This window comes from Daucus carota, chromosome 9, assembly GCF_001625215.2.
Source record: "Daucus carota subsp. sativus chromosome 9, DH1 v3.0, whole genome shotgun sequence".
NCBI classification, from domain to species: domain Eukaryota; kingdom Viridiplantae; phylum Streptophyta; class Magnoliopsida; order Apiales; family Apiaceae; genus Daucus; species Daucus carota.
The window spans coordinates 4,810,154-4,928,559 of NC_030389.2; the positions used below are offsets into that span (position 1 = coordinate 4,810,154).

General features: G+C 33.7%; 6 protein-coding genes, 1 long non-coding RNA gene and 1 pseudogene across 11 annotated transcripts; 2 read left to right on the plus strand and 6 right to left on the minus strand.

The window, feature by feature from the left end:
- Window positions 1-20,022: 20,022 nt before the first annotated feature.
- On the plus strand, window positions 20,023-20,607 carry LOC108201113 (uncharacterized). Its single transcript, XM_017369417.1, has 2 exons — window positions 20,023-20,232; window positions 20,422-20,607. Exons 1-2 carry the CDS (start codon window positions 20,023-20,025, stop codon window positions 20,605-20,607), a joined length of 396 nt encoding a protein of 131 aa, XP_017224906.1.
- A 7,537-nt stretch (window positions 20,608-28,144) lies between these two features.
- Window positions 28,145-29,952, plus strand: LOC108200761 (transcription factor MYB61). The gene is made up of 3 exons (XM_017369009.2): window positions 28,145-28,434; window positions 28,521-28,650; window positions 28,736-29,952. Exons 1-3 carry the CDS (start codon window positions 28,302-28,304, stop codon window positions 29,703-29,705), a joined length of 1,233 nt encoding a protein of 410 aa, XP_017224498.1. The 5' UTR covers window positions 28,145-28,301; the 3' UTR covers window positions 29,706-29,952.
- A 3,138-nt stretch (window positions 29,953-33,090) lies between these two features.
- LOC108200658 (pectin acetylesterase 10) lies at window positions 33,091-38,093 on the minus strand. Its single transcript, XM_017368885.2, has 12 exons — window positions 37,733-38,093; window positions 36,987-37,069; window positions 36,142-36,271; window positions 35,955-36,028; window positions 35,595-35,681; window positions 35,374-35,498; window positions 35,241-35,301; window positions 34,923-34,976; window positions 34,753-34,830; window positions 34,513-34,618; window positions 33,512-33,657; window positions 33,091-33,394 (listed from the first exon to the last, which is right to left on the minus strand). The coding sequence occupies exons 1-12, from the start codon at window positions 37,926-37,928 to the stop codon at window positions 33,287-33,289; spliced, it is 1,248 nt and encodes a 415-aa protein (XP_017224374.1). The 5' UTR covers window positions 37,929-38,093; the 3' UTR covers window positions 33,091-33,286.
- Window positions 38,094-59,814: 21,721 nt separating this feature from the next.
- LOC108200549 (flap endonuclease 1) lies at window positions 59,815-67,746 on the minus strand. Of its 2 annotated transcripts, XM_017368746.2 has the most exons (18): window positions 67,592-67,746; window positions 67,390-67,506; window positions 67,212-67,270; window positions 66,821-66,880; window positions 66,686-66,739; window positions 66,546-66,594; window positions 66,138-66,185; window positions 65,153-65,218; window positions 64,891-64,941; window positions 64,356-64,475; window positions 64,195-64,279; window positions 63,316-63,397; window positions 62,823-62,937; window positions 62,669-62,725; window positions 62,510-62,556; window positions 62,364-62,418; window positions 60,924-61,037; window positions 59,815-60,118 (listed from the first exon to the last, which is right to left on the minus strand). In XM_017368746.2, the coding sequence occupies exons 1-17, from the start codon at window positions 67,601-67,603 to the stop codon at window positions 60,963-60,965; spliced, it is 1,152 nt and encodes a 383-aa protein (XP_017224235.1). In that variant the 5' UTR covers window positions 67,604-67,746; the 3' UTR covers window positions 59,815-60,118; window positions 60,924-60,962. The 2 variants fall into 2 exon arrangements, with proteins under 2 accessions (XP_017224235.1, XP_017224234.1); XM_017368745.2 differs by lacking the exons at window positions 59,815-60,118; window positions 60,924-61,037 and adding an exon at window positions 61,478-61,941 and having other exon boundaries at window positions 67,592-67,735.
- A 6,827-nt stretch (window positions 67,747-74,573) lies between these two features.
- On the minus strand, window positions 74,574-76,779 carry LOC108200613 (germin-like protein 5-1). The gene is made up of 2 exons (XM_017368830.2): window positions 76,486-76,779; window positions 74,574-75,239 (listed from the first exon to the last, which is right to left on the minus strand). Exons 1-2 carry the CDS (start codon window positions 76,601-76,603, stop codon window positions 74,698-74,700), a joined length of 660 nt encoding a protein of 219 aa, XP_017224319.1. The 5' UTR covers window positions 76,604-76,779; the 3' UTR covers window positions 74,574-74,697.
- A 6,994-nt stretch (window positions 76,780-83,773) lies between these two features.
- LOC108202762 (phytochrome A-like) lies at window positions 83,774-91,516 on the minus strand (annotated as a pseudogene).
- A 4,099-nt stretch (window positions 91,517-95,615) lies between these two features.
- On the minus strand, window positions 95,616-100,323 carry LOC108200756 (uncharacterized). Its single transcript, XR_010287967.1, has 3 exons — window positions 100,016-100,323; window positions 99,107-99,307; window positions 95,616-97,265 (listed from the first exon to the last, which is right to left on the minus strand). It is a non-coding gene; the product is annotated as an uncharacterized LOC108200756 (long non-coding RNA).
- A 7,355-nt stretch (window positions 100,324-107,678) lies between these two features.
- Window positions 107,679-114,606, minus strand: LOC108203070 (uncharacterized). 4 transcript variants are annotated; one of them, XM_017371783.2, is made up of 8 exons: window positions 114,357-114,606; window positions 114,112-114,197; window positions 113,872-114,031; window positions 112,140-112,216; window positions 110,748-110,897; window positions 109,107-109,392; window positions 108,472-108,705; window positions 107,679-108,347 (listed from the first exon to the last, which is right to left on the minus strand). In XM_017371783.2, exons 3-8 carry the CDS (start codon window positions 114,016-114,018, stop codon window positions 107,985-107,987), a joined length of 1,257 nt encoding a protein of 418 aa, XP_017227272.1. In that variant the 5' UTR covers window positions 114,019-114,031; window positions 114,112-114,197; window positions 114,357-114,606; the 3' UTR covers window positions 107,679-107,984. The 4 variants fall into 4 exon arrangements, with proteins under 4 accessions (XP_017227272.1, XP_017227273.1, XP_063940600.1 ...); XM_017371784.2 differs by having other exon boundaries at window positions 114,131-114,197; window positions 114,357-114,546; XM_064084530.1 differs by having other exon boundaries at window positions 114,149-114,197; window positions 114,357-114,498.
- Window positions 114,607-118,406: the final 3,800 nt, after the last annotated feature.

A 118,406-nucleotide genomic window follows, 5' to 3' on the forward strand; every position in this document is an offset into this window, starting at 1 on the left:
CCCTGGTTTCTTAACTGTCTCTCCCTTAGACTGCTGACAAACTGCACATTCCCTCACCCATTGCCCCACTGATTGACTGATGTTAGGCCAGAAAAAATACTCCTTAATTCTCCTTAAGGTAGCCTTTCTGCCAGAGTGACCACCCACACCTTTACAATGTAGTTCCTCAAATACTTGCCTCCTGAGATTACCATGGCTGCCTATCACCCATTTTCCCCTATAAAGGAGTAACCCTTGCCTCAAGTAGTACTCTTGTGGCCCTTCCTTAGTGATGACAGCTTCTGCAATGATTTGTTGAACCACAGCATCTCCCTCATAGCTGTCTTCAATCTGTTCCATCCACACTGGGGTAACTGTAGTCAACTGATTGCAGGAGTCCACATCTGTGATTTTGGATTCAGTGCAAAGTCTAATTGCATTTCCCTGCCAAAAAAACTTTAAAGTTTTTTTCTGGTAGTTGCAACTAAAACTTCCAATCTGTGACAGCCATTCTACTCCCAAAATAATTGGCCACTCCAAGCTATCCACTACATGCATATCAGCAGTGAATTCTACCTCATTCCAGGTCCATTGAATGCCAGGACACATAAGCTTACAAGTGAGAGCTGCTCCATTAGGTAGTCTGATGGCTAAAGGCTCCTGGGAAACCATGGTCAGGTTCAGTTGCTGACAAAGGTCAGAGTGAATCAGATTTAAAGAACTTCCTCCATCAATTAATATCAAGACCTCTTTTCCCTGAACCTTTCCTGTAAACTGCAAAGGCTTAAATTTTGCTGCCTCATTGTTCATGGCTGCTAATATGATTTCTTCCTCTCCTAATTCATCATTAATTCCACTATTAATATCTTCACCCCCAGAATCTTCCTCAAGATTATCTTCTGCCACCATAAGAAACACTTGAGGCTTTTTACATTCATGTCCCTTGACAAATTTGTCATCACAGTAAAAACAGAGTCCTTTCTTCCTTCTTTCCTCCCTCTGAGAATAAGTCAGCTGTCTAGGTTTGGAGGTTAAGGACTCATTGGACTTCTGTGAAGTCAATAGTGAAGCATCAGCTGATAATGCTACTGTACCTCCCACTGATTTCTGGTTAGTACTAACATTGCCTGTGTTCTTATGAAAGTTTCCAGAATATTCTTTCTTCCTTGGCTGATTGCCCAAGGTCTGTTCATAGTACCTTGCCAGTTTCAAGGCCTGTTCCAGAGTAGCTGGCTCCAACAACCTTAACATTCCCCTGATATCATTCTGCAAACCTCCAATGAAATTTTCTAGGAAGTATTCATTGGTAAGACCAGGAATCTTCATAAGGAGTTGACCTCTGCACTTCTCAAAGTCATCAAAATAAGCCTCCACTGTAGAAGTCTGCTGTAACTTCTTAAATTTGTCAAAAACTAGTTCAGTATCAGCCTCTCCAAACCTGGCCAGAAAAGCCTGAGTAAATTGCCTCCAAGTGGCATTATTCCTCCCAATCATAAAGGACTTGTACCAAGATCTTGGCACTCCACTGAGGTGCATTGCAGCAATAGCTGCTCTTTTCCTGTCAACCACCTCATAAATTGAAAAATACTCCTCACAATCCCTTAGCCATTCCAGAGCCTCACTACCTTCTTTGAACACTGGAAAACTTAATTTGAGATGCCTGAGGCTGTGAATATCTATCCTTCCTTCAGGAATCTCCAACAATTCTTCCTCATCTTCAGCTTCCCCTCTCTGCAGTCTGTTTTGCCCTCCTCTTTGTCTCAGGAGAGCAGCATGGGAAGGATTCCTGAATACACCTCTCATGCCAGTAATCTCTGGAACTTCCTCTTCTTCATTCAAAGTTTCTTCTGCTATAGGTGTTTCTCCCTTCATAACACTCTGCATTCCTGCAATTAACTTCTCAATTGAGGATTGTAGCTTATCAATTTTCTCATTAGCTCCAGATCTGTTTTGTTGAATATCTTCCTGGAGTGTTCTCAGTGTACCTTGCTGTGAAGTTTCAGCAGTGGTCGACCTAGTCTTTCTGGAGGTCATGCTTTCTCAATTACTTGTTTTACTCACAGATTAACACTTCCTTCTCTTACTGAGTTAACTCAGTACTTCTCCAGTCAACAATTCAACCTCTAAACACACAGATCTTTAACAACAAGAACACTAATAGTATATACTAACAGAAACGACTGTAATCTATAAAATCTCAACAGCAAACTCCAAATCAATCAACAGAAATCTCAGATCTTAGAGAAAAATCACAGAACAGAGTACCTGGACTGTTCTGATCAAGACTACAGATTTGCTTCTGCGATTACAATGATACTACAACCGCTCCAGTCGTTTTGAGTAGCACAGTGAGATAGAAGCAGTAGCTGGATCTAATTTGAGTGCTCTGATACCAATTTGTCATGCCTTCAATGTATGACAAAGCTGTTTTTGTATATTTTTGGTGTTTTCTGAGTTTATGAACTGAAATAGCAGCAAAGCAAGTAACAGAACAGTAGATTATAGCTAGATAGAGATGAATTAGGGCAGAGAGATGTAGAAATGAGAGAGAGAGAGATCAGATCAGGAGAGAGAGACAGAGTTTAGAGAGAGAAAGAGAGGGAAAATCAGTTAGAGAAGAGAGAGAGAAACTTGGAAGAGAAGTTTTGTATTTCATAATATGCATATTCACAGCACACAAGTCTATTTATAGGTAGAACATAATAGAGTACTAAAGACACTATTGCCCTCCAGTTGTACTTATACTAATACTACTACTTCATATAGGCTATGCCTGACAATGCAGCAACGCTGATAATCTTGGCTGCAGTTGCTGGTTTTTTATAGTGCTGATCTTAGATTTGATTAATATGACTTGTGTTGAAATATAGCATCAGATCCATTTGGGGTCTTTCTCTGACACCTTAAGGTTTTAGATGAACTAGTTTTAAATAGTAGTGAATACTAAAATAAACACATCATACTGTGCATCTTTGACATTACAATCTCTTAAATCTTGATGCAATACTAAGATGACATCCTGACCTACAAAACCAGAAGAAAAGACTTCGCAAGTTGAGACTAATCACTCAATGCAGAGTGTCAATCTGCATAATCTCTTTGTTATCTTGCTTTACACCAAGCCAATGCTGAAAACCAACAAGGAACATGAAAACAAAGGCTGCTTTTGATCCACACCAGTGGATAAAAACTCAATAAACACTTGGCCTAATAAAATTGGTATTGTCCAACTAGTGTCGGTACTATGGTTTTTTCCCCATCTCCAAACAAATTAGTACCGAACGGGTTTCAAAAAGAAGGTCGTGTTTAGCATGATGGCAAAGACATGTTTATATCAAAAACTGTCAATACGAAACCGAGTCTTGTGCACAGTATACAACGACTATACGGCGGATCCATCTTTTCAGGAGAGTACATGCATCAAATTCCAGTAAATTAAACCACTCCTAGCGGGAGCTTGACGCATAACGAAATGTCTTTGTCAATGACAAGACTCAACTTATAATTTAAGAGCTAAGCCTATAACCATTAACCTCCCATTATAATCTAAAACAGTAGTGCATGAAAGGCAATAAGCTTTCTCTCTCGAGAGCATATTATTTATAATGAAATCTAGATGAAATTTTCCACTTTCACCCTACAGTAAAAAAAATGATTGTAATTATACTATATATTGGAGGGACAAACACAAGCAGCTGAATAATGTCAAAACTTTTTTTGATTTGAGTTGAGAGGATTGAAGCGATATTAGTTTTACTTTATTATTATATATAAGTTGCACACCCGCGCCTTGGCTAAAATGTCAATAGTGGGTCACATGACCGGCCATAGCTAGCTTAGAGGCGGATCTAAAAAGAGGCCGGGAGCACATGTGCTCTTTAAAAAAAAGAGGCAGGGGGCACACGTGCTCCTTTAAAAAAAGAAATTATATTTTTTTATCATTCTGAATTTTACAAAATTATAGAAGTAGCCTCTAAAATTTAAAAATATATAAGTTTTTTTCGAAAATTTACTTGGCGTCCTCTGAAGATTTTGGATCTAGATCCGCTCCTGGCTAGCTACAAGGTTAATTAGCACTAATGAGCGGGGTTAGTCCCAACCTGCAACTATACAATGTTTTAAATATCTTCACTAATTTTATAAAATATTTTATCGATTTATGAATTACACTATGATTTGACAAAGAATCTTTGAGTCATCATAAAAAATTTCTATAGGATAATCCATTGATTTCGATTCCTGATTTTTACAATTATGACTATGTATACTAAATCTTAATCTAATTTATCTTTACAACAGTTATTTTTCAATATTTGATAAGTAAGTGGTTTTATTTTGTTTATTAATATGTTGAGAGCTATTAACCAAAAAACCCAATCAACTTTTTATATTTTTGCCAAAAAACCTTTAAACTTTTCTTTTCACTAACAACCCCAATAAACTTTACTAAATTCATGAAAAAATTTAATCGGAGTTACTTATCTTTTACATAGACTAATCATGATTAACACATCTTATGTGGCAACATGACTAAAATTAATCAAAAAACTAAAAAAAATTATTTTTGTGAAGATTTAACTACAAGATCTAAAATAAATATAGCTTATGATTTTGATACAAACTTTCGTGTCCGTGAATTTTAACAAATAATCATGATGATTAAGCATCTGTTTGGGAGTGCTGTTAAAAATTGATGTGCTGTCAGAAAAAGTGCGGGTAAAAAAGTGCTGTTATATAAATCTGATAATTATTTGCTAATTTTTTTGATATTTGCTTATTTTGAGTTCTAATATAAAAAAAGAATTTTTTTTTGGTGAATTTTGATAGTGAAATTTATAACAGCTTCCTGCAAAAGCTGAAAACAGCTTTTTTCAAAAGCATGTGAGGATTTGTTTTTTCTAAAAGCAATTTTTCAGCTAAAAGCTGCTTTTAGATTTAACAAACAGTTTTACACCTGTTTTTTAGCAAAAAACTGTTGTTGTTGTCTGCAACAGCAACCCCAAACAGTACCTAAATAGCTTACTTGACAAAATATAACAATTCAAATAATAGAAGAAAAAACAAAGGGGTGAAAAATCTGATATGTGACAAGTACATCTTCACTTATTTTCATATTATTTTTAAATCAAAATTATAAAAATATCATACTATAAAATCATAATCCACCAATTATCCTTAAGTAGAATATATATACATATGACTCGTAGAAGTTAGACACTTAAGTAGAATAATTAATATAAATTAAGTTTAAATAAATTATAAAACGGTCAAAATAATATATTATTTGGTACAAACGATGAAAACACTTAGATCTTCCTTGTAGCGTGGGTTTATAAAATTATAATATTATAAAATATTAAAGAAAAAAATTATATTTATTAATGAATAGATAACATGTGGCACATACATGTATAAAGAAATGCAAATAAGGGAAAGGTACTTAAATTTAACCATGGTTTATATTTTTATATAATTTAATAAAGTTTATTGGGGTTGTTAGTGAAAATAAAAGTTCAAAGATTTTTTGGCAAAAAAATGATAAGTTGATTGGGTTTTTTGGTTAATAGCTCATATGTCGAAGGTGACCAACACTAGCTTTTCCTTTGAACTTTTTCACTGTCTTAAAGTTGGGAAATGCACAAAATGAGGATAATAACTAAGAATATAAAAAGGAGGAAGCTTTATTATTGACCACTAATATAAAAACAACCAAGTTTTAGGAGATTTTGCTTTAAGCTCCAAAAATCTTGTTAACATGGGTCTTGTTTTGGGTCATCATCACTTAGTTCTTGACACGACTAAAGTTAAACAAGTTTAGTTATGATTAAACTATCACTTATGATATTTGCATGTGATTATGCTTCCTAGTTGTAGTGTAGTTAATGGTCCATGCTTAATAAGATGAGTTAAGGTCATCTCATATGGACCCTAGCTAGTGAACTCTTATCTTCATCTGTCCCATGAGCAATGTGGGATGTTTCTAAACAAATAAAATCTTTTTTATTTTATTAAAATTATTGTTTGATTAAGCCACTCCTAATCATAATCTTTACTCATATGGACCGATTTGTTTTGAATTATTGATGTCTCTGCTTTGACAAAAGTGATTAGTAGAATTGTGTACATGTTTAGACACTTGATTACCATTTTTCACTATTTACCAAAAAGGGTTAAAAGGAGATGGGTCATTTTTCACTTACAATCTATATTAAAGTTTCTTGTTTCTTGAAAAGCAATGATAATTAATTATCACCATTAAGGACTAAACAAAAGTAATTTTAAAACATAAACTACAGTTGCTCTTTCATGTCAATTAGTTGTCTATCTTTACACTAAATAAAGCTTTGATAGGAAGAAGCAGGCTTTTCCAAGGGCAAAGAGATTATGTCCCCTTGAAAATTCAAATAAGCAATGAACCATTTGATAATTATGATCTTTGTAATCTTCTTAATCAATTCACTACAAGTCCAAGGTTTATGTAAAGCATTCATTTTTTATATACTTGTCATATGTCAGACCATATGGTTTACTCATTATATTATGGTTAACTTCTGTGTGTGATGATTGAATCATGCTAATATGTACTCCCTCCGTCCTCCTAGTAGTATACATTAGGAACGGGGACGCGTCACGGACTTTAATGCTTCTGGAAAATGTAGTTGTGTAATTTATTTTTAAAATTTTCTTTTTCTGAATTAAAGTTTGGATGTTATATTTTTATTCAGAAAAAAAAATTCTCAAAAATAAGTTACGGAACTATGTTTTATAAGATCATTGAAATGCATGTCGAGCAGCTGAAAAGAAACGTATACAATTAAATGGGACAAAGGGAGTAATCGTCAATTATCCCCCTTTTGTTTCACCTTTCTAGAATGTTAAAGCAGAACATCAAAGTTTGTTATCAATATGTCTTTTCCCCATTCTATAGTGTTGTTTGATATAAATATGTATTTTAAACGGCTAACTAAGAATAGCTAGGCTATTTTTCTCGTAGAGTCGTTTTACGAAAGGGAGTAATCATTTTGGGATGAGTTTCGCAAATAATTTAATCGTTCATGTCAAAATACGAGAATCTTGAAATATCAGAAAATCAAACCAATGTGCACTGTCCATCTGAACTCTGATTTTATGTCCAAGTGAATGATTATCTTAAAATCTCACAGAAAGAGTTTTACTTATTATTATTCTAACCATTCTGATAATTTATAAAAGTTGAGGGGTCTTCTACGAGCAGATTTTATTCGCTCTAAAAAATATAAGTTGCTCTCTTGACAGCTTCACACAGATCATGCTGCTGGATGTGCTTAGTACACCAGGATCTTACCTAGGGGAGAGCATGGCCCGGTTCGGCTCGGTTTCGAGATAAAACCGGAACCGGAACCATATATCCTCGATTTTTAAAATCGAAAACCGCAACCGCCGGTTCGGATTCGGTTTCAATTTCGGGTTTAAAATACTCCGGTTCGGTTTCCGGTAATTTGTCTTTCTACTCTATTCCCGGTAGAATCTGTGTCTGCAGTAGTTTCGGTCTGTTTCGTTCACCAGATATTATAATAGAAACTAATTGTCAAAGCCGCACTTAGCTGCGATGGCGTATAACTGTTGGGTTCCGTCCCGAATTCCTAAATAAGTCAAGAATCCTAATTGGAGAAGGTATCTTATTTATGATAATTGAGTTAATCCGATTCTTGGTAGAATATTAATTGTGGAAGGATTTCTATCCAACATAGGAAAAGATGGTAATTATCATAAATAGGAATTTGAAGTAAATTAGGATTAGAATATTTGTGGTGCCTATAAATATAGTTATTTGTAGGAGTTTTATTGTATTGCAAAAGTTAGAGAGTTGTGTGAGAGATACACAAGAGAGAACTTTTGTGATCAAGTTGAGGGGTTTGTATACAAGAGTGTTGAGTGAGGGAGCGACTCCAATCTTGTAATACATTCATATTTAGTGGATTGGTGGTTTTACCCTCCCTTGAGGGGTTTCCACGATAATTGTTTGTGTTCTTTACTTTCGTGCTTGTTATTGTGTTTGATTAACGTCAATCTATAGTGGATCCGATCCTAACAAACTGGTATCAAGAGCTCAGGTTCGAGAAGTAGATTCGACGTTAAAGAGGAGGCAATCACGAAGTAGGCTATTTGTGCGGAGTTGGTCTTGATTTGATTTTTTGGCTTGATGGAGGATCTGAAATCGTTGAGGATTGATGCACCCAAGTATGATGGGAAGACGGATTTCACGATGTGGCAATTAACCGTCAAGAATGTGTTAATTCAACAAGGACTTGATGATGCCTTGGAGAAGACGAAGCCAAAAGAGATGAGTGATACTGATTGGGCGAAAATCCAGAAGAGAGCGGCGAGTACAATCAGGATGGCACTTGCACCCGAAGTGAGATATAACGTGTTGAAGGAGTCGACACCAAAGGAGATATGGGACAAGTTAGCAAACATATACGCTTCAAAGTCGTTGACCAACCGACTTAATTTGAAGATGGAGTTGTACTCATTAAAACTGGATGAAGAAGGTAATCTCCATGATCACATTAGTTGTTTTAATCAGCTGGTATGTCATCTGGCTAATGTTGATGAGTCGATGAAAGACGAGGAACAAGCTCTGTTGCTGTTGTCATCATTACCGAAGTCCTTCAAATATTTTAAGCAGACGTTGTTAGTGGGGAGGACGTCTCTTACGCTTGATGATGTGTTAAAAGCGCTAAGAGATAATGAGAGGATGACAAAGGATGCTGTTTCTCAAAGTGGTGAGACGGTTTTAGCTGTCCAAAATGCTGAAAGAGGGAGGAGTCGCGCGCGCAATGACCCGCAAGGAAGAAGTAAATCTCGGCCGAGTAAGAAGGATATGAGTACTGTTGAGTGCTATTATTGTGGTGAAACGGGTCATATGCAGATGTTCTGTCCGAACTTTAAAAAAGACATGAGATCTTGTAAATGGATGATGGAAAAGAACAAAGTTGAAGATGCGCACTCTACACATGTGATCGAGGATGGAGAGTTTTTGATGGCGAGTGATGATATCGTTTCTGATTCGGTGATGAATAAATCAGAATGGGTGATGGATTCTGCTGCTTCCATGCACATATGTAAGGATCGAGCGATGTTTGAGACTTTATGCACGGATGAAGATCTTGGTAATATCATTGTGGGGAATGATGAGAAGATGAAGGTTCACGGCGTTGGAACTGTTTGTCTTAAACTCCATGATGGTACAATCAAGAAGGCTCTCAATGTCAGGTTTGTACCAGATGCATCAAAGAACGTGTTATCTTTGAGCGTGTTGGCATCACGGAGGTACAGATTCGTTGGACGAGGGCGAAGTTGCAAGGTGTATAAAGGAAAGAGCTTGATTCTACAAGGGGTGATGAACAAGAAGAACATCTATTGTTTAGATGGTGGAGAAACGAAGACGAAGACCGAGAAAAAAGTGAGATTCTCGGATTCAGTTGAAGTTTTAGGGAATTCGAGCCGAGGGAGGATTTGTTGGGTTCCGTCCCGAATTCCTAAATAAGTCAAGAATCCTAATTGGAGAAGGTATCTTATTTATGATAATTGAGGTAATCCGATTCTTGGTAGAATATTAATTGTGGAAGGATTTCTATCCAACATAGGAAAAGATGGTAATTATCATAAATAGGAATTTGAAGTAAATTAGGATTAGAATATTTGTGGTGCCTATAAATATAGTTATTTGTAGGAGTTTTATTGTATTGCAAAAGTTAGAGAGTTGTGTGAGAGATACACAAGAGAGAACTTTTGTGATCAAGTTGAGGGGTTTGTATACAAGAGTGTTGAGTGAGGGAGCGACTCCAATCTTGTAATACATTCATATTTAGTGGATTGGTGGTTTTACCCTCCCTTGAGGGGTTTCCACGTTAATTGTTTGTGTTCTTTACTTTCGTGCTTGTTATTGTGTTTGATTAACGTCAATCTATAGTGGATCCGATCCTAACAATAACAACTGCTCATGAAGTTTCAAATACAATATAATATAAAATTTGTAATATTTGCAAAGCATATTTTGAATCTAGTTCAAAGATCGTAAAGATAATACAATTCTTTTCTTATTGAATTCTAAAGATAATACAAATCTTTTCTTATTTAGGAATCCTCAAGGGAATATGATGATATGTGATGTGAAATGTCTCTAGAATTGTTCAATTCAGTCTTATAATTTTCTTAAATTTCGAATTAGAATATAAAATTATAATTAAAAAAAATCAGGTAATTCTCCTTTATATTGATATAATTAAAATTAAACGGAGTGTTTCTAGAGACGCCAAATAATCTCCCGCGTATGCTCCATTATATTGATATATTGATGATTGGATTGTAGAATTAAATAAAATATAATATAGTCATGTAAATTCTAAATTTTTTTATTTCACAATAGTCATAAACATCCGAAAACCTGCAAATTATGTTGTACTTGTAATGAAAATGTTAAACAGTGCCTTTATAAATTATAAGATACTATACTCTATAATATAACGCAGAACAATAATCTTAATACTTGTTAAAATTGAAAAATATCAATAATTATTTGATTGTTATGTTTAAGACTATTTATAAATGATAAATTGAATGTAAATTTGCATAATAAAATATATTATTTATGATAAAAACTAAAAAAATTATAATTGGTACTTCAACAACCCATTCTTTTTGTGTATTACATAAACTTGACCCTATAATACAAAATTCATTATATTCATTATCATTATTTTTATCACCAAGATAATGACTTTAACTAGAGGTGGAAAAGAAGTATAATTATGCCATTTTTAAGATGCAAGAGAATATACCTCAGAAGGATCTCCAGGGCTCCAACTATAACCTTTTGATAAAGGTAGAATTTAAAATAACAATAATAATAAGAGTTAATTGCACTTTGTAACCCCTAGGTTTGCTCCAAACGCAGTTTAGTGCCTGAATTTTAAAACGTGGCAATATGCACCCTAAATTTAACATTCATGTGCAAGTTGTAACCCCTAGTCACTATTCCGTCCAAATCTACCGTTAACTTTAACTGTTTGAGCGGTAAATGTGTGTATATCAGTTTCTAACAGCTAACTTACCCACTGTGACCCCTAAAAAATTATGTATTATATTTTGAAATTATTTCTGAACACACACAACGATGTAAGAAAATTTAAAATAATTTTAAAAATATGTATCTAGATTTAGAATCTGAAAATTTATTTATTTTTAAATAAACGATGTAACATATTTTAAAATTTTAAAATAAGTACATATTTTAAAAATTATTTTAAATATTGTCTTATCTCCCCTAATGCAAGAAAAACTACCTCATCAAATTGACAATCGGCAAATCTTGCCATGAATAAATCACCAGTCTTGGGCTCCAAATATTTAATAATCGAGGGAGAATCAAATCCAATATATACCCGTAATCTTGTTTAGGGTCCCATTTCTATGCGTTGGGGAGGGGATTGTAACATAAACTGCACACCCAAAAATTTTCAAGTGAGAGATATTTGGTTTATGACCATTTACCAGTTGCACTGGGGAATATTTATGATAAGAAGTCGGTAACCGAACTAAAGAAGTCGCATGTAATATTGCATGACCCTAGGCAGTAGTTGGTAAATTTTTTTTTTATAAGTAATGGTTTCGCAATTAGTTGTAGCCTTTTAATGAAAAATTCAGGAACACCATTTTGAGTGTGTGTGGGCAACAGAATACTCCACTTCAATGTCAATCGACATACAATAATCTTTGAAAGATTGGGAAGCAAATTCTCCTGCATTAATGTCCAATCTTATTTCCTTTATACTGTGATCATAAAAATGTTCTCGTAATTGAATTATTTTAGCAAGGAGTCATGCAAAAGCAACATTATGAGTTGACAATAAACTAACATGTGACCATCATGTTGATGCATCAATGAGTACCATAAAGTATTGAAATGGCCCACTAGATGGGGTAATTGGTCCACATATATCTCTTTGAATTCGCTCCAAAAATTTTGGGCATTCGATGGCAACTTTCATGGGAGATGGTTTTGTTATCAATTTTCCTTGAAAACAAGCAACACGTGAAAATTTTTTGGACAAAATGGAACAATTTTGTCTTTGAATGAATGTCCATCTGAATTTTCAATAATTTCTTCGCATCATTGTTGAACCCAGATGGATTAAACGATCATGACATATAATAAAATTGCTCGGGTCAACAGACTTTTTATAAAAAGTTATATGTGACTCAACTGGATTTATGAAAGTATAATATAATCCAGAATTATATGATGGGAGTTTTTCTATCACATGCTTCCTCCCTGAGACTATAGTCGTGATACATAAATATTCATTATCACGATCATTTGTCGTCTCAATATGATAGCCATTATGGCGTATATCTTTAAAACCGAAAAGATTCCTTTTTGATCGGGTGGAAAATATTGCATTTTCAATCAATAAAAATGCACCATTAGGCAGCATTATACTTTCTCTTCCGGAGCCTTCAATTATATATGATGCACCCGATATTGTATTGACATTAGCTTTGGCTAACGTTAGATGCGAAAAATAAGCTTTATTTTTCAAAATTGTATGTGTTGTTGCACTATCTGCCAAACAAAATGATTATTCATCTTTTATGTCACATAATGAGAGGCTACTGGCCATATTTCTTCAAAAGAAAAATATATAAATATTTTAGATAATATAATATTTTAAATTATTTAAACAAAAAGAGATTTCATAATATATACTCAAGCAATCATTTTAGAATTCGAACATAAATATTTTTATATTCAATACGCAAAGCAAGGCTTTTAAATATATGACTTAATTATCGTCACCACCAAATTTGGTCACCAAGATGTGGCTCAAGATGGGTTACAAGTACTTTCAACCCTTTGAGACATCGTATTTTTCTTTGGTTTCTCCTCATTTCACCTCCACTTCTGGTGGTGAGCATTTCTTTTAAAATTAGAGAAACTGTGGTGATCATGATCTCAACCATGCCCAAAACCACGTCCATATCCACGTCCAAAAGTCTTATTTTTTTCATAATCATGAGCATGCACAACATTCACTTCAAGGAATGGTGTTGAACTACTCGGACGTGCTTGATGATTTTTCCTCAAAAGTTCATTGTTTTGTTCAGCAAGGAGCAACACTGAAATAAGCTCAGAATATTTTGTGAATCTATGTTCACGATATTATTGTTGCAAGAGCATATTATTTGGTGGGGAATGTGGAGTATGTTTTCTCCAACATATCTTTATCAGTGATATTCTCGCCACATAACCTCAGTTGAGATGTAATTTTAAACATTGAAAAGTTATACTCGCTCACACTTTTATAGTCTTGCAAGCGTAAGTGAAGCCATTCATAGCGAGCCTCGGGAAGTATCACTTCCTCTTTTTTTTTTTTATGATCATATTTTTCTTTTAGATTCTTCCAAAGAGTTTGTGGATCTTATATAGTCAATTTTTTTTTTCAAGCCTTTATCAAGATGATGGCGGAGAAAAATCAAAATCTTTTCCTTATCTTGCTCAGAGGCCTTATTTCCCTCTTTTATTGTGTCACCAAGGCTCATAGCACTTAAATGAATTTCAGTGAATGTAGTGAATTGTGCTCTATTAGGTATATAATAGATGATGAAATAAGAGGCTCGCAATCAATGTCTTCTTTGACATAAATCACTACACATAAAAACCACCAACTTTTACTCTCCATTTTGTAAAAATCACTATATAAAATTTTGGTTAATGTTTATGGCATAATAATAAAAATAAGCATATGATTTCAGGAAGAATATGTTACACACCAAGATTAACAAAGAATTGTTCATAATAAACGATATCGTGAATAATACAACAATGATGCTAAACAAAAACATGGACAAAAGTCAAAAATAAGGGGTGATCGAAATACGAGACACGAATTTAGTATTGCACAACTAATTTTGATTTAAAAATATATATAATTATATATTTGTTTAATTAGAAATTATGGTTTATTATTGATAAAGTATTTTTCTTATCATTTTAAATTTATTAAAAATAATATTTTTAATATAATTATATGACCCCATGTATTGCACGTACTATAAACTAAGTATCTCTTTGAATATCAATAATGCAAGTACGTTTTTATTATAAAAAAAAAAACGGACGGGCCTTTTCTATCGATATCTCCTAATGTGTTTCTGAGTGACTAATCAGAAATTAATTAGTTATGATTACTTTATCGCATTCATAAACCTGGGACCACTGTCTTCTCTGGCAATAAGAGTTGAGAAATTAAGTTCATCCTCCCTTAATAAACTCCAACTCCACAACTTGCTGAACATGCATCATTCATGTACTTATTTTTAATTAAACCTAATCATGGTTTAATGTAATTTGATTCTTTCTGGTCAGATTTAATTGTTTGGTTGAAATTATATTATATATAACTTTGTTTGAAGTTTACACTTGTAATGTCAAATAAGTGACTTTAGAGCATCTCCAACGGCGTTGGTTATAATTGTTGGCTAAATTGGACCTGTAAGACATTATGTAATATTTGCCGAACCTGTAAGACATTTTGCTTCAATGGTACTGGCTATATTGGTTGACTATAATTTAAAAATAGTATGTTATTAATATTTTAAATTGTTAAAATAGAATATATTAGTTCAATATGGTAATAAATGATGTACAATCTTCCTACAGATTTTCCTACAGACCTGTAGAGGTTCGACAAATTTAGTCATCCATAGGAGGTTGGCTAAATTTATAGACAACAGGTGCGCATGGTTGGAGTTGAGTTTTTGGAGCTGTTGGCTAAATTTTTTTATTTTAAGTATGTCAACTCACCTTTTAGTCAAGGGTTTTAGATGGTTGGGGATGCTCTTAAACTGATTAGTCACACTTCGAATGAAATTATGTAATTTAACAATAGACCCATCAAAGAAATTAAGCCGTTTGGGTAAAACATAGTTTGAGAGCGTATTATTCAAATGTGGATGTTGATTTTTCATATGGTAGATATAAATTTGAGTAGGGTTTGATCAAAAAGATGAAATGAAAAAGGCTGCAACTTTCATGTCGCCATCTTCGTTTAGTCATGCATGTACTACAAAATCTAGTCTACTCAGATTTGCGCAATTGATCAACTGTGACAAACTGACAATCACCTAATAATACTTTTGAGGTTCCATGAGTACAAAATTAAGCGTCCTTCATAACCCGACTCGGCATGTCCGGCACGATTTTTTTTTATTTATAAAAATAAGAATTTATATTGATTAAAAGAACTTTTATTTAAAATATATTTTGATTTTATGTCTATAATTAATAAGTGTAGTTTGAGATAAAAGTAATACTCCCTATGTCGCCCTAGGTAGTTTACCTTGGGGGACAAGAGTTTGTCACGCATTTTATGCTCTCAGAAAACGTAGTTATGTAACATATTTTTTTATCTTTTTTTTTCTAAATAAAAATTTGTTGTTTGAATATTTATACACAAGAAGAAAATATCAAAATTAAGAACAAAACTATATTTTATAAAAATATTAAAATACGTGTCGAGCAGTGAAAAAAACTGTAAAGAAATGATAAAGACGGAAGGAGTATATTAATATTTTTCACAGCTGACTCCCCTTCATTCCTTATCCCTTTGTTAAGTCAAAAAATTAATTTTATATTCAATATTTACTTCGACTCAAAATGATCAGATTTAATATACTTATATTTGTCAGTACCGATTATGACTCAAACATAATTAGACTTAATACATTTATATTCCCTCCCTCTCAAAATAACGGGGGTGTATTCGATTGGGATTTTAATGCATTGTTTTAGTCTATGGATTTTAATGGATTGTATGGGATTTTGACTTTTTGCGGATTCTTGATGAAATGTCGCAGAGTTGATAGGATTTAGGTACAATGCTTCGAAATCCCATTGAATTTGGTGGGATTTCAAAAAACTTAAAATACACTGAAGAGTGCCACAAAATCCATCATTTTATGAAATGAAAAAAAATCCATCAGCATTTGAATACCATCAGATTTTAATGGATTTTAAACAATCCCAATTGAATACCATCGGATTTTAAAGCATAATTTAAAATCCCAATTGAATACCACTAGATTTTGTAGCATAGTTTAAAATCCCAATTGAATACCTCAAGATTTTAATGGATTTCAAACAATCCCAATCGAATACCCTCGGATTTCATGAATGCAAAAAAATGCTTTAAAATCCCAATCCAATACACCTCTCTAAGTGTCGTTTTGACTTTTTCCACGTAATTTGAGATGAAAGAAAAACATATTTTTACATATTATTTTTCATAATTTTTTTTACTGGATAAAAGTTTAGCATCTATATTTTATTCAAAAAAAAAATTAAAAAATAATGAGTGGAAGTATGTTTTTTTACACCTTAGATTATGTGCAAAAAATCAAAGTAACACTTGCTTTAGAACAGAAGGAGTATATTTTTGTATTAATTTCAACCAACAATTATGACGGTCAAACGATATATTTCTCGGAAGATATGTGTGTCGATTCTCTTTTCCATATAAATACATATGCACCGAGTATTATAAATGTGTAATTTGACATAACTTATTCTCAGTGGTATATTCACAAGTACTGACCACAACTACACAAGCTTATTGAATTTTGATTGGGCTTTTTGACCTTACGAAGTGATTTTATTCAGAAACCAGACATAAGTATCGTGTCGGTCTGAGCCCCTGAGTAGAATAACTGTCTCAACACTCCAAGTAAATATAACTGTGCTTGCACGGATTAAGCTATGGAAATCACATATGATTAGGCATGCAATTATATGCGGACTGATGATGGCAAACCCATCCAAAGATCCAAATTTGAGGCAGATTACCCCAAAATCTCCTCATGATCCAAAAAGTGATCCAAATTTGGATCAGTGAATAGTACTGATCCAAATTTGGATCACCACTATTCACTGATCCAAATTTGGATCACCTACTTTATTATAAAATAATGATTTTGTTATTTCTATATCTTTCTTTTATCGGACTTAAAATTAATTTGTGATTATTAATATTTAATTAATAATAGTTTATAATTAATCATTAATAAAATTAATGTTTTAGTAAAAACTTAAAAAAATAGAAAAGCAAATTTCATTGAAATTGTAAAAAAAGTACATTAAATGCATAAAATATAACTACAATACCAGGAAATGACTAGAAAACAGTACGATAAATACAAATTTTGATTTAGTCGAACAGATTATTTATGTTTCACCGAGATAATCAAAATATTATTCGTAGCTATTCATATCATTTGAGATCCTTGAGTTTCATCTTCATTTCCTTCATATTGAGATACTTTGATCAATGTTAAAATAATAATTAAATTAATTAATTAATTATTATATAAGCAGTTAATAATGATTAAAAATTAAATTTAAGATTATATAGTTTAATATAAAATTTATGTAATATAATATACAAAAAGTAATTTGGATCAGAATTTGGATCACGCTGCTGGAGTTGGTCAGAAATTTGGATCAGAATTTGGATCAAATGGTGATCTAAATTTGGATTTTTGGATCACAACTGCTGGAGATGGCCTGAGTGTTTGTGGTCATGTAAATTGAAAACGGCTTACTCACATTATTTGTATAAAAAAGTTATAAATTAATTTTCGGTTTATAAGTCCAAATTTTAAAAGTTAAAAATACTAATATTTTTTTAAAAATTTGATTTTCCTGAGAAAATATATATTAAAAATTACTTTTCATTCATAAATAAGTTCTCAATACTAAATGATATGTATTTATTTTAAATTAAATCAAACATCTCTATTGTCCGGCGGAAGAAAACGCTGGGATAAAAAATTACTAAATTATATTATACGGTCGTGGCCGTTTGGTTGAGTTTATAATAAGTACGGTTTAAAGTAAAGAAATGAAATAAAACTTGGAAGCAAGTAAGACTATAAGTGAATAAAGTATTTGAGAAAGAAATAGAAGCCATCAAATAAAAATTATTGGGGCCGTTAGGGTTAAATTAAAAAAAGTGACATTTTGCTTAAATTAAAGAAGTGGAATATACGTGAGAAGTAAATAAGTTGATAAAGTGTTTGGAAAAAAAGTAGAAGCGGTATGAGAGAAACTATTATATTTAACTTCTTAAAAATGCTTCTACTTATCGACACAAACGGGTAAAAAAACGGAAACAAGAAGCAGGTTCTGCTTCTTCTTCCCAAAAAGGCCCATTATTGTCAACTTCTTGCAGGTTTTTTTGATTTTTACGCAAACGATACTGATAAGCGAAACTAACTTTTAAATGCAGAAGCGAGCTTTTAACCTAGCCCAACATCGCGGATATTACACGATTAACAAAAATGGATAACAATAAGGAACCTCATCAGGTGTGATAATCCTTGCATCGTAACTATCTCTCGTCGGAGACTGAACTTTATAAAAATTATTGTCAGAGTTGTTCTGTAATCGTAGAGCAGAAATTTGGGTCGACGGTTGACTTGAGATGAACAGCTCATTCTCACCTCAAAAAGATAAGCTCACGAGTGCATGATGAGGTATGGAGATTATATGTATCTCCATATGGGTCCTATAAACATTAATTAATCTTCATTATCTGATGGGATGTTTGGGTATGTATATTATATAATATGGATATTATTCAGGTCAAGGAATCTTCATAATGTCACAAGAATGAGACAAGTAATTACAGATGGGGTATTAGTATTATTATATAAACAACACCATAAAAATAATAAATCAAAATGGTTAATAGTTTATTACTTGGACTATTGTGGTATAATATTCAAAGTTGAGAACGTGTTTAAGGTGATAATTGTATATTTAAGACGAAACACTTGTGCTTTGCCTAGATGTTTTTCTACCAAGAAGTGTAATTTTCATGACTTGTTATTGTCGTCTAGATCAGGGTCAATTCTGTTTCTCATCATTTCTTACGCATCTAACTATTTACTTTCGTTTGTCTTGCATGCTTTCGCTTTTTGTTAGTTACACATGATCATGTTTGAGGATTTTGTTTCTGTTTTTTAACCATTTCCTTTTGCTGTGATAAAATTCTTTTTATTACTCCCTCAGTCCCCATAAATAGTTTATCTTATGGGACTAGAGTTTGGCACGCATTCTAATGTCATCTGCCACCTCAGTAGTGGGGACTCCATGTGCTTCCGTGGCAGATGACATGGCAGTGCCACGTCAACAGGTGCTGACGTGGTAGTGTGACGTGGCAGCAGACCTGCCACGTCAGTAATAGGCTTGCTGCCACGTCAGCGTGGGCCCCTAGAAAATTAAAAAAATAAAAATAAATAAATTGGAGTGCTCATAGCAAAAATGGGAGTGGAAATAGTGGTTTTTAGGTTTGTATGGTAGTGTGGTTTTTAGGTTTTTTTGAGTTATTTAATGCAGCCCGAGGAAGGGAGATTGTATTTAACCAAGAGATTATTCATGTTCCTAACAATGATGCTGGTGCGAGGCAAGATATTACCTCGGCAGAGGTACGCGTAGCTTTAGGCATGATGGGTAAAGGTAAGACAGTTGGGTCAGATGAGATTCCGATTGAGGTGTGGCAGTGTTTGTCGGAACAAGGTGTACGCTGGTTAACGACTCTTTTTAATGTTATCTTTCGGACATCCAGTATGCCGAGTGAGTGGCGGTTGAGTGTTGTTGTTCCCATCTATAAAAATAAAGGTGATGCTTAAAGTTGTAGTAATCATCGTGGTATTAAGTTGCTTAGTCATACACTGAAACTATGGGAACGAGTTATTGAGTGCAGGATTAGAAAAATTGTTACCATTTCGGAGAATCAATATAGTTTTATGCCAGGGAGTTCAACCATTGAAGCGATTTATCTCATTCGTTGTCTTATGGAGAAATATCGAGAGCGTCGTAAGGATCTTCATATGGTGTTTATAGATCTTGAAAAGGATTATGATAGTGTACCACGAGCTGTTCTTTGAAGATGTTTAGCAGCGCGAGGGGTTCCAGCAGTGTATATTCAAACCATACGGGATATGTATTCAGCGGTGGGAACATGTGTTCGGACACCTGTTGGCGATACTCAGTATTTTCCAGTTGAGGTCGGGCTTCATCAAGGGTTAGTATTAAGTCCTTTGCTTTTTATAATGGTTTTGGATGTGATTACTCATGACATTCAGGCTCTTGTACCTTGGTGTATGCTTTTTGCCGATGATATTGTATTAATCGCTGAGTCTCGGAACGAGGTTAATGTAAACCTTGAACGGTGGCGTACATCCCTGGAGAGTTATGGATTGAGTCTGAGCTGTTCTAAAATTGAGTAACTATGTGCCAATTTAAGTGAGGAGATTCATGAGGAGGATGTAGTTGTATGTATCGCGGAGGCCCGTGTACCACAAACTAATACCTTTAAATACTTGGGTTCTATCATTCAGAGTAATAGTGATATTTCAGCGGATGTGACTCATCGTATTTTGACAGGATGGCTTTGTTGGAGGGCTGCTACTGGTGTGTTGTGTGATAAAAGTGTACCTTTGAAGTTCAAGGGTAAATCTTATCGTGTGGCAATCAGACCGTCATTACTATATGGTTCTGAGTATTGGCCATTGAGAAAGGCTTAAGAGCGTCGACTGGAGACAGTAGAATTGCGTATGTTGCGTTGGATTTGTGGTAACACTATGACAGATCATATACCGAATGTTACTTTTCGACGCCTTTTAGGGGTTGAGTCTATCTCTAACAAAATAAGGCGTTTACGTTGGTATGGACATGTTCGGCATAAATGTAACTCAGTCCCAGTTCGAAGGGTTGAACGCTTATCGGTTCGGGGCAAGAGAAAGAGAGGCCAACCCCGTCGGACGTGGTCTGATCAATTGAGTTTGGACTTGGGAGCCCTAAATCTCACGGGAGATATGACATTAGATAAGAATGATTAACGACGGCGTATTAGAGTTTTTGAGACTCCGTTTAGTGGCTTACAGGGGTTTTGAGTGTTCTGGTGTTATGCTTTTAGGATAAAGCTCAGATCATTTATTGATAGATGAATTAGCAGCGAAGAGGTTTTGGGTATATTGGCGTTATGCTTTGGCGCAACGGCTCAGATCATTCATGTACAGATGCATTGCCGATAGAGGTGAGTCCCATGTGTTAGAAAACATGGGCCAAGGTACAATCTACTTATATTTCACACAAAACTTTGCCTTGCACTAAGCCGGGGGTCTCACAGAAACAGCCTCCTTACTCTAAATGAGTAGGGGCATGGTCTGCGTACATTTTACCCAAAACCTGCTCTAAGCGGGATATACTGGGTTTGTTTGGTCTGGTTTTGTTTGGTTTCAGAACACTACCCACACCCAGTGTTCTAAAAGTCGGCGATTAATCGGGATTAATCGGGATTAATCGATGTTCAATCGGCCAACGTTTCGATTAAGCGTTAATCGGTAAAAAAATCTTTTTTTCTGAAAATCGGCCAAACTTGGGATTAATCAATCAAAAGTCGGGATTAATCGGAAAAAATCGGTGAATTTAAAAAATTTAAAATACAAAATATTTTTTTTTAAAATTTAAATATAATTTTAAATGAAACAAAAGGCACGAAAATGACAAAACACAGAAATTAAAGTTGTTTTTATTACATTTCACTCTTTCAATATTAGCTTCTAAACTCTAATTACATAAATTTACAATATTTTCCTTCGCAGATTCGATCAAATTCAAGTTTATATATGAGATGATTGAACTTGTATATGTATATAAAGGTGTGTTTTGTGTTATAAAAAATCATTGATCTTTTGATTTTATATGACTATAAATTTATAATATATAATTATATTAATATATATATATAATTTAAAAAATAATATAAATTGATTACGATTAATGATCCGATTAATCACTCCAATTAATCTCCGATTATCTGATTAATCACTGAACGGTACATTCACTGACTAAGTTCAATTCTCGTTATTTACAACACTGCTCACACCTAAAGAATACATAGAACCGAAGAACCAGGAATTTTACGTATTTTCTGTAATTTCATGTAATTTCATGTACGCTGCCATACATCACATACCTTTAGCCGAGAATTTTTGTCATTGAAGATACTCTGTGGTTTTGCCGGTCACAGTGTCACATTACACTACAAAATTCGACGCGTAATGAAACATTAACTAATTAACATTAACTAATTAACATAGACGTTGTGTACTCCCTCTGTCCCGATTAGTTGTATACGCTATTTTCTGACACGTATTTTAAGACTATTTTAAAATATAGTTCTATATTTTTTTTTAATTTTTTTTTCTAAATAAAAATTTGATGTCTAAACTTTTATTCAAAAAAAGAAAATTTTCAAAAAATATTATACAATTATATTTTCTTGAAGCCTCGAAATGCGTGCAAACAGTGAACGTATACACCCCACTGGAACGGAGGGAGTATATAATAACGATTCCCCAAAAATTGCCTGATAAATTAGTTTTCAATTGATGAGGATCACAACTACAAAATGCGCATATAAAAAATTTCGAAAAATCTTTTAATAATTAATTAGGTTTTATTGAGCACAATTAGTAGATAAGTGTAGCCGTCGGGAACAGGTTAATTGATGAGAAAACTTGTCCGTATTCCAGTTCTAGAAATGATAGAAGACCACCCTATTATTGTGACTTTGTGGGTGTAGGCTATATCGTATACATGCATGTAAATATATTAATCCCTCCCGTATATAATATTGATTTGTTATATTGCAGGATTTATTTTTTAATTAATAAATAAATTATTATAATTATTCGGGGTTGGTAGAGCTAAGGTCTTGTGTTCAAAAGTAAAGATGCTCTGGATAATTAACTAATACTAGCCTTGAACCCGTGCAAAGCACGGGAGGCTATATTATTTTGAATTTATTATATATAATTTTAATTTTAATATCATTTTATTAGTGATTAGTATTAACTAATTATAAATTATATTTAAAAGAATAAAATTGGAGTTTTTATCTTGTAGTATATCAAACTGTTTAGAGATGTAAGACTATGAGAACTCTACGTGCAACAGACTTTTAGTTAGAAAGTGAATCACCAAATCAATGTGACCAAACCAAAAATTTGTACGACTACAAATTATACCCATGTTGGCTTATTATAGTATAGTATAGATTTATAGTTATTTAATTTAATATATATATTGCAATATGGCTATGGCTCTAAGCTGGCAATCAAAGAGTTAATTACCAAAAGAAATCGGAGGAAAAGACAAAGTAACGTCGAACTGTTTATTTTATGTAAATACGGTTCACCATAATTGCAAGTCGTAGCTAATCATAGGCATTTCTTATCTGCAAGAACATTTTACTTTTTTCTAATCATTTTGCTGATTTTGTGTTTGGAATCTCAACAACGACTTTTGTTCAAGTTTGATTAGTTTTGTAAGAGCTTCACATGCATTTCTCAAGCCAAATGTCCTCTTCTCCTTCCCAGTTCCCACTGTGTTAATTGGGTGTCAAGACCGGGTTAAATTAATGTGTTACAGAATTTTAAAGATTAGTATTAATATTATTAAAAATACATTAATATTATTTTTAAATATTCATAAACTGATAAACCTTAAAAAAGCAGTTCTCTCTCAAAATTAGGGTTTGCCGTTTTGAGAGTCGACTCCAAGTTCTAACCTCCACTTCTCCGCTCTTCATCTTTCACCCCCTACTGATTAATCATCTTCATTCTTCCATCTTATCTCATATTTATTAGTTTTATAAATAAAACCAAGATCTAATTTTTTTGGGTGAGTTCTTGTTGAGTACCTTGTCATCAAGGTTATGCCCATCTTTTTGGGATGTTTGTGTCTGTTTTGATGTTTCTTTGTGTTTTGTTATGGGTCTCGGTAATGTTTCTAAGGAGTTACATGATATTTTGGGTAATCTATGAGGCTTGTATCAGATATGGTACGATGGTGAATATCCTTTCACGACATAAAATTGTTCATCTTTTGGGGTCATTTGTTGATCCAATATCGGTTGATGTAACTGATAATTTTGAACATTGGGCTACAAATGCTGCTTATGTGAAGGTCAATTTCGATGCTATTATGTTCACAACTGATGTAGATTGGATTGTTCGAGATTTGATTGTAATACTTTTTAATTTAAAGAATTTAAATATTCTATTTGTTAAGCGATCTGAAAACAAAACGGCTATATGTTTAACTCGTTTTTTGTTTCTTAATCAGGTTGTAATTGACAGTTCGAGGGTTTGTCCCGACTGAGTTTCAGTTATTTATTAAATTCTTCGCTTTTCGTAAAAAAAAATTAATATTAATGTTCATTGATTCTTGTATATATAGATTTATAATTATAAATAAATTAATATTGATGATAAAAAATTTGAAGGTTGTTGGGTTGACTAAACTATGAAAAATAAGGAGTTTTGGGATTTTAGTTGTTTTGAATTGGACGACTTGTCATGTTTCGATATTTTAATTGTATATCCTATTGAATCATGATAAAGTAGTTCACGATATTTATTCCATTATTTTTTTGGGATACTTTAGAATTAATCTTTTAATTTTACTAACTTGTAGCTCTTGTGATAAAATGTAATTCATAATATATATATTAGAATAATATATTTTTTAAATAATGAATAAATATTTATAGTTTAATATTTATTAGACACATTAAATATATTTCTAATAATTTAAACTGTCAAATAACTTATTAATAAATAATTATGAGAAATGTATTTTATGTTGATGTTTAAAGGAGTGTCGGTTATAGTTAAATATATATATTAAAATTATACCCTTATATATAATAAATTTAATGAGGCTAATTTGGTTATTCCATACAGTACCCATGAATATATATGAACTATTAGATCTTATTTTTTAATAAATAGTTAAGATTATATAATAATTAAAATATTTTATATAGTATTTACATAAAAATAAAACTTAAGCTTTCGATTGTACTAAATTAAATAGAAGCAGGCTTTTTAAGTAGTGTTTCTTTTATGCCTCTAAATAAAATAAATAGAGGTTTTGTAAATATAAAATTGAAGCATATTTTGTAATTAATATATGAGTTTTATTTTTTATATTTCTAAATGCCGCAGAATAAATTTGAAACATTATATCTTGCTATTTGATAAACGTTTAAGCTTAAATAATAATAGAAGATATTCATGTACAATATTTAAATATATATAAGTCATATTTTTGATGTTATAAATCATTTAGAAGTTGGTTTTTGTATTTAAATATAATATGCTTTCTTTTTTTATGTTTGAATAATAAAAAATGTTTTGTCAAAATGATTCTCATTATAAAATTCATAACTACTTTTTCTATATTCCTATTTTTTGTTCTCATTCAAATATAATTGTTAAATTATCTTTAAATCTTTTTATTTTTGACAAAATGAAAAGTTTGATTTCAGACATTTATAATCAACGTATAAAATATGAGTAAGATAAATTTATAAATTAAATCATAATTATAAAATACCAAAGATTAGCCAGCATCGGTACACATCCTAGAGGTTAAAAGTACGTTAAGTTTATTATAAAATACCAAAAATTATTGAGTCCGACAAAAATAAGTGGTTATAATATTTATTATGATATAAAAGATTACAATATACAATTTTATTTTTATCATATCTTAAAAATTTTAAAGTGTAGAAAAAATAAGATTTATTTGCTAATGTAACTAAAAATGGTAGAAACAATAAATTAGGGTTTCCAGTTTTGAGAGTCGACTCTAAGGTTCTAGCCGCTACTTCATCGTTTTTCATTCTTCGTCCTTTCTACTTGTTCATCATCTTCGCTCTTCCATCTCATCTCATCTCGTATCGTATTTATCAGTTTTATCAATAAAATCAAGATCTAAGAGTATCTTGTCATCAAGGTCGTGCCCATCTTTTTAGGAAGTTTGTGTTTGTTTTGATATTTCTGTGTGTTTTGTTATGGGTGTCGGTAACGTTTCTAACCAGGCTTGTATCAAATATGACACGGTGGTGAATATTGCAAAATATCGCAAGAGCTTACCTTTCAAGACATAAAATTGTTCATGTTTTGGGGTCATTTGTTGATTCAATATTAGTTGATATAACTCATAATTCCGAATATTGGGTTATAGATGTTGTTGCTTATGTGTAGGTCGATTGCATTACTACTATGTTCACAATTGATGTAGCTTGGAGTGTTCGAGATTTCATTGTAATACTTTTAGTTTAAAAAAATTTAAATATTCTATTTGTTAAGCGATCAGAAAAACAAGTGGCTATATGTTTAGCTCGTTTTTTTGTTTATTAATCAGGTTGTAATTGATATTTCGAGGGTTTGTCGGCTGTGTTTCAGTTATTTGTTTTATTATCCACTTTTTGTCAAAAAAAATGATAAAATATATTATACATAAATATGTTAAAAATCATACATAAAAGTTATATATATTACTCCCTCAGTCCCTCTCAATTCTTAACCTGGGGGACGGGAATGTGAAACGCACTTTAATGCTCCTATCAAGTACATTTCTATATCTTTTTAAGATTTTATTTTTTCGAATAAAAATTTAATGTTTAAAATTTTATTCAGAAAAAGAAAATTTTTAAAAAAGTTATGGAACTATGTTTAATGCACATTAAAATACGTGTCGAGCAGTGGAAAAAAATGTTAAGAAATAAGGGTGACACATGGAGTATTAAAATTTAGGTGAAATCATATTTAATATTAATATTAATATTGTTAAAAAAAGTTTTCTATATCCCTGAAGAGTATAGACGGTGGCGGAACCGAGGGGGATACGGGATATTAGAGCCCCCCTGAACTCGAAAAAACAGTGTAGATTTTTTTTCCCAGCCCCCGTTGAATTATTGATGTCAATATAACTTTTTAGCCCCCGCTGAATTATAAACATCATATAGAGGATATTGCTTTTCAAATTTCAAGATATGATATTTTCATTGATTCTGAGATAAACTGCTATTCCATAATCTTTTTGTATCTGTTGTGATTTTGTATAAAGATATTGTTTAGAATTAGAAAAAAAAAAAAAAGGAAGATCCACCTTTAACTTAAGTGATATAGGAACGGAAGATAATTTAACACTATTTTGATTGAAATAGTTTTTTTTTTTTTTTTGAATAAAATTGAAATAGTTTTTAAAAACGCACTTTAGTATATGAAATAAGAAAAGAAAAGAGTTCAGAAGATGATATAGATGAAAGAAAAGACACGAGATATGTCTTTTTACAAAATAGATTTAGATCCCCTTATAAATACGTATTGAAGGTCCTTACCATTTATTAAATAACCTTAAAATTCATTTTCTTATTAACTTACTTTTCTATTTTCAGGTAAAATAAATATTTTAATCATGAAAATCATAAGTGGATTATATATTGTTCAATGAAAAATCATTAAAAGGAATCAAGATATCGAACCGCGAACCGGATTCGCGGGTCATCATACCCGATTCATAAGAACTAGCGTTTTATGTACCCGATCATGTACCTCATACTCGAACGACCCGTAAACAATATTGTTTAAGGCCCAAAACTTAAGTCCTGGTTCCGCCGGTGAGTATAGACTGTGGGTATTATCTAATCATCTACTGTACTAGCTTATATACTGTCGAATTCCTAAAAAAGAAAAAACTTGGCTTAATAAATATAATTGCGTGCATGTTTAATTCTTATTTAAAAAAACTTCTTCTAGGAATAAAAATCATACAGAAAAGTTGGACTTAAAAATTTTGCAAATATTAAGTGTACAGAAATCTGAAGTAAAATCTAATGCTGAACCGGTGCGATAATTCCATGGTAAATCTTTTTGGGAAAAATGCTGCAGGTTACAGCGTTTACTCGAATATTGTTTCTTGTAGCAAACTAGAAAATTGCAGGAGGGGAGGGATACAAGTTGTAAATTCACAAAATTATATACTCCCCTACATACCATATAATATATCTGTCAATAAACCCCACCAGTGCTGTCAAACTCATTAATTCTAAAACTATAAGATGAGACATATGCAAGCAAGTCTGATGAGCATTATTATTGGAGCTAACACACACACACTGCATTTTTAAATAAAATTTGGAAAATGCAAAACAACAAAATGATGATATTAAATTCAGAACCACAAAAGTGGCCTTACTTTTCTCTCTTTCATAAGCTAGCCAGCTGCCCCTCCTTGCTATTAATTTGATTCACTTACCTATCACCTCTCCATTTCATTTTCTAAACTCTCTCAATCTTCACTAACCAACTGTTTATAAACACAGACTGCTTAAAGCTTTTTATTGCAGCTAGCCTTCCACATGGGAAGGCACTCTTCTTGTTACAAGCAGAAGCTGAGGAAAGGGCTTTGGTCTCCTGAGGAAGATGATAAACTTATCAAACATATCACAAAACATGGTCATGGCTGTTGGAGTTCTGTCCCTAAGTTAGCAGGTAATTTTGTTTTCAATTTCGATATCGAATTTCAGCATGTATGTTTTTGTTGTGATCAGCTGCATTTTTGTGGTATGGGTGAGCAGGACTTCAGAGGTGTGGGAAAAGCTGTAGGTTAAGGTGGATTAATTATCTGAGACCTGATCTTAAGAGAGGAACATTCTCAGCTCAAGAGGAGAATATGATTATTGAGCTACATGCAGTTCTTGGAAACAAGTATGTAGATTATGAGATTATTGCATGATACTTTCTCACATGACAAGACTACTTAATATGATTAGTGTTTTGTGTTTTTTCTCAGATGGTCTCAGATTGCAGCTCAGTTACCTGGGAGAACCGACAACGAAATCAAGAATCTATGGAACTCATCCATCAAGAAGAAGCTAAGGCAAAAGGGCATTGACCCCAACACACACAAACTCCTCTCTGAGGTTGAAAATGATAAGGATCAGAAGGCGTCCGCGAGCAATAACAAGGCATCTGAACAAGACTCGTATGAGCTGAATTATGAAACCTCGAATCAAGAATTGGTAGAGGAGAAGCCTAACCATCCATACACACTAATTGATAATTTGACAGCACCTACTCATGAATTCTTCCTCAACAGGTTTGTGAGTTCACATGATCAAGCCTCGACCTCTAAGCCTCAAGATTTAGGGAATTATCTGTCTTTTGATTATGGTCGTTCGGATATAGGCCTTACTGTGAACCAAAATACTAGCAATCTCTTCTACAATCCAGTGCCCAAGTCATCAGAGATGATGTCTGAATTGATAGCTTCTTCACCCGCGATCATCCCATCAATATCAAACACATTTCTCTCCAGTCCATCAAGTATGAAGCCTTCCATCAGTCTCCCAGACTCTGATCCTCAAATGGGATCTTTTCATCTTCTCAACAGGCTTCAGAATTGGGACACCAATACACTCACCAATAGTAACACTAGTGATGATTCTTTTCGATGGGGAGCTCAAGATGTTGGGAAACTAGAGAAAGATCAAGGCCATGACATTCATTCAGTCCAAGGACAACACGACAACATCAAATGGAACGAATACCTTCAAACTCCATTTTTACATTCTGCACTACAAAATCAAAATTCTCAAGAGCTGTACAATGGTCAAGACACTAAACCAGAAACGCAATTCATGGCGAATTTGCCATGGCATCAAAGCCAGCAACCGCAACCACAGCCTATGCAAGCTGCAGCCACAGATGTATATGGTAAGCATTTTCACAGACTGCCAGCCACCTTTGGACAATTTTCTTGATTATTAGCCTAAATGGAAAGCCTTCAATTTCAAAGGGTGTGTGCTATAGATGTTTTTGGTGTTGTCCTTTTCTTTTCGAAACTATATTTAAATTGTGTAAATAGGCCTGATACAAGAATATCTCAGCATTGCTATACCTGAATACTATAGAAAATATTCTTATGACTGCTAGTCCTATTTGGTATGTACCGGTATAGAATTACATAATAAGTATCAGCTGCTATAAATTTATGTTTTGGATTTTAAATCTCTATATCAGATGACCATGTTTGCTAAACAGAATTCTGTTTACAGTAATGTGATTCTTTGCAGAAACTGCAAGTTTTTCTCCAGAGATGGTCACTATCTGCATATGAAAATATTTTTTATTTGGCTCATTATAAATTTAAATTTGTAAACCTTAGCCTGACCTATCTCTTTCAGGAACAGACCCTTGAGAAATTTTAAAGGAGATAAAACTCACAAAAATTCAAAAACAACATTGAAGAAGCAATTTCTTTTTCTTAAATGGGGGTCTATCATTGTCTGCCAAAGATGTTGATAGTTTTCACTTTTTTACAGCCCATGGTTAATTAGGTAGTTACATTTTTTAGAAGAAACAGCATCAACATGTTTAAGAGTCCCTGTATGCATGTTAATTAGACTTTGGGTATGCTGCAATTAAAAGATGCTGCATGTTCACTGTGCAATGCACCCCACAGGAAACAAGAAAATATTGGCATGGTCTACAGAAATGAGAGCCACAAATTCTTTTTCCATCGAATAAACCAAACTAAACATATCCTATATATATATGATCCGAGTACAAAGCCTCTAGTTCCGTGATACCTCAAGTTCGGGAAAAAAAAGAGTAAAATGTAGGCGGAACTTTATCCATTTTTGCATTTTAGTAGCCGAAATTTCAAATTTACAAATAAGTGGCCAGATTTTGTTTTTTTGTTTCAAAGAAATGGCTAACAGCCACTTTTCTGAGAAAAATAATAACCTTTTTTTCTCAAAAAGTGGCTCTAAGCCACCTGTTTGATGAATTAAGACAATGTATGGAAACCGTTTTGCAGATTTGAATTTCCGACCACCAAAATGAAAAAATGGATGAAGTCCGGCCACTAGCATATATTTTACTAGAAAAAAATATATATAACTCTTCTGAAAACAATCTCCGAAAAAATGGAAAGGAATAAAAAAATTATTTAAAGTGAATAGAGTGGAATTTCTTTGCAGTTTATGATGTGTGTGCACAGCATGAATCTGTCCTTGATGGGCCTCAAACTTCTACTAATCGTGGGAAGAACAAAGTACAAGGGTCCCCTTTTGTGGAAATGTATTAATTGAGACGTTACATGATAATGGAAATAATATTATTTTTGATGTTTCCTTGAAACGTAAGAGAATTACATGATTGGAAATGAGGTAGAAATATTCTTTGTTAATGACCTTAGGGAAGTATTTTATCACAAATAAGCAACTTCCTGCCTATTTCACTCGGGCTTTTAATTTCTTTGAAATTTGGAAGTAGGATCAAAATTTCGAGACAAACTTTGGATACTACATGAATTTGATATCATATTAAATAATCAGATATCCGAGAAATCATAATATAGATCATATTAAATAGGATCATCTTATGTCGTTGAACAACTTAAAATTGAAAATAAATTAGAAACTGATGATCAGAAATCAGTTTGAGATATTTTTACCGTTACTTAATTTTTTAAACTTTTTCTTGATAAAAGTTAACCATAAATCAGTTCTATTTTTATTATTATATTTTTAATAATATATAAATTAATAATAAATCAAAAACTATCAAACACGTATTTTAAATTATCAACCTATCATATTAAGTCATATTAAATTATAAATCATGATTTTAATTTTCCCCCAGCCCACCTCTTCAAAAGAAACAACTCAAATTTACAACATGAAAAGTAAGGATGTGTAGTAAAGAGATTTTACTGTTTAGCTACAGAGAACATTATATGGTAGGCCACAAAAATGCAGGCACGTACGTGGGTACTCCCACGTGCGTCTCTGTGTTCATGGGAGTATATGATTATTACTTTCTAAAAAATCTCATTTTCATTTTAAAATTGTGAATTTATGTTATAGAGCCAGTTCCAAAGTTAGATGAGAACTTTGTTTCATCGATTCATCTCGCACCACCGATAATATAATCAACTCATCTGGCACCAGCTCATCTTGCACCGTTGTTTAGATAAACGGTTAAGATTAAATTATGAAAATTTTGGGCATCTTTTGAGGAATTTGGGTTCACATGTGACTAAAATTGTGATTTTTTAGCATTTGTGAGTATATTCTGGGCTCTTCTTCTTTAAAAAACATAGGTTCATATGCATATTTGCCGGGGCGGATCTAGTAAGGAGAATGGAACACACGTGCCTCCTAAAATTTTTTTTAAAAATTTTCTTTATCATTTTAAATTTTGCATATTACAGAAGTGGCCCTTAAAATTTAAAAAAATATAGACGTTTTCCGAAAATTTGCTTGGTGCCCCCAAGATTTTGTTTCTAGATCCGCCCCGCATAATTGTATATATTACTCCCTCCGTCCCAATTTATGTGTCTTATTTGACTTTTTATGATCAAATTGACCAAATTTTGACCAGTAATTAGTAATTATTCTTACATGATCTTGAAGATCTAAAAATACATTTTAAAGTAGAATAGATGTAGATTCTTGTAATATATTTTTCATAATTTTTTCTAATTATTTTATATGCGTAAATTACAGTCAAAGTTTGATTAATTTGACCATAAAAAATCAAACAAGACAAATAAATTTGGACGGAGGGAGTAATATTTGTATGTTACTGAGGATGCATGTGAAGTGAATAATTGGGTCTTTAAATTTGAGTGAGGCCCTACAATCTTACATGCAGAAGAGTAGAAAGAAAATGAGATGGAAAAGAAGGGTAAATGATTAGATGCAATTTTCAGATTTACTGCATCTTCATGCACTTTCGAATCAGATTATTTTATTTTATGCTTCTCTGCAGAAAATGTCGAAATGAAGGCAGTCATGTATAAGAATAAAGCCGGTGGCTAAGACATGAAGGATATTAAACATTTAGATTTTCTAATGGTGTGACAGCTTCTTCAGAATCCTCATGACAGTACGTGGATTTTTCGCGGAAACAACTTCTCTACTCCGGAGATATTTTGGAATCTTGTTCTGTTCTATTAGAATAACAACAGAAGCTCTCTCTCTCTCTCTCTCTCTCTCACCTGATCAAAATTTGTATCACATTTCTCATTCTGTTCCAAACAAAGACAAACACTCTGGAAATTGAATTTTAAGCCTCAGTAAATCAAAGCAGAGAATTATAGTTCATTTAAGTAACTAATGCTAAGGTTTCCCTGTAACATGAATCAAAAGTCACTCAAGTAACATCTCTTCGTGTAGAAGCGGATAACTTACATTTCTATACAACAAATTATGTTTTGTTGTCACTGTTAATAATAGTATTGCTAGAGAAGAACATATCAAGAAAACTCAATGCATTGAGGTTACTAATGTAGAACTAGTCGATTAGCAGAAAAATTAAAATATATGTCACCAGCTCATCTAAATACCAGGTTGTGGCAAGTTTTGTCGCAGGGGTAAGCACAGTCAATCGCCTTGCATCCAGCTCGATCAAAATACCAATCTCCAACAGCGAGTGCAATGCCCTGCACACACAGGTGTTATACGCAAAGTTAGATGTATGTCTGCTTGCAAACATGCAGGCTTTCTTAGTCTTTTGAATGTGCGGATACAATAGGATTAAATGCATGATTAAGGTGTACCTTGTTGCCAATAAGGGGCGAATTATCTGAAAACCATGTATCCTGCCTCTCAGATTGGCAATGAGCAAAACATGAATTCAAAAATACACCATTCTTTGGGGAATTTGCGAAACCTTTTACCACATGCACCATATAATCTCTGAACCCTGTTCAAATATCAAGCAGAATAAGTTAAATAAATGATACTATCTTCTAGGGGTGAGCAAAAAACCGAATTGAAACCGAAACCGTAACCGAAACCGGTGAAAACCGATAAAAACCGAACCGCCTAAAACCGAACCGATCCGAAACCGAAAATTTAAAAACCGAACCGATTATAACGGTTGCGGTTCCGGTTTTAGGCCAAAACCGAACCGCAAAAACCCGAACCGAACCGATTATTAAAATAAATATTATTTATATTTATATATATGTATATTACACATAATTTATATAAATATTTATATATAACATATAAATGTGATGAACAAAGTAAAATGAGACGGGGGAGGTTACTAGGAAGTGGGGTTGAAATGTGCTGAGGTTGTTTCGTTAAAATTGTTTTATCCGAACTAGTTCTTCCACCGAGCACTTTCTTTTAGTATCACTACAATTGAGTCGCTAATCTACTTCCATCATGATCCCCACATAATATATAAGTTTCATTTGTAATATGATCTTGTTTAAATCCGATAATATAATAATGTGGTTCGTTATTAAATTTGAAGTATATATCGAACCAACATAAGTTATCTACTAATTTAATTTGAAAGTATGTTTCTTATTTTTATTTATTGCGGTTCTAAAACCGAAACCGAACCGTTTGAAACCGAACCGAGGTTTTTTGAAACCGAAACCGATCCGACGGTTCGGTTGCGGTTACGGTTTTCAATTTTAAAAACCGAACACTTGCGGTTCCGGTTGCGGTTTTACCCTAAAATCGCACCGATCCGCACCGTGCTCTCCGTATCTTCTTACATATTGAACCAAGAAAACACAAATTTCCAAATTATTTAGCTCACTCTGTAGAAATTGGATTTGCGATGTTGAACAATGGGCATGATTCATTTTGCATGCACCCCAATAGTGATGAGGATCAGCCGCAGGAGGAGCTAAGCTGGCTGTAACCTGAATAATTAAAGTGAGGATAAATGAAGCTTGATATCAGATTTGTGCGAGTTCAGTAGCTTTTCAATCACACTATATTCAGCTAAAAATATATGTATGGTATTCAGCATGTGGTAACAGAAATGAGATAATACCTGCCATGAATCATAAGCTGCATTGAGAAGAAAAAGTGGAGTTTTTATGCTGGAAATCAAGTTTTGAGGGAAGAAGCACTGAAATGATGAAGGTAGACAAACTAAGAATTAATTCACTTATGAAACCAGGTCATAATCTATTGTCCTAAATAATGAAAACAAGATCTCACTGAAGTTGGATCAAGGTGGTTAGTGCAAGTACGAGGCAAGTTCCTGTGCACTCCCTGTAAAATTAATGCCAAAACTCATTTGTTAATCATCATCCAGTCTTGAAGCTATTCAAGTATAGATCATTAAAGTTGCTTTTAAGAATATGCAGTCATCGAAATGTAGTTTACTGCTGTTATAGCTACAGATGTGGCAAGTAACTTTGAAGATGGCTTCAAATTGATAATAGCGTACAGAAACCAACAAGCAAGCAAGTGCATAGGAGATATATAAGTCCGTAGGACTTTTCATCCAAAAATGAGAAGGCTCCATACAAGTACCTGTAACTTAACTACACCATGAAAAAGATTTCTAAGAGTGTGGCCGCCAGCAACATCAACCCTACATGAGGTGAAAAGTACTTCAAGTACTGTACTCAGAAAATATCAAAGCTACGAGGGTTAAGGTACTTACGCATCCAAGAATAATCCACCATCACTTAGGCATTTTACTTTGGTACTGCTCGGGAACAACTCGCGGAATTCATCACACTTCAGAATAGAAGCTAGACCTCCAGCAGAGCATCCAGAAAGAAGTGCCTAGAAAATGGTATGACCACCAAGATTTAATGAGAAAAATTGAGAAAAGAAAGAAATGAACTGAAAGAAATAAACAACTTGGAATAAAGAGAAAACCTGCTTTGCGTGACCCATCCCCTTTGCTTTTAAATCTCGCATAGCAGCCCACCATATTCGTTGACCTCTGAAATGCAGTCCAGCAGCCTAAACACGATATCAGTTTATTTTGTTCAGCACAAACGAGGTAGGTAAACATTTATAAGGTTCATGAAGAAAGTTATTATTCAACTATTGTATTCATATATACTGAGAGGACATTGAAACATCTTTTCACTCAGCCAATGCTGAAAACCATTATGAGTTTTTTTGGGATCACTCTTCTTAACTGCTGGCATTTCGTGTTGGCCAAGAAGCACAATGAATTCAAATCAAACATTTGCATATACATAAATTGATCAGCCACCTACTAACACAAACCTTATTTTCACCATCTCCAGCAAAAGAGGCACCATCACAATAACGTAGCTTTACTCTATTCCAATTGAAAAAATCTGCACGAGTAAACAAGAGCATTTCGGTAACATTAATGAGTATAAAGAATAATACTTGTAACGGACAACTGATAAATGTACTGGTTCAAACCTCTCAGATATGGTGCCCTTACCTGGATTTAGTTCCACCTTATTGCTAAGGATACCTGCAAATACCACTTCTTTTTCCATATGATTTAATGATCCACGCCTTGTCTTCTTACGGTAAACACAAGATCTAACAGTGTCACACCAACCCCCTCCCTGTCATAGAGTATTGTGCAAAGTCAGGTTCTTGCTTAACATTAAAGGTAATACAATTGAACAATTGGACAAATTAAGTTGGTATACACTTATTGCAGTATTACGAGAATGCGGTGAACATGCCTCAAAGAATATTTGAGAGAAAAACTGGCATTTGAATAAGGTATGTGTATACTCCTTATGTCTCAGCATTGCGCCTTATGAAAATAATCAAACAACTCCAGACTAGGCTTTTGGCATATACTCCTTACGTCGCAATAATATGTGTACGAAGTCAAAATGGTAGTGAAAGGCAGCTTATGGAAATGTTAGTAATCAGATGATACTATCTATACTTCCTTTTATGTGTGATATCTGATAAGAGATTCAGAAGTTTTGCTCTTTAGTATATGTAAGAGTATATTGTACCTTTAGTTATTTAAAATAAGAACATTTTAAAAAACAGAAACAGATATTACTAATTTAAGTTTTAAGCTACCTTCATCAAAGAATATTATACTGCAATTCTGAGTTCAGAATACTTAAAGTAGCAAGGGCGGAAGGGGGTGGAAGAAGCTGGCTAAATATTTGGTAAATTTGGGGAATTGAGAAAGGCGATTGCATCCGATGATGGAGGTCTATTATAGCATAGAGATACAAACCAAATGTTGAGCAATTACATTATATATGCATCCCAGAGCAAGTATTAGATGTCATCTGTAAAGAGAAGCCGCACCTCTAGTTGAATGAGCCAACTGTTTGCTCCTGAACCATACCCACGATGCAAATGATAACCAGGTAAAGTTCCATCTAAACATACTTTAAAAAGAAGCAAAAAAATCATTAGGATATATACCAAATTTCATAACAGGATAGAGGACATCAAATTTGAGCATAAAGAAAGTCTCTTAAGAACTGAAAATCTGATATCAAATAGCATGTTTCAAAAGTGAGATCTGCATATGTTAATGCCTTATTTTGGGTCTAAACTGATCACAAACAGCCTAATTACAGCAAACTTAACAATTCAGATAAATATAAAGCATAAAAATACAAGAATACATCAATTCAACACAATTTTGTAAATGCAGACATCAAAGCAAACAATGAACATTAAGGAGAAAACCTATAAGCATCGGTAACTTCTGAAATCGCAGAAACTTACTAATGGGCATCACATTAACACTAGTACATCCATGCCAACAAAAACATGTCAAAGACATACTATAATGCATCTAAGAAATAAACTAAAAAATTATACTTGTAACTGACAACATTTTTTTTATTTTTTTTCGACAAATATGGTTTATAGCCTTACAAGTGAATATCTGTTCTAATAAATTCTCGAGGTGAGCCAGGAGTCAAATCTAGGACCTGGGACGACAGAGGATAAGCTCTTAAGTACTTGAGCTATCCAACCGTGCTCACTAATAACATTTTAGGAGCAAAAAAAAGCATCACACACACTAGAAGAGAGAGTACCAGCCCGTTGAGCAGCAGCTCCATGAATGACAGTGAGTCCAACAGTAAGAGGATTATTCTTAGCAGACACTCCAAACCCAGAATCCTGAGCAAAAACCTCCTCAGTTCCATTCAAATACTCATCATACTCATACCCTTTGCTCACTCCAAGAACCCCAACAAAAACTAATCCCCACAAAACCAAAATCTTCCCCATTTCACCTCAAAAAAGAGACAATCTTTATGTGGAAGTTCTAAATTCTTGTTATAAAAGATAATGACATGTATGAAGATGGGACAAGATGGAGATACCTTTCCTCAAGCGAGAGGCTTGGAGTTGAAAGGTTGGTTTGTATTTATATGTTACAGCATTGTGTGAAATGTGAATCTGGGTTGCAGTTAAAGTGGAGTAAAAGACATTCCTACACAGAGTGAGTGGTAATGAAATGAGTGAAGATGGCTCCTTCAAATTTATAACCACCCGGAACACAATCTTTACAAAACTAACCACCCAAATTTTCAATTTACAAAACTAACCACCCTAAATATTGGAGACCTCGGGCGAACACAGAAAGAAGTGATAAACTTCTTAAAGCCCCAACAAAAGGCGGACACAATTGGTGTCTTTACTGTGAACGCCCCATGTAGGGGCGAACACAGTTGAGTTTAAAAACTCCCAGTCTGTTACATTAACACAGCTTCTATCTTGCACAACTACAATCGAACATGTGTACGTGTTTTTCGTTTTTTATTTTTTCCTGATTCGTTAAATATAGTTAAGTTGCATTTATATGATACAATTTTTTTATATTTCTTTGAATATTTTTATATTCCTAATTTTTATTTATTTTTATTTTTAATATTTCGTAATGCTTAGGTACCATTAATATTTCTATTTCATTTATAAAAAATTCAAAAAAACTAAAAATTATGATTATTTTATTTATAAAAAATAAAAAACACTATAAATTAAATGTGTTGTTTCGTAAATATTGAATTGATATTATTTTATTGATTAAAAATGTCATGATTTGAATATTGAATAATTATTTTACTAAATTATCACTTCAAATCATGACATTTTTAATATTATGTTACGAAACTAACCACCCTAAATAATTTTTAATAAAATAATTTAGTTCAATAATCACAAAATATTTAATTATTTTTAAACTATTGTTTCGTAAATATTTAGGGTGGTTATAAGATATTTTTAAACTATTGATTAAAAATATTTTTTAAAATTATTTTTAAACTATTTTAATAAAAATAGTTTAAAATAATCAATAGTTTAATAAAATATTGTTTCATAAATTTTTAATATTTAATTATTTTATTTAAATTTTTTTTTATTAAATATGTTTAAACTAACCACACTAAATGTCATTTTTAATAAATAATCAATTAAATAAACGGGATAAATAAACGGAATAAAAACTTCTCCTATTTATTTTTATTTAAATCAAATAAAACAATCAAAAAATTAAAAATAAATAGTTGATAAAATTTTAAAAATCTAAAAATATTAGCAAAAATAGTAGGACTCGGAATCTTTCATTTGGATGTAATACCATTCATAAAAAATGTGTGAAACTCAATATATAATATTTTCAAAATTTCCACTAACGATAGAGTAATATTTTTGATACAAATTTTTCTAATGAGTGTCTAATTTGAGTCAATTTGGAAATGAGTCACTCAATTGATACATTTGGACGAAACGAGTCACCAACGTGATATTTATCCCATAAATAAACTTAAAGGAAACAGAAGCATTACATAAACTTAAACGAAACAGAAGCATTACATAAACTGAATTTACATAAACTTAAAGAAAATTACATATTGTTTTCAAATGAGAACATGACATAAGTTCTCAATCCTTGGTGATGTCCACAATATAGTCGGAACCATATTCTTCGGTTTCATCTTCATCGTCCTCAGCGTCAACATCTCCCCAAATTGCCCAATAATCAGCTTCATCACGTGCATCAAGTTTAGCCGGCAATGCATCGCATTCTTGCTCAATTCCAGCCATGCAGCAGAGACTTGTCATTTCGAAATTTTAAACATGCAAGAAGAGCAGTGCAGGGAGTTGCCATAATACAAATTTTGAATTATGTCATAACTGCAACTACTTTTGAATATACATAATATTACAACAATAATTCAATGTGGAGCTGTCCTATAAATATGTTCTCCCCCATACATTCAACACATACACTTCACTCATTTTATTGTTTGTCATTGCAACACTTCTTCTTTTAATCACTTCAATCACCCCAGAATGGATAAGGGCAAGGCACCAATGACCCCCGGCTATGAAAAACGCCTAAAAAAACAAGAGAGAAGACAACCGGAGCTATTGTTGGGAGGAATGCGCAGCAACCAAAACAACCAACAACCGGTCGTGCAACAAAAGCGTCGCCCACCGATGGGACGGATGGCGACGAATCAGCATCCAGGGGGGGCTCCAATGAGCCTTAAAGAGGAGATCTTACAGGAGAAACGTCGCCAGGCCGAAGAGCACGCTCGAGAGCTGGCCCAGATGAAATTCAACAAGTCTTTCCGCAAGTTTACTACTAGGAGAATCAGAAAGGGCAAAGATTGGGTGCCGACATATCAGGAGGTATTAGACGAGTCGGAACGTTATCCTGAAGTTCAACAACTTTATTTTGACAAACTTCGTCGGTTGGGTATCCCATTTTCTGATGCTCGCTACAATCGATACATGGCTGGAATTATGAAAGAATGTGATGCACTGCAGAAGAAACTTGATGCACGTGAAGAAGCTGAATTTTGGGAAGTATGGGGAGATGTGCCAAATTTTCTTTATGATTGCAATGAAAAGCATACCTCGGTGGCCGCTGATGCTGAAGATGATGATGAAGATTATGATTCCGACTATTATGTCGACATAACTCAGGATTGAGAATATTAAAGACTTCGAACTTATCAAATGTACTTTTATTTGCAGTTTTTATTTTTGCAAATCAGAATGATATGAGCAATATCTATTTATATTAACCTAAACAAAATTATTCATATTACCGAAAAAACCACATATTTTAGTGCTTATTTTTTATTATTGTTAATCCAAACATTACATAAACTGAGGGATGTGTAATTTAAAGGAAACACAAGCATTACATAAAATTAAAAGAACACAAGCATTACATAAAATTAAAGGAAACACAAGCATTACATAAAGTGAAAATAAAATTACATTTGATTAAAATAATTAAAATATTTGAAATGACAAGTCTCTGCACTTCTTGTATCTTTTTGAGTCAAACTTGTAATGCAGTAGAACAGTAGCTGCAATTTAAAGGGGTCAGTAGACAACTCATAATTAAAGTTTGATATGACAAGTCCTTGCAGTTTGATATGTTATTGAAGGATGCAGTTATTCCCCTTCAAAATAATGCATTACAAGTGGCTAAATATATTTCCGGATCTGATAATAATTTTGGAATTTACAAGTCCTTTGGCTTTAATTCTAATGCAGCCTTACTTTCTGCAGAACCTTTACTTTATGACATACTGTTCATCATGTGAACCTCTGCATTATGAGATACTACTGTTGATCATGTGAATATCAGCATTATGGGATACAACTGTTGATCATGTGAATATCAGCATTATTTCGTTGCAATGTTATGCTATGCCTATAAATAGGTTCACATACAATATGCACAATGCACACACAACCATAGACCTCACACAACATATAGTTCATCATAAATCATGAGTTACACACCAGGTGATCTGTTTGTTGCCATGGGTAGAAAATGGTGGTGTGATGATGACTTTACGTACTCTTTAAACCCTAATTTACGATACTCCCCTCAGTCGATTACCACCATGTTGAATGAGTGGGAGTGGCGTGTGCGTAGGCATGAAGTGTGCATGGAACGTTGTGCACTAGCTGGGATTCCAATTCCTAAACAAAGGGCTCGTACTATGCCTCGAGAAACGCCGCAGCAGATGGAGGCCGCCCTCTTCAGAGCGAGAGAAGAGGAGAATCGCATGAATCTGCGACTGCATCGTCAGAGTCTATACGATGATGCTAGGATGTTTCGGGAAGAAGGGGACCGGTTTAAGGAACAACAATACCTTGCATTGGTCACCACTCCGGATTATTATTCTGATAGTGTAATGTCGTCCGAGGACGATTAAGTGGTCTGTAGTTTCGTCGTGATTGTTTTCTGCTTTTCAATTTAAGTCGTGTTATCGTTGTTTTAATATCTTCTATGAATAAAATTGCTGTGTTTGATCAGATGCATTCGGGACAAGATATTACATGACGTTTTCGGATTAACAAAAATAAAACAATAATAATATTATTTATCTTTTATGAGCTTAAATATGACCTTAAATATTAAAATATTATATTTTAATATAAAATAATTTTGTAATATTATATCATTATATAATATAATATTATAAAATATAATAATATAAATAATATATCACAATTTCCCCTTTTTTTGAATTTTTTATAAATTAAATAAACGAACTGAAGTAAAGAATTTTTGAGCAAACCCACAAAGTTTTCCCTTTTATGTTCGCCCGTGGGGGGGGCGAACATATAAGGTAAAATCTTTGTTGTTCGCCCCTGGGAGGGGCCTGCTGCAAAAATGACATTTAGTGTGGTTAGTTTAAACATATTTAATAAAAAAAATTTAAATAAAATAATTAAATATTAAAAATTTATGAAACAATATTTTATTAAACTATTGATTATTTTAAACTATTTTTATTAAAATAGTTTAAAAATAATTTTAAAAAATATTTTTAATCAATAGTTTAAAAATATCTTATAACCACCCTAAATATTTACGAAACAATAGTTTAAAAATAATTAAATGTTTTGTGATTATTGAACTAAATTATTTTATTAAAAATTATTTAGGGTGGTTAGTTTCGTAACATAATATTAAAAATGTCATGATTTGAAGTGATAATTTAGTAAAATAATTATTCAATATTCAAATCATGACATTTTTAATCAATAAAATAATATCAATTCAATATTTACGAAACAACACATTTAATTTATAGTGTTTTTTATTTTTTATAAATAAAATAATCATAATTTTTAGTTTTTTTGAATTTTTATAAATGAAATAGAAATATTAATGGTACCTAAGCATTACGAAATATTAAAAATAAAAATAAATAAAAATTAGGAATATAAAAATATTCAAAGAAATATAAAAAAATTGTATCATATAAATGCAACTTAACTATATTTAACGAATCAGGAAAAAATAAAAAACGAAAAACACGTACACATGTTCGATTGTAGTTGTGCAAGATAGAAGCTGTGTTAATGTAACAGACTGGGAGTTTTTAAACTCAACTGTGTTCGCCCCTACATGGGGCGTTCACAGTAAAGACACCAATTGTGTCCGCCTTTTGTTGGGGCTTTAAGAAGTTTATCACTTCTTTCTGTGTTCGCCCGAGGTCTCCAATATTTAGGGTGGTTAGTTTTGTGAATTGAAAATTTGGGTGGTTAGTTTTGTAAAGATTGTGTTCCGGGTGGTTATAAATTTGAAGGAGCCGAGTGAAGATCACACTGTCTCGCTGCTCACAGCTTCTGAATATTGCCGGACACTTTTTTAGATTTTTATATGACATTTATGTTGAAAACCTCTAATATAAAAGTCGACAATTAATCACCAATTAATCTTTGTTCCGTAATTCGCCGAACTGATTAAATAGCTGATTAATCTCCGATCAATCCGATTAATCCCCGAACAATTCAGTTAATCACCGATTAATCCTTGTTCTGTGACTTCACCGATTAAGTCTGGTTCCCGCTTTTTACAACACTGTTGAAAACATATTAGTCCTTCTTTTGTCACGCACTTCTAGGACTCTTTGACCGGATGCTTAAAATTATTATTTTTTAAAAATTTTTAAATAAAAATATATAATTAATTTTATAATTCAGAAAAAATAAAAATAATGATTATAACTATACAGTCAAATGATTCAGAAATGTGTTCAAAAAATCAAACGATTGATAGTATTAATTTATTTAATCAAACATAATGCAACTGTTTCTCATTAATTTATCTGTTATTTTTTTTTACAGATGAAAGAGTTCATTTCTTTGTATGCTAGTTAGATGCCCATTTTAGGATTAATTTTTTAACCACGGGTATAGTTTTGCATTATTGGCTGCACTTTTGGAACCTCGTAAAGAACTTGCAGATCTACAAAATAATGGAATGAAGTTACCAAGAGACGGTAAATTCAGGGATGAATATTTTGTGGTGGCCAAGTTGAAATTCCCGAAATATACGATAAACAATTCAATTTTAGAAAAAAATGAATTTTATATTAAATAACAATTCCAATAATAATTTTTATTCGTGCTCTTTATTATTGTTATAATATTAAAATTAAAATTTACAAACAAAACAACAATGAAAAAATATCTGAAATAGATTGCAAAAGGTAGAACGATTTTTTTACGACGTGCTTATAAACACATGGTAAGCACTAAATTCTAAACGAGAAATGAGTTATCATTACCTATTTATACGGAATGAGAAGTAAATTCTTATTATCAAAAGTAATATAATAGATGAGTTAGTTATTATTTATTTATAGAACGAAAAATGAATCTTTAGAATACATGAAATAATCGAAACTGTGTTAGAATGAATTTTTGTCACATATTACTCAAAAATTATAATTTAGATCATCTTACAACTAACTTTTGACATATCTAGGAGCCTCGCCTCGATTACCTATATGGTGTCCTAACTATTATAACGAAAAATATGACACAAAACACAACTCTACAATTCTAGTAAAGTCCTAACAATTTCTTAAAAAATTATTATACCAATTTCATTCCTCATTTTTAAGGATCGTGGAACCATTTTTCATACTATTTTAAAGAATAAAATATTCATTTCTTTCCCTTTTCTCACTTTTTCTCTCTCCTTATTACAAGTTGAATATAATATTATAATAGTAATAAGAAATATAAATAGGGAATGTTGTTGGAGTTTCTATTCAATAAAATATCATAATTTTTTAAAAATATTCCCTCCGTCTCTTAATACTTTTCCTATTTGTCTTCGACACGTTTGCCAACACACATTTTTGATTGTTAATATCTTTAATTTCGTATTAGTATTACATATAAAAACTTCATTGTATTAAAATACTCGTAAATACGAATCTAACAAGATCACCCATAACTATATTTTATTTTATAATTTTAACATAAATTAATAATTTGTCTCACTTTATGAACATTATCAACATCACAAACAGGGAGTATATATTTAAAAAACTTGTTACTCCCTCCGTCCCAGTCATTTGTATACAAATGGTTGGGACACGGAGACCAAGAAATTGTGTAAAAAATGAGTAAAGTTAGATGAAAAGTGGGTATAGTGGTGGGACCCATTTATATTTAATACTCCCTCCGTCCCATTTTAACTGCTTTTTTAGAATTTGATTGTTGTCCCAAAATATGGGACTTTCTCTTGTTTTCATACACTATTTGGTAGGTGAATTTCAATTTTGCCCCTCATTAAATGGAGCTTATATTTTCAATGCAATACAAATGGTATTTTAGTTTGACTTTTATTAGGGGTAGCTAGGTAAAAGTATTCAAATAAACATCACAATAAATGTAAAAATTGGTTTGTGTGCATCTCTCTAAAAAAGCAGTTAAAATGGGACAGAGGGAGTAATAGATTTGAGATAGTGGAGGAAAGTAGTGGGTGTAATAGTGTTTATATTATTATAGAATGAAGATAGTGGAGGAAAGTAGTTGGTGTAATGATATTTTATATTATAAAAGTTTACTACTTTTGGAATGTATACAATTGATGGGACGTCCCAAAAAGGAAACTGTATACAATTCACTGGGACGGAGGGAGTAGAATTATGCGGAAGATGCCATGATCTCTCTCAGTATATTTGACTAACGAGGTGGTGGGGTTTTGACTTATGTGGGTAACAGCTAGCTGTGTTTGTTTGTTAGCTACACATTGCGGCGGCAACTTTAATGTCATTTACAGCACTCGTACCAATTAGATGCCTATTTAATTGTGGGCAAATTAATTTATAGGTTCTTCAACAAATTTAGGGTTCTTTATCGAATTTAGTGACACTCATATGACAACAATTTTCACAAATTAGATTTAATTTTAAAAAACCCCAAATTTGACAATAAATTTAGGGTTCTTTATCGAATTTAGTGACCTAAATTTATAAAATTTTAAATTGAACATAATTTTTGAAAATTGGTGTCATATGAGTGTCGCCAGCGACTCAAGCTTCAATTTGACTATTTGAACTTTGAATTTGGATATCACTAACACCTTCAAAATTGCTTTGATCTGTATGAAACTCAAGAACCCTAGTTAACACTGTTAGAATCTTTTTGACGGAAGGACTTAGATCAGAAAACAAAAAAGTTAAGTGACCTGAAATACGGAATCTTTAGTTCAGGGACCTGGATAATAAAACGTCAATAGTTCAGGGACCTGCAATTTAATTTTCCCATTTAATTGTGTCATGTACCTTGTACTCTAAGGGGTCGTTTGGTTCAGCGTTTTCAGGTATCAGGTATGGGTTTGGTTCATTCCAAACCCATACCTGATGTTTGGTTGGAAAATTTATTCGTCCAAACCCATACCTCAAACCCCCAAGATATGAGTTTTTGATACCTTAGGGGAGAGGTGGGTATGGAACATGGGTACGAGGAATCAAAATTATTTTTATTTTATATACAATTACATCAAATGCTTGACACAAAATTAAATCAACAACTCAAAATTGGATAAAATAAAATTATAAAATTATTTTTCATCAATAAAAAATAATAATTTAAAAATATTTAAATTCAATATATTATTCATTCCATCACTCAACCAAACACATGATATCAAGAATGATACCTCATTCCCATACCACCTTAACCCGATTCCTCATTCCAACCCCATACCACTCCATGAACCAAACGACCCCTAAGTTGTCTACTCCCTTTAATTATGCGTATTTTATAATGTTGTTGGTATTAAAAATAAAATATATTTAAAATTGATGAATTTGACATTTTTATTGTGCAGAGACCTGTATTTAGTGACTTACCCATAATTATAAAAAATTTATAAAGTTAATTTTGATAGTTGAAGTACTAAGAGATTATTGCACTTTGTATCCCTCGACGTTGGATCATTAGCAAATGAGTACCCACACTTTGAAACGTGGTAGTTCGTATCCCAAAATTTATAGCTTTTAGTTTGTAACCCTGACCCACCATTTCGTTACAAAACCAACGTGAACGTTAAGTAATTGAGGGGTAATAGTGTGTATATTAGTTACTAAAAGCTAGATTACCTCCTGCAACTCCTCAAAGTTTATGTATTATATTTTGAAATTATTTTTGAACACATAGAACGATGTAAATAAATATGTATTTAGATTTAGAACTGAAAATTTATTTTAAAATTTGGTACTACTGTAAAAAAAATATGTATTATTTATTTAAAAAATGTATTTTTCTTTTATAAATGAGTTAATTCAATAATAAAAAACCATACGGCATCTGCATAAACAGTCGCGTCGAACAAACAAAATACAGAAACAATCACCGATTAATCCATTGTTTTTGGAGATAAAATCACGTGATTTGTTGAAGATGATATATACATATATTTCGCCACTTATGCTTTCACCACAAACAGTTTGAGCTATCGATTGAGAATGCAATCCTTTTTTAATTTCTATTACTAAATCAAGCACCATACTCACACAAACGGTGAGAAAAATAACAAAACTCACACAAAACGGAGAGACAACAAAAAAACCAAAACCAAACGTGACAGCTTAACAACCAAATGCGTAAATGATATATTAGTTAAACCAAGGCAATTCTTAGATCTGGGGAATAAACCCACAAAAACAAGATATCTCGGACCTCTTTTGAGGATAAAAGCACTTGGAAGAATGAGAAATCCGTAGCTCTGTGAAATTGAGATCTAAGAAAAAGAAGGCCAAATCGAAAAATGCTTTGAATTCTTAGATCCAAGAAAACAAACAAATAACAAAAAAAATTTATTGAAAGAGGGAAGAAAACACAAAAGAAAGGAAATAGAAGGTTTTGGGGCTTTCCACCGGTAGAGATCCAGTGGAAGCCCCTGCCGCTGCTAAGAAAATAAGACGGGAGGAGAGAATACTGGGGTTTGCGGAGGATGCTATCTGCTAGCTTTAAAACAATCCCACTTATATGATGTTATTACATTTAAAAAATGTATTTAGATTTAGAATCTGGAAATTCATTTTAAAATTTATTTAAATCTTTTTTACTTATTGTGTGTGTTCAGAAATAATTTCAAAACATAATACATAAACTTTGAGAGGTCATAGGGAGTAAAACGGCTGTTAGAAACTAATATACACACTGTTACCCTAAAATACTTAACGTTAACGTTGGTTTTTAACGGAATGATGAGTCAGGATTACAAACCGAAAATTATTACAAATTTTGGTGTACGAACTATCACGTTTCAAAGTATGGGTACTCATTTGCTAAGATCCAAAGTTAGGGGTACAAATGCAATAATCTCTAAAAGTAATTGTTGAAAACCAAGATTTCATGCAATAAAATTATATAAAAAAACATTACAAATTATTTTCTATGTTCGAGTAGTTTCTTTATACTTTATTTTTTGTGATATTTCACCAAATTTTTACATTACAAATACTATATTTAATAGTAAATTTTATAATATAAAACATCAACTAACCCTAGTGCTTTTCCGTACTACACTTATTTTATATATTAAATATCAATTGTTTTGTACAATACTTATTTTATACATAAAATATCAATTAGTCCCATCGCTATGTATACTTTTCTTATTATTTCACCTTTATTTTACAAATTTTCCTAACCTCTGTATCCAACACAAATATGAACATTTGGATATATCCATCCGTCCCAAAGACTTTTGAAGATCAAATTGACAAAATTTTGAATATTACACATAAAATATAAATATAAATGTAATAAAAATGTACTACTAGAAGTATATTTCACCTACTTTAATATGTATTTTTCAAATCTTATAAATTATAAAAGTCTAAAAAATAAAGGATAATCAAAATCTGTCATTTCACCACAAAAGGTAAAATAAAACTAAAAATTTGGGACACCCTGAGATGATACAAAGTAAAAGTAACTCTGGTGCGTACCAACTTTGACATACATGCACATCTAGGGGTGAGCAAAAATTCTTCAAACCGACCGAAACCGGCCGATCCAATCCATCCAAACCGAATTTAACGATTTAATAACGGTTTGGTTTGGTTATGGTTTCAAATTATAAAAACCGAATTATTTCGGTTTGGTTTCGGTTTTTACCTCCAAACCAACCGATAAATCCGAACCGAACCGAACCGAATGTGTAGATTTAAACATTAGTATACATGCATGTACTAATAATGTATTATTAAAAATAAAATTATAATCTACAGAAAAATGTAAAATCTTAAACATATAAAAGGTATCCTAATAAAGATTTTCTTTAAAAATATTATTTATTCTATTTTATGATATTAATTTTGATGTATGTATTATGTTTCCATTATTATTATTTATATTTTATATAAAAGTATACGAATCACATTTTTTTTATTTTCTTCCGTCTCTTTTTATTTGTCAAGCTAATATATTCTTGTATCCTCTTTAAATATGATTAAATAGAAAATAGAATTGAATTTTTCATTTCTTATTTTTCATGTTAAAATTTAATTTTGTTGCTAACTTTGTTTTACATATAAAAAACGGTTTAAACCGAAACCAAACCGAACCGAACTGTTTTAAACGGATTGGTTTGGTTTGGATTTTAAACATAATGGCTTAATTTTGGATTGAGATTTTGAAAAACCGATTATTTCGGTTTGGTTTGGTTTAGACCCTCCAAACCGAAACCGCCCGATGCTCACCCCTATGCACATCCTATATGGGTCTCTAAATGACAAAGACTGTGCGGAAAACATTGAAAGAGCGTGACACGAGAAAATGAAATTCCGAATTGAATAAGAGGGAATTCACGTGAGGAGAATAGATGGCGTTTAACACAGAGACGCGATTCATGCTTAATAAATTCCACAAATTCATGCTGCTACTACGAGCTTTGATTGGATGCAGTGCATGTGAGCGTTACATCCTATGATTATCTATTTTTTTATCGGTTTTTCTGGTTTGTGTCTATGGGCACACAATAAACACAAATTTTGATAGTTTTTTTATGTTTTGATTGGCTTACATTCTTTTAATAATGATGGCCTCCTGCATTCACCCCAACCACACCAATAAAAATAGGATTTTTAGAGTGTGTGCCCATGGGCACACAATAACAACTACTCCCCCTGTTTCATATTACATGTCCACTTTTGATAACTAAAAATTGTTTTAAATTAGTGTTGATAGAGGAATTTGGTAATCAACAAAGATGAGGTTCACGGCCGGAATCAAGATCCGTGACGGTGGTTTTGGTCGCCGGAGAGTGGTGGTTGTTTGTTTTAGGGGGTGGCTGAGATTAGGGTTTTGAGTTGGTCTCACGTGCTCTCAACTCATGATCCCCTAATGTGCCTACGTACCCCTATATTTATAGGGGATCAAGCCATACGTAGTTCTATTGAACCAGGAGTCCTAGTTTGATCAGGACTAGGCCTCTTGGCAATAAGGTCGGAGATAGGCCGAAGGCCCATCTTGAAGAATCCTACTCCTGTTAGAATTAGTCTTGAGTATGACTATCTCAGACTCCTAATCCAAATAGATCACGGATTCAACGATATCTCCACTACGAGAGATAGCATCTACCACGACTCTTATGGAGAATTTATCTGGGGGAGCCATGACTAACCCCTCGAGGTGCAGGGACACGTCCTCACCTCTCGGTGAGGTCTTCATCTTCAAACAAGGTAGACAAGGAGCCAAATTACACGATCGTCTCAATCCCCCGATGAGGGCTAACTCACCAGAATACAGGATCCAGACATATGATCGGCCTTCGTGTTACCCCGGAGGGCCTTCAAGAGCCATGATCACCTCAAGCCCCCACACGAGGGTTAACTCGGCAGATAGCAGGATTGAGGATTGTAGATCATGCCCGGATGAGCCCGGGAACTATCAGATGAGCCTGATAACTACCAAATGAGCTTGGTAACTAGTCTTCATATCCCTCGGAAGGGTCGTCACGGAGACTCACTCATCGTCTTTCTTTCATCATGTATTTCATAACTATGCCTCTTCTGAGTCAAAGGACGCGCCCTGATAGGGAGGACGTGTCCTTCCCAATTCCCGTCTTCATCCCTGTTTACTGGACAAGAGACCGCACCTCCCGGGCCATGTCTGGGGAGGGCGCGTCCTTCCCTTATCTTGTCTTCAATCCTCCTTACTGGACAAGAGACCGCACCTCCCGGGCCATGTCTGGGGAGGGCGCGTCCTCCCCTCCACATGATATACAAAAATGGCTACAACACCTCGGAAGAGTCGTCGTATCCCCCGGAGGGGTCGTCATATCCCCCGGAGGGGTAGGTCTTCCTATCCCCGGAGGGACGGTCTTCGTCTCCCTCGGAAAGGTTGTCTCAGCGAATGTACACTCTCCCATAAGAAGAGCCTTCTTACAACACATCAGACAGGTCCTTCTTTAACATGAGGTCGCGCCCCCGGGGAGGCGAGGACACCCCGTTAAAGGCACGCCCTTGGTCTTCATCTCATTGTCAACTTCTTACAAGGGACGCGCCCCTCGGTCACCTCCGAAGAGGGCATGCCCTCCTCCACATATTACAGGACGTGGGTGGACGGAGGTCGGTCGCGTCTCTCCATCAACACTCTCAAGAAAGGCGTCCCTCCTTGTGACTCGGAGGACGTGTCCTTTTCAAGCAACACCAAGGGTCGGTCGCGTCCTCCCTTTATAAGCAGGAGGACGCCTCCTCTTCACGCAACACCAAGGGTCGATCGCATCCTCCCCTTATAAGCAGGAGGACGCGTCCTCTTCATGGGACACGTGTGACCTGGAGGACACATCCCTCCTTCCGACGCGGAGGACGCGTCCTCTTCATTAAGATACGCAACATCGGCAGATCAGTCGCGTCACGGAGGGCTGCGCCCTTCCGTTCAGACTAGTCTCTTCAAGGGTCGGTCGCGTCCTCACTTTATAAGCAGGAGGACGCATCCTTCCTTTATATAGGACTCTTAGCCCAATTCATGTCTTACTTAGTTAAACTAAGTACATACTTGGCCAACAAGGACCTAGCCAAATTTGGCTATAACAAGTACTCCCCAAATTTTCTTGATATTGGAGATATCAGGGAAATTTTTACTCCATACCACACATCCTCTTCCGAGAGCGCGTCCGCGCATAGAGGCGTGACGTAAGCCACTTCTATTCCTCGACATTCCAAGATGCAGGCTGTGCACAAGCCTTGCATGTATATAATGTCGGTGTCTTTGATCATTTAGCAAAGTTGCTAAGCATGAGGCTGTCGCGTCTTCTTGATGTGTTCATAAATAATAAGCAATCTTTATGTAGACAAAAGAAAACAGGGGGCGCGGCCTATCTGTCGTTGACAGTGGCGCAGCTTCGCTTATTCCTTCCAAAGGACACATTCAACCATAACATTCGCGCCAATGAACTTCAACAAAAGAAGGGCGCGCCTTCGCTGTGCGAAGGTTTGTGGCTTTTTTTTTTTTAGCCTTAGTGTGTCCATGGTACCTGGGAATAATAAATATAAGGCGCGACTTACAGAGTGGCGCTGCCTTGTTATAACATGACCCCTTTTAATTCTTTTTGTTAAAGAATTGCCTAAGCAGAGGGCGCGGCTGATGGCGCTGCCTTGCAATATTTCTTTTCTTTCAAGGACTGTATAAGCAGAGGGCGCAGCCTTACTTGTAATGTGGGCTCTTTTGATCTTTTCCAAGGATTAAGTAGAGGGCGCGGCTTTTGGCGCAGCTTTACTTTTTCACGCGTGAATCACTTGCTTAAGAAAATCAAGAGGACCACTCCCCAGTCCATACATCTTCCCATATGGGGCATCACGAATCTTATCGTGGTTTACATAATTCCGGTGCATCGCACAGGTCCCAGAGCTCATAGCTCAATGGGGAATGAATAGTATAAAATGTTATCCAGAGCATATCATGGATATGTAAGATCCAGAGCGTATCATGGATGCGCAAGTATAATGTCCAGAGCGTATCATGGATGCGCAAATATAGTATCCGGAGCGTATCATGGATATGTAAATAATCATAGCATCCAGAATAGATCGTGGATGACATCCAGAGCGTATCATGGATGGTTAAAATTCATAGTACCCAGAGCTGATCATGGATAATTTGGTAACCTTTGAAAGGCCTTAAGCGTACCTTGATCAAAGACCTTGCAGGTATCATGCTACGTTCCCGTCGAACGGAGGGCGCGCCCTCATCAAGATGGACAACTCCTTTAGCATGTTAGACTTGACCTGCACTTTATCATGTATACGACTTAATACTGATGGTCAGTGTTACCTCACGACGCGCCCTGTTAGGGGAAGACGCGTCCTCCCAAATTATCAACCCTGGAAACATGACTTTGGAACTCGGGGTGCGTCCAACTAGGAGGAGGCGCGTCTTTGAAGCATCTCCCTTCTCAACCTTATTATCCTGGGGGCGCGCCCTCATGCGCTTCCTGAAGTGATGAGTACTTCCGAGAGGGCGCGCCCCAGGGAGGGACGTGACCTCTTCAAGACTAGTGAGCTCCTTCCTGAGTATGTTTGTCTTCACAAAATATCATATGAAGCAATTAATGCATCAGACATACCAGAGGGCGCGCCCTGTCAGAGGGAGGCGCGCAATTCGTTCTCTGATAGAATACTGGTTGGATATGGCGTACCCCTTTAGGAGGGCGCGCCTTGTTGGAGGAAAGTGCGACTACTCCTCACGGAGAAGAGGTGTACTCCTCTTAAAGGTAACACCATATTACCTGTGAATTTACACATGTAGTAGTCTTAGGGAACCAAATACTGGGGGAGTTTAGTATTTACCTGAGGGCGCGCCCGGTCAGGGGAAGGCGCGCATCCTTACGACTTTTCGAGCTAGGTTCCATCTCAATAGCTCGCCCTTCGTAACTTTCCCGTTCATATCATCACATGTGGTCAGGCCTTCAACATGCGCCTCTCGCGAACCTCAAATTACTTGCTCTGGGGAGGGCGCGCCCCTTCAGAAAACCGTTGAGGCTTCCAGGGAGGCGATCTCCTTCTCGTAAAGACTCAAACCACAACAGACTTGTTAGCAATAACATGCGAAAGCATTGTGAGAATCTTACCCGGAGGTGCGCCTTCTTCGGAGGTGTTAGGGAATTCGTTCCTCACGGTGGTAGTCGAGCACCACATCACTTGGAGGCGTACCCTGTCAGGGGGAGGTGTACCCTGTCCAGGGGAGGTGTACTCTATCCGGGGGAGGTGTACCCTGTCCAGGGGAGGCGTACCCTCTTCGTAGGTGTCAGGGGATGCATTCCTCACGGTGGTCGTCGGACACCACATCACCTGGAGGCGTACCCTGTCTGGGGGAGGTGTACTCTCTCCGGGGGAGGCGTACCCTCTTCGTAGGTGTCAGGTCTCCGAAAATCACATCCTTCGCTGACTCCCCGGTCCAGAAAACCCTGATCGCAAATTAGGTTACCTCCTAGAATTTCGTTGATGATCGTCCTCCTTCAAACTCCCGATGGAGATATCGTCCTTTTTCTGAAAAAGTAGATGAAGGTCTCCTCCTCTTTTGTGCTCTAGCCATCGCCCTGCCGGAAAACGCTCCTCCTCTACGTGCGAATCTCCGTCGTGTGACATCTCTTCCTCCTAAGATGAAGATCTTGAATAGCCCCTCCTTCTAGCGCCAATTTGTTGATAGAGGAATTTGGTAATCAACAAAGATGAGGTTCACGGCCGGAATCAAGATCCGTGACGGTGGTTTTGGTCGCCGGAGAGTGGTGGTTGTTTGTTTTAGGGGGTGGCTGAGATTAGGGTTTTGAGTTGGTCTCACGTGCTCTCAACTCATGATCCCCTAATGTGCCTACGTACCCCTATATTTATAGGGGATCAAGCCATACGTAGTTCTATTGAACCAGGAGTCCTAGTTTGATCAGGACTAGGCCTCTTGGCAATAAGGTCGGAGATAGGCCGAAGGCCCATCTTGAAGAATCCTACTCCTGTTAGAATTAGTCTTGAGTATGACTATCTCAGACTCCTAATCCAAATAGATCACGGATTCAACGATATCTCCACTACGAGAGATAGCATCTACCACGACTCTTATGGAGAATTTATCTGGGGGAGCCATGACTAACCCCTCGAGGTGCAGGGACACGTCCTCACCTCTCGGTGAGGTCTTCATCTTCAAACAAGGTAGACAAGGAGCCAAATTACACGATCGTCTCAATCCCCCGATGAGGGCTAACTCACCAGAATACAGGATCCAGACATATGATCGGCCTTCGTGTTACCCCGGAGGGCCTTCAAGAGCCATGATCACCTCAAGCCCCCACACGAGGGTTAACTCGGCAGATAGCAGGATTGAGGATTGTAGATCATGCCCGGATGAGCCCGGGAACTATCAGATGAGCCTGATAACTACCAAATGAGCTTGGTAACTAGTCTTCATATCCCTCGGAAGGGTCGTCACGGAGACTCACTCATCGTCTTTCTTTCATCATGTATTTCATAACTATGCCTCTTCTGAGTCAAAGGACGCGCCCTGATAGGGAGGACGTGTCCTTCCCAATTCCCGTCTTCATCCCTGTTTACTGGACAAGAGACCGCACCTCCCGGGCCATGTCTGGGGAGGGCGCGTCCTTCCCTTATCTTGTCTTCAATCCTCCTTACTGGACAAGAGACCGCACCTCCCGGGCCATGTCTGGGGAGGGCGCGTCCTCCCCTCCACATGATATACAAAAATGGCTACAACACCTCGGAAGAGTCGTCGTATCCCCCGGAGGGGTCGTCATATCCCCCGGAGGGGTAGGTCTTCCTATCCCCGGAGGGACGGTCTTCGTCTCCCTCGGAAAGGTTGTCTCAGCGAATGTACACTCTCCCATAAGAAGAGCCTTCTTACAACACATCAGACAGGTCCTTCTTTAACATGAGGTCGCGCCCCCGGGGAGGCGAGGACACCCCGTTAAAGGCACGCCCTTGGTCTTCATCTCATTGTCAACTTCTTACAAGGGACGCGCCCCTCGGTCACCTCCGAAGAGGGCATGCCCTCCTCCACATATTACAGGACGTGGGTGGACGGAGGTCGGTCGCGTCTCTCCATCAACACTCTCAAGAAAGGCGTCCCTCCTTGTGACTCGGAGGACGTGTCCTTTTCAAGCAACACCAAGGGTCGGTCGCGTCCTCCCTTTATAAGCAGGAGGACGCCTCCTCTTCACGCAACACCAAGGGTCGATCGCATCCTCCCCTTATAAGCAGGAGGACGCGTCCTCTTCATGGGACACGTGTGACCTGGAGGACACATCCCTCCTTCCGACGCGGAGGACGCGTCCTCTTCATTAAGATACGCAACATCGGCAGATCAGTCGCGTCACGGAGGGCTGCGCCCTTCCGTTCAGACTAGTCTCTTCAAGGGTCGGTCGCGTCCTCACTTTATAAGCAGGAGGACGCATCCTTCCTTTATATAGGACTCTTAGCCCAATTCATGTCTTACTTAGTTAAACTAAGTACATACTTGGCCAACAAGGACCTAGCCAAATTTGGCTATAACAATTAGTTGTCCCATTTCAAGTTTCAATGCAATATAGTCCTAGATGAAGTTTATACCACATCCTACTAAATTATATTTCCTAGATCAAATATATCCCACATATTATACTTAGTCAATGCAATAAATATAATAATAAATGAAGGTTTTTTACAAAAGTTAATTTTTCTTAATATGTGTGATTTGTTCAAAACTGGAAATGTATTATGAAATGGAGGGAGTACTTTTTGTTGAGGTGGAGGATTTTTACTGGTCATGATTTTTGTGCATATGCATGAGCATGATTATTAATGAGTTTTAACCAATAAAAGTCCTCCACCTACTTAAAAAGTGGTTGTTAGTGTGTGTCTATGAGCACAAACTAGAAAATCCGATAAAAATATACCAAATTTATGAGTTTCCGTGCTTAGCATATGCGCATGGACACACCAGACAAACCCTTTCTTTATTATTACTATCTCTTCTTCTAACACTGGTCTCCGTCTTTGACCCTCGTCCTTCTCCCTTCTTGATTATGCTCATTTTTATATTTCTTTATTATTATTACTAGCACCTATCCATAGGTTCGAGAGAGTCATATGGACCGATATTCAGATTAAATATTAAAAAATATCTCATTTATTATTTCGAAAACTAAAGCGCTATATTTTTTAAAAAAATTGGATGCACTTTTCAATGACATGTATATATATTTTTATTTCTTTCAATATTAATATAATCAATGTGACCGTCCGAAATCAATGGATAATCCTATGCTCCCTCCCTCCTAAAATAGTTGTCACATTTCTATTTTTGTTGGTCAAATTGATTAAATTTTGATCAAAGATTATAAGTCAATCACTCATTATTTTAAAAAATTGAAAATTACATCTTAAAGTAGATTAAAAGTTATTTCTGATGATATATTTTTTCTATTTTATCAATTTATAAAATATTAATAAATTTCAGTCAAACTTTAGTCAATTTTACTGGCACAAAACCAAATGTGACAACTATTTTGAGACGGAGGGAGTATGTGGTAAGGGAAGAAGTATCCAAATCAGAGTAGTAGTATTGATTAATTGAATATGTTTGAACCATCATGTCGCATTGTTTTTACAAACTCCAACGTTTGGATGGTAAAAGAGAGGTGTATCTATCTGCACTGAAAACAAGAGATAATTTCCAGTATTGAACCGGTACTCATCTCCAAATAAGAACTCCAATCATCAACAGATAGGTTTTGGACTTAAACCTGGAGATGTTTGTGCATATGAAAAAGTATGGGTTTTTGTAACGTGTGTAGAACACAATAAATATTAAATTTGATGAGCTTGGTGAATTTTAATAGTAGAATTGATATAAGAGCAAGTCCAATAAGTTACCTAAATGAGCTCCTAAACTCATATTTATGTAACACGTCAAAAAAGAAGTACTCCAACACTATTTTAGTGATTACCTGAATCGCTAGCACATCCTCAAATGTTTCTGGTCAACCTATTCAATATTTATGAATAAAAAATTCATTTCCACCTTTCTTTATCTTTTCCCTCTTTTTCCCCTCTCTCTCTCAAACTTATTATTAAAATAATAATAATAATATGGGAACAAATATATGGATAGTTATTGGAGTTAGACACTCAAAGTAGATTATCTAAATCAAAAACTCATCAGAATTCATTATATTAATTATCATAAGATAATGAGACTGAGATACGTAACTTAGGTAACTTATTGAAATTGCTCTAAATGAGAAGCATCCATCTATATTTCTAATCAGATGACCAATAAAAATGCAGCATCAGATGATCAATAAAAATGCAGAAAACTCATTGGAATTAACGCTTAATGTTCATGAACGTACCACACAGAACTATCACAGAAAAACTGGAAAAACATTACTGTTAATAAGATCCGGCTAATAAAAAACTGGTCGATCTAATTAAAAAATATTTGTCAGTATATTAGAAATAGTATACGCATGTTATCACGCAGTAGAAAAATCATAAGCTCGTCCAAAATAATACTTGTTTAAGTTTTTTTCACATAATTGAAGATGAGAAAAACATCTCTACATAATATTTTTCAAAATTTCTTTTCTGAATAAATATTTAATATCCATATTTTCATTAAAAAAAAAGAATTTGAAATATAACATATAAAAATATTATTATTTGCAAACTCAAAACAACTATTATTTTATTACTTTTTCTGGTAGAGGAAGCAACTAAACATGTTGGGCAAATTATCTAAAGGGACAGCCCTGTATTTAGAAATCCAATGTATACTGGCCATACATTTCTAGAGCCTCAGACCTCATATTTTCTATAGAGAAAATAAATTTTCTTGTCACCGAATTTATTATGTTTTTAGAAACTTGTCACTCAATTAAATTTTTTTTCCTTTTAGTCGCTGATGTTAGGTTTGGATTTGTTTTTAGTCAATAACTTAGGTTCGGATATGATTATTAGCATTGTGATAATTTTTTGTAGCATTATTAATACATAGTGATAGTATATAATTCTTTTGATAATATGATGTATGTTTATATCTTTGTATATAGCAATAATAACATAAAATGAGGTGATATAATATTAAAATCAGGACAAATCGTAATTAGAATTCTAAAAATTCATTAAATCATCAGTATAGAATCAATGACTTCAAATAATTTATGCTCTCCATAATAAAATAAAGTCTAATTAAGTGATACGATGCGATCATCTTTCACTATTAAAGTTTCAATCACCTAGTTCAGCCTAAGACCTCTCTTAAATTTATCCTCATAATTTTTAATAACTTTATCTTATTATAATTTTCAAGATGAAGATAAATAAATAGAGAGAAAAACTTAATCTTCGATGATTTATGAGATTTTCTTTTTGCGTATAAAAATTCAAACACTAAATTTTTATTCAGAAGAAAAAATAAAATAATTTATTAGAGTACACTTTTAGAAACCGTAAAATACGTGTTTAACTCTTATCACCGAAGATAAACGATCTTGGGTACATAAAAGTACTATATACAAAGATAGACATATATCAAATCATCAAAATATTACATGTTATCACTATATTTTAATAATACTACAAAAAATTAATATAATGGTAATAATCAAATCCGAACCTAACTTTAGTGGCAAAAAAATTTCCGAAACTAACATCAGTGACTAAAAGAAAAAAAAATTAGTTGAGTGACAAGTTTTTAAAAACATAATAAGTTCGGTGATAAAAAAATCTATTTTCCCTTTTCTATACGAGCAAGCGTTACTTAGTCAAGTTCAAAGTTTTGTCCATCACTTCAGATTTTGATTTTTTTTTTTAGTTACATAGCTCACAGGTGGTATAATATGGATTGCTAAAACAGTTGTGAACAACCCACATATAGAGTCACGGTTATTACAAAAACTAAACATCAGGTCATCCAGGAAAATGCATTAGTAATCCATACACTTACTAATTATATACTTCACATGGATTAAGAATTTAGGATCAATAGTTAACCATCACCATGACAGCATGAGGAAAATGGTTGCGGTTTCTATCTCAAATTCATAAAACAGGAACCGCACCGCCTAAAACAGCATCCTACCACACAACAGCTACCGCGAGAATATTAGTGTCATGTAAACTCAACCAACTGATCTGCAACCAACCAATATCTCCAGAGATTAAATTTAAGGTTATTTGAAACTTTATTATTATATACAACATACATCTAGAAGCAAAAATAATAACAAAACTTGTAAAGTCAAATTAAGATACATGCTCCAGTCTACAAATAGGGACATGAATCTATAAAGTATGTGATCTCAGAAAAGTACTTCTCATGAAGTAAATATCATCTACGAATACTCTCAGCAGTATCAGTGAAAAGTTAGTGAACGCGCTAAAATATGTATAATTGTATTTGGTTCAAAAAAATTTACTTCATAATTCTATGCAATCCACAAATAATACACCTTCTCCGCTTTATTATGCCAGGAAATTATACTCTTAATATAGTTTGACTTGAACAATTTTTATATAGTACCCATTACTCGGGCCTAATGAGAAGCTAAAAGCTTGAAATAGAGTTTAGCAAAAGGAGTCTGGTCTCAAGCTTAGTTTTCTCTAGAGAGCCAACTTTAGTAAAGTGAGTGGTTACAATCCACCACACTAGTCCACACACAAAGCTGGTAGACCGTACACCTATCGTCTCATTTAAACTCTATACAACTAAGTTGCTATTTGTACTAAAAATGTTGATACATTAATTACGTCTAGGTTTTGAGTTGATTTAGACAAAAAAAATAGCTAAAATTGCCAAATACGTAAAAACTATATCCAGATATAAATATATATATTGACACTTCATTATACGTAATATATACTTAAAGTTAAAGACATCGAAACAACAGTAGTTAGAACATATACAATTGCAACCTGTATAAGATTAAGATAATGTTACCTGACATAAGTACGCCCGACATCGAAATGTTAGAATCAACTATTTCTTTTTCTTACTGCTGCCAGGCTTTGACTTCTTATTACTAGTTTCCTTTGCAGCCTTTTCAGTTGTCTCCTGTCACAGGGCACAGTGATGGATGAGAGCTATTGTTCGTTGGCCAAATTACAAAAGCACCAAACCAAAAGCATAAAAGAAGAGATAGTATCAAGGCGTGTATGACACACTAAGAGCATTCATTGAAAGTAATAGCAAAGCATAAATCAAACAAAACTCTGTATGCTACACTGCATCTATCTAATCATATAATAGATAGAAGCAAAAGCCTATGAATGTTCATACCAGCTCTTTCAAGGAAAAAAAAAGGTATGTACAGATTTTATGTCTAAACATGTCTATATCTACGACTTATGCACAAGATAATGTGCATCTCTTGGCCCTCAAAGTCATGGTGTGTACAACATACAGATTATATTCATTATTATTTTATCCGCACGAATATACCAGGCACAGCCCGTCACTATTGTCCAGTAAACTTTAAGGTAGATATAAGGATATACATGATAATAGAGATTTTCTGGATATAACAAATTCGATAGATGTTCGCTCCGCAGAATGGTATTCTTAAATGACAGGATACATAATTATACAAAACGAGCACTTTTTCTCATGGGTATTATACCATAGTGCTCATATTACTGACACATAAAATATAAGGCATAAGCCGTATACACTGTTGGTTCAGAAGGCAAAAAACAGGATTACACAACTGTTGATCATTGGATTCAATAATTTATGAAAAACTGCTAGTACAACGCTCAGCTGAAGGTTCACCAGGTTTTCAGCTTAACACGCTGAAGCAGAGACCACGGGAAAACATCATAGGTTTCTTGAAACTCATAGATGGATTTGGCAGGCTTAAGCAACCCAAGACAGTGGGTGTGCCCTTCATAGATGTTTGCAAAGATAAAAGCTTAAGCTCATTTGAGAACTTTGGAGATCCAAGAATGCATTTTGTTCCCTGACAGAAAAAAATATGATGGTAGCCTAGAAAGATTTAGTTTCCAGTGATCTTTTCAAGTTTCAATTAATGGTTACATTTTTTTACTGCCGTTTTCTTTATTTACCATCAAGCTTAAAACGCAAGATCATCTAATGTATAACTTACAAGGGAAGGGGGAAAACTCAAAACCTCATATTTCCATAGATTTTCACAAAAAAAATAAAAATACATGGAGCAAATCTGATTTAGAAAGTATGGTAATTATAAAACCTTAAGTAGATCTAACCACGATACAGAGACTTTATATTCAGAGTAGGACTGAAATGCAGTAATTTATTGATTATTACTATCAAGCTACTAAAAGTACTACATTGATAAGTTTTTCACTGATATATTCAGTAATAAATGAAATTTCTAAAACTGCAGATGAAAATGCATACCTTTCTTTTAATAGGAACAGAGGGTTTACTCATCGGTTTAAAAAAAGATTCTAGCCTGTTCAAGAAAATAGAACATAATTAGAGATTATTAGTACAAGACAAAAAACTTTTAACAATTTCCATTATTTTTTTTAACAGCTTCATACCGGCCTTGTGCAGACTTGTTCTTAGCTGCTTTGATTTTTTCTACTGCCTGATATAATTCAGAATCCATAGTATTAAACATAATAATAAACCAATTTGCTTACGAACAATATGGCAGAAATATGGCAGAAGAACTTAATAAATAATACTCGAAGGCGTACTTTCGTTACTCTGTCACTGTTGAACCCATTTTCATTCACGAGGAAGTTAATCAACCCCTAGAAGACAACAAACAAGAAATCATTGAAAACTTATACCAAAATGCAAAAGAAATATTCATAAATAGTCTAAGATTTTGAACTAAAAGCATCTAACATCTTCATCTGGAGCACTCCATTTAAGATCAAGTTGCTCTTCATCAGAAAGAACCGATGGTTCTTTGAAAAGACGCCGGGCCTCTTGATAAGGCCAATCATCAGGTACTTGGTACCTTCACATAGGGAGACATATGTTAGGCTTCAATAGATGTGCAGCACAAAATCGGAAATTATGCAAAGTTCGCAGAAGAGAACAGGGGATGATGCAAACACTCAGCTTTATGTATGTGCATTCAACCGTGCCCATTATTAAATAGATTATGTACTATAAATGACAATAAATTTTCTTTTCTATCTATAATGATGTGGATATTATACAGAAGAGCTATATGCCTGGAAATGCAGCTTCAGATAACACTGTTCAAGATAATTTTTGTAAGAATGCTACAATGCAAAAAGTTTTAAGAAAAAAACTAATGAACAAAACTGAACATGAGCCTTCTTCATAATTGCAAACCAATTTAAAGATGGAGGACTGATAAAAGTAGAACCTTTCTTTGTTTAAATTCTCCAATATACTCTCTATTGAACCATGTTGTCGGATGAGCTTCAGAGCAGTCAGACCACCAATACCTGATTAAAAGGTGCATAAATTTTAGGACAAGCAATACATTGGTAGGGTGGGGTTCGACATATAGAACGATGGTAATACATAATCCTCTATTCTGTGCGTAAAAGTAGAACTTTAGAATATGTAGCCCCGGTACATATAAATGTCTTGATTGAACAATGACAAGAATCTAAGGCAATATGACCAAGTCCAGATAAACAATCTAAAGAGAAGCATTTAAAGCAAACTAAGCATTCTCCATCAGAAAAAGGTAGCCAGAGGGAAAGGCTCCCGCATCACATAATCTGGGAAAGATCCAAAGCACACAGCCTTGCCTTGTTTTCATAGAGAGGTTTTAAAGGTTCGAACCCCTTAGCAGATAGCAAGTGGATGCTCGGCCATAGTGGCAAGCATGACAGCATAATTAAATTATTGAGTATGGCAGTTTAAAAATGGATTTACCACCCAGATTGTTGTTGAGCTGCACTCTGACCATTTGTCACATATAATTTGCAACTCAATATTCAATTCTTATATTTTACACACATGAGTTTAAATTGTCTGATAAAGGGATTTTAATTAATACGCAATACTGACAAGGCAATAAGGTAATCGAACCTTGAGTATCTAAATAATTTACTTATAAAGGTAGAACTTAAGCACTTGACCCTCCTGGATACTTCATGCACTGTAGAAGCATAAACGACCCTTGATTTCTACTGAAATCGATTCAATCACGACTAACCAGAGGGTCAAATTCAAACCAAACTGAAGATTAAAAATGAGCTAATGTGGGAGAAAATTTATAACATATCATTACCTCGAATACTGTCACAATAGTCACAGCCAGAGAGGATGCACAAATCGATAAACTGGTCCATGGTAAGATTCAACTCTTCCAAAACCTGGTAATGATCAGGAAGAGACTTTGTTGATCTGCTAAGCAATTAAAATTTACCTATAAAACTGGTCAAAAGGTACCTTTGAAACATCAAACTCCATTACTGGGATTTTCCTTGAGCTAGGATCCATCAAATGGCGAAGAAACTTAGGAGCTCCAAATGTCAGTGAATCCATATCTTCGGAGGCCACAGCATAAACCTGAATGACAAAATTTCAGCTAACCAGTTCCTGTAATTCCAAATTTTACAGGATATTTTTTACGGATAAATTGATAGCAGTCTTGGTGTAAATTATGCAAACATGATTGGTTTTATATCTATCATCTATGTTTCATGAACATACATATGTTCAAGTACAAAATTGAACACATGCAGAAAAACAATCGTGCTCAGTCAAGATGTCCTGCAGTTTCTTTCTTCACTAATACGCTAACTCGCAAAGGTATGGCAAAATGCAGAAATAAGATAAGAACCCTGAGTAGCGGGGATAGAACTGAAGTTTTACTTTCCTAAAAGAATCAAAACTATAATCATATCATTTAACTTTACCCATTCATCGAATCAGCAAAAAGTCTACATACAGTAGTTGCAACATTTAACAGTGAGATACGTACCTTGTCTGATTTGCAAAGTGCAGCGCACTGTGCCTCAGCTTCGGAAGGAGCCTGGCAGTTACAAATGAGCAAAACATAAGAAACAATTATATTAGATTTTCAATCTTAAAATAAGATTTTAATACTTCATAATGTTCCTTCTGTTATGGGTGTCACGTTGACTGCCAAGGGTGATAAGAGGTGCTACTAATGCAAGTTTAAGAAGTTTTTGTATGTATATATGCACCATGCTAGAGCACTTGTAATAAAGTTCTAGCGTCACCTCAATCACTGGAACTCCCATAAGTCTAAGAAGCTTTTTGCAGTCATCATTGTGTTGCTTTGTCACCTGAAACCCCAGAATCATTAGTCATATAACAAAGGATGGTACAATTTCTTTCGATAAAGTAGTAACCAAAAACAAGAAGGATCTCCATAGACAAAGGAGCACCTCCATACTGAACAAATGAATGTCTCAATAAAGAATTTTTAGGTCCCATTTAGCATTACTAAGGTCATGGAGTTATAAGCTTGCTTAAATATTTACTTGAGTTACAATATTAACCTAAAAGTTCGATTCATTTCATCAAAATTTTAGGTTCCATTTTCTGAAGTAGAAAACTCCTTTACCTGGAACAAAAGAGTTATTAGGCTCATACATATGGGTCAAGCATCTTCAATATGACTTTGGACCTACATTCCCATACTTCTTTAACAGAAGTTGAAAAATTGAAGTAGGCTAGATAATATTAAAAGTTCTAACATCTGCAGATATTCATAAATGTAAGTATCAGTGTGTGTGTGTGTGTGTGTTGTGTGTTTTCACTATATATGAACCCTCCGGTTCTTGCTTGCAAATTAAAGATACTTTTTTCTACTCATACCCAGTCTACTTTATTGAAATAAGGGTTGATCAATGTACTTTAATACTATCTTATTTATTAGTAATATCTGGTTATCCGCTTCTAAATGTATTGAGCTGCAAAAGAGGCCCTACAACACGTGTTTAAGCACGCTTTAAGCTTCAGATAAAGACCAGTGTAAGAAGCTAAAATAGATGGATAACATGTAAGGCCATATCTGGAGAAAACTAGAAGAAGCCTTATCCTACATTAAAATTTCGAAGGAACGGAAGAAAATGATATTCTTGAACTCCCTTTTAAGGCTCAATTATTAGCCAGATTAATCTCCATGAAAATCTGCTTCACACTTTAGTCTGTATCAACTAGTCAATAGAACTGGAGAGCGAAAAACTATGAGCAGTGTACCTTCACAGTTCTTTTACTGAACTTCTCTATTTCCTCCTGATTTCCAGACTGCAGTATAACAGACAATTTGATTAGGATGTATTGTTGATGAAGACTACAATAAGTGTGGCTGAACCAGATTTCAAAAAGTTCTGAGGGATTCTATATACTAAAATTTTCATTTATTTTTCAAGATCAGCCTGGACTCAAAGTAGGATTTCTACTAATTTTACAAGGAAGAATTGTGAATCAAAATCATGACTTTCACATTCACTCTTCTTTTTTTGTATTCATCCAGGGCTGCAGGCTGGGTTAAACACTCCCTGGTTCCGCCACCGACATAAAATTATACGAAAAGAAATATAAAATGAAACCATAAGGAATGCAAACATGGAAATATTTATATATAAAGTTCCATAAAATAAGCACCTCTATGGCCTTGTTCAAATCCTCAGTTGCATCCGCCCTCCTTGAATAACTGAATATAGGAGTTCAAAAAAATACTTAATTAGAATCTAACCCACTAGAAAACATCAAATTATTTAAAGAATAGAGTAAGGCAGACATACCGTTTTGCAAGCTCTTGGCTTTTTAGCAGCGGAGGCTTTCCGTCAAACACATAACTAAAAAAATATATAATACATTTATTGTTAAAATGTTAAAACATAAACAAACTAGCAGCAAGGGTTTACTAAATGACTTACACTGGCTTTAATCCAGCTTCCAAAAGTCTAATAGTGCGACTAAACATTCCCTGCAAATGACTACAAAACAAAAACCAACATATATGCTATACATTAGTTGAACCCTCAAACAAATAAACACCAAAAGAAGTAATTTTCAAAACAAATCTGGGTAACAGTTCATGAGTCAAGGCTCTATACAACCATCACCAATGGAAACACATATTTCACAACTTTCCAGTGCAGCGGTCTTTATTATTATACTCTCTCTACTTTCAAACGTAGGGTGTAACGTCTATGTGGGTATGTTATCCTAAGGCTCCTAAACAGAACATCTTTACGAGCTACGAGTGGGATACACTAGTCATTTTTTAAACATGAATAACACAGTGTAAACATATACAAGCAGTACCTAGTAACTTCACCAGCCTCATTTGTAAGCATCTCGGTCCCGGTTCGTCCGACAACAATCTACATTGTTTAACACCACGAAATCATATACACACATATATAAATCACACACCACAGTACTCAAAGCATTCCAGTATGAAAGGCATAATATTTACACACATTAAATTATAAATACATACAAGAAACTGGTAAATGCTCATGCTAGCATCAATAGCAATTTTACGGCCAAAATAGCTCTCAAATTTCTGTTCTTTCATGGCATTTGGAGCATTATCAGCAAGAAGCTTTGTTAAACCCTATAAAACCAAGAATCAAAATTACTGTGCACCCACAAAATTAAAAGAGCTAAAACATAAATTCTTGGATTCAATTGTAAAATACCTTGATACCCATTTGATATTCGAGTGAAATTCAGATGAATTCAAGAGAAGATGGGATGTTAAGGTCTAGGGTTTTGTCTATTTCCCGCCTCTTCGCTCGGACAGCAATCAGGTCAGTTCTTTTTTATCCCCGGTTCGAACAGAGTTTCGGTTTATATTTTTAAGCTTTTCGCAAATCTGAGAACTTGATTAAAGATTAATAAAAATGAACAAAGTTCCATGTTGTTCACATATTTACTGTAGTACCGTAGACCACATATCTTCTGCAACTATCCAACTATCGAATGACATAAAAACATTGCAAAATGTGTTATTTTGCAAATCATGTTCTATAAACATCATTATTTTATTAAAAATTTTGACAATCCTATAAACATTCTACAAGTTAAATAGTGAAAAACACATTATTCTGCAAAATATGTTAAGTTTGCAGAACATATTTACATATTATAGAACATATGTGTTCTACTTGTCGAACATAAATGATTTTCAATATTTTTCATGAAATAGTGATATTTATAGAATGTATTTCACAAAATAACAAGTTTCATACATTTTGCAATGTTTTTATGTCATTTTGTAGTTGCAGAACATACGTGGTCTACGGTAGTACAGTAAATATGTGGACTACATGGAACTTAACTCAAAATGAAAATTATTAATTATATAGAAAAATTAACTTCAACAAGAAATTATTTTTCCATTATGATTTTAGTGAATATCAGCACCTACGAGAAATTATTTCTTAATCATAACAAGTTATATTAACAATTCAAAATTAGTATTTGTAAGATAAAATAAATTTGTGGCAGTTTATAAAAAAATATATTAATCATTCAAAATTAATATTTATAGAATAAAATAAATTTTATATTACAAACATCTCGATGCAATACCAATATTAATATATAAAATTAAAAATTGGACTATAATTCATGAGCGGAAAAAAATGAAAATAAATTTATAAATATAATTAACGATTTAAAGTATGACGAATCTTAATTTTAATTGTGTTTTTTTAAAGTAATCATGTTTTTCACTAACATTGTCATTAATTTCCAAACACTACTTCTTAGACATATACATCATGCCCTACATTTTAAAAGTACGGCTCTTTAACAGGACTAATTGAAGACATCTAGTCATATACATTGATTGACCAATAAAACAGACAGTAAATCTGCAAGAACATAAGTGCGTAAAAATAAAAAAGATATTGAGATACACTCTGAAACCATCCCCAGTTTTAATAGAGACAAATATTATGTTTTAGTTATACGAACATTAATCATGTCGGGACGTAATGAATTCCAATCAATGTAGGTGTGTATTAATGATTCCTTCCTCCAATTTCTTTGGATTGGTTGTCCGCAAAAATATTAGTTTAAATTCATGAGATAGCAATCTACTCCCACATCCGACAAACTCTTACTCTTGTCAATCAATCATCTCTATCGCCATTCAAAACATTTATCATAGTGTAACTCATTATTGTATTAGATGGAGAAGATAAATAGGCAAAGAAAAATTGTTTGGTAAACGTATTCGCCCCCTCACCTTATGTATAGAACGATAGCTTCTCATGATAAAACGGGTTACGATGTCGTTACAACCTATAAGGGTATTTATAGATGCAAAAAGACTTGTGTGCTATTCCTCCATAATTAAATAATTTGGAAATAGAATCAGATTAAAAAACTTGCAGACAATTATATTCCATAAATAACCTGAAACAGAATCAAATTAATTTATGTCAAGATATATACCATATTAATTAATCTGAAACAGAATCAGATTAAAAAACTTGCAAGCTGTTAGGTCCAAAGTATCGTAGAAGGGGGGTTGAATACAATACTCACTACAATTTAAGATTCTTTCGAATCTTGCGGATAAATAAATTGCAGTCCTGTAATGGGTTTCGTGTTCTGGATATTTATAGGGTCGATTTCTGAGGATATGAAAATATTAAACCAACACACAATATTTTCCAAGGTATATCTGTATATTGATAAATACCTCGAAGACTGCTATAAGTCCAAACCCGAAGGTTCAGTTACAATGGCTACTACTACGTACACTCACAAACCCTAGCTTCTAAATATATATATATATATATATATATATATATATATTACAAAACTAAGCTATGATTTATTTGTGTGTAGTAGTGTGCAAAGCACAAAGTCATTCCACCATAAAGGTGGTGAAGAGTGTGTGTAAATTATGAACCCACATCTCAAGTATTTATAGACTTTTCATTAACTAACCCTAGTTAACTTCATGAAGTCAAACTTGCGCCGGGACAAATCAATTCATCAAAGTTGCGCCAGTATATATATAGGGTTGAGTTTCAGGGAGACAGGTTCTATCAAGAGACACAAGAGACTAAATATCAGCTGTTGGTTCCACCAGATTTGTATTAACCAGCACGGGGGCATTCTAGTCAATCACAAATTGAATTATACGGGGAGAAAAAATACAGATACGCATAGTATACGAGATTATAAGGAAAGAGATTTTTTATTCTGATCTCATGCGTCAATCATGCGATTCACTATTTTAGGAATCTCTTCAGCACTGCATATCTATGATATATAACTCAAAACCAGTATGTCAACTGAAGAAGAAATTTGCAGAGGCTTCAATATCAACGTCGATCGATGCTAGTATAGATGATGGAAGGTATGTTCTTTAGTTTTGATATTTTTGTGAATCCTATTTTGTATACTTTTTTGTATCAAAACACTTTAAAGAACATACCAATGTTAACGTCGATTGATGCTAACATGGTTGGCTCAAGGTTTGTTCTTACTCTTGATCTCTCTCAATCACAGTTTATACATGATTCGCTTACTGAACACTATAAAGAACAATGATTCTTCTTTGTTTTTGATGTTTTTGTTCAGGCATGAGAAGGCGATTGTTAGGGTTAAACCTTGTATGCTTGTGATGTTTTGTCCTCACTGTCTGCTGATAAAAAATCATGGATTTCTTTAACCGGGTTTGATTCATGGATTTGTGGCTACCCAGTGCATGTTTTCAATGATATTAGAATTGGTCAGTTCGGCATTAGAACTCATGTACAGGATTAGAAAAAGGAGCAATGCTCATACCCTACGACCTCTTAGTTCTTTTTCTATTTTTAGTGTTCTAAATGTTCTTAAGATATACAAATATTGTTGTCCACTGTTCTTGAAATTCATACGTGCTTGCAATTTTGTTTTGGATTCTTCATTGTGTTCTAAAAAGGCTATCTTAAAGTTTATACGTGCAGTTCTGTTTTTCGATGTGCAAAGATATTAAGATCAATATTATTTATGAGTCATAATTAATTAACAATTAATGCAGATGTTATTATATATATAGTACTGAAATTGTAACGTATCTATCCATATTTAACAAAATCTTTATGTTTTTGGCAATACATGTTGATTTAAAGATCTCTCCTGACAAAAAAAAAAAAAAAGATCTCTAATTACAAAAGAATCTTTATATTTTTGCTAATAAATTTATTGCAATATTTATATTTTTGGTGATGTGTTCATGCCCGTGTAAATCACGTTTCAAATCTTTAAATATTTTATGAGTTTGTCTAGTGTGTGCCCATGAGCACATGGTAAGCACCAAATTCTATAATTTTGGTGGATTTTGATTGGTGTGGTTGGTGAATTTGCAGGGGGATCCACCATTATAAAGAAGTATGAGCCAATCAAAAACCACCAAACTTATAAAATTTGGTGCTTAGTGTGTGTCTATGGGCACACACTAGAAAAACCGATATTTTATAACTCTTATACTTAGTTGTATTTAACGAGCTAAAACTAAAATTCATGGGAGAAAAAACTAAAAAACAAGATTCATAAGTTCCATTCTACTAAAATATATAATGTATGTATATTACTTAAATAACTCAAGATAATTATAATAAATTTTGCAAGAATATGATACAAAAGTTATATTAAAATTTTTAGAACACTTATTCGATTAAAAAATTTATACTAAAATTTAGTTGTCACTTTGTAGAAATAAAAAAACATAAAAAATTTATAGATAGATAATAAATTATAAAAGCTAATTTTTTTTAGAAAATATAATCAGTTGGTTAAAATAATTTAATTAAAATCCAATATATTACTACTAAAATACTTATAAGATAATGTTAAATTTAAATTATAATTAATAAATTATGAATTATATTCCGCCCGTACTTTGCACCGGTTAAATGCTAGTATATATAATATGATTTTTTGTGCTGCCTAACTAAAATATATTGAAATATTATACAAAATCGTACATAAAAGAAAAGAATTAGTAAAATATAATTATTGTTTGTAATGATAGAGGGAGTCGTGACATACTTTTCTATGTGACAATTGTTTGGACCAAGTGTGTGTTTCTGAAACACAAGTAAAGGAAAAAAGATAAAACTAGAGTTATAAGGAGAAGCCGTACTCTAACTAATGTATACCAAATTGCTAGCACTTTTGGGTCGATCTGTGGTGGGTTGTTGGGTCCGGTATGCATCCAGTTATGGGCTTGAGATGTTATAAATGGTATCAGAGCCATATGTGACAACCCGGGTCAAATCCCGAGTCTTTTTCGAAAATCGGGTTAAGTCCCGAACTCCGAATCCGAAAATAAGCCCAAATAAACTGGCTCAACTGCAACAACTTGGGTAATCCACAAGCCCACTACAGGCCCCCAAAAGATCATGATTTGTTGTGCAATTAGTAGTAGTACTTATGCTTATAAACTGAACAAATATCCCCACTCTTCTCGATGTGGGACTGAGGTGTTACAAACTCCCCCACTTAAATTCCTGACGTCCTCGTCAGGCCGAAACGGATAGTCCATAGGTACAGATCGAACCTCTCTAGTAGTAGTACTTATGCTTATAAACTGAACAAATATCCCCACTCTTCTCGAAGTGAAACTGGGGTGTTACAAACTCCCCCACTTAAATTCCTGACGTCCTCGTCAGGCCGAAACGGATAGCCCATAGGTCTAGATCGAACCTCTCTAGCCATTGTGGGATAATACCGGCTGGCTTCGTGTCCTCGCCTCCGGATCTCTGTCCAGTGCGGGATAATACAACCAGCCTTCGTGTCCCCACCTCCGGCAACTTAACGAATCAAGCTTTCGAGAGCAGGACGTCAGGCCGAAACAGATAGCCCATAGGTCCAGATCGAACCTCTCTAGCCATTGTGGGATAATACCGGCTGGCTTCGTGTCCCCGCCTCCGGATCACCGCCAGCCTTCGTGTCCCCACCTCCGGCAACTTGACGAATCAAGCTTTCGAGAGCAGGACGTCAGGCCGAAACGGATAGCCCATAGGCCAGATCGAACCTCTCTAGCCATTGTGGGATAATACCGCCAGCCTTCGTGTCCCCACCTCCGGCAACTTGACGAATCAAGCTTTCGAGAGCCTGCTCTGAATACCATATGTGACAACCCGGGTCAAATCCCCAGTCTTTTTCGAAAATCAGGTCAAGTCCCGAACTCCGAATCCGAAAATAAGCTCAAATAAACTGGCCCAACTGCAACAACTTGGGTAATCCAGAAGCCCACTACAGGCCCCCAAAAGATTATGATTTGTTGGTGCAATTAGTAGTAGTACTTATGCTTATAAACTGAACAAATATCCCCACTCTTCTCGATATGGGACTGGAGTGTTACACGTATCTTCTGCAACCTTTCTTATATTTGGTTGGGGTTAAATCCAGTTCTTATATTTGGTTGGGGTTAAATCCAGTTCTTATATATTTTATTAATCTAACGTCGCCCATGGCTGGGGCGTCCTGTGTTGGTTGTTGGGGTCGCCACTCGCCCGTAGAAGGGGTGGCCTCCCCTCTTGTCCACACTCCAGTAAGAGTCGCCCGAGTTCCATATAATTAGTCTGGTTAGTTTTGAAAAATCCAAAAAAAACTGATTGTTTTTTAAAAGAACGAGTTCAAAACGGTTAGAAATGATAGAGAGCCACCCCACTCCTGATGGTTTGTCACCTTTTCCCATCTCAGCAAATGTAGTTTGCTAAACTCTTAAAACATGTATGCTTGAAATCACTTTTCTTAACTATAGGATCCTGGTGCGTGCTGAGGATGAATCAAGAACAAAAAGTTTTACCCTGTTTAATAAGGAGGCTGAACATATTATAGGCGTACCACTGCAAAATCTAACTTATACAAAGTCTGTCGAGCTAAAAAAAATATCACCATCTAAATAGCGAGATTATTAGGATTTTTCCCAGACTAAACGCACAATAATAGGGGCCGTTTGGGTGAGTTTAAAATAAGTGCTTATTGCTTAAAGTAAAAAAATGAAGTAGAAGTTAGAAGCAAGTTAAGACTTATAAGTGATAAAAGTGTTTGGGAAATAAGTAGAAGTCGTGAGACAAAAGCTAGTAATCGTAGCTTTTTTAAAATACTTCTTGACTTCTTACACAAACGGTACAATAAGTGCTTCTAACTTATAATTCAGAAGCCGGGTTTATAAGCCCGTGCCAAACACCCACATAAAGTAGCCTCTTTTAGCCAAATATCAATACACAAAAATGAACATCCATAAATATGTTATGATGCTCATGGCTTACGATTTGGAAGAGGTGCTGGTAATCTGTTTAACAATTAACAAGCATGTCCATTGGTAACTGAGTGTGAAATGTTGGCATGTAGAGCCATAAAATTAGCTCATAGCATTTCAGTAAAGCTCTCTGAAAATTTTCATCATGAAATTCAAAGTTAGGCCAGAAATTGGAGTTTTTTCTGAGCGATGAAGAAACAAATAATATGGTGCAGCAGATGGTTTGTTATCAAGACCAGTTCTTGTTTCTAGTGCTTTGCTTTTTCCTTCTGCAATTCTTTTCCCATACCAACAGACGATCCCTGATTATTGTCCGGAAATTATACTCCATTTTATTTTGTCAGCTAAAAGTGTTAGGGGCAAGGAGCACAAGTTATTTAGACATCGATACATGTACAACAATGTGAACAAATTTTGGAATCTTAAAGACAAGAAATTCGAGTAATCCTCGACCCAAACATATCAAATCACTTCAGAAATCAGTATTAATGAAAATCAACCCTGGTTTGTATATGCAATGTTACCAAACTACTTCTTGGGGGCAAATCTTGACTTAATTTTCTCAACCTGTTTGGTGCTGCCGATATGGAAGGCTTGTGACAACACATAATCGGGTACTTCTGGGGATGCCGCGAACAATGTGGCACCAAGGGACTGCGTACCTGGCAACTGACTGTTGAATGCAACAATGACTGCAGCAGGAACCTTGCCGTTGTTCTTTTGAAAGTGGACAAGTGCTTTAGGAAACACGAATATTTCACCCTTTTTGATGGTTTTGGTGAAGAGGGTATTTGTTGTGGTAATGAATCCAACCTCCAGTTCTCCTTCGAGCACGAAAGCAATTTCAGTGGCACGAGGGTGGGTGTGAGGGGGGTTTAGGCCACCCGGGGCGTAGTCAATACGCGAGAATGAGACACCAAGTGTGTTTAGGCCGGGGATCTTTTGCACATTAGCTCCGGTCACCACTGAGCCGAATGTGTTGTTGGTGAGTCCTGGCTTAGACAAACCCGCGAAGAAGAAATCATCAGCTGTGAAATTCTCTTTGCAGGCATATCCATTCATTTTCACACCTGTTTCGACACGAGAAAGTATAGCATGATCATAACCACATTTCCACATTTTTTTTGACTACCTTAATCATATCAATTTACAAGTTAAAACAGCATGATACTACTAATCCAATAGTCTATTGCAGAACATAATGCTACAAAGTTCCAACTTCATATAATACTATCAAGACAACCATATGGCCCATAACTTAAGACAAACATGGACCTACGACTTGATTATAATTTTAGGTAAGGGTCACCCTACATACACTAACTTATGGCTCACAGAAACTCGAACCACTGAAGAATGAAGGGTATCACCGGACAATTAGCCTATCATAGCTTCTGAGTTATGACTTAAGTTTCTGTTGAACATATTCCTGTTTTAAAGATTAATTTTGAAGAGTCTATGTCTAGCACTCTAGCCATTGTGCAAACAAATATCTCAAGTGGTCAATGCTTTAATGGAATGAAGTTTAATGCATAAACCCATGAAGAACAAACAAGAAAACTTATTACTCTAACATCCCAACTGCCAATAATGAGTTTTGTTGACTCACAATTAAAGGATTCAAAGCTTAAGAAACAGAAAAATGACCAAAATCATATGTAATCAAAAGAGTGGACATTGTTAGGAGAGGTAGATGGAGCTAACACCAGGAACCGACTACTTATAAAGGGTAAAAAGAAATAAGTACAATATGGTAAGAAAGGGGAGTAAAGCTAATTAAACCCATTACTCAAAAATCAAATACATAAATTGACAGATTCTTCACTTCTATTAGTAATCGGACGTCGATGGTTCGAAGCAGAGACATGAGTGCGTGAGTATTTAAATTTACGGGAATGATTAATACAAGAATTTGACATGACTAAACCCAAAACTCAGAAAAGAATGGAATGAAGAAACTGCAAGAATTAGTCAAAAAAAAAGAAACTGCAAGAATCTGCCAAGAAAGGAAACAGAGTAAAAACCCATTACTCATATTACCAAATAGGCCATAATTTTTGTTAAAAACCTCATCTTTCTAAAAGTAAACAAACCAACTTGGGAAGTTAAATAAAGCTTAAACTCAATCTTCAAAATATTCCAATTGGCTAATGTTGACTTGTAAAGTCTTTGACATAAGCCTTCAATCATCTAACAATGATCATTTACAATACAAGTAAATATATAATCATATTCTAGATGACCACCATTAAAGCTTTTCAAGAATCAATGTTAAGAATCAAGAAACACACACACACACACACATTAAAGCCATACCTGAGCTAAGATCAGCTACACAAACATCTTGAAGCAAGTCAGGATCTGCAGAAACAGAGATGAAACCAGCAGCAGCTGCAACCAACATGACCACCATGAATTTTTCAAAGGACCCCATGATTTTTTTTGATGATATTAAATATAAATAAATATTTGTGCCAAAGAGATGAAACGACTCGATGAGAAGGATTGAAGTGAAGAGATGTTTATTACTGAAAGGTGGTGGGTGAGTTATTTATAAGGGAAGATTGAACAGTTTGGTTAGCAGAATATTGGTGTTATTAATATGGAGATAATAATAATTAAGAGTTAATTAATGTTAAATATGTTTATGGTATGGTAATGCATGAAACATGACAGCCTCACTAGCTGTCTTCTTTAGCTTAAAGTAAAGTTGCTCCAAGTTTTTGGATAGTTGACCAAACTTCCTTCCTCATTTGCCCATGCCTCTCTTTCAAAATAATATAATTTCATAAATTCAAATATAATTCTTATCGATGGATATTTCTTTAAAACCAAATATTAATAAGGTAGTAAAAGCTCCTATATATTAAAATAAGGGGTAAAATATGAGGTAGGTAAGTATTGTGTTCAAAAATTTTTAAAGTAAGCCTAAATTTAACTTAAACTGATCATCAATTAGCTTAATTTGATTATTTCGTTAAAGTCAAAAGTAATAAAAGAAGACATATTTTATTATTTATTATAAAAATATTATATAAACACAAATATGTACATGTATTTTTATTTTAAGATATAATTTATATTTTTAGTTTTAAAAATCTACATCTTTTTGATCTATATATATATATAGTATTTTTTGAAATAAAATATTAATAGAAACTTTTTATTTTAAAAATAAAATAAAAGGTTATAAAAAACCATGATCATTTTGAATTTAAAAATATTACTAAAATACGGTTTTTGAAATATAGCTAATCATTATAGCTAACACTATAACACCTTGGAGCAACTCTAATGATGTTACCTATTTTGAACCCCTAAAATATAATAAATTAATGGTTACCTAAAATATAGGTAACCAAAATGTTGTTTTACTCCAATAGTATTCCCTATAATCATCCCTACATTTTAAAAAAATAATATTTTATTATTACTTCTTCCATGATGGTGGATATACAAAAAGGAGGGAAAATGAGAGAGGAAGACGAGGTGGAAGAAATAGAAGCTTCCTTTTCTCTCCCCTAAAGAAGGGGTTTTGTTTTCTCTCACCTAAAAGTTTTAGGTAAGGACTAAGGAGAGGAGGGTTGGAGTGGGCAATTTTTACTTAAACCCCTATTTTTGTCTCATTATAGGTAAGGGAGATGTTGCCTTGGAGTTGCTCTGAGAGCAAGTCTTATGGGTTACTGTACTCCTAAACTCACATTTAAGTAATGTATCAAATATATGTCACTCCAATACTATTCTAGTGATTACCTAAATCACTAGCACATCGTCAAATTTATTAAGCCATTACCTATTTTTAGGTAATCTCTGGTCATTACCTGTTCAATTTTTTTTATAAAAAAAAAGAAAAAAAAAGAGAGAAGTGGATATTTTATTTATAAATATTTAATAGGTAATGAATACATGTTACTAAAAATTGATAATGGTTAGGAAATTTTAAGCATATGATTTAGATAATCACTACGACGGGTCGTTTGGTTCGTGGAACGGTATTGGGTTGAAATCAAGAATCAGCTTGAGGTGGTATGGTGTTAAGGTATGATTTTTGATATCATATGTTTGGTTGAGTGTTGGAATGAATCTATTTTATTTAAAATATTATCATGTTATTGATTAAATTAAATTATTTTATTAAATAAAAAATATAATATTTTTATTATTATTAATAACATATATATGTATGTATAAATATTTTTTGGGATAAATATCAAGTAAGTCACTTGTTTCATCCAAATGTATCAATTAAGTCACTGATTTTCAAATTGACTCAAATGAGATACTTATTAGAAAAATTTGTATCAAAAAAATCATTCTATCGTTAGTCGAAATTTTGAAAGTATTATATATTGAGTTTCGCACATTTTTTATGAATGGTATTACATCCAAATAAAAGATTCCGAGTTCTACTATTTTCGCTAATATTTTTAGATTTTTAAAATTTTATCAACTATTTATTTTTAGATTTATTTTTAAAATTTCATATTTTTTTGTTATTATTAGTATTTTTTCGAGAAATAATAAAGAACATTAATAATGATACCCATACCAATATCTCATACCCACCTCTTCATTTGAGTTTCAAAAAATCATAATACAGAGGTTTCGAGTATGAATATGAAAGTAAAAAAAACCCAACCAAACGTTAGGTATGGGTTTGGTTGATTTCACCGAAACCTGATTTCCATACCACCCAACGAAACCATCCTCATGATGTTGGAGTACCATATTTTTTAATACGTTATTTAAATATGAGTTAGAAATTCATTTATTTAATCTATTGAACTTGCTCTTGTTAGCTAAGATTTGACTTTTATATTTTTGCAACTCTTCAACAGTGGAAAAGGTATTTTCATGTCCATTTGCTACGGCAATTTTACGTTGGAATTATTGCTCAATGTATGTGACAACATGTATAATGCAACTGAACACTTTGATAAAGTCAAGCATCATATTAGAAGTCAGCCACTCGTTTACGTGCAATATATAAATTTAGGTGTCTTCGAATGATATATATATATAATTCAGAATATATATTATAATGAAATTGTCTAACGCTAAATAACCATCCCCAGTCATTCCATTTCTATTTCGATTCTGCTGAATTAAAATTTTATGTCTCCGTTCCACTCAATTTATATTTTTATATTATGTATTTTAAGATTTTTATAAAAGATTATTCAGAAAATTTTTAATAGAAATTTAAATATTATAATTTTATTCCGGAGGAAAATAAGTTTAAACGATTTATAAATTATATTTTATAAAATTTTTAAAATGCGTGCGTACAGAGAGAGTATAAATTTTACCAAAAACATGAATAGAATGAAACAAAAGAAAAAAATGTAGAAGTTGTAATAGTTCGTGCGCAAATGAGAAATCACTTAATTGTTTTATAAGGGGTGTATGATTTAGAATGATAAAGGGTGGATGAGAGCCAAATTAGAGATGACACTTTTTTTTTTTTTTTTTACAATGCAGGCTGCCTTATAAATTAATATCTGTTCTAATAATTCTTGGGGTGAGTCAGAGTCGAACCCGATGTCTCGGGACGACAACCGAGAATAAACCCACTACTGAGCTATTTAATCATGCTCAGAGATGACACTTAATTGAGTTGTGTAATTTGAATTGTGAGGAATGGTTGGCACGTCTAAATCATCAGGCTATCCTTTTGATTGTTTTACACTTATAATTGGCATATGTATATACAAAATTTTGGTACAAGGAATATATTGAGTAAAGGTAGGGTAAATATTATATAGGACCAAAAGGAAGGATTATCACTTGTATCATATGCAACGGGTTATCACTTGTATCATATGCAACGGGTTATGTCATTGTTTGTTTGGTAGCAACTCTTCTGAATTTCTTCCTCCAACAGCTACAATTTGGTGGAAACCAAATCAATGTTAGTATCAGTTAAACCGATATCCAGGATCGAAAAACCCGCTCTTATACTTGTATTCGACAACGTATTTGGTAGAAACCTTTTTTATTAATTTGTGTAGTGGGCTAAATTCTATACATTTAACTCATTTTAGTCGGTGTGATTTTTATATATCTAAGAAGTCGATAAAATCAGAGGCGGAGCTAAACCAGACCAGTACCTGTCTTGACTCCTAAAATTTTTATAAGTATTTGTTATATATTATATAGTCACATGAGATACGTAGATCAAGTAACACAAATTTTAGTATAATCTCTTCAAGTGTCCTTCTTATATTAACATATTTTACATTTGTTCCCGTTTCAGTTTATATTTTGACCTTTAATTTTTTCACAGTTGCTCTGGTTCTAATTTATATTTTGACATTTAATTTTTTTTATCCTATACATTGGTCCTGAATCTGAGCCCTGGCTCCGCCATTACATAAAACATGAACCAATCAAAATAAACTAAATTTTTAAAATTTAATACTTAGAGAGGTGTATTCGATTGTGATTTTAATGGATTGTTTTTAGTTTATGGATTTTAATGGATTATATGTGATTTTGATTTTGTGCGGATTTTTGATAAAATATCGCAGAGTTGATAGGATTTAAGCACAATGCTTCAAAATTCCATTGATTTTGGTGGGATTTCAAAAAACTTAAAATACACTGAACAATGCCACAAAATCCATCATTTTATAAAATCTAAAAAAGTCCATCAGAATTTGAATGAATACCATCAGATTTTAATGTATTTTAAACAATCCCAATCGAATACTATCGGATTTCAAAACATAATATAATATCCCAATTGAATACCACCAGATTTCGTAGCATAATTTAAAATCCTAATTGAATACCTCAAGATTTTAATAGATTTCAAACAATCCCAATCGAATACCCTCAGATTTCATGAATGCAAAAAAATCTTTAAAATCCAAATCCAATACACCCCTCCCAGCATGCAAATCATAGAAAAACCTACTTTTTCTGTCCCTCTCATTTATTGACACTTTCCTCTTTGAGGTGTCCCATCTAATTCTTTACATGTCAAAACTTACCAAAAATAGTATATGAGTCCCATCACTTTTCCACTTTTCTTTCTTTTCACACTACTTTTACTCTACTATATTCTTTTTATATATTAAAAATCAATGGGTCCCACCACTTCACCCACTTTTCTTTCTTTTTTCTACTACTTTGTACATACTATTTCTTACGGGGGTGTATTCGATTGAGATTTTAATGGATTGTTTTTTATCTATAGATTTTAATGGATTGTATGGGATTTTGATTTTTGGCGGATTCTTGATAAAATGTCGCAGAGTTTATAGGATTTAGGTACAATGCTTCAAAATCCCATTGATTTTGGTGGAATTTCAAAAACCTTAAAATACACTGAACAATACCACAAAATCCATCATTTTATGAAATGAAAAAAAATCCATCAGCATTTGAATACCATCAGATTTTAATGGATTTTAAACAATCCTAATTGAATACCATCGGATTTTAAAGCATAATTTAAAATCCCAATTGAATACCACCAGATTTTGTAGCATAATTTGAAATCCCAATTGAATACCTCAAGATTTTAATGGATTTCAAACAACCCCAATCGAATACCCTCGGATTTCATGAATGCAAAAAAATGCTTTAAAATCTCAATCCAATACACCCCTCTTAGCCTCCGTGCCCAACTCATTTGATAAGAAATGGTAGGGATGGAGGGAGTATTTTTATTTGCCCACATGTTTGGTTCTCACAATTTTCCGCTCTTATTTGATTAGTCCTGTGGTGTAATAAAGTTTATTAAGAAATCTTTTTGTTAAATTCTCCACTTCGAAAATCTTGATTTCTGTCTCTGTCTAAAAGCTAATCCATCTCTTTAGTGGAACCCCTCAACTGCTCATTGACTAAACTTATTATTACATTCTGTTTGGAAATTCCTTTACATCTAGAACAGAACAGACATTTGACAAGACTATTTTCTGTAAGGTAAAATGTCAAAAATGTTATATTGCCCATTTTCAACTGCATTTCCTCTTACTTTCTATACAAGGATTACGAAAAGATCTTAAAATAGGCTAAAAACATACTCCCTCCGTCCCCCTGAATTGTATACATTGGGGGACGGGGACGCGGCACGGACTTTAATGCTCCTGTAAAGTGTAGTTGTGTAATTTATTTTTAAAATTTTCTTTTTCTGAATTAAAGTTTGGATGTTATATTTTTATTCAGAAAAAGAAAATATCAAAAATAAGTTACGGAACTATATTTTATAAGAGCATTGAAATGCGTGTCGAACAATTGAAAAGAAACGTATACAATTAAATAGGACAGAGGGAGTATGTGCTTACTCTTATTTTAGATGCAGAATACCCCAACACAACCAAATTTAAGAAATTAATAATCATACAATCACAAAATCAAGTTAACAATTTTCCATTGTTGAGACTTCTTATTGTTAAATTCTCTTAGCAATAAATGACTATAATCGAGTAATTGTTGATAGCCTAATGACAAGACTTCTTCACTTCAGTCATGAGCAGACGTGAAATCTTCACTTCCCATTTTCGCAATTGAAATATAGGAAAAAATTATACGGAGACCACTACTTTACTGAAGACCTCGAAGACCATATATGTACTGCAAGCAGAACATGTTTTGCATAATAATGAATTTATGTTTTGCATAATAATAAACTTTTTAACATTCTACTTGCAGAATATATATAGTCTCTAAGGTCTCTAACGAAAAAGTGGTCTCCTTAGAGCTTAATCTCTCCTTACATATACAGAATTAGACAAGAAACTATGTTAACAGACCCAATAAGTACAAGATCCACTGAACTTCCTTGGTTTAAAAGAACTCCGGACTGCTGAATTACACAATACCATTAAGCAGTAAACAAGCTTACCCACCAGCATACTAAGTTCAGGGAACCATGCCATAGCCGAAGACACTTGCAGATATTAAATTGGGCAGAGTGCAGAAACCTGAGGAAAAAAAAATACTTACATCAGATATATTTGTTAAGAAGATAAAACAAAAACTTTACGAGGAGAATCACGAAGTTGTAAATAGCTAATTATCAGTAATAATAAGTTGTAAGTAGCTAACTATCAGTAATAATAAGTTGTAAACAGACAAGAATAATTACTGAACGAAACATTTGGTCCATTATAAGCCAAAAGCAGCCACGATGGACTGCCATGAAGCAGACAAGAATATACGGCACATCTGTTTACTGTGCAATTTTAGATTTTCAGTTATCTTGCGAAGGACAAAACCTTTTTCATCGGAGGATTAACCCTAAGATCAAGAGACACTGTAAGAGATTTGAACCTGAACAGATACAAGAGTGATGCAAGATGAGGGAGAATCGTTAGTGTCAATAAAGGCGTACCTCAAGGGTAACAATATTCTTTCCAACTGTGTTTGGGAGCTACAGAAGCAAATTCAATTAGCAACAACTAATTAAAGTGATTTCACATTAAGAAATATTTGTAGATGAAGACGAAATTGTACAGGCCTGAATATATTACGTATAAAACCCGTGTTTATTCCCAGTCAATAGAAATAGACCATATAGAGCTCAAAAGACCATGCGACTCGAGCTACTGGCATAAAAGACTTAAATAACAGCAACTAGGTAACACTGACATCATTAGAGAGAAATCCGAAGAACTTCACATTATTCTATCAAAGATTTGCATATATACAGAACTCACAAAAGACTTGATGTCAAAAGTACATAAAAAGGTACATGTAGAGTAGCACATGTACAACATGCAGCTACCAATACTATAATGCTGTTAGGATTAGATCAGGAATAGATTCACCGAAATTCCCTATTTGATGTCGATTCATCTCTCCCGTAACGATCTGAAACTCTGCGCTTGCTAACTCCAGCAACTTCAACAGAAATAATGAAAGTGGACTTTCCCGCCTCCCTTAAATAATGAACATCTCCATTCATGAGCTTTACTAATTTTCTGCTAATTAGCAAACTTATGCCCTCCTCAGATGTCTCAGAATCACTTCCAAACATCTGGCTTAAAAGGTTTTCTGGCACCGCTCCAGCATGCATTATCCTGCATCCAGGGGAGAAAATGCTAGTAAGCGATGAGGATGAACAGCTGTAATACATATTTTCGAAGGCAATATTTTAGAATAAGTTGCATTATATTTTGAAAGGGGTAGGTGGTTGTCAAAATAAATTTTGAAACAAGAACGGAGACAGTTCAATATGGAAGAAAAGTGTCATCTTATCATACACATTGAAATAAAGATTTTATATATATCTATTATCAGAGTTGCGGGTATTGACTGATTGTTTACACTATAGACAAGACTACCATTTGGCTAGTGGCTTCTAATTTGTAGCATACAATCAGGGTTAGTCAAATTTAAAGTGAGTAGAGACTCTATCATTGTTCAGAGTTAATAACTCCAAATTGAACTTGCCAAGAGTAATTTGAACTAGGGCAAATCTCAAAGCTCATGCCTTCTTATAAATGAAATCAACTGCAGAGTTTCAATATTAGCCGCCTTCTTTATTTGAAACATTTATAGTAGTTCCCTATTGGATCAACATGCTTCTCTTTGGGTAAATGTTTGGTGCGTTATTAAGAACAAGAGACTAACAAAAGTTCTATGATTAATACATATATTGTTAAAAATTGAGAATCACTTTTCTACTTTAGTTCGATATAATCATATATTAAAAGACTAATCTTCAACGAAAAAATCCTTTTTTATCTCGGACAATATCAGAAAGCTCATTCTTTCAGCATAATCTATTTTTAATATGAAAAGAACTCTATCAAATACTTCGTCATTATATAACAATACCAGAGACAGCTATTTCTTGTACCTGAATTCCAAACGCACAAGTTGAACAGATTGCCCCAACTTATCCTTGGTTGAAGTAGCTGAAATACCAACCTGACCACCAAGTCACCAACTGGAGTAAAGTTCACGCAAATCATCAAGAAATCAGCAAGGACTTGCTGAAGTCTGAGACTAGGGCTGTCAAACGGATAATTCGGATACGGATATGCCTATATCCGTATCCGTATCCGTAATGGCCGGATTCAGATACGGATAATATCCGCATTATTTCGGATACGGATAATATCCGCTTTTTCTCGGATACGGATGCGAATATTTCGGACGGATGTCGGATATTTTTGATGACTCTACCGTATTAACGATGATTTTCAAACAATTTTTTGATGACTAAGCTCAAATAATATTTTTATATATGTATAAAGTGTTTGAGTATTTGTACAATTATATAAAAATTATGTAAATGTATTATTTAATGCATATACACACACTACAAGCTAAATAAAATAAAATTTTAATTACATATACTTATATATTATATAATTTAAATATCATATATGTATTTAATTTCGGATTCGAATATCACGGATTCGGATACGGATAATATCCGCTTTATTTCGGATACGAATAATATCCGCTTTTTCTCGGATACGGTTGCGGATTTTTCGGACGGATATCGGATCTTTCGAATTTTTTTGACAGCCCTATCTGAGACTATCTCCATACAAAGTTTCAGACATCATCTCTTTAGAAAACTTATCAACTATTTGAATAGCCTTTTCATTGCTTTTCATAATAACTTGACTCCTAGACGCAACATAAACATCTTGAAGCATGAACTCGGACATTTCCAGGTCCAAATACCTGTAGAAGTCGGGTCAGCAGATTATAGGACAAGAATGATGATTATCAGTAAAACTCATTACACTAATTTTGCGTCCTACATCAATTGCTTATGTTTAGGAAACCTAAATCTAAACTAAGGGCTCCTTGAGCCATTTTAGTATATCAACTCAACTTCAAGTGTTTTTTGTTAAAATCAAATCTAACAACCTTTAGGATGGTATATGCCACGTAGGTTTGGTTCATGCCAATCCATCCATCCGTAGGTAACTCTGTAATGTATTTATAGTAATCAAGGAATATGCTTCAGGTAAAAATATGAAAACAAATCTATGCTTAGAAAGTTTTTGATGCTCTATAATATACATTTTCTAATGGAGATACGTCGTATCCTTCTTAGACTTATACCTGATCTTCACATTTGTCCTAAATTAAATGTTTATGTTTAGAAAACCAAATTTTAAACGAGTCCCTGAGTTCCATTCAACTAAAACTATAGCATTATAACATCAACTTGCATCTATTTTCATTTATTACATATTTAAGTACTTTATAATGGTACATGTCGGGTGGAAAGAAAGATGTGTGCAACAAAAATGACAGAGTCTAGATATACTGTGTTTCAGTGTTTGTTATAATTAAGGATATGAATAAGTAGAAAAATATCATAACAGAAGGAACATTGTGATTAATTATAATATAAATGTGCTGAAGAATATATCTACTCATTGCAAAAAAGTCAAAGATAGGATACCCATCAGTGATGCTATCAAGATCCGTGTCATCGAGTATTTTGCTGAGCTGAAGCTGGCAATGAGAACTCGTACGCAGAAGTTTCCTCTGTTCTTCTCCCAAGTTAGCTTCGTCCAACTTCTTTTGAATAAAACTAATTCCAGATAGAGGATTTCTAGCTTGCCTTCTCAGATAAGCTAACACTTTCAGTCTCTTGACTGCAGTCTGCTCTGATAAGTGTTGTATATGTAGCGCTTGCTGAAGCTCTTGGCTTGCTAACTGCAAAAAGCAAAAGATTCCAGTAATTGTGCCATCACCATCTACCTTTTTGCTGGCACAGAGCAGACACTCTACGTACTTTCCATCTCGTGCGAAGAAACCGAAACGTATATTTTCAGATGTCTGACCGATCATAGCATTATTTAGTGCAACACCAAGATTCACAAAAGCATCTTTGCTTTTCAGACGACAACATGACGTTTGGACTCCGAAAATCTCCCCAAGAAGCATTTTATCTATAACTTCCTCTCTTCGCCATCCAGATAACTCTGTCATAGCTTGATTCCACTCAAAACACCATCCAAATTCATCTGTGCCAAATATCGGTGGAATCAATGGGTTTGGGTTATGCACTATGGATTTATAATCTCCTTCCACCCGTGTAAATTTATCCATGATGGTCTTTTGATCAGTAACATCTTGGGCCACAAAACACACACCAACAACATTGTCATGGAGACCCTTATTCGCACAAGCGTTAACAACCAAACTAATTGAACCTGAGTCAGACCTAGATCCATGAGTTTTGAATTCAAATTGGATACCTTGCTCTTCTTTCCCTGACAAATACATAACAAGTAAAAGACAGAATAATATCTAATCAGAAGGACATATGTGCATCATTTGACTTTAAAATGAAAGGAAAGATACAATCAGGATGAATAAAGTGACAATTTTAGTTATCTTCTCTTAATCAAAGATAAAATTATTTTGTAGTGTTCAATTACTATCACTTGCATAACACTATGATATTCTGAACAGGATTCGTTATATTTGTTTCTTGGATTCCAAAAACTTTCTTATTGGGGTTAATTATCAATCAGGCCACTTGCTTCCTTTCAATATATCAAGTGAATCACCGGCAAATTTTTGATCTCATTTGATATTGTGAACAGGATGAAAGTTATATTTGTTCCTTGGATTCCAAATAGTTTCTTATTAGGGTTAATTATCAATCAGGCCACTTTCCTTTCAATATTCAAGTGAATCACCGGCAAATTTTTTATCTCATTTGCACCACTCCTTTCACATTAAAATTAAATTACATCTTGATAAATTTTGCGAAGTCAGGTCAAAATAAACGTTTTTTGTTAAACTATATGACATGAATTTGATTGAGATTTTACCTGAACTTCTACACAAGGCAAAATGATGATAAATAATAATAAAAAATCAAAGATTAGATCAGAGAATTTTACATGAACAGAGGTTAAATTCAATTGAAAACGGAAGGCGAGTACATGTTTGGTTAGAAAAAGCGAACTAGCAAGGAAGATGGGATATATTTATGCACGAAAACTTCAATAGTCAACTTTTCACATTTATAATTTTCTTAAAATTAATATAATATAACTTTATTTTAAGTTAGTGATTCAAACAAGACCAAAACTTTGTCAGTGACTCACTTGATATATTCGAACAAAGCAAGTGACCTAATTGATAATTAACCCCTTCTTATTGTAATTAAAGCTAAACGTAGGTACACACAAAGACAGAAACACACGTGCAGATACATATACACATATATGAAATAAGATCTAACACATAGAGACACACATACACATTTTAGTTATTAGTGAAATATCAGTGATGCCAAAGCGATCCACATGAATGACTGAACAACCTACCTTGCAGTGCTAATGCTAGCATCTTTTCCACTGTATCAACTGAAGAATCTTCCACAAGAGTGAGCAAATGCTTTCCAATGGCTTTATCAACAGGAAGACCAGTTAAATCACCAATTTTCGTATTCCACCCATTGACTATTTGATCTGCATCGACCGCAAAAATTGGTACTGTCGCTGTTTCAATTAAGCGGACCATCTCACTTGTAACTGCTTCTAGCTCCTGTATCCCATCTATATTAAGGTCATTAAGCTTTGCATGGATTGCGCCAGTGCTTGTACGATTTTCAATTCCTCCTGGCACAATTGCTTTTTCATCATCGAGTGCTTTCCTCAGGATAAGCTGCAGGGAATGGATTGCATCCATCTCAGAGTCCTTCCAAGTTGAACTCCTTGTCTTTACAACTTCCAGGAAAGCTTTAAAAGATGACCTCGGGTGCATCTTTCTACCGTCATCCTTGTCATCAGGATCATGCTTTGCGCCACCCCATCGGATATGATCAGCTGCTTGGGACCTGAACCAAAAAAGCATGTCACGGGAAGTTATCTTTACAACTGCGATTCCACATACTACATCCCCAAGAGCAAGAGCTCCAGGAAAACCAGCATCATACAGGCTATCTGTACTCAAACCTGTTGAATCCATATGGTACTCGGTGAGCCATGAAACAATATCTCTAAGCTGGTAGTCACTCGGAGTAGCACCCAATCTATAAACCTTATTTTGGAATAATAGGGCAGCCCCATCACATTTGACAAGATCCATCATGTTTGGACTCTGCGACACAATACCTAGAGGAGCATCTCGCATCAGTAAATCACACAACAGAGTCTGAGCGCGTAGGATATTTTTTTCTGCTATCTGATTTTCTAATTCCAACTCTTTGCTAACATGAATGGCAAAAACTTGAGAAAGAAACTCACATGCGTACCTTAAAGGAAAAGGCACAAACCTTGGACTAGTGTTGTGGCACACCACTAATCCCCAAAGTTTCTTATTTTTTACACTATTTGGATCAGAGCTGTCACCAACTTCATCCGAATCATTGATAACGACTGCCATTACTAGAGAAGCAATAGAATTCATGTTTTCCATGTATTGTAAATGGCAACTATGTGGAGCTCTGAGGGTTGAGCCACACAACGTCAGTTCGAAGGGAAGTTTATCATCCTGTAGCACTTTCACATTCTTCGCTCGACAATCGCAGATAATACGAACCTTATTCTTCAGAAATAAAAATCGTGCAGCCTGAGGAATATCTGTCGCTGGATAATGTAAGCCCAGATACGGCTCCAGGTCTGGCTTTGTAATCTCAGCTATCACTTCTCCATGATCATCCTCGTGAAATTTATAGGCCATCACTCTATCATACCCCGTGAGTTCAAAAACTTCCTGTACCATCGTATCACAAAGCCTTTCCATGCTCCCGCCAGATAAAGACTGTAACCGGTTAACTGCTTTGCTTGCTAGCTTATAAGATTGAAGGGCCCCAGCTGCAGTCATTGGGACTTCGTAAGGCTTGACAGGCTCGAAGTCAATAATTAAACTTCCTGTTGCTCTGTGGGCAATCGCATAATATGGTTTTCCAGAAGATTTACAGTGAACTAATATCGGATTCAACAAATTGATATCCGCAAATCCTACAGCCTTCTGCAAGGCAGCTGCGCTGGGGACCGTAAATATGGTTCTCACATCAGTTCCAATGCCCAGAACTGGATGGTCACCAACAGTTGGTACGGCGTGATTAACCATCGTGAGCATTTCTGGAGCATTTTCACTGTAGGCCATAATTTTGAAAGTTTTTTCATCTACTGCTAACAAACAGCCAAAGGACTGGACCAGCTTTCCCTTTTGCATTTGATGGAGGTAAGCGTTGGTTAACCGGTTGGATTGAATTGCTGAATTTTCACCAACAGCACTGGTAACTCGCACTGAGCTTGAGTAGTCAAAAGAACTACCTGACTCTTCGAACTCTGCATGGAGTTTTGCATCTCTTGTAGTCAGTATGACCCTTGAATTTTGTGTTGCTCTTGCTGGATTGGTGGAAGAGTTTGCAGGTCTTGAAGTTGACATACTTCCCTAGATCCAATAAAATGTTAATTAAAAAACAATGCAGAGGAAAATCAAAAGTAAAGTTCTAACTTCTAATCAACGAGGAACTCAACAAGATTAACGACACAAGAGCCAGAAACGCCTTATAAGTTGTAACGCTAAACATGTACAGTTCCTTCATCAACTGCGATACTAGGCACAACAGAACAAAATTAGTTTCTTACAATAATAAACATTGATCCTATGTTATATGTTCCATAATTGCCAGTTCAACAACAGGATTTCACCCTAGAGAACACAAACACAACAGCCCTCCAAAATCCGAAACACTAAAATCGACACATAAAGAGCATTAAACTCAACTTGACACATTAACAGTTTATCCAACAAAAAATGTAGACATCTTCCAGATTCTTTATATCTTATTTAATGGTATATCCAGATTCCACTGAATGCTGAACTCATGATACTAAAAATAGATTATCTATTTTTCTTTTTCGAAATAATCATCACAGGAGCAAATTCACCCAAATCCAGAAACTAAGAATCTGATCAATAACCAATAAAAGGAAAGCATATTTCTCTATTTTGGAAAAATCTTATGACATCAACTACATATTTTATGCTCATTCAGATCATAAAACAACTTAAATTTCAAGTTTAGCACTTATTCAAACTACTTCATACTTGCTATACATTCAAAAATCACACTATCACATGAAAATTTCCAAATAAACAATAACAATACACAAACTTAAACAAAAAATGATCAGAATCCAAGTAAACAAAGCAGTAAAAGAGCAGAAGCCTAACTTTTTGAAGCTTGAAGAGGTAAAACAGAAGGTGATATAGTGAAGAAGATGGTACCTGCTAGAAGAAGAGCTTAAATATAGAAACCTCAAGTGGGGCCCAGAAATATATTGGGAAAGCTCACATCCCCATTACAAAACCTCCTTGAATCAAGAAGTTGTTGATCCTTCCAAGAGCAGTATCCCACAGAAAACCATAAAATAAAAGGGTCCTGTTCCCTGACATGTGGTTGTCAGGGAACGTTTATTTGACAACCTACTCCCCAGCCGTTGGATCGACGATCCAACGGCTGGGACAAAAGATTCAGTTTTTAAGTGTCCGCGCTTAAAAACCGCGGACACTAGGTCTTTCCGCGTGTTTCTCCCGCGGACACACATGTCTATCCGCGGTTAATAACAGCGGACAACACAGACTGTGAAAACCTAAGTGTCTATTTCTAAAAAAATATGAAATTATACTCTTTTTTTTTTTGAATTTATGGATTTAGATGATTATTATGATTAAACTAATTTTGTTTTGAATAAATAACAATTAACTTTATTTTATATTATATGTTTAGAATTCTTTGTTTATATATTTTTAATAGTTAGTAGATTATTATTAAAATTATCATTATTACCTGTACATTCTAATCTTAGTATTTTATCATAAATTTAATTGTTATTTTTTAAAATTTTTTTATTGATTGACTAATTTTTTTGTGAATAGTTAATATATAATTTTTATTCTTGTCACATATTATATATTATAAGTATTATTTATTTTTTGTGTTATATAAAATATATCTAAATTTAATTTATTTAACAAAAATATAAAATGCTACTTAGACAAGAATAAAAATTATATATTAACTATTCACAAAAAAATTAGTCAATCAATAAAAAAAATTTAAAAAAATAACAATTAAATTTATCATAAAATACTAAGATTAGAATGTATAGATAATAATGATAATTTTAATAATAATCTACTAACTATTAAAAATATATAAACAAAGAATTCTAAACATATAATATAAAATAAAGTTAATTGTTATTTATTCAAAACAAAATTAGTTTAATCATAATAATCATCTAAATCCATAAATTCAAAAAAAAAAAGAGTATAATTTCATATTTTTTTAGAAGTAGACCGTTAGGGTTTTCACAGTCTGTGTTGTCCGCTGTTATTAACCGCGGATAGGCAGCGGAAAGACCTAGTGTCCGCGGTTTTTAAGCGCGGACACTTAAAAACTGAATCTTTTGTCCCAGCCGTTGGATCGTCGATCCAACGGCTGGGGAGTAGGTTGTCAAATAAACGTTCCCTCACAACCACATGTCAGGAAACAAGACCCAAAATAAAATATAAGATTGTACCTCAAATAATACACTTTAGGAGATATATTAAAATATGCAGAGTGGGAAAATGAAGACAAATCTTGAGAGAAGTTGGCAGATTTTTATTTTCCACAACTGGTAAAGGGTGATGAAGATATTTAGCCTAAAGTAGCAAGTTTGGATTCTGATTAGTTACAAAGCAGACTATTTATTATACTAATATTCAATGATTCAATCTACACCAAAAATATGTGTCAATCAATTTTTTAAATATGGTAACTATCATATTTTACTATTTTTGTTAATATAAATATCATTCTACCAGAGAATTACAAATATAAACATTTTAATCTTATCTTGAATCATGATATCATATCTTACACATTTTGGGAATGGGTAATTAAATAAATATTCTTTTATAATTTTCTAAAAAAATCATATTACACATTCTCATTCTCACATGATATTATGTGTCAAAATGATAACCAATTGATTTATCTTTTTAATTTTTTTAAAAACATGTTACACATTAAGAATAGGATATCACGTAAAATGAGTAACTAATCGATTAAATTTTATCTTCTTCAGTTTTTATGTTTTTATGTTTTTATGACATATAACACTATATTTTCATCTACACAGATGCCACATTCAATTCAAAAATAATTATAATCAACATTGCCATCATATTACTAATTATCCTCTTATCAAAAAATTATGGAAAATACATATAACTATATCAGGTTATTCATTATCAAAAAGGTAATAGAATGATATTTTTCACCATAATTTGGAAAAATAAATGTTCTTATACAAATATGAAAATTATGATATTTTTATCATTTTTCTCGAAATATATATATGATAACAGTTTGGAGTAGACGTGTACCTGTTAAATCTTTTTACCGTCCTACGAAAAACGGAAAAAATGTCATTTGGTATATTATTTGAACTGCTAAGGAGCTGATATTTTTGGATTTCTTTGGATAAAAATCAAATATTGAAGGAGAAAAAGAAAAAATAAAGCAGTTTTATTGAAGCAAAAGGAGAGAGAGGAGGTGAGGTGTTATGGGTTTCACGTGAGTGGAGACCTCATCCTGCTCTGTTTATCTCTGTGTTTTTGTCGGTGTTGACAAAGATAAACATGAATACGTACTAACTCCGTTTTACATCGTGGACGGAAGCTTGACACACATTCTAATACCCTCGTAAAATATACTCCCTATGTCCCTCTCATTTCTTTACGGTTACTATTTTGGGATGTCCCTCTCATTTCTTTACATTACCATAAATAGTAAGTTTTTTCATCATTACACCCACTATCTTCCCCCACTATCTCATATTTAACAATAAAAACTACTATTACACCCACTACTTTCCTCCACTATCTCAAATCTATTACTATTAAATATTGATGGGTCCCACCACTTTACCCACTTTTCATCTAACTTTACTCATTTTTCATACATTGTCTTGGTCTCCGTGTCCCCCTCCAATGTAAACAATTGAGGAGGACGGAGGGAGTAGTTCGATAAATTATTTTGTACTTTTTTTTCTGAATAAAAATTTGATATTTAAATTTTTATACAGAAAAGAAATTTTTTAAAAATAAATTATAGAACTACATTTTATATGCGCCTTAAAACACGTGTCGAACAGTGTGAAAAAATTGTAAAAAAAATGAGAGGGACAGATAGAATGTGTTTAACTTGTTGTGGCAAGTGGCGGGGGCTTATTCTCTGTTTGCATTTTGTACTTTCATAATTTTTAGTCTACAACCAACTGTGTCTTGATTGTTTAAACAAAAATATTAAAACCATTTAGCTATATAACTTTGATGGATTTCACGACGAGAGAAATTTGCCGATAATTTTATTACGTCATGAAAATATAAAAAAGATTACGTTGTGTTATTTCGGCGTTTATAAGAGATGGCAATGGGCAATGCATGTTCCGCAAGCACAAGATGAACCATACTCCCTGTGTCCCTCTGATTTCTATACACTTTCTTTTTCGGGATGTCCCATTCAATTCTATATATTTCAAAACTTTTCCAAAATAGTAAATTTTTATAATATAAAAATCCCACCCACCCACTACTTCCATCTACTTTTTCAAATCTATCAATTAAATATGTATGGGTTCCGCCACTTTACCTACTTTTCTTTATCTTTCAGAGGGACGGAGGGAGTAACATATTCAAGTAGAATGCTTTGTTTCCATTTTCCGCATCTCCCAATTAAACTTGTTTTGTTCAACCACGTGATCATGACCCTACCGCACGTGATTGGGGTTCCATAGCTTTGTCCAGCCAGCAATAACAGAAACGACTCGAAAACTCGAAAGTGACTCGAAGATTCCGCGATTGACCTGAAATGGACCCTAAATGACCCGAAATTAGAATTTCATTTATAATAATTTCAATTTTCAATTTTATTCAATTTTAAATGATTTTAACTTGAATCGAAATCGACCCAATTGCTGACATGAACACACCCCGTTACCCAAAATTGCCACCCCAATTTGTGCCTTTTTTCCAAAAGCCACCCAAGATTTCCTTTATGTTTTTTTGTTGCTGCAAATAAGGTCAGCAGCATTATTCATAATTTGAGACAAGTAGACAAGGATACAGTATAATATAAATACACAAGAGTTCCATAAGATTACTAACCTTCCATAATATTCAAAGATACTGCTTCCTGATTTCACAAATCTACTGCCATTAGGCCCATTACAATTCTTGCTCTTTCCCCTACTTGGTTGCAGCTTCCACACCACACAGAATTAAACTCTACATTAAGGATTCTACTTCCTAGTTCCTACCTAGACTAGACAAGGGATTGCTGTTTTAAATCATCATGCACCTAATACTCCACACTATTCTAAACAATATCTCCACATTTTCTTTTCTATTTTGCCTCTATCTTCAAATCTCCAGGAATCATTCAGGCTCTCAACCTCGAGGAATCATTTAACAGCACAATGTAACATCCTGCATAGGAAAATTACAGTGCAGACTGACCTTATAAGGATAGACAGGTTCTATCGTCTCCGGCTCCTTTTGGCACAAGGAGGGATTGTCATAGTTTCACCATGCTATAACAAACTCCTTATTAAACAAACGCAATACTCCAAATCATAAGGTAAGAACACACGTTATAACTACTCGTATAAAATGAAGTCGTTCAACATTCTAAATAGCCATTATCTCTAAAAATAATTAGTAATTTCTACAAAACCCCTTTAACCAGTCAGCACAACTCTTCTCTCATTATAAAGGATGCATCAAAACTGAGAGGCAGTATCGCCTTAGGCCAAGTTTTGATTACCAATTTAAGAGCAAAGGTTGTAATGGATGACGTAAACACTACAAGATCTATGAAGATCTCAAGGGTCCATAAGCCCAGATTTTGTATATTTCAATTAACTGGTTTATGAGAATTAGGTTGACAAATGGGTTCAAATTTCAAATACATACAAATTACAATGAACCATATTTGCTATCCAAAAAACTTTAAAATGATAATGTCTTGAAGAGTGTCATAGTTGGAGACACTAAGAGAATATTGGACTGAAAAAATATTACCATTGCCAAGTGAACTATGAAATGTTTTCAGAACATCTTTTCTGCACTGCCAGAATAATGTTAGCTAGAATTAATATCAAATTCAAGATTTATATATTTTAGTCACATTTGGTTATGTATATTTTACTCATTGTAGCATAAACTTTCCTAACGAACTCTGGAACTGCTAAAGCCTAGAAGCGATGTTAAGAATACCAAAAAACTGTTGAGCTTGAATTTTGATATGCATAACCAGATAATTCACTTGACAAGTATACAAGACTAATTACCATTTAAGTTAAGAGAATGGTATACAGAATGAACAATTGTCGCAAGGTCTTCTTTTCTATAGGTCCACAAATTCCATATTTTCACCATGATATGTACAAACTTTATAAGAAATGCATAACATAGTTACATAGAGAAAGACACAAGAATCAGAGAATGTGATAATCAACGAAACTCCAGATAATTTTGTGACCTCTCTGTGCTACCACTCTAATGGATTTACCACTCTAATATATTGATCATAAAGACCATCCTAACCTCAACTACACCATTGGATATGTGTGGTACTGTGTCTCATAACAGGTCCCCATCAGTACACATCACCACAACCTGACAAACTAGTAATATGACAGTATCAGCTCTTCGGCATGCATGCACAGTCACAGTAGCCAATTTATCGAAGATAAAAATAAATAACAAGTAAACATAACTCCATTAATATTTACTTCACATTTTGAGATATTGGAACCAAGTGATTCCATTAACATTTTCTGTCGACAAATACAAACTAAAATGCAATATTGTTGTTGGCTATATAATAAATACAGTTCTACAATCAACAAAACGCCTAAAAAGTACAAAGTTTTACCACATTAGTCATTATTATCCCTACAGGAAAATATATACATCTTAAATAGCTTTAAAAGTTATAAAGCACTTCATGTTGTGGCATAATCATTTCCTTCCAGAAACCGACATCAACAAAATGCCCCCACCAGCAGTGCACTAGTCCTATTGCAAACTGCAATGGCCTTGCCTCCCTATATTTCTTTAATAGTTACTACCATTCACTAATGCTGGTGTCCACCAATGACAAAAAAGGTCAGCCGTTCATCTTTTTGATAAAAAAATAGAACACATTAATCAATTCATAATTTCTTGATGGACAGGACCACAAAAAATCTTCATCATCCAATCCAGATAATATACTTCCTAAAGATTATTGACCCACAAATGATAATTTTATAGACTACACTTCAGGGGATAATGGTTTGTCGATAAAACCTTAACTCATTTGATGGTATGCTTTATTGACTGAAATAAATATATGGTATAAAAGGAAGATTTTCAAAAAGTGCAAGAACCTGCAAATGACCACATAATATATTGCGTAATAATTATGTATAATTATGGTAAAATCTGAAACTAAGGGTGAAATGATGCTAAAGATGCATTTCTCTTGACCTACTATAAATAACAGGTTTTCAGGTTTTGTCAAGACCAATCATCCGATATGTTACTCATACAAATCAGCAAAATAGAGTATTTATGATAACTTAATTTGCCGATATATATAAATTATTACATTTAAATGGCGAGAACAAAGCAATTTTGCAAGAAAAGTCCTACTGCCTAAAAACCCTCAACAATTGGAAAGTAAACAAAGCACACAAGCTTAACATCTATATAGCCTTGAAAAGAATAAGCTCACTATGAGGTCTTTGATATTTGGAGATTTCAGCCCTCGCATCCTCCCAGGCAATGAACTTGCTTTAACGGTTGTATAAAACATCATTGTGCAGCCTAATTCAAGAGTGCTATCAACCTTTCTTTAAAGTTAGCTTTTCTCAAAATGACGTTAGGACTTCTCTCTACATACCCTCTTAACTAGATTATGTGAAATTTTTGTGTGTGTTTCTCTTAAGCAAAATTATTGTATGAAGGCAATCTAGCTTTTCTGGGTTGTGAGATCTGAGCTCTTTACAAGAACCCTGATATAAGAAAAATGCATCTTAATTGGTTCTTTCGAAATGATTATCCAAACTTGGATTGCATAAAAAAAATCTATTACATGCTGTTTATCTCACGGAGGAAAATATTTTGGTGTCAATAATTCATTGTTGCAAGGGAATATGCCATTGAATGAGATGAAGCTGATAGGATCATATCCACTGCTCAGAAACGAGTTGGGTCTATGACTGCATACACTATAGCTAATGTGCAGGAATTGTATGTTTAAGAGTAAATGAGAGTTGTAAGAAGTTTGGGTATACGACTGCAAACAGTATAAGAACATATATGTGTCACTAGGATTTTTGCAACTGAGCCTTAGTACTAAGTACACTTACCAATTTAGGACTGACTCTTTGGAGTGTATTTGGGTTAGACCCTGTATGGTAAACACTTAAGGTCCCAAACTCAATTATCTATATATACTATATAGATTTTTGGATGTAAGAGATGTGATCTTCTGACATTTCTAAGACAGACATCTGAGGTCATGCGGATGTATTTGATTTGATCCTCCAGAGTGTTTACTGTTAAGTTTGAATCAAATTATATTCAGAGGATGGTCAGGGCGAGTTATTTTTCAAAGGGTCTCAGAGGGTGTAACTTCCGGATTTTAGCATGTTTATCAAGGGTTTTACAGATCATTATTCTTCTCAATACTAACCCTCAAATTTGTCAGATTATCAATCTTTTTTTGGTAAAATATTTGTTGTCATATAGCAGTGACTAATAACAAGTAATGAGTTCTTGAATTGCTACATCTTGAAAACAATGTGAGGAATATCAAAAAGTTGTCAAGCTTAAATTTTATTAAGTGTAAATCTATTTTATAATTATACAAGAATATTCAACATTTCAGTAAGAAAATAAATTAAACGATGAACAATGATTCAAATAATTTACCAACCTGCTGTGTGCTCTCTAATTCAGTTCCACATTGTCCATATGTTCATCACCAGGATCAACATTACTAATCCTAATATATTTGGACCATCTGATCCTGTTTGATCTTCACATTCCCAGCTAAGAAGCAATCAAATCCTCAGGTGCTCTCTTCTCTATTATCACCTATTCCATATCTTAAACACCAGGATCTATGGTCCAAGTCCTGAGATATTGGAACCTCATGTTTCAGTTTGATGTTCATAATTCCATCTAAGTAGGCGAAACAATCAATTCCTTGTTCTCCTAAATAATCATACCAGTTTAATAGCATCACAAAACATATTGTTGGAGAAATGCTGTTTTATCTTTAGAATCTCTACAAAAATATACAGGAAGATTTTCTGCTTATGCAAAACATTACAATATTGACAGCACTTCACTCTATGATAGCATCATTGTGTAATTGACATTCATTAACACTGTACCCAACCATTATCAATCTCCTATACTAAATTTTCTTGAATGCATATTTCTCACAAATTGATAATGATCATCACTCTTCACTAATGATAATGTCAACCAATACCCACAATGGATTAAAGATTCTAACTTTCCACCAGTATATAAACACAGAACAATCAAGAATCAAATTCTGATTGAGAGATTTGATCAAATCAAGCATCAAATGCTTAGGACTACACATTAGGCCTGCAAAGTCTTCATAAACCCTACACACTAGAAGAAACAGTGCTTAAATCAAAATGGGTATTACATTCTTCAGAAAAGAAATCATTTTTCTCCATCACAATTCTCAAAGACTCAACCTGGTTCCCAGAACAACAAAAATTTCTACTTTCTTTAGAAACAGGCAAATCCTCATCTGGGTTCTTCCTCAAACACATAAAACACACACCAAATTTCTCATTCTTACCTAAAAAACAGCAAGAACCTAAATTTGAAAACATCTGATTCCTTCTCCATATCTTTCTGAATTCAAACCAAAACCCCTTTTTGGCCTTTTGATCCTTATCAAGTCCAGACATATACAAGGAATGAATATAAAAATGGGTACAAATTTCTTGAAAAATATCAGATTTTGATAGTGTGTAATTGAAGATCTTGATAGTGTGTAAAGTGTAATCTCAAGTTACTTGAGATTGTAAGTTTGGAATAAAAGTTGATGTTTTGAAGGCTGATAGTCCACTGTCAGTCTGTCACCATTACATGACCTGTTCTAAACTAGTACTCCCTCCGTCTCTTAATACTTTTCCCATTTGTACTTTTCACGTTTGCCAACACACACTTTTAATCATTAATATTTTTAGTTTTGTATTAGTATTAAATATAAAAATTTCACTGTATTAAAGTACTTATAAATACGAATCTAACAAGATCACTCATGACTATATTTGGTCATATGAATTATGCGTAAATTAGTAATTTGTCTCATGTCGTGAACAGTTCCAACATCCCAAATGAGAAAAGTAAAAAGAATCAGAGGGAGTAATGTCATAATTTGTGCTTAACAAAAAAAATCAATGGTTGAGTTTACTCCATGTGTCATCAACTCATGATATGTACTTCTTAAAATATTGGTACATACCAGTACTATTCAGTTTTATAAAGTCCTCCCTAATCAAACAACCATGATAGTGAATTTTTAGTAAAAAAATAGTAGATTCTTGACAAAATTCTTCTTGTAAATTTGTAATAGTAATAGTAATAGTGCAATTAATATAATAACCACATATACATGCAAGCAGGAAATCTATTTGCCAAGTGCACAAAATTCAACTTTTTTTATTTAATTTGAATTTTCTGAAACGAAAAATAGAATTTTTAGTATCTGCTTAGTGGTTGGTTAGCACACTTATGTTACATGATTGATTAACTCTCTGATAAAATGATTGACAACACTTTGTTGTTGCTATAGCTTTCATTAATTCAGTTAAAGAACAAATATTTTGGTTGCAAGTGCATTTTTGTAAAACAAACTATGTAACTAAGCTTAATTTTATAATGTGAAGAAACTGTGTCATAAGACTCATAACATACAACCACACAGTGAAACAAGACATGGGTCATCAAATAGAACAACATTTTGGAAAAAAAAAAAAGGCTTTAAATTATTTATAGGGAGTATTATTATACCACATTATTAAAAAAATTAATTTCCAAGGTCTGAGTGGTGACAGTCATAAAACAAGAACTGGATGGTAGGTATCTGTTTGGATTATCAGACAATCACTAGTAGAATAGTTGTTGGACAAAGAATCTCAATAATGAAACTCCCTTAAAATACTTCTGATAACTTTCTGAGAAGTTCAAAGTATGTTTAATATATTATCCATGGTGTTGTTTTGATATGGTTAGGTTCATAATTTAAAGCTTATCTGCTGATTAAAATCATTTCATGATCATACCATGCTGTAAAGAAGAAAGGTGCCATCTTTTTGGAACTACTGCTTGCCCCATGTCTCACCTTCTCAGCAGCTACCACCTTATTAAATTTCACAAATAGAAGTGTCTATTTAAGGCCTTGGGGGAATTTTCTTGATCTCAAGATGATGTTGCAGTTTACTAGCTTGTTGCATTGCAGTTGTATCAAATGAGAAGAGGAAGTCGAAAAATGTGGTGGATGGTTCCTTGTGTAAGTAGGGAAAGAAGTTTGTGCTGCGAGTTGCGGATGGACATTGATGAAATACTCAAGGCTAAGCTTGCAACAATCACAGAAGAGCCGGATATGTGTGATGAACTGGAAAGTGTGGAGACAGAACACCGCGCTTTAGCTAAGAAGAGAACGGAGAAGATTTATATGAAGGTTAAGCTGGGGACTTTTGAGCGCCTCATCAGTTCAGCTTTAGGTGCTCTTATGTGATTTTTATGAGTGGTTTTGTGTCCAAACATGGACTTGTTGCACTTCTAGAGTCCAATATGGTACCTAATGGACACCTTTGAATTCTCTGCATTTGATGTCAATCTGTGAATATCATTGCTCAAATATAGTAGGGCGTAAAGGGATTTCTTTGTTGGATTGTATATGTGAAACTTTGTATGTAAATATTGTCATTTTGCTTACTCTTGTAGTTAACATGTAACTGATGGTAAGTTCCCTGGCTGACGCTTCCTCATGATTCTAAGTTGTAATGAAATATCTGATTTTTCGCAGATTCATAGGCTTTCAAGGACTAATTTAATCTTACCTATAACTACCAAAAGGGACCAAATTATATCATCTTAGTTCTTTTATTTGATTGAATCTGGACAACAAATTAAACCGATCTTGATTATCTTTGACTTTAACCTATCTGGTACCCCTCTCCTATCGTAGTAAGAAGTCGGAGATTTAAGGTTTCAGTGTAGACATGACTATGTGAGTATTTATGTTTCCATTACTGATTCCTATTAAATTTGAAATGAATATCTGTAAAGTGCAAGGTACATTTGAGCTACTATGCTGTTTCGTGTGTAGATTCTAGTTTGGAGCATAGAAAATGAATGTTAAGACTCACATATAAGTAATACAGAAGATAAGTTAAGCTATTCTCCAGCTAGATACCCGATTTTTTTGAAATAATAAGTATTGGAACTTGATTATTATCATAATCAAAGTACAGCTGATGGATTTTAAAGCCTTAAATCATGCTTAAGTTTATACTCAGTTTGATCAACTTCTTCTGAATACATTTTCTTCCTTACAGAACTTATAGATGGGTTTTATGCTGCTAAAGAAAGCATTAATAATATGCTGCAACAACAAGTTTTTTTTAGTTACACCAGATATGCAATATCGTTATGAAAGAACAGTAAACAGATACTACCAAAAAACAGATCTTTATCTAGTGAGAATTATATCATTGAAAGAAGAATTTCTTTCGAATCTCAAAGCACTTCTTCTGCATTTAGCATTCGGGTGAGAAAGAACTGGCAGTCCCCATTGACAAGAAAATATGATCCCGGGACATACACCCTGAATATTGAGAATTCTGTTCACTAACTCAGCATAGATTCGCGCAATCTTTCTTGACCATATCACAACAGAATAGGCCTTCCAATTCAGTTTTCTTAAGCGCGATACTCTGAACCCCTTTAGCCTGGAGTTCAATTTCTGCGACCAGCACCTTCTAGGTCGTCCCAACTTGGGATCCACACTCATTAGAACCTCATATCGAGTGCTCAAATGCCCTTCAAACATTTTCTGCAGCAGCATAGAGAATAAGCTTCTTATAGAAGAGTTGTTAAACTTAAGTAGTAGAGATTATGTGTAGGAATATTGCAGAAACCGTTTTATATAGAAAACTCTGCAGGAATGAGGAGGCTAATGTGACACAAGTTGCAACATGCACATGGAGAATCTAGATACAAGATCAAACAAAACATATAGAACTGAGGGAAACAGCTGAGATTTGCACATTTCATATTCCTTCAACACATGACTAGTGTCATATTTTATCTGCAATATGCATCGTACGATATTAGGAAAATATGCGCAAGACGCGATTTTAAAATGGCTCTGTGCATCGTGAAGCACGTAAGTGCCTACTTGCTATCCGTCTTTTGCACTCAATACATATAAATGTAATCACTAATTCACTAGTGTCATAGCTCGTTGTAACAACGTTGAGAATGTGTCTATTTTTATCCGTCATGTGCACTAGCTGCGACCTTTTTCTGAATAATAAAGAAGTTGCACTTTTTACTATATTGGCTAGCTAACATGGCCAATATAAATTTACCAACCGACTGCTGTTTTTTCTGTCAATTTGAGGTTGTCTTCTAGTAATAATATGCTTAGTATATCATGAGAAAGAATATAAAAACATGTGCAATGATTGGAAGTCCATGTTAACGGCCAAGGATTTGTGAATGTGAAAGATTATGATAAAGTAATGCTCTTGTTAAACTGTTGTATTCTTCTACATACTTGACAGAGATTTGATTTGGAAATTGAGTCTAAGAGTGATTTTTCTAATTTCAAAGAAACACTTGCGCTCATGTGTAGTTTATTACACATTCAACACTTAACCCAGTACTCCACATTTTACCGAGAGTTTGGACAAACTTAAAAAAAATGGCTTCTTATTAACTAAAGAAGTGAGGCAGGAATGAGAAGTAATGTAAAACTTTTAATTTGTTAAAGTGTTTGGTAACTTTAACTTATAAGTTTTTTTAGTGTTCGGATAGTTTGACTTATAAGTTCGTGCGGTTATGGTATTATAAAATATTTTTTTTAAAGTTTTTTTAATTGATATAGATAAAACTTGGTAAGAATTTAAAATACAAAATAATACAGACTATTAATTCAACTAAAATTAGTGTGCCATTTAAGCAATATTCGCAGCAATTTCATCACGCTTTGCGCTCTAGACACGATTTTGGGTCCCTGCTCTATTCTCCATGACTAGTATTAGGGGCTAAAGTCGCATTCTTCGGGATATAAGTTTCTTGTCCAGTAGTTTGAAATGCGTTGTCAGGAATATTTGATTTTATGATATTATTATGAATCGTCATTATAGTAAAAACGATATTAGTTTGTGTATTTATTTTGTATATAGGCATATTTGCTAAAATAGCAAATTTGGCCTTCCACACTTCAAATGTACGTTCTATTACCATTCTACACGAAGAATGTAGATGATTAAATCTTTCTTTCGCATTTCGAGGGTGACATGCAGTACCATTAGTTCGGCGAAAATCTTGTATATGGTATCGTGTACTTGAACCTTTATACGGACCCATGCATCTTTTTTTTTTTGTGTACATAACCCGCATCTACAAGATAATATTTAATTCCAGTTTGATGTGGAAAATTAAGTTCGGGTTTAGCACTGGTCACTTTTAAAATCAACTATCATATGCTCCACCTTCCCATGCAAAAGTAAAACACAAGTTAAAATCACAAACTGCAAGAGCATTTTGAGTGGAGGTCAAGGTTCACATGGGTTGAACAGAGAATTATATATTATAACAGTTTTGAAGGCTAAACTATAAAAAAGCTTAGTCAAATATTAAAGACCTTCAAGCTTACCGGTAAAATATCAAGAAAATATGTGCCATGCTCTTTTTCATATAGAATACATATTTTCTGAAATGTGAAGGCAAAAAATGGAGTAGGAGGCTGATGCTATAGTTTGACATTTTAAAAATTTCGTTAAAAGCCTTTTGTTCTAAATTTCTTATAGTCTCTTGGAATGATGTGAGGAAGAGTTTATGGAGCGAATGTCATCTCATAGAGTTTGAACTCTCATGGAACAATCTGAAAAAGGAAAGATGAAAGTCTAACCAATGAAAATATATATTATGTTTAGAGGGTCATGTTTACTTAGAACCCTTTATCTAAGAATTCTTAGAATTTTTAAATATTTATAATAGTTCTATAGCAGAACTACAAATGCAAAAAATATTTTTTATGTATTATATTTTAAAATTATTTTTGAACACACACAATGATGCAAAAAACATATATTTAGATTTAGATTCCAAAAATTTATTTAAAATTTAGGTTTCTGCAGCAGAATCTTAGTGGTTCTAAAATTCTATTTTAAGGATTAGATTCTCTTGAACGCAACCCTTGGTTGAGAATTCTAGTTCAGTTCTAATTTTCATCATGAGTCGTCCAGTTGAATTCTAGTGTCGTCCAGCGGATTTTAAAATTCTTCAAATTTAACAAACAATCTGAACGAAGCTTTTCGTTCTTGTCCAGTTCTTTTGGGATGGTTCAGGGGTTAACAAATGACCCCTAAGTTAAGTGTTCATAGCCTTGTTTTTCTTGTGTGCGGGTACTGCTGGTGCTACAAGTTGAAAAGATGGAAGTTGCGAGGACCGTTTGAGGAAGATTAAAAAAATGACTTCTTGCTTAGAGTAAAAAAGTGGATCAAAGGTCCCTCCTAATCCTAATTCTCTCTAGCCTAGCCTCTCTCTTGTCGTAGCCGCCTGGGACTTCCATCGGTTTTCACCGGTGGAAAGCCCCGAATCACTTGATTGCTTTGTTTTTATTCCTAGTTTTTGAATAATACATTTTTCCGGGAAACTTTGATCTAAAACCATCGGAGATTTCGCTGTCTCTCTTCCAAGCGGGTGAGTTTTAGCCCGATTTCTCTTGTTTCTGTGGTTCTGCTCCGGATCTGTTCTCGGAAGAATTCTTAGATCTAAAACCATCGGAGATTTCGTTGTCTTTCTTCTCTGTTTCAAGCGGGTGGATTTTCAGTCCGATTTCTCTTGTTTCTGTGGTTTTACTTCAGATCTAAGGTTGTTTTCTCTCCCTGGTGAGAGTTTTGTTTTTCGCTTCTCAATTGTAAGCGGGGTTTTGATTTGGTGATGAGAGTTTGTATGGAATCGCCGTTTTGGTCGATAGCTCAAACGATAGCTCTGTCAGGGCATGATGAAGAGGGTACCAGTAATTCAACGAGGATGCATGAAGCGGGTACTTGTATTTGTATATACATTTTCTTCAAAATATCGTTTAACTGTCTCTTTACGAGAACAGGCGATTGCAAATTACTGTTTGTTCGACTCGATCATTGGTGTAGATGCCGTATGGCTTTTTATTATTAGATTAACACCTTTGTTTCAAAAAAAAGTGGGAAGTAATAAATTATTAATAAAATATTTGAAAGAAAGTACTCCCTCCATTCTATCAGGTTCTTTACGTTACTTTTCTGCACGCATTGTAACACTTCTATAAAGTATAGTTCTATAATAATTTTTTATAAAAAAATTTCACTGAATAAAAGCTTGACGTTTAAACTTTTATTCAATGAAAAAAAATTCAGAAAAAAATTATAGAATTATAGTTTATAAGAGTCTCAAAATACGTGTAAACAGTGTACGTAAACTTCTTGGTGGGACGGAGGGAGTAGAAGCTATGACTTATGAGAGTAGAGCAAGTGTTTTTACTTATTTTCACAAACACGTTAAGAAAAACATAAGCCAAACTCAGCTCCTACTTCTCTTAAACAAACGGAAGCATAATCATTGAAAAGGATTACTCCCTCGCGTCTAATTCAATTGTATATGTTTGGAACGAAAGGTTCAAACACATATTTTAAATTTTTAACTGACTGTAATTTCATAAAATATTTTAAATTTTATTTTCTTTTTAATAAAAATATTATATTTAAAATTTTATTAAGAAACAAAATATTTCGAAAATAATTTATAAAATCATATTATATAAAAGTCTTAAAATATATGTCAAATAATATAAAAACTGTAGAATTGAGTGAGACGAACAGAGGTAGCTAGACTAATAACGAGTGAGACGAAGTGATTGATGAGAAAAGTACATATCTAATGAGTTAGATGAGACGTATCTAGACTAACACAAAATATGCTTGTTTTGCTAAAAATTCACAACTAATGTGTTTTTTCTTCTTTCAGATATTCCCTTTACTAATTTATATTGTTGTTCAAAATTCATAAATTTATCCTTGTAATTTTGTTGGAGTATTCATTTTCTGTCATCCTAAAAAACAATTCTCTCCGTGTTAAATATTATATTGACCAAATAACTAAACACTACATCAATTAAAAAACTTCTACTAGGTACAAAAGATGTCCAGCAAATTGTATAGTTACATGATCAAATCCACCCATGAGGCAAAGATGATATCATTCCACACAGGGAGAATCTCATACGGCGTCAAGGTACAATAATTTAAATTAATTTTGATACAAACTGCAAAGTAAAAACAAATATACTTACGTGTCTACAGTACATTTTGCAGCATACATTTGTGTAAGTGTGTCAAGACGTATCCTTTATGTACAAAATATAATGACATTAGAGAGAAAACAACAGGAAAGCAATACAATGAGGGGGAGGAGGGGAGGGGGACAGTATCAGCACTGAAGAACAGCTATTGGACCAGAAATTACAATTTAGGGTCTAAACACCATCGTCACCTTGTCCCAGATTCATTAGTAGCCGCAGGCACCTCTCCCGAATAACTGGACATGTCTATGTCAACAAGTGTGAGGTCATATGGCACCGCTAGAGAAGCATCCATTAGTAACGAAGAGTTCATTGCCTCGGATTTTGAGGTATCCTGTAGAACCTGTACGGTGCTCTGGTTTGGGGGAGTACTAGATGAGATACTAGATAGCTGTATGTCTTCTAACTTGTTTCCAGTCATATGCTTATTTTTCCTGACAGTATCCATTTCTGGTCCAGTAGGGACAAAAGTTCGAGCTCGATACTTCCTTGATTCCCCCTCACTCTCACTATGGTTGTAGAGTACATAATCATGGTATGTTGGTGCAAACTGCAGTAAAATTGACAATACTACATGAAACTTCAAGGATGAACGGAATGATAAGTAGCAAAACAGCTAATATAATAAATGATTGAAGCTGAAACATAACATGACCAGAAAGTGGTCGACATACTTGATGAACAGTGTCATGGTAGAAGTCATTTAACTTGAGAGAATGTGCGAGATTTTCTGAAAACCCTCGAGAAATGCCAATGTTTGCACCAGCATATTCCTTGTATGGAAATGCATAGAGATGACCAACAGCAGCAATTAGCATCTCAACGCAAATTATAAAATTTTGAAATTCTGCAGCTTCCTTTGTATCTTTTATGACACCAGATTTTGCGGCTAAAAATACCAATACACCCTAAGCAAGAAGAATATAATTGATGTCAATTAAAGCTTAGTATTATCTATCTAGCCTCAGAAGTAAAAGACATGAAACTAATCAGTTAGATTGTACCCTTAGAAAAAGACTAAATGATTCAAACGATGATTAATACCATACGAGAAAATATTTATGCAACAAGCTTTATATGTCAGCACATAGGTGATTAGTAAATTAGACATGATACTAAAACATATGAGCCAGATCACCCATATGCTGCATCTGAATCAATGTATTACCAGCACATATTTGACATATATCACCAGTAAATGTTATTATCAGTCACGAATAATCTACTATAAATAAATTTTAACAATTAAGTACACTTAGATGAACAACAGAGATCAACATATAAAAAGAAAACAAATCTTCAGCGGTACCTGCCAATATGTCAGGAAAACAACAGACTTGATGATGATGAACTTGGGAACAGGATTGAATGGTTGGAGCAAATCCCTGCATGCAACGTAGAACAAGGCCAAGGCATACAATGCCACAGAGTATGAGAATGTATATATGATAGTGAGATATAGATATGACTGTCCTGCACTGAAATTTCCATCATGATACTTTCCATTTGCATAAAGAACAAGTGTCACAGCAACTAATATGGGCTTAAGGATCACAAACTGCAAACACCCTTGCTTGCACCTTCGAATAAAACGCCTGCATAGCTTTAACAGCTTCAGATACATGGTTTATCAAGTACGGAGATGTCAACTTCATATGTAAATCAACTTCACAAGTAAATCCAAATAGTTTTTATCCAACAACCTTCAATAAAATATCTAAATAATAGTTTCTCAGGAAATACAGAAGCCTGAGTGTGGCATGTAATTCCTAGCCAAGAAAGACCAAGACGATTTCAGAATTTAAATACTCTATGATACAGAATTACAGATACTACAGCTAACTCAATAACTGGAATGACAAAATATAATGCATATAGGAAAGAAATCAACATAAATTCCTACTAACATAAGATCCTAACAAGATTTGATTGTGGATAGAAGGGACAAACAAAATTAAAAAAACACTCATTGTCCTTTCATTCCTCGTGCTGTAACAAGGTTAATTTTTAAAATTATAGAAGAACTGTGAACCTTTTAATCTTGAAAACTATATTAGCCATTATTTTGATTTTATTTTTATTTAATTGTGTTCGTATTTGGTGGTTATTAATAAAAATATAAAAGAAATGCTAATAGTTTTTGAGTTCTCACTTATCTTTGGACAGATATTAGCAAGAAAAGATCCTTTCAGATTTGTTTCCATCTTCCCACTTTTTTCAACAAAAAACATACCACATGAACTTCGTTCTTTTCAGGTTACCCTTTCACGTTGGAAGCAGCGATAGGAAACTTTCACAATCCCATCTAGGACTTCTTTTTTTTACAATCTGTAATTAATATTACTACTCCCTCCGTCCCTTTTTAGTTGTCACATTTGACTTTGACCGGTCAAATTGACCAAAGCTTGACCGGAATTTATTAATATTTATCTATTGATAAGATAAAAATAATATGTCCCTGAAAATAACTTTCAATCTACTTTAATATGTAATTTTTAGTTCTTTAAAATAATGTAAGAGTGACTTATAATCTTTGGTCAAATATTAGTCAATTTGACCAATAAAAATAGAAATGTGACAAGTAAAGAGAAACGGAGGGAGTATAAATTAACTACCAAAACATAAGTGAATTAGCAAACTTTTCATTACTACAAAACTAAATGTTCTAACTTAGATTCTTGTGTTTCAGATGATTATATTATCCATATACACTCGTATCCTTGTTTCACCCTTTAAGAAGCAGCAAGCTTCTTTTGATGTCTATTCGTCCGCTAAAAAAACTACAATATCTACACGGAAATTTCACTTCATCTCAATGACTTTAATTGTCCACTGGAAACTAAGCAACACATTTATATTTTTGTCATAAAAACCAGATTTTAACTCTTTTAGAGGTTGTCTATGCACAATTAACAATCAACGATAAGGAAGGAGTGATGGAATAGCTCACCCATCAAGAGGTATAGGAGGAAAGCAACATGTCATTAGACACCAATTGGATTTCAGAAAGCGGCCACTAAGACTTATTACGACAGCTCCTGGTCCACCAACCCATGCTAGGCACAGTGACAAGAAATTATATATGACCCATGCTTCATATCTAGAAAAAAGGAGCAGAAAGCTAAGTTTAGCCAGCCAACTTACAGGAAACATGTTCTCAAAAATTATTCAGCAACTAAAGATATATCACATATGCACTGAAAATATAAGGCTATTCCTTAACTTCATTAGTACAAACTATCAAAAATTAACAACGCTACACACTGGAACATGTCCTATAATAATAATTAAACTAATCAAACTTTATCATGTCAATATTTGAGCAAAGTACTTAAGGGACTCATTCATTTGTAGTTTTTTGTGATGTGTAGGAACACAAAAATTGTCTTGGTATAACAAGATTCAGATGTTGTAGCCACCGAATACAGTAGACTAGAAGAATTTATCAAAGATGAGTATCACAGAGATCAAAGCATATATTAACACCATACAATGTCATTAAATGAAGTGGACAAATAAACATGTTCATGAAACTATATCATAAATCTCAGATAATATGAAAAAGAAAGTATTAAAAGAAATGATAGTAGAGAGGATTGAGATATTGGTAGAGACTTTGGTAGATAAATCATAATATGCTGTAGTTTCAGCTATATATAAAGATAATACGACGATATGATAGTGATTACAACTCCACTTTCGAGAGGTGGCTCTCTCCTGGATGTAAACTTCACACAATAATACGCATAAAATCCTAGCCTCTACTCCTCACCCTTCTTAATATTTCTTCACATAATTCATTACACAAATGACTAGACTGCCCTTCTAGTATTAGGTCTTTGCTTGGGCTGGAGCAGTCATTGTTTGGGCCTCCTGTCCATTCTTTCCTTTGGGCCTTATTGCATACGTGATCAATACTGGTGGGTCTACAGGGTGCATAGCATAATGTAGGCTACAATTACTGTAAAGAGGCTAGGACTTTATTTTCAGGACAAATTTAATAATTACTGCCTATACGACAAATCTACTGCAATAATTATGAAACTTGGTAGCTCATCATGCTACAATAACCACTAAAGTGATGCTGCCACCATGCAGACACAAGCATGCTTATGTCATTTTTTTTTTTTTGATATTTTTTAACATAAATAGATTAGATTAAATGTGCTGTGGTTAAAAGTAAAATAGGGATCACGATTATGTTCAATATAATTTATTATATAGGAGCAAAAAGTATGCAAAGTAGGACCATGAAACCTAGCAGATCAATGCCATCCAAACAAAATGCAGGAATTGACAATGGATTCACCACATATACAACTGGAGATTTGGGTAGACTTACATTTCCCTAATGGAGTTGAAATATATGGTAGCACTCTCATTTATGACCAGGGACAGGAAGGACATTAATGCATAAACCTGTCAAACGGACATCATTTAGAAGGTTAGAAACAATACAATTTGATACGACAGCTCAACATATGAAATGGAAAGAGCAAACAGAAACGAACTTACAACAAAAGTACCAAGTTATAAAGAGAAAACACTGCAAGGTCACAAATACTTATGTTTCCTGATCACTAAATCTAGAACTTAAACGTTCTTTTAGTAAAGCCGCCACATTAGCATTTAAGGCATAGCTCATAAACATACTTTAACAGAAACATATAAGGGAGAAAGTGGGTCATGATATCCTCACCAAACACAAGCTACTTGCAAAACCAAACCACATAGAAGCATATAGTAGCCTTGACCAAAGAAGTTACATATATAAAAGTACTTCTAAGTATCGTAAAAAGCAATTTTTTTTATTCGGGAGTTTCTCTGGGTGGAGCCATCAGCCAGGTATGTCAGCCATTAAGGCATACTAAAGAAGTTTGTACACAATAGTGTTTCTTCTTTTTCATGCTTAGAGTGCAATCTCAAAAGAGTACAAATATAAGGAATTCTATACATAATGTGATACATCAAATAATTTATGCTCATCCAGAGTTGAGTAGGAATTTTTTTACTTTTAATTCAGCAAAGTCTAACTTGCTGCAAAACAAACTTAGTTTAAAGAAAATGAAAGGTAGTGGATACCAAAATAGCACATTGGCATTTTTCCACACAAGGAATTCTTATGACCATAATGTTAGCGGACTACCAAAGGTACACCTACATAAACATAGAGCAAAAGAGATAAAAACACGGAATATGAAAACATACAATCAGGATATATTTATTAAAATTGTATAGAAGACCAAATGGCATGCAACTCCATTACCAGGTCACCCCATTTTTTTCCTCATACCCGTGTCAATTGACCGCACACTTCATCTTGCACAAATTAAGTTCAAATGATATAAGGCCTTAAAACAGCCTGTTAATCTATGCGTCCTTTTAATTTTAAGCTATAAATATAAAATATATATAATTTAAGTGTACAAGCTACAAGGGTAGGAAACACTATTTTTTGATATAAAAACTAAACCAATAATAAATTTCAACTATACCAAATTTATATATGTCAAGTCCTAACCCATAGGCTGTTTCAGATCCATATTCAAGTACCCGATACCCATTCCCTAATCCAAGTAGCATAGGCACAAACGACAACATTCTACGAAACTGCCAGGTAAGCGCCTATAGAAAAATGTTCTACAAGTTGATGGCACCACCATCCGTTTGACCAACGAGCAATAGGTAAAATTAAATGCATACCATATACCAGTATAAATAAACTTACACCACTGCTTAAACATATCTATGTAAAAATTATGGTATTAACTGTAAACTTAGACTTTGGTTCAAATGAATCCAAAATTACAAGAACTGAAACATAAATTTACCTAAAAACAATTTAAATCCATCAATAACTAATTCTAAAGCTCAATATATATAATCATCCAACGATAGAAGGTGTGTATAGGTTCAAGAAAACCTGACACTTCGAGGAATGAAATTTAAAAACTACTACAACTCCAGCAGAAATCTTGCATTTCACAGATTCAAAACGAACCCAACCAAAAAATCCCCAAACATTACATCCACATATAGCTCCACACAAATGAACACAGAGTACAAGAACTCACAGGAACCATAAAGATAATCCGAACAATGTATCTCTGATATGTAGGTTCCGTGTAATTCAACAAGTGCCTATATATATGCACTAGAGCCAGCACAATAGCCCCAACTGTACATGGCAACGCAACCACAATATAGTAAATATGCCCCATTCCTTACAACTTCCTGAAAAAACACGAAACGAATCAACATCATCGCATTATAAACAAACAATTACTGAAATGATAAACGACAGAAATACGCACCTAAATTAAAAGTACACACCACGATTACTAACAGTACATTGATAAGCAAATTCTAGGGCACCGAAGAACAGCGTAGTTCAACTAATCTGCAGTAAGAAAAAGAAAGTAACCACAGATCAGTAAGCCTTAATACATATATCTATCCATATATATAAACTTAAAATTGCATATGTGCATATATATAATTTAGTTCAAATTGAAGTTAAAATCGAGTGGATTAGATGACAAATTAGTTGAAATTGAACCTGTTTTGCCAGTCAAAGTAACTCTCTCTCTCTGTCTCTGTCTCTCTCCCTCTGGATCGGTAAAAATGGGGATATGAGGTGAGTTGGGTCGGCGAGATTTGTGTAAAACGAAGGAAGAGAGATAGATACAAGTTGATGTGTAAGTATAGTTTAGGTGACTGGAATTGACAGAGACGATCTGGAAGACGCGGAAATGTAAAAGAGGGCGACCCCAGCGGTTACGGGTAATTACATCAACCAAAATGGACTTAGGTCAATATTAGAGTTAATTGCACTTTATATACCTGAAGTATTTTGGTTTTGCACAAAAATGGCTAAAATAATTTTCATGCCAGTGTGATGGCTAATTTATTTTTTATTAGCCAATGTAGGGGCTCCGTTCAACTTCCGTTAGATAGTTAACGGCTCTTTGACAGGACAAAGGGCAAATGTGTAAGCAGATGCCTAGAGGGCTATATTTATACACCTTCTTCTTTCTCAAACTCAAATCAAAACCAGTTTTCCAAACTCAAATCAAAATCAAATCTCTTATTTCCCAAACATGCATACAAATAGTTGAGTTCGAAAGGATGAATCACGAGTATTTTTGTCGAGTTTGGGCTGTTGAGAAGACCTCCTAGACTGCTATTTTGTGTGTTTTGTAATGGAGTTTGGATTTTGATTGTTTTTGAGACCCTTTGATGAATTAGCTGAGGGCATGAAAGAGTCAGGAAGCTAATGATAAACTCACAGAAGCTTTGGTTGCTCAAAAGTGAGAAGAAGAGGAGTCTAAGGTCGAGAAGTTTCATGCTGTTGAGATGGAACATGCAGGCATTGATGCAAGTCAGAAGAAGGGTGACAAATGCAACGACTACTGATGCAAAATATCAGGCACTTTCCCACGCTGATGAAGCAACTAAGATTGCTGAAATTCACATGGAGAAGGTAGAGACTATGACAGCTGAGTTAGCCTATTTGAAGGCTCTGCTTGATTGCAAGAACGAGTCAGTTGCTCAAAATAATGACAATACGGTCTTGGAGCTGAGATCAACTATAAAGACATTAAAACAAGACCTCAAAAGCAAAAGATTTTGAATATGAGGCCAATAATTACAGTAAAACGGTGTTGCAGCTTAAATAAGAGATAGATTCATTGAAAGAAAAACTTAGGAAAGCAGATGATTTTTATGATGAGAAGCTGGCAAAAACAGAGGCTGGTGTAGAGCAATTAAATTTTAAGCTGGAGATTGCAAAAATTGCTGAAGCTTCTGCGAATGGGAAAGTAAAAGACTAGCAATCAAAGAAATATCGAGGTGGAACTTAAATTAGAGATAGAGACACCGAAACAACAACTTGAGAAAGCAAATGAACACGAAGAGAAGGTAGCGGAAGCTGAAGTAGAGCAACTAAATATAGAGCTTGAGGCTGCAAGAATGGTTGAATCTTATGCACATAATTTGCTCGAAGAGTGGCAGAAAAGGGTTAATGAACTAGAGATCGATGTTGAACAAGCAAATCTGCATCAGAGTCTTTGGACTCCATCATGCAACAACCAGAGAAAAGTAATGATTTGTTGCATGATGCAGAATCTAAAATTGCTTCTCTTAAAGAAAAGTTGGTTTATTGGAAATGTCAATTGGATCACAAAGAGGTGATCTTGAGGTTCCTGAGTGAAATATTTATATGGGCAAGGAACAAGCATCTGAAATGGCAAAGGAGATTGAATCGCCAAAAAATGAGCTTGAATACGTTCCCCTAAAGGAGCTTGAAAATGGGGCAACTAAATTACGTTTTTATCCTCCAACTTGTAATAACTAGGTCACGGTGTTAGTTGTGTTCTAACAGAAGTTGGGCGGAACCACTACATTGGCTAATAAAAAATAAACTGGCCATCATGCTGGTATGAAAATTATTTTAGCCATTTCCGTGCAAAATTAAAATACTTCAGGTATGCAAAGTGCAATTAACTCGTCAATATTACTCCATCTTTATCAATTATTTTTTTACTCTTTTTTATATTGCTCCGTATTTTTTAATACACGTATAAAATATAATTTTATAATTTTTATTAAAATTTTCTTTTTAGTATAAAAATTTAAATAAAAAATATTTATTCATAAATAAAAACTTAAAATAATTTATCAAACTATATTTAATAAGAGTCTTATAATGCGTGTCGAACTCTCATCCACCAACGTAAATAATTGAGGACCAATATGTATTTGGATTTTACAAGAAAAAGAATAATCGGTGGGATTAGGGCATCTCCAACCGTGATCCAAAAATCCAAATTTGAGACAGTTTTACCCTAAATCAGTCCAATTGTGGACTAAAAATTGATCCAAATTTGGATCAGTGAATAGTACTCGTCCAAATTTGGATCACTACTGTTCACTGATCCAAATCTTTTTAATATTAAAATATTATTACTTTTATTTATTATTTGATGATTTTTTAATATAATTAAATATAAATTAATTAATATTAGAATATAATTAAAACTATGATTAATTATAAATTAAAATTTCAAAAGATATAAAATTTCAACAACTTATCAATCGCTGCATAAAATTCAAAGATAAATATTACCCATATTGAACTTCGAAATGCACTAATTGAGCATTTGTGGGGAAAATATACTAATTCCGAGAATTAGTATTTTCATGTACTATTTTAATGCTTTTAATTTATTTTTATGTACCATTTTAACTTTTTTGAATTATTTTGTAATATTTTATCTTTGTCTAGTCGTTAATTGTATTATTATAATTAATGATGAAATTATTTAATCATTTTTCAAAATATTTAAAATCAAAGTATATGTATATTATAAGGACGAGTGAATTTGGATCTATATTTGGATCACATGGTTGGAATAGGATTTGGATCCCGCTCTAAATTTGTATCATTTGGTGATTGATCCTGATTGGAGTTGGCCTTAGAATACTAAAACCACCATAATAATATTAACCTAACTGGTTCAATAAAGGAGCAAGAATTTAAGTTTAATGAGACTTATTTGGTAAATTTAAATAACTAGCAATTTTGGCCTTATTTCCCAAATGATAATGTATTTTTTTTTAATGTAATCTTTGAATGGACTTGAGAATAACCACATATTTGTAAAATAATAACAATAATATTATAATAATATTATTTATAAATATTATAATAATATTATTTGTAAATTCCAATTATAATAATATCATCTTACGAATAATTTTTTTACAAAAATATTTTCTTTTTATTTCCGATTTTGTTTATTATGTTAACCATATTTGTAAATATAATCCGAATAGTTAATATTTTAAATATTAAATAATAATATTTGTAAAAAAAAATCGAATAATATTTTTAGAATAATATTTGTAAAATAATATTGTTATAATCAGAATTTATAAATATTATTGTTATAATCTGAATTTTCAAATATTATTGTTATAATCGGAATTTACAAATATTTGAATTCCTTTTTTTACAAATATTATTGTTTAATATTTACAAATATTGAATATTTGAATTATATTTACAAATAGGGTAAACATAATAAACAAAATCGAAAAAAAGAGGAAAATATTTTCAAAAAAAAATATTTGTAAAATAATATTGTTATAATCATAATTTACAAATATTATTGTTATAATCTCTATTTTCAAATATTATTGTTATAATCGGAATTTACAAATATAACAATAATGTTTTTACTAATATTATTGTTTAATATTTACAAATATTAACTATTTGAATTATATTTACAAATAGGGTAACATAATAAATGAAATCGAAAAAAAAAGATGAAAACATTTGTAAAAAAAGAAAATATTTGTAAAATAATATTGTTTTAAATTTGCAAATATTATTGTTATAATCGGAATTTACAAATATTTGAATTCAATATTTTTACAAATATTATTGTTTAATATTTACAAATATTAAATATTCGAATTATATTTACAAACGAAATCGAAAAAAAAGAGGAAAATATTTGTAAAAAAAGAATTTTTTTGCAAAATAATATTGTTATAATCAGAATTTACAAATATTATTGTTATAATCAGAATTTTCAAATAT

Excerpts from the sequence above, each read along its gene's own strand:
- LOC108201113 (XM_017369417.1), top strand. The coding sequence starts at position 20,023 with ATGTATTCAGCGGTGGGAACATGTGTTCGGACACCTGTTGGCGATACT. Across the intron at positions 20,233-20,421 it reads TCGCTGAGTCTCGGAACGAG|AGTAATAGTGATATTTCAGC; the intron begins GTTAATGTAAAC and ends TCTATCATTCAG.
- LOC108200761 (XM_017369009.2), top strand. The coding sequence starts at position 28,302 with ATGGGAAGGCACTCTTCTTGTTACAAGCAGAAGCTGAGGAAAGGGCTT. Across the intron at positions 28,435-28,520 it reads TTCTGTCCCTAAGTTAGCAG|GACTTCAGAGGTGTGGGAAA; the intron begins GTAATTTTGTTT and ends ATGGGTGAGCAG. Across the intron at positions 28,651-28,735 it reads CATGCAGTTCTTGGAAACAA|ATGGTCTCAGATTGCAGCTC; the intron begins GTATGTAGATTA and ends GTTTTTTCTCAG.
- LOC108200658 (XM_017368885.2), bottom strand. The coding sequence starts at position 37,928 with ATGGGGAAGATTTTGGTTTTGTGGGGATTAGTTTTTGTTGGGGTTCTT. Across the intron at positions 35,682-35,954 it reads CTGGAGATGGTGAAAATAAG|GCTGCTGGACTGCATTTCAG; the intron begins GTTTGTGTTAGT and ends TATCGTGTTTAG. Across the intron at positions 34,977-35,240 it reads ATGGTGTAGTTAAGTTACAG|GGAGTGCACAGGAACTTGCC; the intron begins GTACTTGTATGG and ends TTAATTTTACAG.
- LOC108200549 (XM_017368745.2), bottom strand. Across the intron at positions 65,219-66,137 it reads TCAGTAAAAGAACTGTGAAG|GTGACAAAGCAACACAATGA; the intron begins GTACACTGCTCA and ends CTGGGGTTTCAG. Across the intron at positions 62,557-62,668 it reads ACAGTGACAGAGTAACGAAA|GCAGTAGAAAAAATCAAAGC; the intron begins GTACGCCTTCGA and ends GAATTATATCAG.
- LOC108200613 (XM_017368830.2), bottom strand. The coding sequence starts at position 76,603 with ATGGGGTCCTTTGAAAAATTCATGGTGGTCATGTTGGTTGCAGCTGCT. Across the intron at positions 75,240-76,485 it reads TGTAGCTGATCTTAGCTCAG|GTGTGAAAATGAATGGATAT; the intron begins GTATGGCTTTAA and ends GTGTCGAAACAG.
- LOC108203070 (XM_017371783.2), bottom strand. The coding sequence starts at position 114,018 with ATGGGGCATATTTACTATATTGTGGTTGCGTTGCCATGTACAGTTGGG. Across the intron at positions 112,217-113,871 it reads GGATTATCTTTATGGTTCCT|GTTTATGCATTAATGTCCTT; the intron begins GTGAGTTCTTGT and ends TCCGTTTGACAG. Across the intron at positions 108,348-108,471 it reads ACCATGACACTGTTCATCAA|TTTGCACCAACATACCATGA; the intron begins GTATGTCGACCA and ends ATTTTACTGCAG.